Source organism: Ornithorhynchus anatinus, chromosome 14 (assembly GCF_004115215.2).
Source record: "Ornithorhynchus anatinus isolate Pmale09 chromosome 14, mOrnAna1.pri.v4, whole genome shotgun sequence".
NCBI classification, from domain to species: domain Eukaryota; kingdom Metazoa; phylum Chordata; class Mammalia; order Monotremata; family Ornithorhynchidae; genus Ornithorhynchus; species Ornithorhynchus anatinus.
Genome location: NC_041741.1, coordinates 44,323,391 through 44,440,908, shown reverse-complemented (window position 1 = coordinate 44,440,908; position 117,518 = coordinate 44,323,391). Strand labels below are relative to the sequence as shown.

Genomic DNA, 117,518 nt, shown 5'->3' with positions numbered 1-117,518 from the left:
ACCTTGTATCGTTTAGAACAGTGCTTGGCACATAGTAAGCACTTAACAAATACCATTATTATTTTGTGAATTGCATAAAATACGCGAATTGCATACCTTGTGTGAATCTTGTAGATTACACAAAATATGTAGCCTATGCAATTCACATATAATTGGAGAAGCAGCGTGGCTCAGTGGAAAGAGCACGGGCTTTGGAGTCAGGGCTCATGAGTTCGAATCCCAGCTCTGCCACTTGTCGGCTGTGTGACTGTGGGCAAGTCACTTAACTTCCCTGTGCCTCAGTTCCCTCATCTGTAAAATGGGGATTAAGACTGTGAGCCCCACGTGGGACAACCTGATTCCCCTATGTCTACCCCAGCGCTTAGAACAGTGCTCGGCACATAGTAAGCGCTTAACAAATACCAACAATAATAATAATAATATATCGTATAACAGGTATGACAGATGCAAATTTGCGCTATTTGCGTAAAATGCAGCACATAATGTACGACCTTCTCCCACTCGGGGCTCCCAATCTATTTTATCCCCATTTAATAGAGAAGGGATCATTTTGCAGAGGTTAAGTGACTCACCCAAGGTAACACAGTATGCTAGAACTAGAACCCAGATCTCCTGACTCCTACTCTCGGTTTTTCTCCTATTATAAAGCAAAATTTGGGGAGAGATCCGGAGCTTGAGGATGCTGATGAGGAGGACTCAACTTATCTAACAGGCAAGTTGCTTGCCTCACTGCCTCTCTGTCCTCACACTTTTAAGTTTGTCATTTGCACTTTCCTTTATTTTGCAATTTTAACTTTCCGGCGTGCGGAGTGGAATCCAGTCACGCATGGATTCCGGATTCCTGGCCTACACTTTGGTTCCTTCCTTTATCTGGATGGGGGGAAGCCAGAGGCAGGGTTTACGATCTTGGGCCATCCCTGGGTCAACAGGATGCTTTGGGCCAGTTACCTTAGCCTCCCCCCAAGCCCGGAAACCCCCATCACCACGGCCCCTTCCACCTGTGCCTTTTCTTGGTACCTTTTCTAGCATTGACCTAATGAGCTAATTAGCTCACCCTAATGATCGCGGGGCAGCGTCCCCAAAAGAGGTGGGCCGAGCGGGTGAAGCCTAGCCCTCAAATGAGCCTAGCCCCGAGATGCCCAGCAACGTCCTTGTTGACCTCCCTGCCTCATTTACTCATTCAATCTTATTTATTGAGCGCTTTACTACGTGCAGGCCACTGTACTAAGCTCTTGGGAAAGTACAATGCAACATTCCCTGCCCACAATAAGCTTACAGTCTAGAGTGGGGGAGACAGACATCAGTACAAATAAATAAAATTACAGATATGTACATAAGTGCTTTGGGCTGGGTGGGGAGAAGAGCAAAGGGATAAATACAATTACAGGTATGTAGATAAATGTGTCCTGTCTCTCCCCACTCGGTCCATAGTTCACTCTGCTGCCCTGATCATTTTTCTACAAAATGTTCAGTGCATGTTTTCCCACTCCTCAAGAACCTCCTGTGGTTGCCCATCCTCCTCCACATCTAACAGAAACTCCTCACCATCAGCTTTAAAGCATTCAATCACCTCTCGAACCTTACCGAAGGCACACCTCCTCCAAGAGGCCTTCCCTGACTAAGCCCTCCTTTCCCTTTCTTCCACTCCCTTCTGTGTTGCCTTGATTTGCTCCCTTTATTCATCCCCCCTCCCAGCCCCACAGCACTTGCGTACATATCTTTAAGAAGCAACGTGGTATAGTGGATAGAGCACGGGCCCGGGAGTCAGAAGTCACGGGTTCTGATCCCGGCTCAGCCACTTGCCTGCTGGGTGACCTTGGGCAAGTCACTTCACTTCTCTGGGCCTCAGTTCACTCCTATATAAAATGGGGATTAATTGTGGTATTTGTTCAGCGCTTACTATGTGCCGAGCACTGTTCTAAGCACTGGGGGGTTGGGGTTACAACGGGGGACAACCTGATCACTTTGTATCCCCCCCACCCAGCGCTTAGAATAGTGCTTTGCACATAGTGTTTGGCACATAGTAAGCGCTTAACAAATGCCATTATTATTATTATTATTATTATTATTATTTAGTAAGGTACGCAAATTTCGTAACGTACAACACCTCCCCACCACCCCGTGGAATGACCGTAATTGGTGTAAATTTCAGAACAATGGTAATCTACTCCGTCTGCGCATTTTGGGCCATTTAGCCTGAAAATTTGGAAAAAATCGACCTAGATTCCGTGGGCTGCGGAGGGCAGCCGGGTGACGGGAATCAGAGCGATGCCGCATGCTACGTAAATTACGTAAGATCCACCCTTTTCGCACGGAGGAGCAGCGTGGTTTAGTGGAAAGAGGCCGGGCTGGGGACTGTGCGGGGTCGTGGGTTCTAATCCCACCCCCGCCACTTGTCTGCTGTGTGACCCTGGGCAAGCCACTTCACGTCTCTGTGCTTTAGTCACCTCATCTGTAAAATGGGGATGAAGACTGTGAGCCCCCCGTGGGACAACCTGATTACCTTGCATCTACCCCAGCACTTAGAACAGTGTTTGGCACATAGTAAGCGCTTAACAAATACCATCATCATTATTATTATTATTAATTCTCTGGCTCCTCTATGTGTCTGCTGTGGACCTTAGGAAGCAGCGTGGCTTAGTGGCAAGAGCACGGGCTTGGGAGTCAGAGGTCGTGGGTTCTAGTCCGCTCCACCACTTTGTCAGCTGTGTGACTCTAGGCAAGTCACTTAACTTCTCTGTGCCTCAGTTATCCCATCTGTAAAATGGGGATTAAGATTGTGAGCCCCACGTGGGACAACCTGATAACATTGTATCTATCCCAGTGCTTAGAACAGTGCTTGGCACATAGTAATCGCTTAACAAATACCATCATCATCATTATTATTACTTTTCTGGGCCTCGGTTACCTCGTCTGTAAAATGGGGATAAGGGTGTGAGCCCCATGTGGGACAGGGACCCTGTCCAACCTAACATATCTACCCTGGTGCTTAGAACAGGGCTAAGCATATAGTAAGAGCTTAACAAGAATCATAATAATTAATAATTTTTTAAACCAACTTCTTCCATGGCTATAGTCAGGATGGGACTTTACAGGCTGCGTGGGGAAGGAGAGGATAATGAGAGGTAATAATAGTAATCGTATTTATTAGGGAGGATTTTCACCGTGCCACAACCCATTCTGGATGAGGGTTGAGTCTTTTCTCCTTCCTCCTCCCCCTCCCACCACTGGGACCTCCTCAGCCCCCGCCCCCCAACAATGTATCAGACTGCCATGCCTGTTTTTAGAAACAGCGGCAGATTTGATAGTCGAGCTGACTCTCCAAAGGGAGGTAGAGAACAAGCATCTTGCCATCTGCTCCATTGTCCTGGAATAGCAGCTGGGGGTGGGGGTTGGGACAGAGAGGGAGAGGGGGGAGGAGGGGATGTGTGAGAGAGACAGAGATGCAGGAGGAGGAGGTGGGGAAGGAGGAGGAGGTGGAGGAGGAGAAGGAGAGAGACCATGAGGAGAGAGCTTCCTGCCAAGAAGCAGGGAGAAAGTTCCTCTTTAATCCTTCAGGTGTTTGTGGACATTGGTGTCCCAAATCCCAGTTCTCGTCCCCGCACTGTGTAGGACAGACGGGGTGGGGGGACGTCCTTTAGTGACTGAGCACCATCGTAAGACAGAAGAAATAGGAAGGAAAACACCAAGAAAGGTGAAGTCTGGGCTGCTTCTCCCCCAACCTCTCCCGCCATCCTCAGCCCTCCTCCTTCCCTCCAACAACTTGCTGAATAACAATAACAATAATATTATAGGAGAAGTAGCGAGGCCTAATGGAAAGATTCTGGGAATCAGAGAACCTCGATTTTAATCCTAGCTCTGCCACTAGTCCGCTGTGGGACCAGGGGCATGTCATTAACCTCTCTGGGCCTCAGATTCCTTATCTGCAAAATGGGGATTTAGACTGTGAGCTCCGTATGGGACCTGATGATCTACTCCAGTCCTTAGTACAGTGCTTGGCACACAGTAAGCACTTAACCAAACCATGATTATCTGTTAGTCACTTCACTTCTCTGTGTCGTCTCGCTAACCTACGAATAGAATGGGCTATGGAGAAAGTTTGAGGACAGTTTTGCCTAGAGGCAAGGGGTTGGTCCAGATGACCGTTTTTTATGGTATTTGTTAAGCGCTTACTATGAGCCAGACACTGTACTAAACACTGAGGTGGATACAAGCAAAACGAGTTGGACACATACGAGCTCATAATCTCACTCCCCATTTTACAGATGAGGTAGGTGAGGCCCAAAGAGGTGAAGTGACTTGTCCAAGGTCACACAGCAGACAAATGGCGGAGTCGGGAGGCGAACCCACGACCTTCGGACTTCCGAGCACTCTTTCCAAGTGCTCTTTCCACTAAGCCCATGCTGCTTCCCGCAGTTCTCCTAATCATTCCGTCTCGTAGTACTTCCCTTGCCCTCTCATCTCCCAGGCCCCCTGCCCTCTGGGGAGGGAGCTTCTCTCCCCTGGCAGAGGCTGAGATCTAGGAAAGCGTGGAGATCCCGACCATCCCTCGGTGGTCCAGAAGAGTAAAGAGAAGCAACGTTCAGCACCACGGTCAGAGTTTCCGTCCCTTTCCTCCATCCAGCCGCGCTGACACCAGACCCGTTCCCTTTTTCTTTTTAAATGGTATTTGTTAAGCTCTGATGAGGTGCCAGGCACTGTACTAAGCGCCGTGGTAGATACAGGTTAATCAGGTTGACACAGTCCCTGTCCCACGTGGGGCTCGCCGTCTTAATCCCCATTTTCCAGATGAGGTAACTGAGGCACGGAGGAAGTGAAGTGACTTGGAAGGAAGGTCACACAGCAGACAAGTGGCGGGGCCGGGATTAGAACCCAGAGCCTTCTGACTCCCAGGCCCGTGCTCTATCCACCAGGCCTCGCTGCTTTTCCCCACGGCCCTCCCCTGCCCTCTCCTCCGTGCAGCCGCACTGTCGCCGGGCCTGCTCTAGGGAGGACAGAACAGAAGCGGTGTGGTGTAGTGGGTAGAGCACGGGCTCGGGAGAAAACTCATGGGTTCTAATCCCGGTTCTGACCTTGGACAAGTCACTTTACTTCTCTGTGCCTCACTTACCTCATTTGTAAAATGAGGAGTGAGCCCCCCGTGGTACCGGGACTGCGTCCAAGGCGATTTGCTCGTAACCACCCCAGCGCTTAGAACGGTGCCCGCACATAGTAAGCGCTAAATAAATACCACGATTATTATTATTGTTATTATCTGCCCTCAACCCCGGCCCTCTCCTCCCCGCAGTCGCCCGGCCGCCGGCCTGCCCCCGGGGAGGGGAAGGAGAGGGGAAATGGCCACTCTGCCGCTGCCGCTTCTTCAGCAGCCAGGATCCAGGTCGCCGGAGCTCTCTCGCTCTCTCGCTCTCTAGCTCTCTCTCTCGCTTCCTCCCTCGCTCCCTCCCTCCCTCCAAGGACCGGCCGGCCCCACCGATGCCTTGGAAACCGCAGCCTCTGTCCAGCTTAGGGCTGGGTTATTTTCTTTGCAGATAAATCCGCTTTGATCCGAAATGACGTCAGCCCTTTCCCCCTCCCATTCCCTCATCCCCCTTCCCTTCTCCCCCACTTCACCCTCCTTTACCTCCCTGCCTCCCCTCGACTGCTCTCCCACCTTTCCTCAGAGGCCTTTTCGGACCCTGCTAGACAGCTCCTATTTTTCCTCACTTTCTCCTGTCCTTCTCCTCTTCGTCTCTCCCACCCCTTATTTCCTTTCTTATCGAAACCTCTTCCTTACCCACTTCCATCTCTCTCTTTCTCTCTCTCTCTCTCTCTCCTTCTCCACCACCCCTTCTTTCTCTACCACCCTATCACTGCTCCCCTTAGGCCATCTCCAAGGAATTAGGAGTTTCTGGTCAAAGGGATGAGTTATCTGAACCCCAATATTGTGCTAAGGGAGAGGAGCTGGGATGGGAATGGGCGGAACTGTGAGCCCATTATTGGGCAGGGATCATCTCTATCTGTTGCCGAATTGTACATTCGAAGCATTTAGTACAGTGCTCTGCACATAGTAAGCGCTCAATAAATACTATTTAATGAATGAATGAATGAAGGGAGAAAGATAGTAGCCCTTGTCAAAGCCCTGGCTGATTTTTCAGCCTCCCTCCCAGTCCCTGTGAGATCCATTAAGGGAAGAGAGTCTGTGCCAGATCCCAAATTCTAGTCCTGGTTGTAATGGTAAGCTGTGTGACTCTGGGCTAGTCACGGACGGTCGTGGGTTCTAATTCCGGCTCCACCAGGCGTCTGCTGTGTGCCCTTGGGCAAGTCGCTTCATTTCTCTGGGCCTCAGTTACCTCACCCGTAAAATGGGAATTGAGACTGTGAGCCCCATGTGGGTCAGGGACTGTGACCAACCCGAGTTGTTTGAATCCACCCTAGAGCTTAGTACAGTGCCTGGACCATAGTAAGTGCTTAACAAATACCACAATTATTTTTGTTATTGTTAAGTCACTGCAATCCCTTGTCCCAACTTTTCTAGGTTTTGGGAAAGAAGGGTGAGGAAATATCAAGCCTGAACAATGGGAACCATGCATGGATGGGCTTAAATTGGCTCTTGGCAGGTTCCTCTGGCCTACCTCTCGACTATATGCTCTTCCTCTAGACTGAAAGCTTATTGTGGGCAGGGAATGTATTTGCTTATTGGTGTATTATACTCTCCTAAGAGCTTAGTATAGTGCTTTGCACACAAAAAGGGCTCAATAAATACTACTGACTGTTTCATCGATACCTCAGGTACAGAGTGACCAAGGCTGTGGGGACTTGCAAGGAAGAGAGAAGGTAGCCAGGGCGTTGGTTCCTGCACAGGCAGGTGTCACTGGTCCCCCGGCTAAGGCCCATTTGCACAGCTTTCTGTAGGAACTGAGGGTGACCTCTTTCCTGACCCATTCTCTGCTGGCTTCAATGTGATGCTCTCTCCTTGGCTAATCCCCCACCTTTCCATCAGCCCCTCAGCCTCCTCAGCATTTGGGAATTTACCGATTGTTGTTCTGGACTCATTTATTCTCTTGTGTATATTACTGCTGTCGATTCTCTCAAGTACTCTACATTCATCAGTTGCTGTCAGTTCGATTGGAAGGGTCTACTTTTTTTAATGGTATTTGTGAAAACACTTACTATGTGCCAGGCACTGTACTAAGCTCTGAGGTAGATACAAGCTAGCCAAATTGGACACGATCCATACCCCGCTAAGGGCTCCCAATCTTAGCCCCCATTTTACAGAAGGGGCTACCGAGGCAGAGAGAAGTGGAGTGACTTGCCCTAGGTCACTCAGCAGACGAGTTGTTGAGGCTGGGAATAGAACCCAGCTCATCTGACTCCCAGGCCCATGATCTTTTCACTAGACCATGCTGCTTCTACTTCTTCTTCAGGTCCTCCAAGCTCCCAGTAGAGTGTCTTGCACAGTGTATATCCTTGATCAATGCTATTGATCTTGAGACTTCTACCAATTAGGCTTTGAAATCCCTGGATATTCCCAAATCCCAGAAGGAGCGGAGGGACTTTCTCAACCATCCCAGGTCGCCCCTCTGGTCCAAGCTCTGCCCCAGATCTTGGGTGGATGGGTGGGAAGGGAGTAGACACGTTGGGACGAGGAGTGGGGTGAGGGGATCACCTTGACCACCACCTGCTTCCATGGGGGTGGAGTTTGTCAGGCTGTATTTGGGTAAGTTAGGGAGTGAGAAAGAAAGGGGTGATAAGGGGGGCAAGAGGCAGAGACAGAGAGACTTGGTTCCAGAGCACGGGAAGGGTCCAAGGGGACCGGTATGGGGAACTTCTGCCAGGGCAGAGGGACAGAGAGGAAAAAACCTGCGCAGGAAAATTTATCACCTCTTACAGCCCAGCTACTCTGAGGATCTCCTGCCGGCCTTTTCTCTCCTTGCCTCTCTCTCCCTCCAGGATCCTTTCCAGAGAGAACCTTGGAGAAAGACCGGGGGAGGGAAGGAGAAGGGAAGGAGGAGGGAAGCAAACGTCAGGGAAGGGAATTCTTGAAGGGTGTGGGGGCTTTGGAAGACAGGGAAGCAGCCAGGGACAGAGGGACAGGCAGTTGCGCGGGGATGCCAGCAGGGGGCACTCCTGCCACACACCTCCTGGCTTCCTCCCTCCTTTGAACCTTGGGGATTTCAGACCGTAGAGAAAGAAGTGCTAAGATACGCACTGGCAGGGATTTCTAGAAACCTCAAATTTCCATGCCTGGTGGCTATGTCTGTCTGTCTAATTAGATCTATTTCCTGTTTTGGTGGGCCCCCGTTAGGGGTGAGTGTGTGTGCGTGCATGTAAAATGCATCATTCCCCCAACTCATCCGTCTTCTTTTCCAAATACCTGGCCTTGTTCAAAATTCCAAACCCCCACCAGCTTCATGTAGCCTTTCAAGATCTCCTCCACCCGGTTCTGGAAATAACAAGGGCGAATAATAATGGCATTTATAAAGCACTTACTGCACGCCAAGCACTGTACTGAGCGCTGGGGCAGATATGAGATCATTAGGCCCCACATGTGGTTCACAATCAAAGTAGGAGGGAGAACAGGTATTGGATCCCCACTTTCCAGATGAGGGAACTGAGGCCCAGAGAAATGAAGTGACCTACCGAAGGTCATACGGCAGACAAGTCAGAGAGCCGGGATTAGACCCCCAGGTCCTCCGACTCCCCGGCCCTTTCTCTCTCCACTTGGCCAAGCTGCTTCCTATTCTTATGTTCCCTTAGTCGTTGTTGTGTTTGTGTGGCTGTTTAATTGTATGACTGTGATGTGCTTGTTGATCCCGACTCCCCCTTAAGATCTTTGAGAGCAGAGGCTAAGACTAATTCTTCCTCTGAAACTCCCCTTGGGACATCCGGAGAGCTTCCTTCTCCCCTCGGCCCGCTGCCGCCTGCTACGACAGCTGGTGGCTATGGGAGAACGTCCCTGGCAAGGGCTGAAGGGAGCTGACACGGTTCAGAGGGAGGCAGTGACATCTCCCTCTCCGAAGGTCCTTAGAAGCCAGAGAGATCTCATCTGGTGTGGGTTCTCTGAGATCAGAGGCAGGGGGATGGCTGAGATGTTCTCTGGAGATTCTTGCCGGCTCCAAGCATCTCTGTCTATGTGTGGAGGAGGAATGGAGGAGAAGAGGGAGGTGAGAAGCAGAGTGGCCTAGTGATAAAAACATGGGCCTGGGAATCTAATCCCGGGACCTGGATTCTAATCCCAGCTATGTACCTTGTCTGCTGAGTGATCTTGGGCGAGTCACTTCACTCCTTGTGCCTCAGTTTTCTCATCTGTAAAATAGGGACTAAGACTGTGAGCCCTTCGTGGGATGTGGCCCATGTCCAACCTGATTAGTTTGTGTCTACTCTAGTGCTTAGAACCCTGCCTGGCCCATAGTAAGTGCTTAACAAATCTCTCTCTCACACACACACAACCACACACACTCACTCACTCAGCACCAGTTGGGCCTAAGGCTTGGTGAATGAAGCCTCCAAGCTTCCCTTGAACTCAAACCCCACTGGGTCAAGCCAGTGGAGTAATGGTAGCTTATTCACAGCCTTGCCCAAGGTCACCCACCCACTCATGTCTAGAAAGTTGGCATTCATGCCAGATGAGTAGTAAGCTCACTGTGGACAGGGAATGTGTCTTTACTGTTGCATTGTACTCTCCCAAGAACTTAGTATTGAGCACGCTAAGTGCTCAATAAATATGATTGACTGACTGATTTTGATTAATAATCAAAGGGCAGACCGCAATGTTCTTCTTGTTTGTGAGACTGCAGATTCTAGGAACTGGAAGGGCTTCCAGCTTTTGCCCTCAAACCCAGGGCCTACCCAGGGCCTGCCAGGTTACAATCAGAAACTCCATGCCAGGATGGTGGCCACTTGACCCAGGCAGGAAGTTTCCAACCAACCGATCCCATTATTCATAAGCTTTTGTTCCCAGCTTCCAGCTCCTGACCATTTCTCTTTGGGTGGATTCTCTCTCAGAGGCTGAAAAAGTCAGAGTTGCTGTATGATCTTGGGCAAGTCACTTCACTTCTCTATGCTTCTATTACCTCATCTGTAAAATGGGGATTAAAGCAGTGAGCCCCATGTGGAATAGGGACTGTGTCCAACCTGAATAGCTTCTATCTAATACAGTGCCCGGCACATAGTAAGTGCTTAACAAATACCATTAAAAAAAACCACACCTTTGGGACAGAGTGGCTAGCAGATGGAGTTTCCATGGAGACCCAGAAAGATAATAATAACAATAACGGTATCTGTTAAGCTCTTATGTGCTAAGCACTGTTCTAATCACTGGGGTAGATACAAGTCACGGTCCCTGACCTACATAGGGTTCATACTCTTAATTCCCATTTTACAGGTGAGGCAACTGAGGCTCAGAGAACTGAAGTGATTTGTCCAAGGTCACGCAGCAGACATGTGGCAGAGCCGGGATTGGAATCAGGTCCTTTTGACTCCCAGGCCTGTAGTCTACTCACTAGGCCATGCTGTTTCCCTGACCCCCAAATGTGATCCTCTTCCTTTTCCCAGATATGGAACAGGTGACCCCCTAGGAGGGGGACACACCAGTTGCTTTCAGTCTTCAGCCCAGGCTGGGACTGGGTCACCTTCACGTAGAACCAGCCCGACTCTCAGGAGTGACAGGCATCACACAAGGTGTTGAAAATGATCCTTTTCCTTTGGAGTTTGGGCTAATTTATAATCTATAAAAGTCGCTGTATAATTGGGTCTTGATTAAACTGGTATAATTAGGCGCTCTGGATCCCTTTCCCCTTTCCCTAAGATTATTTCTGTCTAATTGCTTTAATCTGTGTTTTCACGCACCCACTAGAAAATCAAAGGCTTCTCCTGGGAGGACGAGCTGGTGAACTAGGCCAGTAATTCAGGAAACAGAGAGGGGGAACCGGCATCTCAATTCACCAATACATTGATAGGTAGAAACAGAGGGCAAGGGGATTTTTCTCCCAAAAGTGAGGTCCATTTTACTGGTAATTAAGGGCAGGGCAGAGAGCCAATGAAAACCCAGTGAGAGCCAGCCCTGTTGATTCAAGGATGGAAAAGAGCCCAGGTGGACCAGGGAAAGGGGCTCGGGGGCTCCTGATTAGGGGCAAACATGGAGGGTTTTTTTTTACGGTATTTGTTAAGCACACTATTTGCCAGGCACTGCTCTAAGCGCTGGGGTAGTTACAAAAATAATCAGGTTGAACACTGTCCATGTCCGTGTCTCCAGTGAGACTCACAGTCTTAACTGCCATTTTACGGAAGAGATAACTGAGACACAGAGAAGTTAAGTGACTTGCCCAAGTTCACCCAGCAGACAGTGGCGGAGCCGGGATTGGAACACATGTCCTTCTGACTCCCAGGCCTGTGCTCTACCCACTAGGCCAGGCTGCTTCCTTGGTGGGGTTGGGGAGGGGGGCAGGCAATGACGGGGAGAGGGAGGAAGGGAAAGATGAGCAGAGAGAAGGGGCTCAGGCAGAGAGGATCACAGGGGATGGTGTATGTGGCCACTCGTGAGTGACTTGAGGGGATTCTATAAACTCTCTGTAGGTGACTCATGGGGCCATGGGGGGAATAAGTTGGTGGGGGGTGGGGAGAACAGCTATCCAAGGGTCTGTGAGGTTCATGGGACTCATTAGTAGAGATTGAAGACCCCAGTTGCCTCAGTATGGTTCTGGGGTCTCCACCCCTAGTGCTGAGGGGACTGGATCTGGGCTTGGATGGGCATCAGCCCTGCCCCCGTCCCTGTCAAGGATGGGGGAGGCTGCCCCCTTCCTCCTTACCTCATTAAATTGGGGGCTCCCGGAAGACAGGGAATGTGAGCTTTGCTTCTGCTGCCCTCACCGAGTGCCTAGTACAGTGCTTGGCACTTGGAAGATGCTCACTAAATACCTTGAGTGACTGATGTACTGCTTGTCACCCTGAGAGAAGAATCCTTGTCTCGATCTCTGCCCCTGAGGGTGGGAGGGAAGAAGGGAGCCAGCATTGTTCTCCCCAAGTTACAGGGGGGAAACTAAGGCTCCCAGCAGTGTTACACTGGAGGTTAGGACACTCTACTTGTAAGCCTGTGGTCAGGGAGGGAGACTCTGAATCTTTTACTTTGCCTGGGGACTCGGTCTAAAGTTCTGGGACGCAGGCCACTCCTCATCTAGGGGAGCTGCCTTGGATTCTACTGCTCGATCAATCCATCTGTCGTATTTTTTGAGCGCTTACTCTGGGCAGAACACTGTACTAGACATTTGGGAGAGTTTGATGGAGTAAATAGACACGATCTCTGACCACAAGGAACTTACAGCCTAGTGGTGGTGGAGAGACAGACACCAAAAAAAAATTAGGGGAAGGGGAGGCAACTGAGGGTAAAGATCTGCATGCAGGTATGGGGTCAGGAGTTTAGGAGGTTTGGACCCCAGGGATGAGAAGATGTAACATCCTCTAGGGCTACTGGCTCTCTAACCTCTGTCTGCTGTGCTGGGAGGTGGAGGGACGGAGAAGGTGAGCAGGGCTTCTTTGGCTGGAAGAAATTGGGGATATTGCGCTCTTGGCCTGGACCACTGGACCCTGGCACCTGCTAAGGAGGGAGGGAGGGAACTGTCTGGAAGAGCTCAGCCAGACTCTTCCCCGAGGGGGCCCCTGCCCCCGCCTTGCCAGGATTCACCCTTCCCAGCTGCCCTGGAAAAACGCGGCAAATTACCGATAAATCCCTTCCACGATAATTAGCAATTTGAGGCGTTATTATTAAAAAGAACAAAAGGAAATGAAATTGGTGACGAGAACTCTCCTTATTAATTTCTTGCAGATACCGTGGTAATGGGTGGGGCTCTCCCAGGGGGCAGGGCTGTGGTCCAAGATTATTGGGGAGAGAAAGGCAAGAAGCATAAAAAGAGACGTAGAGAGAAACAGAGAGAGGACGGAGAGAGATGGAGAGAGAAGAGACAGGGAGGGAGGGAGAGAAGGAAAGGCAGAGAGACAGAAAAGGAGAGGAGCATGGCCTAGTAGATAGACCACGGGCCTGGGAGTCAGAAGGTCATGGGTTCTAAACCTGACTCCACCACGTCTGCCGCGTGACCTTGGGCAAGTCACTTAATTTCTCTGGTCCTCAGTTACCTCATCTTTGAAATGGAGATTGAGACTGTGAGCCTCATGTGGGACAGGGACTGTGTCCAACCCGATTTGCTTGTAACCACCCCAGTGCTTAATAAATACCAAAATTATTATTATTATTATTAGGAGAGAAACAGAGAGAGGGAGGAGAGAGAGACTGACACAGAAAGGGAGACAGAGAGAAAGAGGCAGGAGAACATATACACCTAGTTAGGTTTGCTCTCTCTCTCTCTCTCTCTCTCTCTCACACACACACACTCACACACACACACACACACACACACACACTCCGGCACATGCCTTCACACATAGAAATGTGTTCTCTTTCTCTCTCTCACATTGAGCTACAAAGATAGGGTAGATTCAAGATAACCAAAGCAGACACAGGCCCGTCCCACATGGTGCTCGAAACTGAGGCCCAGAAAAGTTAAATGACTTGCTCAAGGGCATATGGCAGGCAAATTAGGGAGCCGGGACAAGAACCCAGTAAACTCCACGTTCTTTCCACAGGGCCTGGAAGAAGTTGGATGGGTATGAAGGAGAAACCAGGTAGATTCTGCTTAATGTGTGTATGGGGGTGGGGGTCGGGGGGACGACAGATGGCTCAGTGCTAATGTCTTTCCCTCTGTCCGACACTTCCTCCACCCTAAAATCCACCAAATCACACCTCTCCCACCTTCATAGCCCTCGGAAAAGACCACCCCCTCCAGGATGCCTTCCTGGACTAATTCTCACCATCAGCCCCACCCTAGCCACCCTGAATTTATCTGTTAATTTATCTGTTTGCACAATAGTATTTGTCAGGAGTGTCATTCTCTCACTCTCTGAACAGCCAAACATGATTGGCTCCTGCTATAAACTGTAAATCAGGCAAGGACAGGGATCATCATGCCTTTTCCTTCTTCTGCTATGATTTGTTAAGAACCAGTCATGAGCCAAAAGGAGATAGTTACAATATAATCAAATCAAACACAGTCGCTGTCCCACATGGGGCTCACAATCTAAGGAGCAGGGAGAACAATCCATCAATCAGTGAATCAATCAATGGTATTTATTGAGTGCTTATTGTGGGCAGAGAGCTGAACTAAGCGCTTGGGGGAGTACAGTTCCCAGCTCTGCCACTTGTCAGCTGTGTGACTGTGGGCAAGTCACAACTTCTCTGTGCCTCAGTTACCTCATCTGTAAAATGGGGATTAAGACTGTGAGCCTCAAGTGGGACAACCTGATTACCCTGTATGTACCCCAGCGCTTAGAACAGTGCTCTGCACATAGTAAGCACTTAACAAATACCAACATTATTATTACAGTTCAACAGAGTTGGGAGTCACATTCCCTGCCCACAAAGGGGGAACAGGTATTTAATCCCCATTTTACAGAGGAAGAAACTGTGGCACAGAAAAAGTTAAGTGACTTTCCTAAAGTCACACAGCAGGCAAGTAGCGCAGCTGGGGTTAGAACTCAAGTCTTCTGATTCTTTGTCCCGTGCTCTTTCCACAAGGTCACACTGCTTCCCCCAATGTTGCCTTAAACCCTAGTTCAGTGCTGTGCACAGTGTATGCTCAATGCTGTTGAGGAGGAAGAAGATGATGCATTCTTTACAGATATCTCTAAACTTTCCTAATAGTAGTAATATTTTTGGTACTTGTTAAGCATTTATTATTTACAAGCACTACTCTAAGTATTGGGGTAGATGCAAGTTAATCAGTTTGGACACTGTCCTTGTCCACCATGGGCCTCACAGTCTAAGTCGGAGGAAGTAGACTATATGGTATTTGTTAAGCACTTACTACGTGCCAGGCACTGTATTAAGTGCTGGGGTAGACACAAGCTAATCAGGTTGGGTACAGTCCTTGTCCAACATGGGGCTCACAGTTTTAATCCCCATTTTACAGCTGAAGTCACTGAGGCCCAGAGAAGTGAAGTGATTTGCCCAAAGTCACACAGCAGACAAGTGGCAGAGCTGGGATTAGAACCCGGGACCTCTGACTCCCAGGCCTGTGCTCTTTCCACTAGGCCACATTGCTTCCCATGTAAATATTCCATACTACCCAGGGTGAGGGGGCAGAGGGCTTTCTGAGCTGGAATCAAGCAGGGATAATCTTGGAAGGGGGATGGATTTTCAGAGACTCCAAGAGAAAGGGGAGGTATGGTTTGGAGGTGGGGAGAAAGCTCATTGTGGGCAGGGAATGTGTCTATTTATTGCTATATTGTACTTTCCCAAGTGCTTAGTATAGTGCTTTGCACACAGTAAGCACTCAAATACAGCTGAATAAATGAGAAGGATGGTGGGCAGGGGGGAGGCTGGGAAAAGGGCCAGTTCCCTCTATGCAGGCTCAGAGGGCAGTGGGTTAAACAACCTAGCCAGGACAGGGCATTCATTCAACTGTGGAGGAGGACAATTGGGTAAAGGGGAGATGCCCACTTATTTGCCCCCACTTCTTGCCCCAAGCTCGTCCTGCATTCCTCTTCCCTCAAGCAGAAGAGCGCCCCAGAGCTCCTGAACAGGGGAAGATGGGCCGAGCGGGGAGAGCCAGGCCGGGGTTCAGCCACAGGCCCCAGTCTTCCTCCCTGCTACTGATGAAGGGAAAAGGTGGTATGGGCATCCCCCTCCTCAAAAATCTCAAGTGGTTGCCTAGCCACCTCCTTATCAAACAAAAACTCCTCACTCTTGGTTTTAAAGCTCTCCACCACCTTGCCCCCTCCTACCTCACCTCTCTCTTCTCTTCTTACAATCCAGCCCGCACACTTCATTCCTCTGCTGCTAAACTTCTCACTGTGCCTTGATCTTACCCGTCTCACTGCCGACCCCTGGCCCACGTCCTACCTCTGGCCTGGAATGCCCTCCCTCCTCAAATCTGCCCAGACTTTCCCCTTCAAAGCCTTACTGAAGACACATCTTATCCAAGAGGCCTTCCCAGACTAAACCCCACTTTTCCTCATCTCCCACTCCCTTGTGCATCACCCTGACTTGCTCCCTTTGCTCTTCTCCCCCCACTCCTCTCCTCACAGAACTTATGTATATATCTGTAATTTTATTTATTTACATTGGTGTCTGTTTACTTGTACTGATTTCTGTCTTTCCCCCCTCTAGTCTGTGAGCTCAACGTGAGCAGAAATTTTCTCTTTTATTGCTGTATGGTACTTTCCCAAGCGCTTAGTATAGAGCTCTGCACACAGGAAGTGCTCAATAAATACGATTGAATGAATGAATCACTGCATGAATCAGGAGGGGCTGGAGTGAGGGTCCCCCTGACTCCCTGCTCCTCTCCCCTCCCCGCAACAGCTGCAAGAGAGATGGCAAATTCCGTGTCCTCCCCTCTGCTCTAATCTTTTAATCTCTTTCGCTTTAATCTTTCGCCTCGGGGATGAAACCAAATCAAAATTTAAAAAAAAGGGGGGACGTATGATGGGGGGTGGGGCGTCTCCTGCCCCTTCCCTATCTTTCTCCCCTGGCTTGATGCTGGAGAGGAGGGCACTCATCAATTCGCAAGACAGAGGCATAGAGAAGCCATGTGGCCTAGTGGAAAGAGCACAGACCTGGGAGTCTGAGGACCTGGGTTCTAATCCTGGCTCTGCCACTTGTCTGCTGTGTGACCTTAGGGGAGAAGGACTGTGTCCACCTGATTAGCTTGTATCTACCCCAGTGCTTAATACAGTGCCTGGCACATAGTAAGTGCTTAACAAATACTATAATTATTATTATTGAATACTATAAAAATTACTTGTGTCCATATCCTTATACTCCACCATTCCCCATCTCTGTAATTTATTTTAATGTCTGTCTCTCCCTCTAGGCTGTAAACTCCTTGCAGGACTCTACCAAGTCACTGTTGTACTTTCCCAAGTGCTTAGTACAGTGCTTTGCACTGAGTAAACCCTCAATAAATACCATTAATTGATTGGTTGATGTTTTGGGCCCTATCACAGCACTGCCAGAAATGACCAAAGACCTTAGGTCCCTGGCCTCAGTGAGCTTAAAAATCAAATGAAGGTCTGTGCCATTCTCTAAACTGTAAGCTCGCTGTGGGCAGGGAATCTGTCTACCAACTATGTGTGTTATATTGCACTCTCCCAAACGTGTAGTGCAGTGCCCTGCACAGAGAAAGCACTCAAAAAATACGATTGATTGATTACCGTAAATTATGTAGTGGATATAAAAATCATGAATGTACTTGGGCTGTTTGCATTTCTATGTATCTTTCCTGCGGTTTATTTTTCTGCCAGTTGTGTTTTGTGTTCATCTGAATATTTATGGGTGTTTTCCCCTCTCTCCTCCATTAGACTCGAAGCCCTTGGAGATAATAATAATAATGTTATTTAAGTGCTGACTATGTGCCAGGCACTGTACTAAGCACAGGGGTAGATGCAAGTAAATCGGGTTGGACACAGTTCCTGTCCCACATGGGGTTCAAAATCTCAATCCCCATGCTTGGCACATAGTAAGCGCTTAACAAATACCATTATTATTATTATTATTATCATTATTATTTTTAACTGTAAACCTGTTGTTAGGCAGGGATTGTCTCTGTTGTCGAATTGTACTTTCCAAGCGGTTAGTAATAATAATAATGATAATGTTGGTATTTGTTAAACGCTTACTATGTGCCAAGCACTGTTCTAAGCGCACTGTTCTTAGCTGTTCTAAGGCAGAGAGAAGTTAAGTGACTTGCCCATGGTCACCCAGCTGACGAGCGGCTGAGCCGGGATTAGAACCCATGACCTCTGACTTCCAAGCCCGGGCTCTTTAATGCTCTGTCCACAGTCCGCGCTCAGTAAATACAATTGAATGAATGACTTCTACAGATGACGTAACTGAGGCCCAAAGAAGTGAAGTGGCTTGCCCAAGGTCACGCAGCAGACAAGTGGTAGAGGTGGATTAGAACCCAGCTCCCAGGCGTCTTGTGTCTGGTTCTACTCTGTGTTCCCGCCCCTCCCCATGCAACCGGGAAGAAAACGGTCGCAAACTGCGAGAAGAGGTCGGTCCTTCTAATCTCCTCCTTACTCTCTCCTCTTCCCCCTTTCCTCTTCCCTCTCCTTCTCCTTTTCCTCTCCCTCTTCCCACCTTCCCCCGACCCCCTCCTCTGGCCCCCTTCTGAGGGTCGCCCTCCTCCTCCCTCCCTCCCGGTCCATTTATCTGCGGGGGCTGGGGGTGCGGAGTGTGCCGGGGGGAGGCGAGGGAAGGTGCCCACCGCGGAGGGGACCAGTTCGTCGAAAGCCGCGGGGGAGATGCTCTCGTTGCCATAGGAGACGCCGCCCTGGGCAGGGACCACATCTTGTGCTTCCTCGCCAAGGCCTCGGCCCGACCCCTCCAAGTTCCCCGCACGTAGCACGCTGCGGGGGATGGGGGGTTGTGTGTGCATGTGTATGCACGGGTGGGTACGCGCGTTCCGGCACAGGCCTGTGCCCGCTTCTTGGGAGAGAGACCCCTCCATACCAGCCTGGGTTGAGAGACAACACGAGATACAGAGCAGAGCGACAGCGATTCAGTCTCTCGGTGGTATTTATTGAGCGTTTACTCTGTGCAGAGCACTGTACTGAGCACTTGGGAGAGTGCAGGCCAGTGAGGTTGGTAGACTCGTTCCCTGCCCACAACGAGTTTGCAGTCTACCCGGGGAGACAGACGTAGTAAAATCAATTACAGATTTCATTTATTAAATTAGCGGAGTGTAAGGGTATGTACCTCGGGTCCGTGGGGCAGGGGGTGGGGGTGTGGATCAAGGCGCTTAGGGGTAGGATCCAAGTGTATTGTCAGAGAGACCCGGAGAGATAGAGCAGAAGAGAAACGGAGGCGTACGGGAAGGCAGAGAGAGACACCCAGAGTCAGAGGTGGGGAGACATTGAGAGAGCCAGGGACAAGCAGTATGACCTAGTGCTTAGAGCACAGGCCGGGGAGTCAGAGGACATAGGTTCTAATCCCCTACTTTTCACTCGTCTGCTGCGTGACCTTGGGCAAGTCGATTCACTTCTCTGTGCCTCAGTTACCGTCATCTGTAAAATGGGAGATTATGACTGTGAGCCCCCATGTGGGACATGGATTGGGTCCAACTCGATGATTCTTTTATCTACCCCATTGCTTCTCACGGTGTCCTGGCCCCCTAGTAAGTGCTTAACAGGTACCATAATAATGATAATAATAATTGTTATTATTACTAAGTGCCAGACACTATTCTAAGCATCGGGGTGGATACAAACAAATAGGGTGGGACACAGTCCCTGTCCTAGATGGGGTTTACATTCTCAAACCCCCATTTTAGCAGATGAGAGAACTGAGGCCCGGAGGAAGCAAAGTGACTTGCCCAAGGTCACACAGCAGACAAGTGGCAGAGCTGGGATAAGACCCATGACCTTCTGACTCCCAGGCCAGGGCTCTAACCACTACGCCATGCTTCTTGTCTGCATAAATAAAGACACCCAGAAAGAGAGAGAGACGGTAGAGAGAACAAAGGGAGATGCACGGAGAGGCAGCAGAGACACCCAGAATGACGGCGATCCAGAGAGAAGGGCAGAGGCGGAAGAGAAACCTTCCTATTCATTTGTGTTCTCCGAGTCCGTTGGTTTTCAGCTGCCTGGAAGGGGGGAAAGGCAAAGCAATCGAAGAAAAGAAAGAACTGAAGGCCAAGACGGGAGAAAGCTGATTCATCCCCCCGCCCAGGGCCAGCGGGCTTCCGTGTGGAGCCGCTACAATCAATCTGGCTCTGCTGCCCGCAGCCAGTGGGAGCGGAGGGGAGAAATTCCAGGGCGGATTCTGCCAGGCCAGGCCTCTTCTGAGGCTCTCCGCCGGGGTTCAGTTCTGCTGGTCCGGCATCTCCCCCGTTCCTGCCCCTACCCCTGCCAAGCCTCAGCTCTAGTTTCCGTGCAGGGAGCCCCGAAGGGGAAGGAGGGAGAGAAGGGAAGGAGGGAGAGAAAGGGAAGGAGGGAGGGAGAGATGAGGAAGGGAGGAAGGAGGAAAGAAAGGATGGAGGAAGGGAGGGTAGGGAGGGAAGGAGGGAGAAGAGGAAAAGAAGGGAGAGAAGAAGAGAAGAAAGGGGAAGTTCGGGCCTGGAATGCCCTCCCTCCTCTAATCTGCCAATCACAATTTCCCCCCTTCAAGCCCCAACACAAGGCCTACCCCCCTCCAGGAAGCCTTCCCAGACTATTCCCCCCCTTTCCTCAGCTCCCCCTACCCTCCCCATCGCCCACTCGATCCCTTTGCTCTCTCTTTCCTCTCTGCCTCACAGCACTTGTGTATATATGTAATATCTTTAATTCTATTTGTTATATTTAATGCCTGGTTTACTTGTTTTGATGTGTATCTATAATTCTTATTTATTTATATCATTGCTATTGATGCTCTTTACTTGTTTGATGTCTGTCTCCCCCGTTCTAGACTGTGAGCCCATTGTAGCATGGATTGTCTCTGTTGCTGAACTGTACTTTCCAAGCACTTAGTACCAGTGGCTCTGCACACAGTAAGTGCTCAATAAGTATGATTAAATGAGCGAACGAAAGGGAGGAGGGGAGAGAAAAGGGATGAAAGAGGTGGAGGGAGGGAGGGAAGGAGAAAAGAGGGAAGAAAGAAGGGATGGAGGAAGAGAGGGAGGGAAAGAGGGAGGGAGAGAAAGGAAGGATGGAGGAGACAGAAGAAGGAAGGAGGAAAGAAGGAAGAGAGGGAGGATAGAAGGAAGGGAAGAGGGGAGGAAGAGGAAGGAAGGGATGGAGGGAGGAAGACAGAAAGAAAGGGTTGGAGAGTGGAAGGAAGTGAAGAAAGGAAGGAGGGAGGAAGAGAAGAAAGGAGGAGGGAGGGAGGAAGGAGGGTGGAAGAGAAAGGAAAGGGTAGAAGAAGGAAAGAAGGGAGGAGGAAGAGAGAGGAAAGAAGGGAAGAAAGAGATGGAAGGAAGAAGAGAGGGAGGAGAGAAGGGAGGAGAGAAAGGAGGGAGAGAAATGAAAGGATGAAAGAGAGGAAGGGATGATGGAAGGAGGAAGAGGAGGAAGAGAGAAAGGGTTGGAAGGTGGAAGAGAGGGAGGAAAGAAGGGAGGGAGAGAGAAACCAAATGGGGGTGGGTGTAAAGTCTGCAGAGAGGTGCGGGAAGAGAGAGCAAGGGGAACAAGAGTCTCCATTTTGTCTCTTCCCTGCTTCTCATCCCAACTCTCCATGCTCAATAGCACAGTTTTTGTGAAGTTGCTCAATGCTCGTCCTAACTAGGTTGGGCCAGCCCACGGGCTCTGGGAGATCTGGTAACTAACAGGGTTGTTGTTTTCCATATAGATGGGCCTAAAATTTGAAGTCTTAATTATCCAGTAGGGCCATCTATATGGAACAAATCAATGAATAATTGCCCAATCCACCCCAGGCCTTGACTTTGGGCCAACAGAACAGGGCCTGTGCCGCTGCCTTCTCCTTCCTGCCTGGGGGCCTTTACCATTTGTCGGGGGGCAAAGCCGAGCAGCATCTCCTGATGCTCTTGCCCTGGACCTGATGGGGAGAGGCCTGGAGTGAGAGTTGCCAGATGAGGGGATGGGGCCCTCAGCAGGGTGACATTTCTGGCCTGGAACGCTCTCCCTCTTCATATCTGACAATTACTCTTCCCACCTTCAAAGCCTTAACAAAGACACATCTCCTCCAAGAGGCCTTCCCCTGACTAGGCCCCTGACATTTCCTTTTCTCCCACTCCCTCTGCAACACCTTGATTTTCTCCCTTTATTCACCCCACCCCCTTTAGCCCCACAGCATTTAATGTACATGCCCGTGCCTTTATATCAATCTCATCTCTCCCTCTAGACTGTAAGCTTTTGTGGACAGGGGATGTGTCTGCCCAACTCTGAGATATTGTACCTCCCAACGCGCTTAGTACAGTGCTCTGCATTACAAATGATTGATTTATTGATTAAAATGTGTGTGAGATCGGGGTCGGGGAGGCAGTTCTGCCCGTATGCTTTTGGAGATAAGGAATCCCCAAATACACTTTGGCTCCATCCAGAGTTTAGAATCCCAAATCCATTTTCTTGAAATATTTGGATCACTGAAGCCAAAAAGTCTGTGCTGCGGCCTAATGATCTAGATTATTGCATGTGTAGGCACCACCTAAGGCTTGCTTGCACCATTTTGGGTAGTTTCCCCTTTTTCCTAAACCCAGGGAGGAGTGGATGCCAGTTTTGGGCATTTGGAGAATGTAATATCAGTGACCCATAGACTTAAAGCAAGTGGAGAGAGTGTGTGTGTGTGTGTGTGTGTTGTGTGTGTGTGTGTGTGTGTTCGTGCGCCGGAGTGTGGTATGTGGGTCATTTCCCTGAGGCCGATGAGGGGTATATCTGCCCGTGGTACACGTGACATATGTGCTTGGACGAGCATGAGTGTCGGTGTGGGAGTGGGTGTAGCCCTGTAGGTGTGTGACATGGGCCCGCCTTAACCCGGCTGCCCAGCTAAGGATCCCCTCCCACTGCACATGGCCACCCCGCGACTGGGCAGTTCCCCCCCAGGCACTTGCCCCGGTGCCAGGGCCATAAATAGTCGTTTATATATTTATTTATTATTTCCCCGTGTGCTGATTTATGCCGGATCCATGCCCAGCGCCTGGCCCTGGGGCCGATTTACATAATTAAAAACCATCAGTAATCGGGCCAAGCCCCAAACAACAGCAGCAGCGGCAGCAAAGACCGTGGCCGCCAAGGTCCTCCTCCCCGCCGGGCACAAACCGTGGCTCTCAGGCATCTCCTCCCACAGCCCGTCTCAGACTCCTCACCCTCCGGCCGAGGACCAAACCCAGCAGTTCCTTGGCTTCCCCTGGCTCCCCAGGTTTGGGCTCGCCCACTGGCCATCTCCTGCCTCCTGAAATCAATCTGTCAGTCAATCACTGGTATTTATTGAGCGCTTACTTTGTGCAGAGCACTGTACTAAACTCTTGGGAAAGTACAATGCAACAGAATTAACGATAATACTAAGAGTAGTATTCGTTAAAAGCTTACAACGTGCCAGGCGCTGTACTGAGCGCTGGGGTAGAAATGAGATAACCGAGTTGGACACAGTCCCTGTCCCGCATAGAGTTCGTAGCCTTAATTTCCATTTTATAGATGAGGTAACTGAGGCACAGAGAAGTGAAGTGACTTGCTCAAGGTTGCACAGCAGTCAAGTGGCAGAGTGGGGATTAGAACCAAGGTCCTTCTGACGCCCAGGCCGTGCTCTATCCACTAGGCCACATTGACATGTTTCCTGCCCATAAAGAGTTTAACAGCCTAGAGAGCTGCAGGGAATTTCTGGGCAAAGCCTAGACCCACCATCTTCTTCTACCCTCAGGTCCAGTTCCAGCTCCAGCTCTGGGAAGGTTTGGTCTTTTTTGTGTGTGGTGATTTGTTAAGCCGCTTACTCTATTGCCAAACACTGTTCACTGTTCACTGGGGTAGGTACAGGTTCTAAGCTCTGGGGTAGATACTGTGAGCGGAAGACTCAAAGTCTAAAGAGGAGGGACTCTTCCCTTGAATCCCCCTTTTACAGTTGAGGAAACTGAGGCACAGAGAGTGAAGCAGCATGGCCTAGTGGAAAGAGCATAGGCCTGGGAGTCAGAGGTTGTGGGTTCTAATCCCGGCTCTGCCACATGTGCTGTGTGACCTTGGGCAAGTCACTTCACTTCTCTGGGCCTCAGTTACCTCATCTGGAAAATGGGGATCGGAGATCCGTGAGCCCCATGAGGGACAAGGACTGTGACTAACCCGATTACCTTGTATCCACCTCAGGGCTTAGAACAGTGCTTGGCACATTCATTCATTCAATCGTATTTATTGAGCACTTACTGCGCGCAGAGCCCTGTACTAAGCACTTGGAAATAGTGCTTAACAAATACCACAATTATTATTATTCTTAAATGGAGGGACTTGCCCAAGGTCACACATAGAACCTAGGTCTTCTGACTCCCAGGCCTGTGCTTTATCCACTAGGTTACGCTGCTTCTCGTTTGACTCGGAAGCAACCCAGCTGCCCCTCGTCGTGGTTGCCAGGGAGAGACGGGCTCTGTCTGGAAACTGGATGAAGCTGGGCACGGTGGCCCAGATTATAAATGTGTCTTGCTGTCTCAGTGGACTCCACAACTGGGTATGCAATGCTCAGTGTTCTGGATCAGCCCGGAATGAGGTAGGAGGTGGATTCTTTCTGGGACAGAGGGTCAGCGGGGCTTCTGGAATGGGACGAGGCCGAGGGGCTTCCGTTTTAGCTTGCTCTCTTCCTGGGCCTCAGTTTCCCGACCTGGAAGAAAGGAGGGCACGGAGGTCTGCCAGGGAAGGTCACTGGGGCGGGTCGGCTGGGGCGATGTCGGGAGCGGTCAGTGTCCCTCCACCCATTCTACAAATGGGGAGACTGAGGCCCAAAAAAGGGCAGAGGTTCACCTGGACTCCCTGCATGGTGTGTCCCAGAATTCCAGTTCATTTGACTGCAAGCCCCATGTAGAACAGAGAAAGTGTCTGCTCTGATTGGATCGTACCTAACCCAGTGCTTAGCACAGTACTTGGCAGTTATTTATACTACCTGGCATCGGTCAGCCCTGTCCACACCCCACCACAAGATGGAGTTACAGCCAGTCCGTGGGGAATGTTGCTCTTTGGTACTTAATAATAACAATAATAATAATAATAATAACTGTGGTATTTGTTAAGTGCTTACTATATGCCGAGCAGTGTTTTAAGCACTGGGGTAGCTACAAGCTCATCAGTTTGGAAACGTCCATATCCTACATGGAGCTCCCAGTCTTAATCCCCATTTTACAGATGAAGTAACTGAGGCACAGAGAAGTTAAGTGATTTATCCAAGGTTACATAGACAAGAGGCGGATCCAGGAGTCCCAGGCCCATGCTCTCTCCACTTCCTCTGGGGCGATTTGATTTTTCCCTGGACTTCCTCGCCCTAGGCCAGATCCAGTTTAAACTGAGTCCCAGGCCTGGATAAAATCCGGGCCAGCTCCTCCCATGAGGTGTAGCCATAGTCTTCCCCCAGTAGCCTCTGGTTGCCCATGGCGGGGCCAGGCTAGGTGGGCACGGGGTGAACCACCAAGGACCCGGTTCCTGCCCGGGTGGAGCTCACATCTAATGGTGGGGGCAGAGTCATTTAAACCCAAGTGGCAGAAACACGAAATCGCCAGCAACTAGGCCTCTTTATATCCCTCCTCAAACTTCAGACGTCCAGCTCCAAACCTGGAGAGGAGACCGTGAGGGAGGAGGACTGTAGGATGTGGCCAAGGCAGGCTGGCCCTTCACGAACAAAAATATTCTCCCTCTGCTTCTCCCAGACTAGGGCTTTGCCCTCCAGCTGTGAAATCTTCCGGCAAGGGACCGGAAAGTGCAAGAGTGATTACAAGCACAAGATGCCCAAGCGTGCGGGAGATTCTCTCTCCGAGACCCTCACGGTCTCAGAGGCGATCTCACCGTGGACAGGGAACGTGTCTACCAGCACGGTTGTGTTAAACTCTCCCAAGTGTTTAGTACAGTGTTCTGCTCACAGAAAGCGCTCAGTAAATACCATTGATTGATGGATTGATCAATTTCAAAGCGCAGGGTTTCTTTAACTGCTTTTCACCGCCTCACGAAATCCCAGATGAGCTCTCAGGAGGGTAAGATGTGTTCGATGGTGCCTCTTCGACTCTAAGAATTTACGCGATTAAAAGCCACCTGTGAGAATGGTGGACGGAGGGCTGTTTTTTAGGTGCTTGTGCCAAAAGCTGTTAGATACAAGATAATCAGGTCAGGCACAGTGCCTGTCCCATAAAGGATCCTCAATCTAAGAGGAGGGAGAACCGAGATCTTATCGCCGCGATGCAGATGTGGAAACTGAGGCATAGAGAGGTCAAGTGACTTGTCCAAGGTCATCCAGGAGGCCCGTGGCAAAGTAGGGATTAGAACCTGGGTCTTCTGACTCCCAGACATCCTCTGATGCCTCAGTCGAAGACAGAACATTGGATTTTTGCAGTCCAGACCACTGTTCCAGGCTAGAAATAGCCTTGGTACAGTCCTACGTTCCTATAATTGGGGAAGAATGGCATACAGAAAGTAAAGAATCGACGAGTCAACATTTACTCTCAGATAACCCACCTGGGAAACTAGGACCCTGTATTCATTCATTCATTCATTCATTCAATCAATCGCATTTATTGAGTGCTTAGTGTGTGCAAAACACTATACTAAGCCCTTATCAGCAGGTGCAAACACTTTCCAGAAGTGTAAGGAGTTGACAGATTCAAAATAAGCAAACAAAAAAATTAGGAATGGCGGGAAGGGGGAAGAGTTTGGGGGAGGAGGAGGGCTAAGGCAATAAGTTCTGTTTTACAACCCAGCGCTTAGGACAGTGCTTGATGCGTAGTAAGCGCTTAACAAATACCATCAACATCATATAGTTCATTTTATAGCCCTTGAGGGCAGGGATCATGTTGATTACTCATTGCACTCTTCCAAATGCTTAGTATGTTACTCTGTGCATAGAAAATGTTTCAATAAATGGTACTAATCTATTGATGATGGGGGGAGGGGCAACCAGAAGAAGGTTTTCAGTTCACAGTGAGAGTATCAATCCTGCCTCCAGGTCTCCTTTTTTTAATGGTATTTGTTAGCAATACTAGGTGCCAAGCACCGTACTAAGCGCTGGGGAAGATGCTAGAAAATTAGGTTTCTTCAGACACCGTTGCTTCTGTGAGGGATACCTAAGGATTCCCAGCCCTGTATCTCGGGTGTGTGTATAAGTAAGTCCGTGATCGTGTGGTGTGGTTTGGTGGTGTGGGACAGCGTGTCGTGTGTGTGGATCTGTAGTGGTGTGGGGAAGTTATGTGTGCGCGGTGGTAAGCGGAGATGGCGAGACTGTGTTTACAGTGGGGGAGATGCAGTTTTGTCTGCGGTGGTGTGAGGATGGTGTGTGTGTGTTGGTGCGAGTGTTGTGTTAGTGGTGTTGTGGGGATATCGTGTGCAGGTGTAAGAGGAGGTGGGGGACTGTTCAGGGGCGGGGCAGACGGTGTGTGGTCTGTGGGGGACAGATCGCTGTACGAGTGGCGGTGACGGATGCTGGGTGCGTATCTGTGGGGTGGCGCGGGGACTGTTATGTGTGGTGTAGTGGAGGTGGCGGGCCTGTGTCTTATGGTTGGGGGAGGGTGCTTCGACGTGTTTGCGCCGGAGAGGATTGCTGTGTGACGCGTTGTGACGGAATGTCTGTGTGGGTGTATAAGTGGTGATGCGGGGACTGTGGTGTTTGCGGTGGAGTCGGCGCCGTGAAAGCGGTTGTGAAGGCTGCCGTGTGGGCGTATAATTGGCCCGAGAGGGGGTGTTGGGTGGTGCCGGTGTCGAGGATGCTGGGGGCGTGTGGCGTGAAGTGTGCTGGTAAATGGAGGTGGGTGACACGTGTGTGCGGGCGCCTGGGTGGGTGCGAGCTGGCTGGGGAGTTGAGCGTCCCTGCGTCCACCTGTTGTAACAGTGGCCAGGGCGTACTCCTTCCCTCTCCGGGTGCCCGTCCGAGGGCCTGGGAAGATGGGGGAGGCCGAGGGCGGGCCCGGACGAGGGGGAACCCCCTCCCCCGAATTTTTCCCTCTGCCCGCCGAGGGCTCGTCCGCGGGCCTGGGCTTCGAGAGGACGGAATCGTCCTCGTGGAGAGAAAGGTCCCACCTCCGGGACACCCTTTCTGTGGCATCTGGTGAGCATCTCTAGGTGCCCAAGCACTGTGCTGAGCCCCGGGGAAAGATGCGAGAGAATGAGGTTTTCTCAATCCGTGATGCTCCGGCGGGATGCCTAGGGATGCCTAGCCCCGGATCTTGGGTGTGGTATCTGTACGAGTGAGTCGGTGAATGGGTGGGCGTGTTGTGGCGGTGAGGGGACGGTGGGTCCGTGCGTGCGTTTTCGCGGGGTGGGGGAAGTTATGTGTGGGCGCGTGTAAGCGGAGGTGGGGGGACCGTGTTCACAGAACAGCGCTTGGCACCTAGTAAGAGCTTAACGAAGACCGTTATTACCACTTGGGTGTCAGAGGTCTTGGGTTCTAATCCCGCCCCCGCCACTTGTCGGCTGTGACTCGGGGCGAATCGCTTAACTTTTCTGCGCCTCAGTTACCTCATCTGTAAAATGGGGATTAAGACTGTGAGCCCCACGTGGGGCAACCTGTTAACCCCGTATGATAATAATGACGATGACGGTGTTTATTAAGCGCTTTCTGGGTGCCGGGCACCGTTCTAAGCTCTGGGGGAGATACAAGGCGAGGCACAACGCACCTTGTATCTCCCCCGGCGCTTAGAAGGGCGCTCGGCACCTAGTAAGCGCTCAAAAATACCACCGTGATTATTATGACAGCGGGGGAGGGGCAGCGGGTCTGCGGTGGCGCGGGGCCGGTGTGCGGGCGGATCCGTGGTGGTCCGTGGGGTTGGGGCGGGGGGGGGGCCGGGGAAGATGGGTTTCAAACTGTTGCGTGATGGAGTGGGATGGAGCGGGTGTGGGACGCGCGTGCGTGGGGAGGGGGATGGGGAATTTGCGGGGGCAGGGGAAGGGCGAGGAAGAAAGGGAGACGCCGCTTTGGCTGCGCGGGCGCGACTTTCCCAGCTGTTGCATGTTCTGGGGCGGAGAAGGCCCCCGGCCCCCATCTCTGCGCCCCCGCCCGCACCGGCCCCTCCTCATCGGAGGCATCCAGCCCCGGCCCGTTAAATGCCGACACAGCCACCGGCCCGCCGCCCTCCTCTCCGGCCGATGCGGCGGCTGGAGCGGGGGCGGGGCCGGAGGGGCTGTGACGACCCCCCGCTCCTGCCCTCAGCCGGGGGCGAGAATAAGACAGCCCGGGCGGAAGGGGAGGAGGAGCAGGAGGAGGAGGAGGAGAGGAGGAGGAGGATGGTCGGGGAGCCTTGGAGGAAAGGAAATTGCTGCCGGCAGAGCGCGGAGAGGGCGGGAGCGCAGACGGGAGGGAGACGCCCCCACCCCACCCAAGCTCCCCCCCCCCCAGCCCGGGGCTGAGCCCTGGCTGGGGCTGATGTGAGGAGGGAGAGCGGACGGGGGGGGGGTGGGGGAGACCTGTGTGCCCACACCCGGACCGTACATGCCACAGTTCAAGACGACAGACACACTCACGCACCCGCCCGGTGGCGCGCGCGCCCTGCCTCTCCATCTCGCCCACCGCCCGCTTTTACGCATCTCTCCCTCCCGCGGAGGCAGGACCGGACAGGACCCCCGCTCCCGACCCGGCCGGCAGGTGAGCTCGGGCTCGGGGGGGGGGGGAGGGCATCCCGAAGAGGGGGCGGCCCCGGTCCCCTTGGAGAGGGAGGAAGGGGGCTCTCGGGCCGGGGACGGCAGGAGCGGGCCGGTGGGAGAAGGCCCGCCGGTGACGGAGCGGTCCCCGGGGCGGGGGTCCGGGGGGGGGAGACTTCCCACGAGACCCCTCCCCCCCGAAGGTGTTGAGGTGATGTGCCGGGGGTCGCGGCTGTGCGGGCCCTCTCCATCTTCCGACCCCCGTCTCGTCGTCAACTTCGGGGGTGCGATGGGTGCCGGAGGAGGAGACGGGGCGGCGGATCCCCGTCCTCCTCCTCCTCCTCCTCCGGGGAGCCGGGACCCCCGAAGGGAAGGAGCCCGGGTCTGGGGGAGCTGGCGGGGCCGGGGGGCGGGGCCGGCTGGGACCCTGCAGGGTTTGGGGGAGGAGGGAGATTAGGAACCCGCGGAGGCGCCCCCCTCTCCCCGTTTCCCCGGGAAAGGGAGGCCGCGATCAGATTCGGTAGCAGAACGCCAGTGAGGCGGGGTGTCTGTGGGGTACGGCTGGCGGGAGGGAGGAGGCCCCAGCCGTCTCTCCGGCCTTGGGTGGACCCCCTCGCTCGCCACGGCCGCTGCGTTGCCGGAGTCGGGATCTGGCTCGAGAGCTGCATAAATCTGCTAATACCGCAGCGGCCAGCGAGGCTCGGAGCCGCCACCGCCGCGCCATGTGCGGCAGGTGTGCCCGGGGGGGGCTGCGCTTCTGGGGGGAGAGGGGGGCTCCGCATGCACTTGGTGGGCGCACACGGTGCGGGTGGGGGCTTCGGGATGTATGCGCGTCGTGGGTAAATGCGCGTGCGGGCGCACTGGGGTGGGGATCCGGGGCCGCGCTGGAGATGGCAGGGTGCACGGTTGGGTCGGGTGGGTGTGTGTGGAGGCCGAGTGTCTCCGCGGGGCGTGAACGTGCACGCACGCCGGTCTGTGTGTGGGGGCCATTTGAAGGCTGACGGGGTCTCGGCCGTTTTGGAGGCGAATCCGGAGTGTCCGGGTGTGGATGGGATGTTCTTGGGTGCTGGGGAGGTGTTCCTGGAGAGGATGGGGGCGGGGAGCCTGCGGATCCCTTCGAGCCCATCGGAGAAGTGGGGGGCCGATCCCGATCAGGGAGCGGGAAGAGAAAGGGAGCTCTCCCTCCTCTCCCACCCCCCCCCCCCACACTTCTCTGTCTCCCTCAGTTCCCTCTCCCCGAGCCCGGGAGAGCCTTGTCCCTGGCGTGTGAGGGAAACGGTCCTTCCCGATCCGCAGCTGTGGCCGCCCCCTCCCCGACGACCCGGGGTCCCTGAGCACGCTAGAGCCACCTGCCAGAAAGACACAGGTGCCAGGCCTGTGTGTGAGTGTGCGCGCTCACTTACGTGCCAGCACAATGAGAATAATAATGTCGGTATTTGTTAAATAATAATGTTGGTATTTGTTAAACAGTGCAAAGCGCTGTTCTAAGCGCTGGGGGATACAAGGTGATCGGGTTGTCCCTCATGGGGGCTCACAGTCTTCATCCCCATTTTACAGAAGAGGAACTGAGGCCCAGAGAAGTGAAGTGACTTGCCCCGAAGTCACACAGCTGACAAGTGCCGGGGGCCGGGATTAGAACCCATGACCTCCGACTCCCAAGCCCGTGCTCTTTCCACTGAGGCACGCCGCTTCTTCTAACCCGAAGGAGGGCGACTCAGGGACCTGGACGTACGCTCTGGCCTTCGGTAACCCTAATGATCATCACTGTGCTATGTGTTAAGCGGTCACTATGAGCCAGACGCTGTTTTAAGCGCTGGGATGGGGGTGGGACACAGTCCTTGTCCCTCATGGGACTACAGTCTTAATCCCCGTTTTGCAGCTGAGGGAACTGGGGCACAGAGAAGTGAAGTGACTTGCCCGAGGTCACACAGCAGACATTTGGCAGAGCCGGGATTAGAACCCACATCCTCTGAGTTCCCAGGCCCGTGCTCTTTCCACTAGGACATTGCGCTTCTCACATTTGAAGGTATCCACCTTCGTCTCGGACTGTAAACTCTTTGAGGCGGAGATGGTGTCTATCAATTCTATGGAATGTAATAATAATAATATACTACTACTAATAATGTACTCTCCCAAGTGCTTAAAACAGTGCTCTGTGTACCGTAAGTGCTCAGTAAATCCCACTGATAGATTAAATAGTGTCCGATTGCCGAGGAAGAGACGTGTGTGTGGGTTGGGGAGTTGTCCCTGTAAGCGGTCGTACATCCATGTGTTTATGAGAGTGCATGTGAGCGTGAGTGAGCAGGGCTGCTCGGTGGGCCCCTCACCCTGTTGGGCCTCCGAAGCAGACGTTATTTCAGGGGAGCGATTGATCAACAAGAGGGTCCCAGGGGATTCCAAAGAGTTGTCAGAGAGGCACACTTCTCCCTCCCCCTCAATCCCCAAACCCAGGCTCTGGTTCTGTTCTGGTACAGAGGAGAACCGAGCTGGGGCTGGGGTGGTCTAGTTTGGTTTCTATGACTTCCCCTTGTTACCCACCCGGTCTCACTTCCAGAGTGCCTGTCCTAGACCCATCTGACTCCAGGGGCGTCTGGAAGTGCTTGGGTCTCTCTCCCGGTCCTTCAGACGGTGATGGGCCGGGTCTTGACCTCCGGTCTCCAGGATGCGACCCTCCTCACCCCCCCACCGCCCATGCCTTCCCGGCTCTGAGCATGCTCTCTGAGGATCCCGGGACCACTGTCTGCTGGCCGGGTGGAGAGGTGGGGAAGAGAGGCAGTTCACTTTCCATAATTCTCCTTGTTTTCTGGAGCTGTGTCCTTCCTCGTGGTCGGGGCTGTCCGAAGCTAGAATGAGGGTGGTGACAATGAGGAGCTGGGCCTGGTGGCATGATTCTGGCATCACTATTGGCTAGATTGGCCTCCTTCATCCTACTCTGGACCTGGCTTGACTGCCCCATCCACCATCTCCTTGCCCTGTTCCTTCCCTGGCTGGATGGTGCTCAGGAGCCTCCACCTAATTCTTCCTTGTTCTGGTTCAGGCTGCAGAGAGTTGTGTGTGTGTGTGTGTGTGTGTGTGTGTGTGTGTGTACTTATGGTACAGGGCTTGAGGCAGGGGGTTTGGGTATGAGACTGTGTGTTGTGAGACACACTTGGGTATGGCCTGGTAAGAAGTCGGACTGGTTGACCCCTGTCCTTCACCTCTGTCCTTGAAAGCTGGGAGAAGACAAATCTCCTGCAGGGGAGTGAGAGGTTTTCCTCTTGCAGAAATGGACTTGGACCCTGTTTGGGTCTTTCTGTCTCTCCTCCCGTCCCTGTCCCTCTGACAATCTCTGAGCTCTCTCTCCTGGTGGCAGGGGAAGCAGGCCTGGGCATGCTGCCTAACCCGTGATGACCCACGGTTAGGCAGAGTTGAACCGTCAGAGCTGGAGTGTCAGGGAGTCTTGGACTGAAGGGTAGGAGGTGCTTACCCCCGGGGGTCGGGCAGGGCAGCGAGCTTCTGCATCTGGGGGCCTCGCTGGGTTCAAAGGATCCCCTCTTCTCTCTGAGAAGATGCAGCTCCTTGGTCCAGGGCCTCCCTGGCCCACAGGTTTGGAAGCGGGGCACGCGTTGGAGGGGACAGAGCATGAAGGACAGTGAGGGCCCAGGAAGGGAAGTGAAAGGGGATGGCTTGATCGGGGATGAGTTTGAACCTTACAGATGTCCAGAGGGCGCAGCCCATGGGGGCTGGAATACTGGACCAGGGAAGGGCCAGGCCGGGATTCTGATGTCTGCTTCTCCCAGCAGCTGCTTCCCCCTGGCTTGGGGCGAGGTGTGGGGGGTGCTAGACGGGGAGAGCTTTGTGGAGCAAAGAGTGTCTGGAGAACAGGCCCCTGGGAAGCTGGTTGGGCTGGAAGGAATTGGGGGTGGGGGAGTGGAGAAGGAGGGGGAGAATGGGGGGACCTGGCTCAGGGCTTGGTATTTCCTTACCAAAAGTCCGGAGCTGTGGACTAGGGCACTGTGAGAGCGAGAAACCTAATACCGGAAAGACCCACATGAACCCAAGTGCCCACCTTCAGGTCTACCCGCCCGGTAGGAGGCAGAATGGCATAGTGGATAGAGCACAGTCCTGGGAGTCAGAGGTCACGAGCACAGGCCTGGGAGTCAGAAGTCATGAGCTCTAATCCCAGCTCCACAACTTGTCTTGCCGTGCGACCTTTGGGGCAAGTCTTCTATACTTCTCGGGCCTCAGGTATCTCATTTGTAAAATGGGGGTTGGGACAGTGAACCTCATGTGGGAAAGGGACTGTGTCCAAACCGATTTGCTTGTGACTACTCAGTGCTTAGTAAAGTGCCTGGAACATAGTAAGCGCTTAACAAATGCCATAATTTGCCTACCTGCGTGCCTATCTGTGTCCACCGAGTATGGGATCCATGGAACCTTTTTCAATTTAATTTAATTTACTTATTTTGGACAGCCTCTGCCTCTCAGATGGGTCTGGGTATCCAAAGGGCGGGGCTACCACTGCCCGAGCCCGCTGGCTTGGACTCTGACCCTCCCCCCCATCCCCCACCAAGGCCCAGCAAATCCAGATTGATTGGCCCAGCCAGGCAAGATTTCTCAGGAGGCCTCAGCGATGGCCCTAACCCTTTCCCCCGGCAGAGAGACCGGGGCAGGGTGGGGGGAATGGAGGAGGGTGGAATTGGAGGGAGAGGTCTCACTCTCGGACCCCAGAGGGACCTCTGCCCTATCTCAGGGACCTCTCATGCTCCAGGCTGGGCACCCCTAGGCAGACGCCCCTTGCCCTCCTCCTGACTGGGGCTCCAGTGTGCACAGGGATGGGCGTGTGTGTGTGTGTGTGTGTGCGTGTGTGTGTGCATCATGCCTGTGATTCAGATCTCTGCCAAGAGTGTGGCTGGTTTGTCTGGCCCACTAAACTGGGTGTCTGTGACCCCTTTCTAGACTGTAGGGAATGTGTATATCAACCCTATAATATCGTACTGCCCCAAGCACTTATTACAATGCTCTGCACCCAGTAAGTGCTTAATAAATAGTATTAATGAACTGTGAGCATTTGGCTGAAGGGATGGCTAGGGTAGCTCCCTGCAAGGGGTGGCCGGAGGGGAGCTTTCAAACTCCAGAAAGGTCGCAGGGACTATTCAGAAGGCACGGGCTACAGGGCAGTGTCCTGCCCTGGCGCCAGAAGCATGTGGATCCTGGGGTGTGAAAGGTGGGCGAGCCCTTAACAGTGAGCTGTAGTTCCTGGCACCTCGGAGACCGCTTCCCTGTGGGAGAGCGCCAGGGGAGGGGAGAGGGAGTCGGTGCCTCTGGTGCCCGTGGAGGTGTGAGGTGACACACTGGCACTGCCAGAGACACTCCCACCCGCATTCCACTCTTAACCTCCACCCTTTCCCTTCCGGCTCCGAGCTCTTGCCTCCTGCTACTGCCTTACCCTCTCGGGGAGCCCTTACCTTCTCTTGCTGCAAGTGACGGAGAGGGGTTTGGGTTTCTGGGCAGCCCCTGATCAGGAGTTGTCTGCCAGGTTCTCAGAACAGAACCTGGGGAGACCGGAGAGCTGGGGTGTCCAGTGGGGAGAGGTCAGAGAGCTGGGGTGTCTGTCTGGGCCACTGTGGTTGCTCTTGGTTTTTCCCGGCTCAGCCTGTTGCTCTCCAACTTTGAATCTATGCATCCTACTTCACTTCCCTGGCTCCCTGGGAGCCCCGGGGCAGACAGGGCCCCTGAGGAGGAGACGCTGGGGGGAAGGGGGGAGGAGGGAGAAGGCCCGTGGAGCCGTGCCTGATTGCCGTTCAAGCTGGATTCTCATTAATAAGACGGGACCCCTTCAGGAGCTACATTAATAGTCCATAAGGTTAACTTAATCCAACCCATCTCAAGCCGTCTTTGCCGAAATTCCCGATTAAATGAATGTTCTCAAGGCTTAATTAGCACCTGAAGCGGAGGTGGAGTTATTAATGGGGAGATTTTCCTCTGTGGGAGAAGCCGTTCCACCTTCCTCCCTCTGCTCCCCAATATGCGTGTGTTGGGTGGGGGGGCACGGCTCCTGTCGAGGTCCGAGGCGAGCTCCAGGAGGCTGGGACAAAGGAGCTGGGCTGCAAAGGGATCGCTCGTACCGGAAAAGTCCGAGATGGGCCAAGTCGAACCCTGCCCAGAGGCAGGGGGATGGACAAGATGGCCTCTCGGCCTCAGGGATGCTAGGATTATGAGGTGGGTTGAAAGGGGTCCCAACACCCCCCACAGCATCCTCAGCCCTCCTTTTTCCCTACAGCATTCTTCAGGGTCCGGGGCCAAAGTCATAGGCAGAATGGATAGGGTTCTGCTTGGTGTGTTATGGGGGTGGGAGAATCCTGGAGGTGCTCAAAGAAGGGGGCCCACAGAGAGGGAGGTGGAGGGAGGGTGGAACTCAGCTCTCTGGGTCAGGAGGAAAGTTTGAAGTTTGGGGGAGTTGGGGTCTGGGGTTGGGACTGTACAGTTGAAGGACAAGCTTTTAAACCCTCATGCTGGGCAACTGCCTCCTCCCCATCCCCTGCCAGGAGATCCCTCACTACTGGCTCTGAGCCCCGGGGTCAGAGGTTAGAGGCTGGGGCTTTGAGGCAGGTTTGGGAGATTGGGGTTGGGCAGAAGAGCTGTGAGTTGAACCCCACTACTGTGACAGCTCTGCTTGGGCAGGCTGAGACGAGAGGGAGGCTGGTCCATGGATTCAGCATGCCTCGTGCACCTGTGTGTGCACACAAGTGCATGGGTCAGTGTATGTGTGTGTTGTGGTTCCTAAGCCTGGGGCTAGATTTGTTCAAATGTGTGAGCAATGATTTATTCCAAGTCCTTGCTCTCTGAACTGAAAGCATTTTAAAATGCCCCGGCCGGAGGCTAAAGACTGGAAATTGCGGAACTGAGTGGAAGAGAAGGAGGAGTGAAAGAGAGAGAGAGAGAAAGAAACACGGACGCTATGTGTGTGTGTGTGTGTGTGTGTGTGTGTGTCTGGAAGCTGAGAGGTAGGCTTGCCCCCACTTCTAGGAAATCAGAAGTCCTGAGTCAGAGCCCTGCTTGGTGGGTTTTGGGGGAGTTGCCCCAAGAGTCCCTCCGAAGTCGACCGGGCTCGAAACATGTTTCCAGCCCCCAGGCTTTATCCGAGGACCCAGGGAGCAGCGTGAGTCGTGCTGAGATTGCTTTCCACTCATCTGGTCATCATCATCACTCACCGTGGGCGAGGGACAGGGGCGTGGGGGGAAGATGTTCAGGGGGAGGCTTCTGCTGTCTCTAGAATAGGGCTCCCCAAACTCCCCAACGCTGGGCTCTCCAGCAAGGCAGGCCTGGAAATTTGAGGAGCCCCAGGGACTTTTCCTCCCTCCCTCTTTTCCTCCACGTTTCCACTCGTTTCCTCCCTGTTTCCACCCTCGTTTCCTCCCTCATTGTCACCCTCGTTTCCACCCTCCTTTCCCTCGATTCCATTTATTACCCAATATTTATCTCCACTCTGTCCTCAAAGTACCCCTCTGCAGTAGGGAAAATGCCCTTGCTTTACAAATAGAGAAACTGAATCAATCGTATTTACTGAGTGCTTACTGTGTGCAGAGCACTGTACTAAGCACTTAGGAGAGTACAAAAAACGGACCCATTCCCTGGCAACAACTAGCTCACAGTCCAGAGGTTAAATGACTTTCCAAGGTCACACAGAAGGCAAGTAGCAGAGACAGAACTAGAACCCAGGTGCGTTGGTTCCCACTGGAAAGGAGAGACAAACTCTATGGGGATCCCTGACAGTCATCCCTGTTATGCTGCTTCCCCTTTCCTGTGGGTTTGTTGTGCTCGGACAGAGGTGGACGGGGGGCAAACTATGCTGTTAGAGGGCCTGGGAATGGGGGTAGTGTGCCGTGCTTGGGGACTGGGGTTGCACCGATTTGGTTCTTGTGCAAACCTGGGACTGTCTCCAGTGTGAGGGTGGCCGAGAGCCCGAGGGGGATTGAATAGGGCCCCGGCAGCTTTAAGGGGCTTCCTTTCTCTCCTTTCCCCTCGTACCTGGTTTTCTATTTTCCTGCTGCCCCGTCCTTCCCAAGGGCCTGGGGTGCCCCCTCCCACCTCCCAGCCACTGGTCTTGCACCAGTGAGAATTTCTTGACCTTTCGGGCGGTTGCTAAAGTCTGAGTGTGGGAGAGGTTGGGAATGGGAGCAGAAAGTCTGGCGGTGATGGAGGAATGGCTCGGCTATTTGGCTTGGATACCTGTCAGATTGAGCGCTTATTGTGCGCTGAGCACTGAACGAGGTGGTTGGGAGAGTACAATGTGACAGGTTTGGTAGACACGTTCCCTGATCACAACGAGCGACAGTCTAGTGGGGAGGCAGCCATCAATATAAATAAATGATGGATATGGACATAAATGCTGTGGGACTGAGGGAGGGCTGAATAAAGGGTGCAAATACAGCAAGGGGGATGCAGAAGGGAGTTGGAGGAAAGAGGATATGAGGACATCAGAGCTGGTGGGGAGATGCATGCATATGGCGCACACACCTGTGGCCGCCCATGAATGGAGGGCACGGCACGCATCAGCACGCTTACATATTGGAGGCCCACTGGTGATCATATTAATGTCATATGAATGGCTGCACATACGTAAGACGTGTATATGGGAAAGCACTTGCAATGGTTGAGGCATATGGGTATGAGTAAGAATGATGAGTCCATAGAGATGCTTAAGCAAGGGAAGCGTGTGTGTGCTCTTGGGGGATGGTACATGGACAGGGTGTGTGTGTGTGTGTGTGTGTGTGTGTGTGTGTACGTGGACCTGGGCACAATGGCCCGTCGGTCCAGAAGCTGCCCAGAAGAGGGGCCTGGCCGGGTGCGGTGGTGGCCGGGGCCGAGGCCGGGGCTGGGGTCGGGCCTGGGAGGCCGAGAGCTCACAGAGCTGACCGACCTCTTACTTGTCAACTTCTGACTGCTGAGCCGTCAGCTGGGAGAGCCGCCACAGACTCACTTACTCCTCCCAGTCCTCAATCCGTGACAATCCGTCTCAACTGGACCAAACCCTCGAACCCTCCCCCCAGCCCAGTTCCTCTCTCCTGAGTCACAGTCTCTCCCACCCCCGCCTCCCCTGCCCACCGGCCAGGGACCACACACTTCTGTCCTTTCTGCACCATCATTCCCTCGTCCCCATTCCATGGGCCCCGAGATCTGGGATCCGGTCTGTTCCCGGGGGCTGGGGTCACTGGGAACCCTGCGAATGGCCCCCTCCTCCATCTGTCCCTCTGACCCAGAAGCAGCGTGGTGTAGTGGATAGAGCACGGGCCTGGGAGTCAGAAGGTCATGGGTTCTAATCCAGGCTCTGCCACTTGTCTGCTGTGACCTTGGGCAAGTCATTTCACTTCTCTAGGCCTCAGTTACCTCACCCGGAAAATGGGGATGAAGACTGTGAGCCCCACTTGGGACAGGGACAGTTTACAACCCGATTCGCTTGTGTCCACCCCGGCGCTTGGTACAGTGCCCGGCACATAGTAAGTGCTTAATAAATACCATTATCATTATTATTCCTCCACCTGGAGGGTCCTGCCAGGCCTCTCCTTTCTTGGGTCCCTCCCCTTCCTCCGGCTTGCTGTTCCCCCTGGGTTTGGGGTTACCTTCCTTCCCTGTGTTTAGGAGCTGAATTCGCATCCCCCAGCGCTCCTCTCTGCCAATTTCACAGCGCTCTGGACTGGTGGGCCCCGAGCTTCTTTCTGCATGCAAATGATCCATGGCTCATGGCAGCCCGGTGGGGTGGGGGTGGGGGGGTGGAAGCAGGAGGAAAAAGAAGGAAGCTGGAGGAAAGGAGGGGAGGTGTGTGTGAGTGTGTGTGGGGGTGTGTGTTGGCGGGTAGATTCAGGTGCTCTCCGGTGCGCGCGCGCACAGGGCTGCTTCTGAGCACACTCGGATTCTGAGCTGCAGAGAGTGTGTGTGTGTGTTTGTGTGTCGATCCACAGTGCCCATAGCCAGCCAGACTACGAAGAATGAAGAAGGGGCAACCAGCATGGAAGCAAACAGTGGGAAGCCTGGGAGGCAGACAGAGGGAAAGACAGCTTGATGCAGTTTGTTGCTGGGGGTGTGTGTGGGGGGTATTTGGGGGTGGGTGGGTGTGGTTGTGCGTAAATGGAGGGAGCCATAGAAGCGACTCTCCCCTCACTGAGCTCCTGTTCCTCTGTTCTGGCAAGAGGGGAGTGGGCGTTTGTGTGCATGCTGGGTTGAGTTGAGGGAGTGGGATGCACATGTGTTGGATTCTGTGTATGCATGTGTGTGTGTGTCGGTAAGTCTGTCTTCACTTGCCTCACTGCTGGCCGGTGGGATTCCGGATGGGTCGTCTCCCAGACTTTCTGGGGCTTCGGGGGTGTGTGTGTGTGTGTATTCCAAGGGTTCAGGGTCAAGAGCAGTCTAGCGGCTGTGCGTGTGTTGGAGAAAGATGGATTTCTAGGGGTGAAGGCTTGTGTCGAATCTCCAGAGTGAGCCCCAGGCAGGGGAGGCTTATGAAGGGAAGGGAGAAGAGGACGGTGTCTGGTTGTGACTGTCTCGAGGTGTGTGTCGGGGGGAGGGGAAGAGGGGGACGGGCGGGCTCTGTGAAGATGTATGAGCAGGGTGCTTGTGTCCCCATGGAGCGTGGGGGATAGGAGAGTTGTCTGTGTCAGAGTAATGCGTTGTAGGGCGTGCTTATAGTGGTGTGAGGCGGGTGTGTATGTATTGCTTGTGGAGTTGGGGTTATGCGTGGCGGCTGTGGGGTATGAAGTAGGGTGGCGTACGTTTTGTGTGTGTGTGTGTGTGTGTGTGTGTGTTTGTGTGTTTGGTGTGAATGTGTGCAGAGCCTGTGGGATATGGATGCAGGGCCCCCCCCAGGCCTGTCCTCGAGCTCGCTTCTGCCCGCTCTGGCTCGGTCATGGCCCGGTCGTGGCCCGGTCGTGGCCGGTGTTGGACCCTTCCCATCCCGCTGAGGTTTCTGGGACGGAAGCAGCCGTGGCCAGCCTGCGGTGGGGTGGCCTGGGGGTCCTGGGCTGCCCTTATGCTCCTCTTCCTGTGACCACAGCCATGGCCCACTGCCTGGCATTAGGCACTGGGCCTCCCAGCCGCATCCACCTTCCCCCAGCTCCTGGTCCTCCCTCGATTGTCCAGTTGTCCACTCTCTCTCCTCTTTCTCCTCTCTCACTCTCCTTCCTTTTCCTCCTCTCTCTCCCTTCTCTCTCTCTTTCCTCTCTCTCCCTTCTCTGTCTTTTCCTCCTCTCTCTCCTTCCTCTGTCTCCTTCCTTTCTCTCCTTCCTCTCTCTCTTTCCTTTCTCTCCCTTCTCTCTCACTCTCCCTCCTCTTCTTTCTCCCTCCCTCCTCTCTCTCTCCTCTCCCTCCTCTTTCTCTCCTCACCCTCCTCTCTCTCCCTCCCTCCTCTCTCTCTTCTCTTTCCCTCCTCTCTCTCTCTCCTTCCTCTCTCTCACACACGCACACATGCACGCACGCGCTGGCCCTGGATATTCATTTGTGGTATATTCCGTTGCCATGGGAAACCTAAGAAAAAAGTGAGCGTACCCTTCAAGACACGAGCGTTTTTTCCTCCCTCTCCTTGCAGAAGGCGAACACTTCGGTGAGACAGTCTTCTCAGGGGAAGCTGGGCCTGGAGCTCCGAGCCGGAGACGCCACCGCCTAGGCCCGGGACGTGGTCGCCGCCCCCTCCTCAGAAGCCCCCACCTCAGCAGCAGCATCCGGGGGTCGAGGCCCAGAGAGGGGCCTGGAAGGGCAGGGAGGCTGGAGCTTTTCCTGGGACGGAGGCATCGTGTTCCTGGACCCCTGAGGCTGGGGGTAAGGGGCTGAACTTGGCACTGGGGCATCCTGCTCTGGGGGTCATGTGTGCGTGTGCACACGTGTATGATTGTGTTCATGGTTTTGTGTCTATCTGTGTGTGTGTGTGTGCAGGAAAGAGTAGTGACTGGCGTGAGGGGAGGGCCGAGGCCCTCTCCACTAGGTAAGATAGATGGTCCAGGGCTAAAGAGAAGGATGCCCCACATCCATTCTCCCAGGGAGTTAACCACTCGTCCATCCCTCCAGAACAGCTGGAGAGCTGGGCCCCTCTTCCTGTCCCCTAGGGAGCTGCCAACTCCCCCACCCCCGGCCACCCCCATCCTCTCTCTCCCTTTTTTCTCTCTCCCTTCCCTCTCTCACACATCCATCATTCCGGAGAGCTGGGTCCCCGTCCGTCTCCCCCGGTGAGCTGGGAGTGAAGGAATGAGACTTCTGAGCTCCTCTGCCCATGCCAGCCGTTCTGAGGGGTCTCTCCTCATTTCTGGAAGAAGGGGGAGGGCTTCCAGCCTGGGAAACGGAGACAGGCAGTGTGGGGCTTGGGATTCTCCCTCCAGAGATTTCTCTTTCCTGGGCTCCTTTGGACAAGGCTGTGGTTAGAAGAGAGGAGTTTTAGGGAGCACGGGGAGCTTAGGACCGAGGCTCCCGGGGGCAGAGGGAGGCCTCTCCCCCAGGCAGGTCAGGATCAGAGCGGGAGAGAGAAGCAGAGAGAAGCAGCATGGCCTAATGGATAGAGCACTGCCTGGGAGTCAGAAAAGGTCACGGGTTCTAATCCCGGCTCTGCCACTTGCCTGTGAGTCCTTGGGCAAATCACTTAACTTCTATGGGCCTCAATTCCCTCATTTGCAAAATGGGAATTGAAACTGTGAGCCCCGTGTGGGACAGGGACTGTGTCCAACCCAATTTGCTTGTATCCACCCTGGCGCTTAGTACAGTGTCTGGCACATAGTAAGCGCTTAACAAATACTGTAATTATTATTGTTATTATTATTATTAGAAGGGGCTCTGATGCTGGGGCAGGAGGGGAAGAGGTGGGTCCTGGAGGCTGTGGTGTGGGGAGGACTCCACAGGGGTGGCTTGGGGGTGGCTGGCATCGTCAGCCTCTCGGGAGACCCTGTGGCGAGGATGGTTGTGCTGGCTCTGGGGTGGAGCCAGTGGCGGGGCGGAGGGCCTGACCTCTACCTAGGATTAGCCGGGGATGCCGATCCTGCTGCCAATCAGCCCGGCACAGGGCCGTGGCAAGTGGATCTGGAGTCACCCCCATAGCAGCCCGGGTGGAAGGAGATTCAGTGAATCGTATTTACTGAGTGTGTAGTGTTTGCAGAGCACTGTACTAAGCAGTTGGGAGAGCACCGTACAAAACTAAACAGACACATTCCTTGCCCACAACGAGCTTACAGTCTAGAGGGGGTGGTGGGGTTGAGTTGGGGGTGAACTCGGGAGTTGATGTGCAAATGTCAGTTTTGGTGGCTACCAGATGAAGCGATTTGGTGTCCCTGTCACAGTGTTGGTAGCCACCACTTGCCGGGGGAGGGAGTCGGTGTCCTTGTGTTGGTGGCTGCCATAAAGAAGAGGGCCGAAGCCTGGCTCACCCCCTCTCTGGAGGGAGAAGCTGGGTCGGGAAGGGTCGTGGGTCCTGGGAAGACCAGGCCTGCACCTCAAGTTCTGGGACGTGTGGTCCCTCTCCCTGGCAGGTACTCCCTGCCGATCTACTCTGGACGACACTGTCATCGGCTTAGGGTTGGGTCTTCTATTCGTTAATTCATTCAATTGTATTTATTGAGTACTTACTGTGTGCAGAGCCCTGCACTAATCGCTTGGGAGAGTACTATGTGGAGGGAGGTAGGGGGTCCCTGTACCCATTTGGAGGGAGATATTGTTTCTTTCCCTTCATAGGTGGAAAGATATGTTCTAGTCACAGTGTTGGTGGTTCCATGGTTTTTTTTTATGGTATTTGTTAAGTGCTTACCATATGTCTGGCACTCTTTTAAGCCCTGGGGTAGATACAGGGAAATCAAGTTGGACACAGTCCCTGTCCCACTTGGGATTTACAGACGTAATCCCCATTTTACCGATGAGGTAACTGAGACCCAGAAAAGTGAAGTGACTTCCCCAAGGTCACACAGCAGACGTGGAGGGGCTGGGTCTAGAACCCAGGTCCTGCTGACTCCCCGGTTCGTGTTCTATCCACTAGGCCACTCTGCTTTGATGTGAAGGGATTTGGGGTCACTGTCATGGTGGTGGTAGCCACTACTTGAAGTGCTTGGTGTTCCTGTCACAGAGTGGATAGCCACCATTTGGTTGGGGTTGATTTTCCTGTGTCAGTTTTGGTGTCTACCAGATGAAGGGATTTGGTGTCCCTGTCACAGTGTTGGTAGCCACCGCTTGTGGGGGTCAGGGGTCGGTGTCCTCATATTGGTGGCCACCATAAAGGAGGAGGTGGGTCTCTGTCAGGAGCTGCCGAACCCTCTGTCCTTCCCGCCCCTCCCTCTTTAGAAATTTGGCCAAGCGGCTCTGCCTCAGCGCCCCCTCCCCTTGCCCAGTGGGGCCCCGCTGGGTCCTGCTCAACTCAGTTTTCCTCCCTCTCCTGGCTCAGGCCTCGAGCCCCCAAAGGGAAAACCTGGCCCCCAGACTCTCCCTCCGTCTCTGCTTTTATCAGTGCTACCTCCCCGCAGGCACCTTTCCACGGCAGTAGTTAGCGACCATCACTCTCTCCCCCTTGCTTTCCTGGCAGGGGTTCTGCCCTCTCAGCCCCTGCTGGAGCCCGTGGGCTCTAGGAGGGTCAGAGCTGGGGGTGGAAGCCAGTTCTCAGAGGCTGGACACAAGGCAGGACCCCAACAGAGCAGAAAGGGAACTGAGTCCAACAGGGCCGGTTCTCTGGGGAGACCTCTGGCTTTCTTCCCTTCCTCCTCCTGCCTAACCCCATCCCGCAGAGCACCCCAAACCCTCCATCTCCTCCCTTCTACATCCCGCTGCTTTTGAGATCATCACGTCGTGGGCAGGGAACACGTCTACCAATTCTGTTATACTGTACTCTCCCAAGGGCTTAGTACAGTGCTCGGCGCACAGTAAGCATTCAATAAATATGATCGATTGATCGATCATGGGAGAGGTACCCCAGGTTGGTCACGGACTTGCCCCTGAAGGGCTGGATCTCTACAAGCATGGCCTAGTGGGTAGAGTATGGGCTTGGGAGTCGGGGGGACCTGGGTTCAAATCCTGTTCCACCGCTCGTCTGCTGTGTCACCTTGGGCAAGTCACTTCACTTCTCTGTGCCTCAGTTACCTCATCTGTAAAATGAGGATTAAGACTGTGAGCGCCATGTGGGGCAGGGACTGTGTCCAACCTGATGACCTTGTATCTAGCCCAGGGCTTATAAGGTGCCTGGCACATAGTAAGCGCTTAACAAATACCATTAAAGGAAGAAGAAAGTAGGGACGATATAGGTGGGATTGAAAGAGGGGGAGAGGTGGGCAGCAGGAGGATGGTCCGGGACTTGGAGGGACCTAGAATTGGGTGACAAGCTCTCTCATAGTTTCATAGGGCAGGGACTTGGAAGTCAGAAGGCCCTGGCTTCTAATCCTGGCTCCGCCACTAGTCTGCCGTGTGACCTAGGGCAAGTCACTCAATTTCTCTGTGCCTCAGTTACCTCATTTGTAAATTGGGGATTAAGAGTGTGAGCCTTATGCGGGACATGGACTGTTTCCAATCCGATCAGCTTGTATCTACCCCAGCGCTCAGGGCAGTGCCTGGCGCATACTAAGCCCTTAACAAATATCTTAAATAAAAAAGCTTCACTCTGGACTGCTCAGAGGGTAGAGATGATGGTGATTGCATCATAGACACAAGGGATGGTGTTAATAATAATGACGGTATTTGTAAAGTGCTTACTATGTGCCAAACACTGTTCTAAGCGCTGGGATAGTGGTGCCGGTAGTGGTTTTGGCCTTGGTGTTGATGGTGGTGTTAATCGTGGTGGTGGTGGTGATTTCTTGCCTGGTGATAAGGTTGAACTTGGGAGAGGGGCCCGTGGAGGGGAGACTGAACTCGAAGTCCATTTCCAGTCAGAACCCCCTCTCCTCCCCCGGCCCCCCAACCCCCCCACCTTTCTCTGGACTGACTGCCAACCTGTGCCAGCCCTCGAGGGGCCGGAGGGAAGGGCCTTGCAGCGGCCCTGGCCAGTAACGAGAGGGTAGAGAGGAGGCGCGGGGAATAGAACCCCCGTTGTGTGCTGGGACCGTGGCAGTGTCTCTTTCTCTCTGAAGACTCCGTTTGTTTGCCAGGGAGAAAAGGAGGTCTGTGGCCTTCTCCTCCAGCAACAGAGAGGGGATTCATGGGGAACGGGGGGCGGGGAGGGGGACGCTGGGGTGGGCGGGGCAGCCGCACGGCCCGTGTGCCAGGGATGCCGAGGGAAGCCTGATACAGGGCAGGGTTGGAGGTTGGCCAGGGGCCTGCCTTGGGTACCCACTGTGCCCGCACAAGTAAGGGAGCGGGTCTGAGAGGAAGAGAGAGGGTGGGATGGAGAGATATGTGGTGAAAGAGAGAGAGAGAGAGGGAGAGAACCCACCCACATCAGAAACAGTACCGAATGAAAGAAAGGCAGAGCAAGGGAGAGTGAGGAGGGAAAGAAATAGAAGCAGCGTGGCCTACGTGGAAAGAGGACGGGCCTGGGAGTCAAAGGACCTGAGTTTTGATTCCGGTTCCGCCACTTGTCTCCTGTGGGTCCTTGAGGAGTCACTTCACTTCTCTGTGCCTGTTTCCTCATCTGTAAAATGAGGATTAAGACTGAGTCCCATGTGGGACATGGATTGTGTCCAACCTGATTAGCTTGTATTTACCCCAGTGCCTAGTACAGTGCCTGGGAGGTAGTAAGTGCTTAACAAATGCCATTTAACCCTGCCTCCCTTCTACCAACCCCCGACTCCAAACCCAAAACCCAGGCTGTTCTGTACTAAGCGGGATCTGAGGAGGGAAAGGGATGGGGGGCTGACAAGGGGCTAGAGCAGATTGGAAGTCCCAAAGAAAGGAATATGGAGAATTTTTTTTTTTTTTTTGCGAGGGGGGAGTTGCATTGGATTCATGGAACGGATTTCAGGCTGTTTGGGATCTGCCGGATGCGAAGGGGAGGGGAAAGGTCTGGCCTGGGAACAGCAGGAATTCTGTAGGGTCAGGTTGTGGGAACAGCAGGAATTCTGTAGGGTCAATGTGTGGGGAATTGCAGGAGTTGGTCAGCTCTGGGTATGAGGCAGGGTGGGCTGTCTCACTAGAACGGCTATTCCCAGGTGCATTTGTTCCTTCAGAAACTGGGTAATTGGCCGTTTCCTTGTGGGGTACAGACTACACACAGCTTCCTTCTCAAGCTCCCTGTCTGGGCTGGTCCTCAGCCTCTGCTGCTGATTGGCTCTTTCTGCCCTCCCTCCCCACCCCCATACACAGACACCTGTTCTCAGACTTTCACACACACAGATTCACACCCCCCCCCCCCCCCCCCCGACACCTGTCCTCAGTCTGACGCGCACACACACAGATACACATAGCCTGACATCTGTTCTCAGACTCAGATGTACAGACATGCACACCAGTATCCAGTCACTCCGACACCCAACCTCAGACACATCCGTAAGGACTCACGCAGCCAGGTGGGCTTGATCTAGAACCAGTTCGGGCCTGGTAGTCAGAGGCTCTGGGTTCTAATCTTGGCTTTGCCAAATGGTTGCTCTGTGACCTTGGCAAATCACTTAACCTCTCTGCACCTCAGTTCTCCTGTTCTCCCTTCTACTTGGACCGTGAACCCTACGCCTGCCAGGGACGGTGTCCATCCTAATTCACTTGCTTCTATCTCGGCACTTAGAACAGTGCAGACACAGAGTAAGTGCTTAACAAATACCAGTTTAAAAAATTCACTTGTTTCTATCTCAGCACTTAGGACAGAGCAAACACACACTAAGCGCTTAACAAATACCCTTTAAAAAAATCCACTGTTTCTATCTCAGCGCTTAGAACAGTGCAAACACATAGTAAGCGCTTAACAGATACCATTTTAAAAAGTTCACTCCTTTCTATCTCACTGCTTAGAACAGTGCAAACAAATAGTAAGAGCTAAACAAATACAATTAAAACAAACAAACAGAAGTAATAGGAAGAGAGGGGCAGCATCGGCTGATCTCAGACAGCTCAGCCTCTGGCCTACTGGGACTAGCCGGAGCTGGGGAAGCAACCCTGTCTCAGGACTGGCAGAGGTGGGAACCCCAGTTGCTGCTTTATTGCACCTCTTCCCGTGACCAAGGCTGGGCACCGGGGCCTGGACTTCTCACAGCCACAGCCGACTTGAGAACTTCTGGTGCTACGTGCCAGCCAGGGGCGAAATGCACAGTTGTCCCCCGATCCGAACAGAGGCGCATGCAGGTCTGAATAGCAGACCAACCTAGCTGCTACGCTCCTGACCTTAGAGAAGCAGTGTGGCCTAGTGGATAGAGCACTGGGCTGGGAGTCAGAAGGATCTGGTTTCTAATACCGGCTCCACCGTGTGTTTTCTGTGTGGCCTTGAGCAAGTCACTTTAATTAATGTTGGTATTTGTTAAGCGCTTACTATGTGCAGAGCACTGTTCTAAGCGCTGGGGTAAACACAGGGGAATCAGGTTGTCCCACGTGGGGCTCACAGTCTTAATCCCCATTTTACAGATGAGGGAACTGAGGCACAGAGAAGTTAAGTGATTCGCCCACAGTCACACAGCTGACAAGTGGCAGAGCTGGGATTCGAACTCATGACTGACTCCGAAGCCCGTGCTCTTTCCACTGCGCCACGCTGCTTCTGTGCCTCAGTTCCTCATCTGTAATATGGGGACTAAGATTGCGTGCCCCATCTGGGACAGGGACTGTCCAATCGGATTTGCTTGTAGCGCTTAGAACAGTATTTATCACGTAATAAGTGCTTAACAAATACCACAATTAATATTTAATTATTGCTGCAGTCTCTCATCCGGAGCCCGGCACCTGGATGCCCGATCCTGGGGGATGGCACTGCGTGGATACTGCTGTTGTTCCTTCCTCAGGAGGCATCTCCATTGCAGTCTGAGGGAGAAGCTGGGCAATCAGCAATGCCCAGAATAACAATAATAATAACTATGATACTTGTTAAGAGCTTATTGTGTGCCAAGAACTGGTCTAAGCACTGGGGTAAATGCAAGTTAATCAGATTGGACGCAATCTCCGCCTCACAAGGGGCTCAGTCAATCCCCATTTTACAGATGAGGTAATTGAGGCACACCCTCACCCCTAGCCCTCCACGGCAGACAGGGATATAGCCATGAGGCTTCTGGCAGTCTCTTTGCTCCCACCCTTCTCCGAGCACTGGACACTCTGAAAGTGATAGGACAGCTGGCCACCACCAGCAGACAAAGCCCTCGTGCCCACTTGGCTGGCCTAGACCAGGGTGTAGGCCAGTGAAGCAGCAGGAATGCTGTCTGCCTGCCCACCTACCCGGTCCTTTTTTTTTTTAATGGTACTTGTTAAGCGCTTACTATATGACAAGCACCGTAATAAGCATTGGGGTAGATACAAGGAATTCAGGTTGGGCACACTGCATTTCCAAGAAGGGGCTCAGAGTCTTAATCCCCATTTTACAGATGAGGTTACTGAGGTACAGAGAAGTTAAGTGGCTTGCCCAAGGTCACACAGCAGACAAGTGGCTGAGCTGGAATTAGAACCCAGGTCCTTCTGACTCCCAGGCCCATGCTCTATCCACTAGGCCACTCTGCTTCTCTTACCACTTATCTGCTGTGTGACCTTGGGCAAGCCACGTAACTTCTCTGTGCCTCAGTTACCTCATCTGTAAAATGGGGATTAAGACTCTGAGCCCCATGTGGGACAACCTGCTGACCTTGTATCTACCCCAGCGCTTAGAACAGTGCTTGGCACATAGTAAATGTTTAACAATTATTATTATCTGCTAGGCCACGCTGCTTCTCTTTGACATCGTTGCAGGATTTAGGTGCCCGCGTCTGTTCACCCCAGGTCTTGATGGGTCAGACTCAACCTGGAGAATGCACAAATTAATTTTTTGACTGCCCCTGAGAAGGAGAGAATGCCCTGTCCCTTGTAGATTGCAGGGAAAATCCTAAAAGCTTTTGGTAATAGAGGTTTTAGGGAGCCTAATGCCGATGGAATTAAAAGTCCGTAGGCAGGGGCTGGGAATGGATTTACATCACGGAGATTAGAAAAGGAAAAACGGGCAGCAGCAACAGCCGGTTCTGACTGTAAGCTCCCCACCCACAGACCCTCTGGGTTCTCCCCGTGCTCGAGGCACCCGCCGCCGGGCCTCCGCCTGCCCCTCTGCTCCACACAGTGGGTGAGCATGAACGCTGCGTGAACCCTGTCACAGTGTTCGCTCCTGGTGCCCGTCCTGTCTTCGCCTCTCTGACCTCAGGCTCTCACCTCCCTGTTCCCATCCTGCCTAGCGCTAGGACCCCTATCTCCCTCTGAAGGACTAGGGGGTCCACACTCTCTACAGGTGCACAGGGGCCCCCAGGGGTCCCTGGTCTCTCACAGTGGGGGCTGGGGACCACCCTCTTAGCCAGGCTGCGGCGGGAAGTGATTCATGGCATCTTTTGGAATTCTTCATTGCTTGCCTGGGGAGGCAGGAGAGGAGGGGAAACTGAGACTACCTGGCAAGGTCTCCACTGGACTTTAATAATAATAATAACATTGATGGCATTTGTTAAGCCCTTACTATGTGTCAAGCACTGTTCTGAGCGCTGGGGTAGATCAGATTGGACACAGTCTCTGTGCCCCATGGGGTTCACATTTTAACCCCCATTTTACAGATGAGGGAACTGAGGCACAGAGAAGTGAAGTGACTTACTCAAGGTCACTGAGCAGACAAGTGATGGAGCCGGGATCAGAATCCAGGTCCTTCAGACTCCCAGACCTGTGTTCTATCCACTAGGCCATGCTGCTTCTCTAATGACTTGAGGCAGTATTTCCCTGTTTGAGCCCCCTTTGACAATTATTATATTCTCCGCCAACATCCAACAAATTGGAAAATGACCCTCCAAAAACAGCACTGGAAACCGTTGGGTTTTCTGGTCCAGTCTAAAATACAGCTACTTAAGTGGCACTGTCCCTTCTCTTGGTGATGAGGTTAGAATCAAGAATGGTGGGAGACCCGAAACAGTGCATACAGGCATTTCTTTTTATTAAAAAAAAACCCAGGGCTTTTGGAGATTAGGAAAAGAACAAACCAGCAATTTGCATTTAGCAAGCATGGACTTTACTGTTCTAAACAACATCAGCAAAAGGCATAAAATGAAAACCATTTTAAAAGCACATTCTTTTCTTTCCTTAGACTTAATTTGGAACTGTAATTTCAGGTCTTCAGACTCCAGAAGCCTGCTCAGTCCTCCCTGTTCCGAGGAAGCCTTCTGCCTGCCTCAACTTTCAGCACACGGTGTGCTGTGCAGCAACAAGGCTTTCTGAGTTCTGCCTGGGTTCTCGACTCCTCGGCTGTCTAGAGATCAGAGAGGAGAGATTTCTACTAGCCTTCTCTAGGATCCTTATCTCCAGACCTGAGCCCAGATCCTATTCCTGACCTGGTAAGCATTCGTTCTCTTCTAATATAATAATAATGTTGGTATTTGTTAAGTGCTTACCATGTGCAGAGCACTGTTCTAAGCGCTGGGGTAGACGCAGGGGAATCAGGTTCTCCCACGTGGGGCTTACAGTCTTAATCCCCATTTTACAGATGAGGGAACTGAGGCACAGAGAAGTTAAGTGACTTGCCCCCAGTCATGTCATCTTAGGGAAGAAGTCCCCAAAGGGTATCATCAGCATCAGTCAGTCGATCTATCAGTTGTATTTATTGAGCATTTACTGTGTGCAGAGCACTGGAGAAAGTGCTTGGGAAAAGTAATGATTATGCTATTTAATAACAATAATTATATTATTTTTTCAGTGCTTAGGATGAGCCAAGCGTTGTTCAAAGTGCTGGGGTAGGTACAGGCTAATCGGGTTGGACGTAGTCCAAGCCCCCACAGGGATTTCACAGTCTAGATAGGAGGAAGGACGGGTATTAAATCCCCATTTGTAGATGAGGGAGTTGAGATCCAGAGAAGTTAAGTGACTTGCCCAAGGTCACACAGCGGTAAGTGGCAGAGCTGGGATTAATAATAATAATGTTGGTATTTGTTAAGCGCTTACTATGTGCCGAGCACTGTTCTAAGCGCTGCGGTAGACACAGGGGAATCAGGTTGTCCCACGTGGGGCTCACAGTCTTAATCCCCATTTTACAGATGAGGTAACTGAGGCACTGAGAAGTTAAGTGACTTGCCCAAAGTCACACAGCTGACAAGTGGTAGAGCCGGGGTTCGAACCCATGACCTCTGACTCCAAAGCCTGTGCTCTTTCCAGTGAGCCACGCTGCTTCCCAGATTAGTACCCAGGTCCTCTGTCTCCCAGGCTTATGCTCTTTCCACTAGGGTACACTGCTCTTCAATATAATAGAATTGGTAGACATGATCCCTATCCACAAAGGGCTTACAGGGGAAGAGTCATTAAAATCAATTACAGATAAGGGGAAACAGCAGAGTATGAGGCTATTTACATAATGATATTTATTAATTTATTCAATCAAATATATTGAGTGCTTACTGCTTACGGTGTGCAGAGCATTGTACTAACCACTTGGAAAGTACAATTCTGTAATAAAGAGAGACAGTCCCTGCTCACAACGGGCTTACAGTCTAGAAGGGGGGAGACAGACATCAAAACAAGTAAACAGGCATCAATAGCATCAATATTAATAAATAGAATTATAGATATATACATATCAAAACAAACAGGCATTAATATAAATAAATAGAATTATAGATATGTAATGCTGTGGGGAGGGTTTGGGGGTAGAGCAAAGGGAGCGAGTTGGGGCATTGGGGTGGGGAGGGGGAGCTGAGGAAAAGGGGGGTTTACTCGGGGAAGGCCTCTTGGAGGAGGTGAGCCCCTAGTAGGGCTTTGAAGGGAGGAAGTGTGATTGGTGGATTTGAGGTGGGAGGGCATTCCAGGTCAGAGTAATGTTGGTATTTGTTAAGCGCTTACTATGTGCGGAGCACTGTTCTAAGATGTGGGTCAGGGGTCAATGGCGGGACAGGCGAGAACGAGGCACAGTGAGAAGGTTAGCACTGGAGGAGTGGGGTGTGCGGGCTGGGATGTAGAAAGAGAGAAGGGAGGTGAGGTAGGAGGGGGCAAGGTGATGGAGAGCTTTGAAGCCAATAGTGAGGATTTTACAGGAGCAGCCGTGTTCCCATCCCTGTCCCCACTTCCACCATATTTACTGAGAATCCTACATGTGTAGAGGCTATGCTGGGGGAACATACCGTAAGAATCAAAGACTCATCCCTGCGCTTGAGGAGCTTACAGTCGGTTGGTGGAAATAGGCAGCATAAATTGCCAAGCTATTACAGGATGGTCAGTGATAAAAATGATAGAAAGTAGGCAAATTAATCTACAAACAGAAATTCACCTGCATGCTAAATGGGCTGACAGGATGGGTGGGAATTTGTCTGGGAAGGCTTCCTGGAAGAGGAGGGTTGGGAGGACTTTAAAAGGGGAGAAGGATGGGTTTTGGTACATTTGAGCTGGGGCACGGCTCTCGACGGGGGAAAGCTGTGAACAGTGCAGTGGAAATGGGAGAGTTGAGAACGAGGTACAAAGAGTACAAGCTGGGTTGCAGTGGGGGAACAGCACTTAGCATAGTGCTGTGCACACAGTAGGTGCCCAGTCAGTACTATTGTTTGAAGATACCAGAAAGGAAACAGCTGCGGGAGAGCTTTGAATGCAATAGTTAGGAGTTTAGTTTAATGCTAGCTCTTTTGGAAAATTGACAGTGGCTGGTGCCTGGGAAATTGCAAATGACTTCCCCTTGCAGGTCCCAAACATTGATCTTGTATCGTGTACTTTGGGATTAACTCCAGTCAATCAGTTATTTAGTGAGCACTTACTGGGTTCAGAGCACTGTACCCAATGCCTGGGCAAGTACAATAGACCAGTTGATAGATATGTTCCCTGTTTTCAATAATAATTATGGTATTTGTTAAGCACTTACTCTGTGCCAAGCACTGTTCTAAGCACTGGGGTAGATGCGAGTAATCAGGTTGTCCCAAGTGGGGCTCACGGTCTTAATCCCATTTTACAGATGAGGTAACGGAGGCACAGAGAAGTTAAGTGGCTTGCCCAAGGTCACACAGCAAAGTGGTGGAGCTGAGGTTAGAACCCACATCCTCTTATCCCCAAGCCCTTGCTCTTTCCACTGAGCCTATTAAAATTATGGATATATACGTAAGTGCCGTGGGGCTGGGGGTTGGGGTGAATAAAGGGTACAGTCCAGAGAAAGCCTTCTAAAATCACTTAAGAAAAACAGCCTAATTCCTCCAGTACACTGGAGAAGACATTTATACAAAACGCGAGTTCTGCGGATAACGCTTAGCTATAACCTCTAATCTTATCTTTCTCCATCCCTATATTGATTCTTTGGGACTCAATAACCACGTGGATGTTTCCGATGACCTTCCCGCTGCCCGGTTCCTCTCACTCTTCAACTCCACTGACCTCCTGCTCCACTCCACCTCACCCTCTCACCAATTTGGACACCCGTTCTGTCTCATCACCTCTAGTCACTGAGCCACCTCCAACCTCACCAACTCTGAAATTCCACTCTCCGACTGCAACCTCCTGACCTGCCTTCTCTCCCACTCACCCCCACCCCGCAGATCTGTCCTGTTCCTCCACAGAGACCTCTGATCCTTTGACCCCCTCCCATTATCCAAACTCATCGTGCCCCATTTGGTCTCCACAGATGCCTCGTAACATAAAAATCCCCACCCTCATCATCCGCCTCTCCACTGAACTCAACTCCTTCCCTCGCCTGTCCCTCTGTGATGTTGTACTACCAACCCACAGCCCTCGATCACCTCCACAAATACACTTCGTCTGCTCTCGTGCAGGAGCCAGGGAGCGCTCCTGGCAGAAATCCAGACACCAGGCTGACCTTGTCCATCTCAAACTTACCCTTGCCTACTTTAACTGTGCCCTCTCCTCCGCCCGGCAACAATACCACTCTCTCCTTTTTAACACCCTTGCCCTTGGCATTATCCATGACTCATCTCTCTCATTCAGTCTGTCACTAAATCCTGTCGATTCTGCCTCAGCATCTCTAGAATCTGTTCATTCTCTTCATCCGACTGTTACCACACTGATCCAAGCACTTATCATATCCCACCTTGACTACTGCATCAGCCTCCTTGCTGACCTTCCTGCCTTCTGTCTCTCCGCACTCCAGTTCATACTTCATTCTTCTGCCTGGACCGTTTTTCTAAAAAAATGTTCTGTCCATGTCTCCCCACTCCTCAAGAGCCTCCAGTGGTTCTGCCTTAAGCAGAAACTCCTTACCCTTGTCTTTAAGGCACTCATTCAGCTTGTCCCCTCCTACCTTACCTTGTTGATTTCCTAGTACAACTGCCCACACATTTTGCTCCTCGAATGGCAACCTACTCACCATACTTCTCATCTATGTCACTGCTTACCCTTTATCCACATTCTCCTTCTGGCCCGGAACTCCATATCTAACAGACTATCACTTTCATCACATTAAAAGTCTTATTAAAATCACATCTCCTTCAAGAGGCCTTTCCCTCCTAAGCCTTCATTTCCCTCTTCTTGCCCCTCTTGCTATGTCACCTGTGCACTCGATTCTTTATTCCCATTACCCTTTGATTTTCATCCCATCCTCAACTCCACAATATTTATGAACATATCTGTAATTTATTGTAATGTCTGTCTTCCCCTCTGGTTTGTAAGTTCCTTTTGGGCAGGGAATGCATTTACTAACTCTATCGTGCAACTCACTGTGCTAAGTCCTTGGGACAGTTCAACACTCACTAATATCTTCCCCATGGGGAAACTAGACCCACTGGCCTCTCAAACTAGTTTTTTGCCCCAGTGTCTCGAATTCAGTCATCCACTCAAAACTTGACTTTTTCGATCTGGGGCCAACACTCTAGGCCAGATTTGGGGGTGTCAGTGGTGGTTGAGATGGGAAAATTTCCTTAGTTCAATGGTGGGGATCTAGTTGTGTTTTTCAGAAGAGATGTTGGTTTGCACTCTCTCTCTCTCTCTCTGTCTGTCTGTCTGTCTGTCTCTCTCTCTGAAAGGTATTGGGAGTCATTGGATGGAGCTAGGGATTGGGACTCAGGATGCCTGGATTCTATTCCTGGGACTTCTTCTGACTCCCTGTGGGGCTTTTTGTCCATCACCATCTTTTGTCCTCAGTTTCTTCCCTGGAGCTGCAGATCCCAGCCTCAGAGAAATTTTTTAGCATCGGCAGAAAGCTGAGATTTGGGCAAACCCAGACTTTTCTTCTCCCTTTGAGGTGGGGAAAGAGGCTGCTGGCCTATTTCTCTCTCCTCATGGAAGACTGAGCAGGAGGAAGAGGGCAGTCTGGGAAGACCCAAGGAAGAACGTCTGGACTGTCAGGGGGATGAAATTTTGGAGCAGGTCCCTGGGAAGAACCACCAAGTGTCTGTCCTAGGAGATACTTAGGAAAAGAAAAGACGAGCCCCCTGTCATTCTTGGATGTGGTAAGCATTCACTGCCAGGCGGTAGGGAGTTGGACAGGATACCTCAGAAGGCCCCTCCGAGTTCTGGGACTGTGGGATTGTAGGAGGGCCGCCATGGGTCACCTGGAATCCAGCTGGAGACTGGAACAAAGCTGACCCAGTTCTGTTGATTGGAAAGTTGTATCTAGATGGAACTATGGCCAGCTTTGGTTGTCCTCAGGAGCCATAGGCAGAGCCACTGATACCTGAGACATGCCTGTGATGGGACAGAGATGCAGCAGCCTTGGGAGCCCCAGGTGACTGGAGAGGAGAAGCCTTAAGTTCCTTTTCAGTGATCTTAATCTCTGCTCTTGGCCTAGCTGGGCGAGAGAGCTAGGAAGGTGGGTCTCAACTTCCCTATGGATCCCTCGGGGGAGTGGAGAGTGCTCTCCCCTTCTCCCTTCGGGATCTGGGGAATGGAGTGGGGGTGGAGCCGGGGGAAGAAGGAGGCCGGGTCCCCGAGCTGCCTGCCCGTAGAAAGAAGGGGGTGAGAGGGCTGGGCCCTTGGTGGTGCCCAAGGGGGAAGGGTGTGTAGGCATCTTACCCCCCGACACTGACTGGGACAAATGAAAGATACCAACCTCAGTGGGCAGGGGGGAACAGATGAGAGGGTAGCTGGTCAGCCAGAGAGTGAGAATCAGGCCCGCAGAAAGGGGAAGAATCCTTGGCCAGGATCGTGGGAGGAAACGGGGCTGAGGGAGCTAATGAGGCCTGAGTGAAGGCGAGGGAGGAGAATGGGAGGACGGTTGGCCCAGTGGGGAATAGGTCAGACTCGCTCAACTCAGTCTTGGAGAACTGACACCCTCAGTTTTGGAAAACAGGCTCGGCTGAGGCTCTTGGGATTTTAGAAGCCAGGTTTAGGGTCAGAAGGGAAAGGAAGCTATGGGAGTTTCCCTTAGCTCCCTTTCTTTTTCTTCCTTCTCTTCGGTGGCCTCCATCTCTCCTCTCTCTCCTCTTCTACCTCTTCTTGTAGAGCAAGGTTCACGGATTTCAGTCTTCGCCTTCCAGACTCTCGAAGCCCCTTTTATTTTGCTGATTTGCCCTCCACGTGGCCTAGTAGAAAGTTAGGCATTAGGAGACTTGGATTCAATCCAAGTTTCACCTTCTGACTGCTATGTGACTTTGGACAGGTCACTTAACTTCTCTGGACCTCAGATTGCTCAAATGCAAAATTGGGATTAAATACCTGTTCTACCTCCCCTTTAGACTAGGAGCCCCTTGTGGGACAGGGACTGAGTCCAATTTGATTGTATTGTATCTACCACAATGCTTGGCATATAGAACGCATTTAACAAATACCACAATTTTTATTGTTACTGAGTTGCTTTGAGGTAGAGAAGCAGCATGGCCTAGTGTATAGAGTCAGAAGGATCTGACCTGTGGCCTGGGAGTCAGAAGGATCTGAGTTCTAATCCTGGCTCCCCCACTTGTCTGCTGTGTGACATTGGGCAAGTCACTTAACTCTCTGGGTCTCGGTTACCTCATTTGTAAAATGAAGACTAAGATCGTGAGCCCCGTGTGGGACATGGACTGTGTCCAACCTGATTAACTTGTATCTACTCCAGTGCATAGAATAATGCCTGGCTCATAGGAAGCACTTAGCATACCACAAAAAGTTCCCCTTTCCCTGCAGCAGTTGATTATACTTTTGGGGGAAATTTTCTTTTGCCCCTTGTGATTTTCCATCTCTCTTGCCAGCTCTTGAAATTTCCCTAACTTCACCTCTGGGAGTCTCCCTCTCCTCCTCTCCCTCCCTCGCTAGTAGTAATAATAGTAATAAATGTAGTATTTGTTAGGCACTTACTATGTGCCAGGCACTGTACTAAGTGCTGGGGTGAATACAAGCAAAGCGGATTGGACAAAGCCCCTGTCCCCCATGGGGCTCACAGTCTTAAACCCCATTTTACAGATGAGGTAACTGCGGCCCAGAGAAGTGATGTGACTTGCCCAAGGTCACAGAGCAGACAAGTGATGGGGGTGAGATTTGAGCCAGGTCCTTTTGACGCCCAGGTCCGTGCTCTATCTACTGGGCCACGCGGCTTGTGTGGGGTTACCCCAGCCCAGCCCCTACCCTGACAGTAGCTGCTACTGGAGACGGGAGAGCCGCGAGGAGCTGAGCGACTCCCAACCCCAGCAGCCCGCTGAGCCCCCCGCTCCCACCGTGAAGCCTCAGACGTGATGGTTTCACATGATTTGGTGGTGCCAGAAAGCTGGACAGTGACCAGCATATGCTGCCCCACCCCCTGCTCCCTACTACTGCTGTCTGGCTGAGTGCCCCCTCCCTCTTTCAGCAAGGCCCTGATGGTCCCGGGTTCCTCCTGACAAGTCTTTTCCTGGAATGGAGATGTTAAGGACTGGATTAGGAGAGGAGCTGGAAGGGATGGTCCCAGGCCAGTTTCAAACCCCCTGAGAGGAGGGGGTGACATTTACTTGAGACTCCCCTCCCCAACGCCCTCCAAACACACTCAACTGTCCTCCCACTTCCAAAATTGTGCAGACAGGGTGCTGGGAGGCGGTGGGAAGGGCTGGCATCCCAGTCCCCCTCGCTGCCCCCCTCACCTCCCCGGGAAGTGGGCCCCTGAGCCAGGAGAATGTGAGTTAGGGAGAGGAGGATTGATTAGATTAGAAATTAAGTATTTGTTTTTCCTCTCCCCGTTTCCCTAATTGAGCAGATGGAGGGTTGGGAAGGGAAGCATCAGCGAAGTCTAATTGGAAGCCGAAAGCCTTTTTGGGCTGGCCAGAGCTGGAGGGAGGGAGAGAGGGAGGGGACAAGACTCTTTTTCTAACCCAGGCCTAGGCCAAATAGTACCTCCCAGGTAAAGTGAGTCACCACCAGCCCTGTCCAGGGCAGTGCCCCCTCCGGGCCAGGTCCTGGGAGCTCGTGACTTGAGGGGCCTCAGTCCAGGTCTTGGGGACAGTTTCGGTAGCCAGGGGCTGACCAGCCTCCTGGAGGATTCCTATCTCTAGCCTCCACTTCCCTTTTCTAGAAAGCAACTCCATCTGGGACGGACCCCACTCCCAAGCTTGATACCAAAGGGGTGGGGGCCCGAAGAGCCTTATATTGTACTCTCCTAAGTGTTTAGTACAGTGCTCTTGCACACAGTAAGTGCTCAATAAATACGATTGATTGCTAATTGGGCTTTTTCCCGTGAGATAGCAGGGTTCCAGGAGGTGGGGTGGGTGGGGAGACCCCCCTCCCTCAAAAGATCTGAGGAGGCCAGGCTGCGGTACACAGGACTGGAGCTAGGAAGTTGTAGAGATGGGCAGACAGGAGAGGGGGAGGAGCTCAGCTAAGGAACGAAGGAGATCCCATTCTCCCTCAGCTGGGATGGTAGAGTGAGAGGGCTGGGCACAGGCTGAAGGGAGACAGGGAGCTGGCCAGTGCCCGGCCCGGAATGCCAGAAACAGAGCAGGGTGCACCGTCAGTAACTGCTCCCACAAACCGTGCGGGAGGGATGCCTGGAGGTGCGTGTGACAGCCACAGCATGGGGCAGTGGATAGAGCACAGGCCTGGGAGTTAGAAGATCATAGGTTCTAATTCCACCTCCGCCACTTGTCCGCTGTGTGACGTTGAGGCGAGTCGCTTCACTTCTCTGTGCCTCACTTACCTCATCTCTAAAATGGGGATTGAGAATGTGAGCCCCACGTGGGACAGGGACTGTGTCCAGCCCAATTTGCTTGTATTCACCCCAGTGTTTAGAACAGTGCCTGGCACATAGTAAACGCTTAACAAGTACCATAATTAAAATCCATGCCCCTCAAGGCTCACCTTGTGCCCGATCGTCAAGGGGTGTGAGGGGAGGGCTGGGGGAGGAGGGCTGTTCGAGTCTGTGTTGGGGTGTTTCCCAACATCGCTGCCATTGGTGCCCTGATTTGAGTTCCCGTACCGGGTTAGGATTATACGGGATTGTGTGTGTCAACTATGGGGGTGTTGAGAGGGGTTGGTTGTCTGGGTGTCTGCGGGAGATGGTGTAGGTGCCTGCATCTCTGTGTGTGTTTGTGTGTATGTTTGTGTATGTGCCTGCTTGTCTGGGTGTCTGGAAGCGAGGGTGCCACGTGCCACTCCTACCCACCAGTTCCCTCCCCTCCTTTGCTCATCTCCGCACTACTCTTATCCTCCAAGCAAACAAACAAACAAACAGACAAGTGGGAGAACCCAAACCACCTATTACAGCACATCGCAGATGGATCCTTAGTGCGGAGTCATTATTCGCGTTGCCAGAGCAACCGAAAACCAGAGTGTAAAGGAACCATCCTCCCCTGCCCGCCTCGCCTCTCCCAAGGGCTCAGCACCCCAAGACAGGACCGACAAGTGGGAAACTGGCCTTTCCCAGGCCCCCGTGAGAGGCCGCTGGGCCTTGTTGGAGCTGCCTGGGAGAGGGCGTGGAGAGGCTGTGACACTTGCTTAGGCCTGAGCCTCCTGGGTCAAGCTGGGGTGTTCACAGAATTGGGTGGCTGAAAGCCTCTCCTCACCCCATTTTCTCAACCCCCTGGGTCCATGTGGGGAGGGAAGCGCCCCAGTGACCATTCTGCGCCCCTTCCCGTGGCCCCACTGGGACATCTAGGGGCGGAGGAAGAATCGATCGATTAATAATATTTAATGAACACTTGCTGTGTGCAGAGCACTGTACTAAGTTTTCGAGAGAGTATAATACAGCAATAAACAGACACATTCCCTGCCCACGATGAGCTTACAGTCCAGAGCGGGTGGCAGATATTAATATAAATAAATAAATTACAGATATGGACATAAGTGCTGCCGCCTGAGGGAGGGGTGGTGAATAAAGGGAGCGAATCAGGGTGACGCAGAAGGGAGGGGAAGAAAGGGAAATGAGGACTTAGTCAGGGAAGGATGGTGGGGAGGAAGACCCTAGGTGGATTAAGGAGCTCCTTCGAGTGGGATGGGGTCGGGCGGTGAGGTTGAACTTGGAACCAAGGGGAAGACACCCTCTTCTCGGGCCTTTGGGGGAGTCGGGGATGGGATGCTCCAGCCCTTTATGAGGTGTCTGCCAGGCCTGCCAGCTCCAGAAGGAGCAGAATATGAAATCTGGAGCAGACTCTGGCCTGCTCTTAACACTTTCTTTTCCAGAATGTAGCCTAGACAGGAGTGCCCCACAATCTCTTAGGTTTGGTTGGGATTGAGAGGGAGCCCCACCAATCTCTCCTGTTTCTGGGGCATCCTAGGACCAAAGGATACCACCCTCCCTCCACCCTCTCACCAGGGGAGAAAGAGAAGGGAGTCTCTTCTGGGACAAGAGTTGGGGTCCGAAGGGGGACGTTAAGGAAAGGACTGGGAGTTTGGGCACAAAATAATCAAGTGAATAAATAAATAATGATATCAATGGTGCTAAACAAAACTAGTGGGGGGAGGGGGGAATGGCGTTTTTAAAAAAGGTTTCACAATGACTATGAACTCACAGCGAGGAGAGAAATCTTTAATACATGCAAATTAATGGCATAAATTTAGGATTACTTAACTTCACAAATGTTAACAAGCTCATAAAAAAAATCAGTTATTCTTCCCTGGCTGATCAGCTATCACTTGTTTGTTTAATTTCTCTCTATTTTTTCCCCCTTTGGCTTGTCTAGTTTGGAACTGGGGGGAGGGGAAAAGGAGAAAGGTATTTCAGTGTTTCACGGAGAAATTCATTTCCTTTCATGCTGTCTCTGAGCCCCCCTTCCCTACTTCCTCCTTCATGCCCTCACCTCCCCCAGCCCCTTACCTCCCTCTCAGTAACTGCAGGTGGGCTTCCAGCCTCTTAATGTTAGCCCTTGTCCTGCCAATTTCCAAACAGGCATTTTTCCTGACCACAGGTAGGCAAGGAGAATAAGTACTCAGTTAACTGGATGCCTGTAGTCAAGCAGCCTAGAGTTTCCACCGCCCTGTGAGTCAGTCAGTTGTATTTACTGAACGCTTACTGTGTGCAAAGCACTGTACTAAGCGGTTGGGAGAGTACATTATAACAGGCATATTCCCCACCCACAATGAGCTTACGGTCTGGAGGGGGAGTGAATTCCTCGGGCAGGTAGAAATGGGTCCATAAGCAGGTGCCTATTTTTTTTTTTAATAGTACTTGTTAAGCGCTAACTATGTGCCAGGCACTAAGCTAGGCACTGCTGAGGTTGATACAAACTAATCAGGTTGGACAGAGTCCATGTTCCACATGGGGCTCACAGTCTTAATCCCCATTTTACAGATGAGGGAACTGAGGCACAGAGAATCTAAGTGACTTGCCCAAGGTCACACAGCAGACAAATGGCAGAGCCGGAATTAGAACACAGGTCCTTCTGGTTCCCCGCCCCGTCCTCTATCCAATAGGCCATGAAGCTTCTCTGTCTGGGTCCTGAACCCTAGGGAGCATTAGCTTAGTAAAGTAGTCATGTATTCTTTCTGAGCCTCATGACAAGTCTTGGAGGGAGGGATATATCATTGCCCGCTTTTTTCCACTTGGGAAACTGAGGCACCAGAGGGTGGTGGGGAATAGGCCACAGTTCAACCAACTGTTAACTACCCTCTTCTCCTGTACCTCTGTTCAAGTTCCGGATTCCAATCAACCAGCCAATCAAAAACCAGCTGTTTCTGGAACATCGACTGTGTGCAGAACACTGTAGTAAGCTCTCCGGAAAGTACAGTTTAATATAGTTGATGGGCATGATCGTTCCCCTCAAGGAGCTTACAGTTTAGAAGGGGAGACAGACATTAAAAAAAATTACAAATAGGAGGAAGAAGGACGAGGATGTATAGATGAGTTAGTGCTTACGTATTTGGGAAGCAGTATGATCTGGGGGAAAGAGCATGGATCTGGGAGTCAGAGGACCTGGGTTCTAATTCCACCTCTGCTGCTTGTCTGTGTTGTGGCCATGGACAAGTCACGTAACTTCTCTATACCTCAATTACCTCATCTGTAAAATGGAATTAAGACTGTGAGCCCTATGTGGGACATGGGCTATATCCAATCTGATTCACTTGTCTCTGACCCAGCGCTTAGTACAGTGCTAGGCACATAGTAAGTCCTTAACAAATATCATTTAAAAAAATCCTTCTTGACTTGGTTCCTACAGTGACTCCACTCCCTCCCAGAATTTATAAATCACTCTACCTCAGTTTCCTCACCTGAAACCTGGGGATGATAATACTTGCCTTCCTTCCTACCTCACAGGTTGTTATGAGGGCAAAAATTAGATAGTATATAAAAGCCAAGGTATTAATAATAATAATGATAATAATAGTATTTGTTAAGCACTTACTATGTGCCAAGCACTGCTCTTCTATCATTGTAAATAATACATTATATTAGACTATATTACCATAATTGTTATTTAATGATGTAGCATACAATTAGTTTATATAAATTATCATTTATATGCAAATAGTGACATAATTTAATTATATATTATTTATTGTCGCAATTATTAGTATCATAAATAATAATAATGACCATCTAAATTACGGGCATGTTTGTCCATGTACATATCTGCGTCTCTGGCGCTTTAGGTCTGTTTGCATATTTGTGGATTTGTTCTGTGTGTTCTCTCTACCCCAGTAGACTTTGAGCGCCTCAAAGGCAAAGGTTGCGCCCATGCCTTGCTTTTCCTCTGTAAAACTTCTTGCAAGCTAGTAATTTCATAGTGGCATTTGTCAAGTGCTTACTAGTGCCAAACACGGTGCTAAGCACTGGGGTAGATACATGATAATCAGGTTGAACACAGTTGCTGTCACACCCAGTGTTCACAGTCGAAGGAGGAGGGAGAACAAATTGAGTCCCCAGATGAGGAATCTGAGGCTCAGAGAAGTAAAGGGACTTGCTCAAGGTCACCCAGCGGCGGACCTGGGATCAGATGGCTATAGTCACCTGGGAATTAAAGATCACAGGTTACTCTCTACTTGGCTCTTTCCACTGCCTCTGTCCCTCTCTTTCCTCCTTTGTCCTGCCTTGGGTTGTCATTGCAACCAGGGAGCACCCCACCTCCCCATGAGAGTAGCATGGCTACTGGAAAGAGCACTGGCCTGGGAGGCAGAAGGACCTGGGTTCCGATACCATCTCTGATGTGTGACCTTGGGCAAATTATTTCACTTCTCTGGGCCTCAGTTACCTCATCTGTAAAATGGAGATTAAGACTGTGAACCTCATGTGGGACACGGACTGTGTTTAACCTGATTTGCTTGTATACTTACCTCAGTGCTTAGTACATACCTGGTACATAGTAATAGAAAGAAACACGATATTAAAAAAAAAAAGAAAGCAAGCAAGCAGCCAGCTTTCCCATTGATTCCTAATATCCCGAGTTTTGAATCTATCTGTTTTATTCATTCAATCTTATTTATTGAGCACTTTATACTCCATACTGCCAATTCAGCACTTCTACATCACCTAAGCACCTACACACTCACCCCCCACCCTCTGCCAACCGGATCCCAGTTTAACACTTTGGTACAGATCTTTATGCTCGACTACTTCCTCCTATCTGGAATTTACTTTTGGGTCTCTCTCCCTTGCTATATTGTAAGCTCCTTGAGGATAGGGATCATGTCTACTAATTCTGTGTTACTCTTCCAAACACTTAGTATGGTGCTCTGCATGTAGTACTAACAATAATAATAATAGTAGTATTTAAGGGCTTACTGTGTGCCACACTGTGTACCTGGGCGGATACAAGATAATCAGATTGGACACAGTCCCTGACTCATGGGGGTTCTCTCAGTCTAATGGGGAGGGAGAATAAGTTAATTCTCATTTTATGGATGAGGAAACTGAAGTCACACAGCAGTCTGGATTAGAATCCAAGTCTCCCTACTCCCAATTCTATGCACTTTCCACTAACTGAGCCTCTCTGGGCCTCTCCTGCCTTGTGTAAAATGGAAAAGTAAAATCCGACCTTGAGAGAAGACGGGGGAAAGACTCAGTCTCAATACAGCTTCCTCTGTGTGCAGAACCCTGGATCAGGCACTGAGGGGAGAATCCAAGAAAGGTCCAATGTACAGGGCCTGCCCTCAAGGGGCTTCATCAGCCCGTGAAAATGTACAGGATGTGCGTTTCAGCTCTCTCCAAAGCTCCTTGTGGGCCTGAGAATTCATCTCTTCATTGTGTTATGGTTTCCTACAATGCACTGCATCCAGTGCATGCTCAATAATTCCTGCTTTGCTGTTCCTGGAAAGGGGGATCCTATGTCAGTCTGGACATCAGATGTAAGAACACTGCATTCATCGCTTCTTGGAGGGAACCTTTAGCCTCAGCACCACGTGCAGGAAGCCCATCTTCTCTTAAAGAGAAGGTAGCAGGCCCAGAAAGGGCAAGCAACTTGCTCAAGGTCACCCAGGGAGATGGTCCTGAGGCTAAAAATGGAACCCAGGTCTCCCGTCCTCCAGTTCAACACACCGAGGGCCAACCCCTTCTCCAAAGGTGCGATATGATCATTTATCAGCGAAATTTAATAATGAATGAAGTTGAAGTGCATCATTTAATGCAGGCAGCAGGCTTGTGGTAATAAGGTGGCATGTATTAATACAGAAGGCAATGAATATGCAGGTGTGTCTAAATGATTAATGGGACTTCTGAAGGCCTCTGAAAGGGTGCGTGAGTCACTGATTATGGAAATATGAATATTGCATGCCTATGGGAAGTTGGATCAACCATTGAGCAGGTGGGTATTAATGAACTGGGAGAATCGCATAAGCAAACAAGGGCAATATGGAGCTGGAGAGAGCAGGAGAGTTGAAGGAGGCTAATCGGGGATGGAGGAGGGAGATTTGAGGGATGAAATCTGCAAGAATTTAGAGGGTGGTCATAAAAATAAACTGGTATTTATTAATTGCTTTTTTATGATGATTGTGGTATTCGTTAAGCTTTTACTATGTGCCAGGCATTGTACTCAGCGCTGAGGTGAGCGCAAGCAAATTGGGTTGGACAGAGTCTGTGTCCCACATGAGATTCACAGTCTTAATCCCCATTTTACAGATGAGGTAACTGAGGCACAGAGAATAATAGTGATAATAATGGTATTTGTTAGGCACTTACTATGTACCAAGCATTGTACTAAGAACTGGGTAGATACGAGCAAATCAGGTTGGCTACAGTCCCTGTCCCACATGGGGCACACAGTCTTAATCCCCATTTTACAGATGAGGGAACTGTGGCCCAGTGAAGTGACTTGCCTAGAGGTCACACAGCACACATGTGGCAGAGGTAGGATTAGAACTCACGACCTTCTGACTCCCTGGACCGGGCTCTACTCACTATGCCATGCTGCCTCTCAAATTTAAGTGACTTATCCAGGATCACACAATAGAAGAGTGGCAGACCAGGTCTTTCTGACTCCCAGGCCCGTGCTCTATCCACTATACGATGATGCTAAGCATGTGTTTAAGCGTGCTGCTAAAGCATGTCCCCTCTAGACTGTAAATTCGTTATGGGCCAGGAACCTGTCTACCAACTCGGTTAATTGTACTCTCCCAAGCACTTAATAAAGCGGTCTGCACACAGTAAGCTCTCAATAAATGTCACTGAGTGATTGATTCTAAGTACTGGGGTAGATACGAAACACAGTACCTGTCCCACATGGAGCTTGCAGTCTAAGCAGAGAACAGATTCTGAAACCCCGCTTTAAGGTGAATAAACTGAGGTGCATAGAAATTAGTTAACTTGCCCAAGGCCACACGGCCGAAAAGTGGCGGAGTCGGGTTTAGAACCCAGGTTCCGTGACTCCTCAGCTCTGTGCTTTATCCACTAGGACATGCTGCTTCTCCAACTATGCTGCTTCTCCCCTGCTCACTGTGGGCAGGGAATGTGTCTTTTTATTGTTGTTTTGCACTCCCCCAAGCGCTCAGTACAGTGTTCTGCACACAATAAGTGCTCAATAAATACAATTAATAATAATAATAATACTGTTGGTATTTGTTAAGTGCTTACTACGTGCAGAGCACTGTTCTAAGCGCTGGGTAGATACAGGGGAATGAGGTTGTCCACGTGAGGCTCACAGTCTTCACCCCCCTTTACAGATGAAGGAACTGAGGCACAGAGAAGTGAAGTGACTTGCCCACAGTCACAGAGCTGACGAGGGGCAGAGTCGGGATTCAAACCCATGACCTCTGACTCCCAAGCCCGGGCTCTTTCCACTGAGCCACGAGCTTACTGTCTAGAGGAGGAGACAGACATGAATATGAGTAAATAAGAAGAAGCTAGGGAGTGAGCCCCTCGGAGTCCCCACTGAAGAATCTGACTGCTTTGGACACTATCTCTGCTCCTCTCCCTTTCTGTTCTCACTCTCCACTCTGGGCTCCTTGTCTCCTGTGCTGACTCCTGCCTGTCTCTGGGCCCACCTCTGCTTCAGTTGGAAAGAGAATGAGGCTCCAGGCATACCGCCGGGTCGGGGAGAAGGGCAGCGTAGTCTAGTGGATAGAGCTTGGGCCTGGAGTAAAAAAGATCTGGGTTCTAATCCTGGCTCTACCACTAGTCTGCGGTGTGATCTTGGGCAAATCACTTCACTTCTCAGGGCCTCAGTTACCTCATCTGCAAAATGGAGATTAAGACTGTGAGCCCTATGTGGGACATGGACTGTATCCAACCTGATTAGCTTTTATCTACCCCAGCGCTTAGAAGAGTAACTGGCGCATAGTAAGCACTTAAAAAATACCAATAAAAAATAAAGGGGGCTGGCAACAGTGGAAGGAAAGATTTGAAAAGGCCCAGTTTCCCTCTGCCTGAGGTGGAATGCACAGGTATTAGGAGGGACCTGGGAGGGGGACGCAATGGACCTGGAGCAAGGCAGGTTATGGAGGGGTCCCCTCGAGACATGCTCAGGGTTTGGGGTTCAGACAGATTTTCACAATAAACATGGTAGTATTTGTTAAGTGCTTACTATATGTTAGGAGCTGGTGTAGATAAGTTTGTTGTGGACAGGGCATGAGTCTGTTTATTATCATAGTGTACTTTCCCAAGTACTTAATACAGGGCTTTGCACACAGTAAGCGCCCAATAAATGCAATTGAATGAATAATCAGTTTGGACACAGTCCAAGTCCCACATGGGGCTCACAGCCTAAGGGGGAAGGAGAACAGGTATTGAATCCCCATTTTACAGATGAAGCCCAGAGAAGTCAAAGGACTTGCCCAAGGTCACACAGGAGGCAAGTGGTGGAGTTGGGATTAGAAGCCAAGCTCCCTTGACTCCCAGGCCCCTGCTCCTCCCATGATGCCAAACTGCTTCCAGACTGCTTTTGGGTGATGTCATTACACCCCACAGCTCCTAACTTTATTCTGCCTCTGCCCCTCCCCACAGGGCTTCGTGAACCGTGGGGGCTCAGCGCCGATCCCTGATGGCCTGGTTGATGCACCCGAGGCCAAGGGCCGGGGGCAGACCAGAGAAGCCAACACATCCCGAGTTCCAGGTTCTGAGTGAAGTCTCCTCCTTGGCCTCCTCCTAGGGCCAGAGCGAAGCCCTTCCCATCGCCCCTTCCTCCCCCCCACCCCCACCGCCTCCCAGTGCCACGGCAGGGTACGAATGGGGAGGCGAGAAGTAAAGAAAGCGGAGCAGCCCACAACCTGGCCTCACCCCTAGAAGTAGCATTCCGGAGGAAAAGGCGTGCACCGAGAGGGGAAGAGAGAGAAACCCCAGTGCATAACAAGGCGGGGAGAGAGAGAAATATTCCAGAGATGAAAAGAAAAGAAATTACCATACGCCAGGATCTTGTTATTCAACCTAATTTTCAAAGGACCACAAAGCTGTCGCACTGAGATAATCTGTTAATTATAACAGTCATTGTGTTTTGGCAGTGGAAGAGAAACCCAGGCAGGCACTAGAGCAAGCAGGAAGGGTGGGGCAGGGGAGAGAAGGTAGGGAAGAGGCGGAAGGGCGGGGCGGGGGTCTCCCAGGTACCCAGGTGAAGGGGATCATCAGTCTCTCTGGGCTTCAGATATCAGCAACCCCAGGTTGGGAAGATCACGACACCCCTGCTCCGTCTGATGTCATTATGTCACACTTTGTGCACTTACAACATGACATGACGTCATGCCAACATTTTGCGGAACAGCATTTCTCCTATACCTTGTCACTGCAGTCCTGCCCCAACAGCTCCCGTGGCTGACCCTTGACCAAGCTCAGGGCAGCTCAGCCCCGATTTGCTAACAGATAGATCACTTGGCTCTACCTGAGAAGGGTGAAGTGCTGCCATCTTTATTTGGGAGGTCCCTTGTGGGTGCCATTCATTCATTCATTCAATAGTATTTATTGAGAACTTACTATGTGCAGAGCACTGGTACAAAGGAATGTACAATTGGCAACAGATAGAAACAATCCCTGCCCAGTGACGGCCATCTTTTGGAAGTCCTGCATAATTGCCATCTTTGGAAGGTCTGTGTGGCTGCCATCTTTTGGAGGCCCTGTGAGATCATCCTTTTCCCTCAGCACTCTAAGGCAATGGTTTACGTCACTTATCAATGGTTTACCTCACATCATTTTTCTGCTCGTTGCCCGGTGTTTTGCCTACTTCCCCAGGCCCCCTGAAGAACCCAGCTCGGTTTGGACTGCCTTGGAGATCAGAGGGGTGGCCCAAGAGACCCTAGGGAAAAGGTCTGCCCTGGGTGGCCCATTTCAGGCCCAGGCTGGTCCTGGTCCAGTGAGGCTTCGAGGAGGTTGATCGGACTGGGGTGATCCCAGGGTTTAGGTCCAGGCTCATCAGAGGGAGGCCTGGAAGCCGTGGACTGAGCTGAACCCTCGTGATCACTCTCCGGATACCTAGGGATAACTGAGGTGATGCATCTCAGGAGAAATAATGGAAGTGCTTCCACAAGGCGTTCAGCTCCCAGCTACAGCTGCAGCTCGAGTGCACAGCTCCCAGCTACAGCGCAGCTCAGCAGAGGGGTCGCACAAACCCTGGAACTGCTCACTCTCAAGGGGTTGGTTTCACCTGCAGTGGGGGGTAGCAAAACACCAGGCAACGAGCAGCAAAATGCAGGGCAATGTCAGGGCAAAGCGTGCTTCCCAACCCAGGCTAAGGGGCTCCCATCAAAGCTCAAATATTGTTGATTCCAGACAACCACATGGAAACATTTTTACAGCCAGGGAACAGGAAGAAGTTCATTCATTCATTCAATAGTATTTATTGAGTGCTTACTATGTGCAGAGCACTGTACTAAGCGCTTGGAATGTACAAATCGGTAACAGATAGAGACAGTCCCTGCCCTTTGACGGGCTTACAGTCTAATCGGGGGAGGTGGACAGACAAGAACAATAGCAATAAATAGAATCTAGGGGATGAAAATAGAATCTAGGGGATGAAAATAGAATCTAGGGGATGAAGTTGGAGTTCATTACTACAATGGGTTTGGTCAGGAAGAAGGTATCAGTAGGTCCAAGAAGAATTTGAATTAATTTGAGAAGCCGCTTGGCCTAGTGGTTAGAGCACAGGACACGGAGTTGGGACACCTGGGTTCTAATCCTAGCTTCATCCCTGGCCTGCTGCGTGATCCTAGACAAGTCACTGAGCTTCTTTTCGGTGAGCTATTTCTTTGTCTGTAATTTACTTTAATTCCCCTCTAGTCTACCCTTCTAGTCTTCAAGCTCCTTTAGGGCAGTGAGCGTGTCTACCAACCTCTACTGCTTTGTACTTTCTCACTGTTTAGTCCAGTGTTCTGCCAACAGTAAGCACTCAATAAATACCATTAATTAATTCTCTGACCCCCATATTTCCTTTCCTGTAAAATGGGGTGAAGTAGTGATAGGATACGGACTGAATCCCACCTCATTATTATTGTAGTTACCAGTGCTTAACACCAATGGCTTGGCATATAGAAAGCACTCAACAAATATCACGCTTTTTAATTTAACAGATAACACATCCTGAGTGGGCTATTAGCAGGCAAAGTCTGGGAGGTTAGAAGGCTCAGGAAGAATCAATCGATCAGTCAGTGGTATTTATTGAGTGCTTACTATGTGGAGAGCACTGTATTAAACACTTGGAGGAGTACAGTACAACAGAGTTGGTAGACACATTCCCTGCCCACTAGGACCTTACAGTCTAGTGTGGGAGACAGACATTAAATAAATTATAGGTCCATGATCGGTTATCTGGGGCAGAGGGGTATTTACGAGTGCTGTACCCAAGAGGTTGAATGTTAGGAGAGTTCAACCATCATTAAGTTCCTCTAAGCATCCTGTTTCCACCTCCAGAGACCAAATTCTGGTCTGGAGGATAACCCACACTGTGGCTGATCCACATTGTGGATAATCCACGTGGTGGATAATCAGGAGTAGACCACACACAGCTATTCCAGTGAACACAAAAAGACCCACAGACATCCACCTCCAAACCTCTAATTGAGATGATACAAGCTAAGAAGTTCCTGGCGTTATGGCAGTGGCAGGAATCAGAAGGATCTGATCTGAGAAGGCCTCAAGGAGGAGGTAGGGTGAAGGGATTTTAGTATAAAGGGAGGATTGGCTTGGGGAAGAGCCTCTGACATGGGTTGAATGAATTGAGCTCTGGAAGGGGCTTTGTGAGCTCTCTTGGCCCAGCTTCCCAAAAGGGGAATGGCTGCCCCAACCAGGGCAGGAGGTGGGAAGGGCACCCCAGTAGGAGGAATGACATAGAAGCAGGGGGTACACGAGGGGGTGGAGGAATGACGCTGTGGGTTCCTGGAGGGCATGGTCTTCCTCCAGGAGGAGGAACCTTGACTTTCTAGTAGCATGGGGTGTTCTTCACTTGCTGGGACCTGCTGGGATGAGCTGGGATTTTCTGGGACACGGGATGTTCGAGAACGTGCCGGGATGTGCTAGGATGTGCTGTGATGTATTGGAAGTGTCAGGACCTGCTGGGAGATGCTGGGACATCCTAGGATATGTTAGGATGTTCTGGGATTTATTGGAAAGTTCTGGGACCTGCTGGGTTGTGCTGGGTTATTCTGGGATGTATTGGACGTGCTGGGATGCGTTGGAGCATGCTGGGACATCCTAGGATGTGTTAAGGTGTGCTGGGATGTAGTGCAAAGTGCTAGGTTATACTGGAACACGCCTTGCTTTGGTGGTTAGAGACCATGATATAATGCAACAGTGGGTTGATTAAGGTCGGGGGGTTCTGAATCCTGGACCATTCCCCCCCCCCCATCTCCACCCCCAGCAGGCTTTTGGAATGAGACTCCCTCTGGAGGCTCAGGCCTCCCCTTTGCCCCCGGCGACACCAGCCTCCTCCTCTCTTCGGGCAGGGGTAGCCGAGGGGCTCGATACAAACCCTCCGGAATTCCCCACCACGACCCGAATACAGAAGGTCACAATTTCACCTGAGAGGACACCCCGCCTCCCTCCCCACCCTGCCAGGGGAGCCGACAGGGCGAGACGGAAGAACCCAGTGCCAAAGCTTATCGCGGCAAATAAGATTTCCACGGCTCAGCCTCTTGCCTGCGTTGCAAGCTTTTTGGTCCCCGGCTGTGACTCTCCCTCCCCAGCTCCCAATCCCACCTCTCGGCTTTCCTCCAGGGGAAAAGACCTGTAAAAGGGCCCGATCTCGCTGTAAGTTTTGTCAGGGTTCCTTTCCTTTCCTTTCCTTTCCTTTCCTTTCCTTTCCTTTCCTTTCCTTTCCTTTCCTTTCCTTTCCTTTCCTTTCCTTTCCTTTCCTTCCTTCCTTTCCTTTCCTTTCCTTTCCTTTCCTTTCCTTTCCTTTCCTTTCCCTTTCCTTTCCCTTTCCTTTCCCTTTCCTTTCCCTTCCTTTCCCTTCCTTTCCTTTCCTTTCCTTTCCTTTCCTTTCCTTTCCTTTCCTTTCCTTTCCTTTCCTTTCCTTTCCTTTCCTTTCCTTTCCTTTCCTTCCTTTCCTTTCCTTTCCTTTCCTTTCCTTTCCTTTCCTTTCCTTTCCTTTCCTTTCCTTTCCTTTCCTTTCCTTCCCCAAAACAATTTATCTCAAGAAAAAATAGTCACTGAGCTGGCATTGGGCAGATCCAGAATGAAGCAGGCATGGCCCCAACCAGTTCAGGGCCAGGAGCATGAGGAAGAGAGAGGTGAAAAAGGAGGCAGTGGGCAGTGGGCAGTGAGCAGCTGCATAGGGAGGCAGGGACAGGGGGTGGGGAAGGAGAGAGAGCGAGGGCCCTTGTTGAATCTCGGAACCATTCTCTAGAGAGGCCTGGGGCTTGCCGTGGGCGTAAAGATTCCTGTCTGTAATGGGGCAGCTCCTAGCAGAGTTTAAGCAACAGTAGAATAACCCTGGTTTCCCAACATCCACTGGGTTGTGGACACTGACTGCATTTTAATTTCAGGGCCAGACACCACAATTTCTGTTTAACAGTGCAGTTTCTCCCCCCTCTCCCTTTTCTCTCCTCTCTATCTCTCCTCTCTTCCTTTTTCCTTCTCTCTCCTTCTCTCCCCTCACCCCACCCGTCTCTGCCTTTGGTCCTTTGACACTCATGCCTGTGTGCCCAGCAAGTTTTCCCACCTTCTCAATCACACTCCCAAACTCTGACCAATCAGCTCTCTTTCCCGAGCCCTGGGAAAGTCAGGGAGGGTCACCAAGGAGGTGGTAGACACCGGCCAAATCTCTCTCTTTCCGAGCCAACCCTCTTTCACCCCCATAATGACCGGTTCTTGCGGGACCACCATTGCCCTGTCTGTCCCAGACCTCCAACCCATCCTCACTCTTCTGCTCTGCTGGTACCTTCTTTTCTTGCCCAGCTGTGCGGTACAGCGCTGGTCCTCCCCTTCCTGGTTTCCGAGGTGATCCGTCTCCCCTGGCCACTCTCAGCCTCTGGTTCCGGTCACCTTGCTGTGCCTCTTGATGAGCTGAGCCCCGGGCTTGGGGCCAAGTGCTGGTGTCAGCCCCATTCTGGCCAAGAAAGGACAGATTGGTCTCTCCCACCCTCAATGCCAGCCCATGCCCATCTCCATGGCTACGTCAGCTCGGGGCCGGTCGACTGAGGGATTTGGGGGTGGAGGGGAGATGGGAGAGTCAGTCAGTCAGTCAGTCGATCATATTTATTGAGTGATTACTGTGGGCACAACACTGTACTAAGCTCTTGGGAGGATACTATATAAGAATAAATAGACACATTCCCTGCCCACAATGAACTTACAGTCTAGAGGGCGAGATAGTAATAGAAACAAATAAATTACAGATATGGACATAAGTACTGTGGGGCTGGAAGAAGAGATGAATAGAGGGGAGTAGGTCAGGACAACGTTGAAGGGAGAGGGAGAAGAGGAAAGGAGGGCTTAGTCAGGGAAGGCCTCTTGGAGGAGATGCTCCTTCAGGAAGGCTTTGAAGGCAGGGAGAGTAATCTTCTGACAGATATGAGGAAGGAGGGCATTCCAGGCCAGAGGCAGGATGTGGGCGAGAGGTTGATGGCAAGATAGAGGAGAATTAGGTACAGTGAGAAGGTTGGCATTAGAGGAGTGAAGTGAATGGGCTGGGTTATAGTAGGAGAGTAGCCAGGTTAGGTAAGAGGGGACAAGGTGATTGAGGGCTGGTGAGCAAGGAGCGGGAGCCTTTTAGAACCCCTCTGGGGGCCTGGATGGAGACTCAGCATTCATGGAGGTTCGGGGGTACCAAGCAGGGGAATGGATGGGCTGCAGGGGTGACTAGAGGGAAGAAATAGGCAAGGTGATCTGTAATCTCCTCCCTCCCTGGGGAGGGGAGCCGGAACCCCTTTTTCCTGGCAGAATTCATGGGCCCTGTCTTGTCCCAGATGGTCCACTCAGCAATGGGGCTCAGAATGGAGGGTTAGAGCTGTCAATCAAGTTTTCCACTCCCTGGAGCTGATTGGTGAGGGAAGGAAAGAAATGGCTGGTGTACATCATGGAGAAGCACCGTGACCTAGTGGAAAGAGCATGGGCCCGGGTCTGCCACTTGTGTGCTCTGTTACTTGGGCAAGTCACTTAACTTCTCTGTGCCTCGTTCCCTCATGTGTAAAATGGAGGATTAAATACCTAATCTCCCTCTCTCTTAGTCTGTGAGTGGGATAAGGGTTCGGTCGACCTGATTACTTTATACCTATCCCAGCATTCACTACAGTGCTTGGAACATAGTGCTTACGAAAGTCACAATTATTATTAAAATATTATTATTATTATGGTATTTATTGAGGGCTTACTGTGTGCAGAACACTGTACTAAGCATACCCCCCCCCCCAACACACACACACACTCTTACATACCCAGAGAAACACCCTTCAACACTGATGGCCCCAAATTTCCTCTTCACTGCCTTCCCTCAGACCCACCCACCCATCCAATCCATCCTCCCCATCCCTCACACAGATCACACCCTCTGGGCCAGGCAAATTCCCATTCAGGAACAGCAGGGCTCCTGGATGCCCAGCATGGGAAAAACAGGAGATGGGGGAAAACAAGATGGGAACCTGGACAGGGTCAGAGAATTTCCAGGAACTTGGAATGGAGTTTCCCGGTTTCCCATCTGTTGATCCCTCCTGGAGGGTTCAGGCTCTCTGAGCCGGGCCAAGATCTCTTCAGCTCCTTCTTGTCTGGCTCCAAGAGGAGCCTCTGGATTGGCTGCTTTTGTTAACTCTTCCCAAAGCCTCCCTCCCTCCCATAAATGCAGTGAGCTGGGCAGACCCATACCTGCCTGATGGTGGAGGGAAAGAGGACCCCAGACCCCCTCTCTATCGCAATAATAATAATAATAATCATAGTAATAGTGGTGTCTGTTAAGTGCTTATTATGATGTGCTGGACATTGTACTAAGCACTGGGGTAGAAACAAAATAATCAGGTCGGTCTGTGTCCCACTAAGAGAGGGAGAACAGATATTGATTCTCCATTTTACAAATGAGGAAACTGAGGCATAGAAAAGTTAAGTGACTTGCCCAGTGTTTGTTAAGTGCTTAATATGTGTCAAGCACTGTGCTTTGAAGAGCAGCACAGCTCAGCGGAAAGAGCACAGGCATGGAAGTCAGAGGACCTGGATTCTCACCCAGTTCCACCACTTAATCTGCTTTGTGACCTTGGGGAAGTCACTTAACTTCTGTGTGTCTCCATTTTTTCATCTGTGAAATGAGGATTCAATATCTCTGTGCCCTCCTTCTTAGTTTGTAAGTCCCATGTAGGAGAAGGACTGTGTATGACTTCATTAATTTGCATCTATTCCAGCACTTAGAGCAATCCTTGACACATACTAAGTGCTTAGCAAATACCATAATAATAATTATTATGACTAAATGCTACAAAATAATCAGTTTGGACACAATCCTTGTTCCCTCATGGGCCTCACAGTCTGAACAGGAGATATCTCTGACTTTTCCCTTTCCTGGGGAACAGCCTATGCTCATCTCTCCTCAACCCCTCCTCCTTCTCCCAAGGACCACCCTCTTGTTCATTACCCCTCCATTCTTACTCCCTCTCCCGGGGACCATCTTCTTCTTTATCATCATCAATTGAATTTATTGAGCACTTACTGTGTGCGGAGCACTGTTCGGTACAACAGAATTAGTAGACACGTTCCCTACCCACAACAAGCTTACACTCTAGAGGGGGAGACTGGTCATCTCCCCTCACCCCCTCCTCCCTCTCCCAGACACCACCCTCTGCTCATCTCCACTCACCCCCTCTGCCCATCTCCCGCCTCCCCCCAGCTCATCTCCCCTCACTCTCACCTCCTTTTCCTTTCTGATTTATGGAATATTCACGTATCATTTTCTCCCAGTCTCTGAGCCTGGAATCCAGACCCAGATCAGTCAGCTATCTTGCTAGATGGAAGCCCTATTCCTCAAGGTTTGATGATTAGGATTTTCCCTGTTTTCTTTTCTCTTCCTTCTGTTCCTGCCCTATGAGACTCAGTGCTGCAAATTGGTTTTGCTTTAACAGCAAAGTGTTTATTTTAACAATCGCTTTTGTGGAGTTTCCCCCAGGAATGGGGAAGGGAGAGTGTTCCGATGAGAGGGAGTGTGGAGTCATAGACTTAACCAAGCCCTCATTTTTCTCCATCGAATTTTCCCTTTCTCCCCTTCTATCGTCTTTGTGTCTCCTTCCTCTCCTCTTCGTGCCTGCCGCCTCCTATTCCCTCCTCAGCTTGCCTCCCATCTCTTACTTCTCTCCTTCTCTGCTCTCCCCTTCTTTCCTCTCTCCTCCCTCCCTTCTGTCTTCCCTTCTCTCCTTCCTCTTTCTCCCTTCTCCCTGGACCCATCCCCCAGAATAGAGGTCAGGAGGGGGAAGACGCCTCTCTCCAAGGCAAGGAGTGTTCTTTCTGTGAACCGAGCTGGGATGGGGTGAGGGAGTGTAGTAGGGGCCCCGGAGCCGGGGTGGTGGGACGGAGTGGGCCTTCCCATCTAAAGAGTGTGGGTTCAGATTCTCCCTCCCATCCCCCCAAAGGGAAGACACCTCTTATGTGTTCCATCCTGCAGGCCCCAACCCCATCATGTGATGGTGCCCTGAGCCGGAACAATCCTCCTCGAAGTGGGTTCAGACCGCCCTGCAGCCCCAGCCCCCTGCTGACCTTTCCCCGGCCTCGGCTCCGGATCGGACATGCGGGAGTTGTTTTCTGCACTAGAGTGGGCACGCGACAAGTGAATTATTTCCCTTTTTCACTCTGAGAAGGAAAGGCATTGAACCTGGCTTCTCAGCCATTGATCTTGGGGAGAAAGGTGGGCGGGCGTGCAAACACATATATATGCCTGGATGGTAGTCTACATGTACAATTGGCTTAGAGGACCCTACCAAGTGCTTAGTTCAGTGCTCTGCACACAATAAGCACTCAATCAATACAGATTGATTGATTCGTGTGTGTGTGTGTGTGTGTGTGTTTATGTACACACACCTGTTTTCTTGTCATCACTTGAATTCCTGTAGGCCCACCTGCACCATGTGTGTTTGCGTGTGCCCCTGAACCATATTCTTTTCCTGTGGGGGTCTAGATGGTAAAAGATCCTGAGTGCCCCCCTTTTCCCCCCTGAACCCCACCTCCCATTGAGCTCAGTCTCCCTTCTCCCTACACCCCTTCTTCCCAAGCTTTTCCCTGCCACCCACCCCCAACATCCACCACCACCACCTCCTCCTCCTCTCGCTTCCACCCAGCTGCCAGTTCCTTCCTTATGTAACGAGGCCCAGGATCCCTCGCTGAAACAGGAGAAGATTTCGGGGGGCCTCGCTGGGAGCTGAGCTAGCAGCGGCCGAGGCTCCCCCCAGCCTCCAGTCCCCCCCGCCTCCAGTTCCCCCCAGAACAGACGGGAAAAAAGGCAGCGTGGTATAATGGATAGAGCATGGGCCTGGATGTTAGAAGGTCATGAGTTCTAATCCCGGCTCTGCCACTTGTCTGCTGTGTGACTTTAGGCAAGTCACTTCACTTCTCTGTGCCTCAGTTACCTCATCTATAAAATGGGGAATAAGACTGTGAGCCCTATGCGGGACAGGGACTGTAACCGACCCAATTTGCTTGTATCCACCCCAGCGCTCAGAACAGTGCTTGGCACGTAGGAAGCGCTTAACGAACACCGTTATCATTATTATTATTGTTATCCCCCCCGACTCCCCTGGCCGCCGGGAACCCCTCAGTGACAGCCGGCCCTCTCTGGGCTTTTCCTTTCCAGGGTCCTCTGACCGATGGACCGGCCAGCCCGTCCCCGTCGCTGCCGCCTCACTAGCCACGTGTGCCAGCCGAGCGTCTAATACGCCTCCGCCGGCGGGGCCGGGCCGAGAGGAGGACGGGCGGGCAAGAGGCACGTGGCCCGGGACAACGAGGACCAAGACGACGACGAGGAGGAAGAGGAGGCGGAGGAGGAGGAGGGCGGGGGGGAGGGGGAGGCGTGCCCCCGACCTGGCCCGAGACCAGACCGACATCCCGCTCCCCCCGGGCAGGGGTGGGGGGAAGAGGGCAGAGCCGGGGGGCGCGGCGGGAGGAGGCCCCGGGGAGAAGCCGTGCCCGGGAGCCCGCGGGAGAGACGCCCCCCGGCCTGGGCGCCGGGACGCCAGGGGTCCCCAGTAGCCAGCCCCCAGTCTGCTCGCCCCCAAGCTCGCCCCCAAGCTCGTCCCCAGGGCGAGGAGGGTCCCGTCCCGTTTCCCCCGGCCCGGCCCCTGAGATGGTGGTCACCCCGGGGCGGCCGGCGACGGCCGGATCCCCCCGTCGCTAGCCCGCCCTACCGGGCCCTCTCCCCTCGCCCAGCGCCTCTCACCCCCTCCCCTCAAGGGCCTCCCACCCTCTCCCCGCCGCCCGCCCACCATGCTGCGCCTGGGGCTGTGGGCGACCGCCCTGCTCTGCGCCTGCCAGCCCGGCCCGGCGAGGGGCGACTGCTGGCTGATCGAAGGGGACAAGGGCTACGTGTGGCTGGCCATCTGTAGCCAGAACCAGCCGCCCTACGAGACCATCCCCCAGCACATCAACAGCACGGTGCACGACCTGCGCCTCAACGAGAACAAGCTCAAGGCCGTGCTCTACTCCTCCCTGAGCCGCTTCGGCAACCTGACGGACCTCAACCTGACCAAGAACGAGATCTCCTACATCGAGGACGGGGCCTTCCTGGGCCAGGTGAACCTGCAGGTGCTACAGCTGGGCTACAACAAGCTGAGCAACCTGACGGAGGGCATGTTGCGTGGCATGGCCCGCCTACAGTTCCTCTTCGTGCAGCACAACCTGATCGAGGCCGTCACCCCCGCGGCCTTCTCCGAGTGCCCGGGCCTCATCAGCATCGACCTGTCCTCCAACCGGCTCAGCCGCCTGGACGGCACCACCTTCGCCGGGCTGGGCGGCCTGATGGTGTGCGAGCTGGCGGGCAACCCCTTCCGCTGTGACTGCGGCCTGTACGGCTTCCTGGCCTGGCTGGTGGCGTTCAACAACGTGACCAAGAACTACGACCGGCTGCAGTGCGAGGCGCCCCGGGAGTTCGCCGGCTACCCGCTGCTCGTGCCCAGGCCGCACCACAGCCGCAACGCCATCACCATCTTCCAGGCCATGTGCCGGGACGGGGCCGCCCCCTCCCGCCCCTCCGGCCGTCCCACGCCCTTCGCCCCGGACCCCCAGAGGGACCCGGACGAGAACTCCGGGTTCAATCCGGGGGACTTCTTGTCGGTGGAGCCCCCGGCTTCTTCCTCCTCGTCCTCCTCGTCGTCCTCCTCGTCCTCCTCGTCGTCCTCCTCCTCGTCCTCGTCCTCCACCACCGACTCCTCCTTCAGCCCCACCATCAAGCTCCACCACGTGACCTTCACCTCGGCCACCTTGGTGGTGACCATCCCGTCGCCCTTCAGCAAGATGTACGTCCTGGTGCAGTACAACGACAGCTTCGTGTCGGACGTCATGACCCTGAAGAACAAGAAGGAGATCGTCACGCTCAGCAAGCTCAAGGCGCACACGGACTACACCTTCTGCGTGGCCTCCATCCGCAACTCCAAGCGCTACAACCACACCTGCCTGTCCTTCGCCACGCGGGACCCGGTCCCGGGGGACCCGGCGCCCAGCACCTCCACCACGACCCACTACATCATGACCATCCTGGGCTGCCTCTTCGGCATGGTCCTCGTCCTCGGGGCCGTCTACTACTGCCTGCGGAAGCGGCGGATGCAGGAGGAGAAGCAGAAGTCGCTCAACGTCAAGAAGACCATCCTGGAGATGCGCTACGGGTCGGAGGCGGACGCCGCCGCCGCCGCCGTCCACGTGGCCCCGAAGCTGGGGGAGCCTCCGGTCCTGCCCGTCTCGCGGATGTCCTCCATCCCCTCCATGATCGGCGAGAAACCGCCCCCGCCCAAGGGGCTGGACGCCGGGCCCGACACCCCCAGGACTGCCACCAAGGGCAACTACATGGAGGTGCGCGGGGGAGGGGGCGACGGGCTGGCCCGGCCCGAGGACGACCTCCGGGACCTGGACAACGGCCGGGGCTCGGCCGCCGAGATCTCCACCATCGCCAAGGAGGTGGACAAGGTCAACCAGATCATCAACAACTGCATCGACGCCCTCAAGCTGGACACGGCCTCCTTCCTGGGAGGGGGCGGGGGCGGCGGGGGCGGCGGGGGAGCCGGAGGGGACCCCGACTTGGCCTTCGAGTGCCAGTCCATCCCCGCCGGCTCGGCCACCGGGCTGGACCGGCCCGGCTTCCTCTCGCCCCCCTACAAGGAGAGCTCCCACCACCCCCTGCAGCGGCAGCTGAGCGCCGACGCCGCCGTGGCCCGCAAGACCTGCAGCGTCTCGTCCAGCGGCTCCATCAAGAGCGCCAAGGTCTTCAGCCTGGACGTGCCCGACCACCCGCCGCCGCCCCCGGGGCTGGGCCAGGGCCTGGACGCCAAGTACCTGGACCAGGGCGGGCCCCTCGACCGTCTTCCCCTGGTGTCGGCGGGAGCCATCCAACACCTGGAGGTCCAGCCTCCCTACCACTGCAGCGAGCACCGCCACTCCTTCCCGGCCCTCTACTACGAAGAGAGCGCCGATACCCTGAGCCCTCGAATGCCCTTCCTCAAGCCCCTGGCCCGCTCCAAGCGGGACTCTGCCTACTCCCAGCTCTCCCCCAGACACTACTTCTCGGGCTATTCCTCCAGCCCCGAGTACTCCTCCGAAAGCACCCACAAGATCTGGGAGCGCTTCCGCCCCTACAAGAAGCACCCCCGGGAGGAGGTGTGCATGGCCGCCGGACACGCCCTGCGCAAGAAAGTCCAGTTCGCCAAGGACGAGGACCTCCACGACATCCTGGATTACTGGAAGGGGGTCTCGGCCCAGCAGAAGCTCTGACTTTGCCCTCCTGCGGTGAGGCCGGGGAGGGGAGGGGAGGGGGAGGGGTGCCCCCGGGTGCCGGGGAAGGGGCAGGGGGGTGGGAGGGGGCGGGGAGGAGAGGGGAGCCGGCGGGGGTGGGGGTGGGGAGGGAGGAGGAAGAGGAGGGAGGGAAAGGAGGAGGAGGAGCAGATACATGCACACACCCGCACGCACTCTCACACACACACACACACACACACACCTATACACGCGCACGCGCGCACACACACACCTGACCACCACCTGACTGTGAAAAACCCTATGAAAACGGACAGGAAAAAAAAAATCTTAAAGTTTACAAACCGAAACTAATTGTCTCTACTGTGTGCCGAGGGGACTGTTCCTACAAGAGGTTTGGGAGGACTTGGAGGGTGGGTGTGTTCGGTGGGAGCGCTCCAGGGGTGGAGCGGGGAGAGGTGTGAAAGGTCGAGGGTTAAAGAGGGGGAGGAGACGGAGTCCTAACCCTACCACGCGACTTGGCTGCTGTTCTGTCCCCGACTTTGTTGAAGGAGGGAGAGGGTCGCCGCCCCATCCCGGGGTGGTCCCGGGCCCCTCCCGTCTCGGAGGAAGCAGAGGCGTCTGGGAACATGTAGCCAGACCGCTGGGAGTTACTCTTTCACTCCCACAGGGTTCCCCGCATCCCGCCTGCTTTCCCAAGGCCTCGTGGCTTTCGTCCCAAGCCGGCCCAGCCAGTCCAGCCCCAACCTTAGAGAAAGGCCTCAGAAACCCTCCAACTCCCTCCCCCCGCCCAGAGCAGGGGCGAGGGAGGGGGCGTTAGAGAGGAGAGCCCCCCCTCATTTACGCCCTTCCCGGTCCCTCTCCATGAATCCGAAGGAGAAGGTGCTTGCTCCTTAGGGGAACGGGGTCGCCCTGTCAGAATTTTTTTAAGTGTCTTCCAGATAGTGATTAGGGATGTGACCCAGGCTTACGTGGGTGTCCCTGGCTTGGGGGAGGGGCTGAGGGGAGTGGCAGTAAGCCCCCCCCCCAACCCCGAGTATCCAAAGGGCATCGGGGGCTTTTCTCCTCTGTAATTTTTTGGGGGAAAGAGGAGGTGCTTCCTCCGCTCCCCCTCCCACAACGCCAGCCCCCCTGCGATGGCCCTGGGGCTCCCCCAGCCCAGAGGCTCGACCCCTTGGGGGTGTTCTGAATATGTGGGTGTGTGTGTGTGAGAGAGAGAGAATGAGTGATTGTGGGAGAGGGCCACAGGGAACTTTCTCCCCTCCCTCCTTGTTTATTGCCCCCCGCACCCCGACCACCACCATCACCACCCCCACCCCTGGTAAAACCCTGTTTTATGCCTCTCCTATCCCACTTGGACCAAAGTAGGGGTTGTGGGAAGAGAATTTGAGGAGCTGCAGCCTGGTGGGATGCGGAAGGATGGGTTTCTCCTGGAGGCTTCTGATCCCCGCCTCTGACTTTGGGGAGAAGCTCCAGGGCTCCCCCCCCCACAACCCCATCACCTGGCAGCTCCACGGAAAGACGCCCCCTTCCCTTTCCTTGACTCCTGGGCCCCATCCAACCTGGAACCTCAGCGGGTGACACCCCATCCGAGGCCGGAGGTGGGGGAGGGTTTCTGTGGGAGCAGGGGCGGGGGGAGTGGCTGCACCCGAAAAAGCACAATCTGTGGCAGCCACTTGAGCGTGCAGGGGTTGGGGAGGTGGGGTTTGTGGGAAAAATGGGGGGAGGATGGGGGGAAGGGACCAATCCGAATTTTGCGATTGATTGCTCCCCTTTTTACTCCACAAACCCGGGCCGGTCTCCCCCACTCCCAGCCCGTCAGGGACCACCAAGGCGAACCCCATCCAGGCCCAGGCAGGATGGATGCGTCCTTGGGAGTTCGCGAGGAGAGGCGGGAGGGAGGAGGTGAGGCAATAAGAGGGGGGCAGGTTAGGAGGGATTGGGGGCGGGGAGAGGAATGCTGGGGGGAGACCCTTAAGACATCTTCCTTCTGGCCGTCCTCAGTCTGGGCTTCCCGCCGAGACCCAGGCCCAGTGGAAAGATATCTCAGGGGGCCCGACTCTGGCATCCATCCCCACTCCATCTCTCTTCCCCTGACCCTCGCTCGGGACCCGTTCTCCTCCTCAGCAATCTCCCTCAGTTTGGGTCCCCGGGGACCGAGGAGGTTGGATGGGGAGCAACTAGGGGGCGGGGGCTGCAGAGTCCCCATCGGCAAAATCCGGGTGGGGGGGACGACGAGGAGAAAGCTGCGGGCGGGATCGCGGGGTGGGGAGAGAGAGGTGGATGAGGAGTTGCAGCTGCTATGTTTGATCTGAAATCTCTTGAGGTCCCCTTGTGTATTTTCCAGGATCTTCCTGTTGGGGGTGAAGGGGGCAGGCGTGCCAGCCTCCCCCTCACCCCGGTTCCGGAGAACAGGCAAGAGCCCAGAGCCCAGTTTGCACAGGAGGACTGTTTCGGGGAGCGGGGGGAGGAGAAAGGGGAAGGGGAAAGGGGAGGGAGAAACCGACCGGTTCCTCTGTTCCCCCTGCCCACATCCTCCTTCTCTTCCCCCCTACACCTGGTCTGAGAAACAGAAAACAATGTACACGGAGAAGCCGCTGATGTGAGAAATTATATTTGCATGATGATTTTACTGTATTTTTCTGAGCAAACATCTGTTGTGTATGTGCCAGTTTGTCGAGATTTCCCCCGCTTCCCTCCGCCTTTCCCTCCCCTCTTCCCGGCGCTGTGCCCCCGCCCCCCCCCCCGCCCCCCCGGATTCCCCACTGTTGTGATTTGATGAGCAACTGAAAAATCTGACGGGCGGGGCCTCTTTAACCCTAACCAGGGGGACCATTGAGGGTCCCCTTCCCGCCCCCCACAGCTGCCTTCCCAGCTCCTTCCTGGCCGGGAGCCCTTCTCCTCACTAGTGCTGCCTCCCCTAGCCCCACCCCTAATTCTTCCATCTCCCCCGCCCCCCCCGTATTCTTTTCCATCCCACCCTTCCTCCCTCCCCCTCTGCCTCCACCCCTCCTTTCCCTGCACCCGGGGCTGGATGGGAGACCCCAGGGCAGAAAGGAAGGCCTTGGACCAGACTGGAATTCGGGTTTGGGGGCGGGGGCCGCGCTGGGGCAGCCCGGTGGGTCCCGAAGCCCCAGGAATTGGAGTGGCCTGGTGGGCTGCACCTGTCGATGAATCCATCCATCAGATGGGATTTACTGAGCTCTTACTGTGTGCAGAGCGCTGGACTAAGCACTGGACAGAGCACAAGACAATAGAGTCGGTAGTCACGATGCCTGCCCATGGGAGGTAGACTCTAAAATACATTACAGCTAGGGGTGACTCCCCAGCTGTTTAGGGGGTGAGGACTGAAGTGCATAAGGATGAGGCAGCAGGGAGGGAAATGCGGTGGGGAGATGAGAGATTTATTCAAGGAAGGCTTCCTGGAGGAGCCGATGTCTCTCTGCGTGTGTTGGGGTGAAGTCATGCAGCGCTGCAGGGGGAGGCCGGGGGTCGTCCCACCCAGAGAGGCTGCAGTGCGGGTCCCTCCTCCTGCCCGCCGCCTTGCGTCCCGCATCGGAGAATTCCTCCCGAGGCGGCCGTGAAATATTCATGAACGACAAATGAAAATTTATGTCAAGAAATCTTGGCTGAGGCGGTGTCCCTGTGTTTGCAATGCTAATCAGCCCCCGCACCCGCCCCAGACACCGACCCGGCCCCGATCCCGGCCCGGATCCCGGCCCGGATCCCGGCTGGCCGGCTCCAGGAGGAAGCTGAGATCCCGGGTAGGGGGGGACGCGGAGGCCTCGGGAGGGCAAGAGCAGGAGGGGGCTGCGATGGGTAAGGGAGGGTGGGCGTCCTGGAGGCGGGGGCTGGGGAGAGGGGAGCTCACTGCAGAGGCCCGGGGAAGAGAAGCTGCCCTTTGCTGAAGGGATCCCCCAATCCCACACCCCGAGTTGGGTGTCACCGTCCCCGATGTCCCAGTGACCCGTGCCCATCTCCGGAGAGCTGAGCCAGAGAGATCAGCTTGCCCCAGAGCACGGGGCAGGGCCGGGTGTGGTTGGAGCTGGTAATAGTAATAATAATAATCATTATTATTATGGTATTTGTTAAGCGCTTACTAGGTGCCAAGCACTGTTCTAAGCGCTGGGGGGCAGTTACAAGGTAATCGGGTCGTCCCACGTGAGGCTCACAGTCTTAAGGCCCGTTTTACAGATGAGGGAACTGAGACCCAGAGAAGTTAAGTGACTTGCCCAAGGTCACACAGCAGACAAGCGGCGGAGCCGGGATGAGAACCCACGTCCTCTGATTCCCAAACCCGTGCTCTTGCAACCAAGCCACGCTACTTCTCCTGATAGCTGGTAGCGACCCTGTGGGGACCCCTCCCCACCCCTCCCCGCCCCCGGCCCGCCACGGTCCGTCCTGGTCTTCCCGGCCAAGGAGCTGGCCAGGGCCCTCTCGGAGGCCTGTCTCAGCGCCGGACTCCGGACCCGGGCCCGGGAGAGTCTCCTCGAGCTGCTCCTCAATTGGCAGCCCTCTCCCCTCTGGGCTCCCTACCCTTCCCTTCAAAACCTGCCCCCACTTTCCCTTCCCAACCTGCCCTCCCTCAGCCGGATGCCCCTCCGCTTCCCCGGCTAGAGGAGGCCAGCCCCCAACTCCCAGGAGCACCCCCGTGGTGATCTCCCCTCCCCCCGCCTTCCCCCCCATGAAATGCTTCCAACCCCCATTTCTGGAGGGGGGGACGACACCCATTCTATCCCCAGCGGGGTCCCAAGCCCTCCCACCCCCGACCCCAAGCCTCTAAAGCCTTACTTACTTCTTCTCGGGCTGCTCTGGGCCCCCGTCCCCCAGGGGAGCGGGGTAAGGGGGGGCGGGGGCGGTGATCAGAAGGCACAGTTCTGCCCCCGCAGCCCCCACAGCAAGCACAGCCTGGGGTCACCCCACGGCGGGGCAGGGGGCTCCGGCCACTCGGTCCCCTGGCCCTCCCCGTCCCTCGCAGCCCCCCGCAGAGTCCCCAGCTCCTGCCGCCCGTCCCGGTCCGGTCCATCCCGGGAGTGCAGGACGTTGTCCTTGTCCCCTCCGGGTCCGGCCTTCCCCCTCTCCCCTCCCTGCTCTCCCTCCCCCCACTTCCCTGCCCCTCTCCCTCCTCCTCTTCTGCGTTTGTTCATTTGATTTAATTTTCTTTTGGTTTCCCCCCCCCCCCCCCGTTTTAAACTGAATGGCACGAAATCGTTTTCCTCAAATCGGAGATTCCTGTATGGAGAAATCAATTTCTATATTTGCAATAAATTTCTTATTTAAAACCAGTTTGGGCAGGTCTGGGTCTGTGTGAGCGGCCGGCCTCTCTCCACTTCCCTCAGGTAGCCATCGCCTGGGCACCTCCTTCTTTCCTTCCCGTCCTCCTTTCTTTCCTCCCTTTCTCCTCCCTCTTCTCTCTCCCTTTTGTTCTCGTTCTCTCCTCTCAGCGAGGCCTGGTAGCAAGAGCACAGCCCTGGGAGTCAGGAGACTTGGGTTCTAATTCCAGGCCGGCCACTGGTCTCCTCTGTGATCTTGGGCAAGTCACTTCACTTCTCTGGGCCTCAGCTCTTCCTCCGTAAAAATGTGAATAAGACACCCGTTCTCCTTCCTCATTAGACTCGGTGCCCCATGTGGGCCAGGGACTGTGTCTGGTCTGCTTATATTGTTTATTATTGATTGTAATAATAATAATAATCTTATTTGTTAAGCGCTCACTATGTGCCAAGCACTGTTTTAAGCGCTGGGGTAGATACAAGGTAATCAGGTTGTCCCACTGGGGCTCACAGTCTTAATCCCCATTTTACAGATGAGGTAACTGAGGCACAGAGAAATGAAGTCACTTGCCTAACGTCACACAGCTGACAAGTGGCGGAGCCGGGATGAGAACCCACGACCTCTGACTCCCAAGCCCGGGCTCTTTCCACTAAGCCACACTCCTCATACTCCAGCTCTTATCACATTGCTTGGCAGAGAGTAAGCACTTAAATACCACCATTTATATATCTCCACTTTTCCTCCATTTTTCCCCCACCCACTCTTTTCCCTCGACCAATGCTTTCTGGCGCCATCACATCAAACCTCTGAGGTTGACCCTGCCTGGTCTCCCCGTGGGTGGGCTCCCTGCTCCACTCGGCCCCTTGTTTCTCACCCTTTGCCCTCTGTCCTAGGGTCAGAGAGTGGCTGCTGGGTGCTTGGGAGGGGAGGAGATGGGAGCGAGGAAGAGTATCAGGAGAGAGGGTGAGAGCTGGAGGGAGAGCTTCGAGTGGGCTGGGCCGGGGAGGTGAAGGGCACGGGGGTCTGGGAGCCGGGAGGGCTGGAGGAGGGAGGGGCTGGTGAAAGTTGCTCTCCTGGGCTTCCACTCCCACCTGGATGCTGGTGATGGGGTGACTAGGGGCTCGGGGGTGGGGGGATGAGGATTATTATTAATAATAATAATGACTGTATTTGTTAAGTGCTTACTATGTGTCAGGCACTGTTCTAAGCAATGGGGTAGATACAAGATAATCGGGGTGGACGCAGTCCCTGTCTCACTTAGGGCTCACAGTCTTAATCCCCATTTTACAGATGAGGGAACTGGGGCCCAGAGAAGTGAAGTGACTTGCCCAAGATCACAGCAGACAAGCGGCGGAGCCGGGATTAGGACCCATGGCCTGCTGACTCCCAGGCCCGTGTTTTATCCGCTAGGCCATGCTGCTTCTCCAGTTCTGATTAGCTGGAAGTGCCTCCCTTGTTGGGGTGGCTGCAGAGAGGTCTCTCTGAGTCAGGTGTTACCTTCAGGCTCAGCCTTCCTCCTCCCTTTCTGCATCCACACTCCCTATCCGAACCAAACCTGTCTGCACTCGCTGGCCCCTCCCTGCACCCACTCCCCTCTCTGCATCCACACCTCCCTCCCTCCATCCTCACCCTCCTCTCTGCACTCCCACCCCTCTCCAACCCATCCCTGCACCCACATGCTCTCTCTGCACCTACTGGTGCATGCCCCCACACTCTACAGGCAGCTCCTCTTGTTTCCCTGCTGCCTCCCCCCTCGCCCCTTCCGGCTACATTTTCCAGGCCCTTGCCCCTCTCACCAGCTCCCAGGACTCCATCCCCCCTCTGTCTCTCCCGAGGGTCCTTTCTTTGTCCTTACCCCCAGGGGTCACTCAGTCCTCTTCCAGCAAAGTCCTCCCTTTGAGTGGAAATCAGTGGCGCCCCCTTGTCCAGCCCTGGTAGTGCCCCGAGGTTCCTCCCTTAGGGTGACCATCCAGGTCAGACGCAGATCTCCTGTACTGAGCTGGAGTCGCCCAAGCCCGCAGCTGCTGTTCTGAGTTGCTTGGACCGACTGATGCGGCTCTCCAAGTTGCGGTGAGTGGCTCTCAAAATTGCGGTGAGTTCAGGGGCCTGGGACTGGGTCTGGTGCCCCGGTGAGTTCAGGGGCCCAGGGCTGGGGCTGGTAGTCTGGTGAGTTCAAAGGGGCCCGGTAACCTGGTCAATTCAGTGGCCTAGGGCTGGGCCTCGTTGCCCCGTGACTCCATTTTGGGGGCGGGGAGCGGCTCCGAGGGTGGAAAAGGGCGATTTCGCTGAGTCCTGGGCTAAATCGACCCGAGCAGAGCCGAGGGGCGAGGCAGGGGGGTGAGCTAGAGGATGCAGGCAACTCTCAGTGCTACAGAATGCAGACAGCAGGTAGGCGATGGTTAGGCTAATTCCTGGCTCCCCATGGCCTTTGCTCAGTGGACCTTACATCAGCCGATTGGACCTAGGGCAGGGGGCCTGGGCGCTGGCCACCATCCCAGGCAGGAAAGAGGTGAAGAAGAAGGCCTTGCCAGACCCAAAATAAATGCAGGAAAGAGGACATTAGGAATTCATGGCAGCTCCCGCCACCCAATTTTCCAGCTGAGTGCTCTGTCTTGCTTTCCTCACTCTGCTCTGGCCTGAGCCGAGCCTAATTGACGACAGAGAAATGAGGAGGAGGAAGAGGAGGAAAAGGAGGAAGAGAAGCAGGAGGAGGGGGAAAAGGGAAGCGCTGACCCAGACTGGAGAGGGGGTGGGGGAGGCTGGTGGCGTCTCAGTGGGTGGAAGAAGGAGCATTCAGTCTTTCTTGGCAGCAAGTGGGAACTTCAGAAGAAGGACTGCTTCTCCTTGAAGTAGCTCCAGAGAGACTGGCGTCCAGGCATGGATAGGAGTGTGGGTGGGGAGGGGGCAGGCCAGAAGAATAGTTGGAGCTGGGGCAGGAGAGAGTCCCCACCCTCCTCCCAGCCCAGGGCAGAACTACCTCCAGGTCAGAGCTTTTCTGCTGGCTTGGAGAGGCCCACGCAAGTATCCATCGCTTCCCCTTGGGGGACCCCTGACCCTTTCATCCTGTGTGAGAAAAGAAGCGCAAATGAAAACATTTCTTCATGCAGCTGGGGGAATCCATCCTCACAGGAAGCCTGCCCGGCCAAAAATAACAGCAGGTTCAAGAGAGGCTTGGATAAATCCATGGATGAGCCATCCATAATGGTTCCTAGAAGGACAGTTGGGTTGTAGTGGAAAAATAGTAGGGTTGTTGGATGGTCCAGCCCTAGGCATTAGGAGGAAAGATGACCAGGAGGGCAACCAGCCCAAGCATCCGGAGATAGAGCCCCAGGCCAGTTGGGCCAGAGGTCTGTGACCCAGCAATAGCACTGGGCTTGGCCCCCAGCCCCTCTGGCTTTTGGGTCACCAGGGGTGTGTGCACATGACCTCCAAGGACACGGTTGTGGCACGGGTGATATGACCCTACCGATTTGTGTTTTTTGTCTTTATGGGATTGTAATGTTCTGTTCATCTCTCATGTGTCTGTCGCCAGTCCCCCTCCCTTCTCAGTATTTAAATTGTGAACCCCCTGAAGGCCAGGGACTGGGACAAATTCTCCCCCATGCATTTTCCCCACGCTTAGTACAGTGCTCTGCACACGGTAAGTGCTTAAAATACTACTACCAGGAGCCTAATGGAGAGAGCACAGGCCCGGGAGTCAGAGGACCTGGGTTCTAATTGCGGCTCTGATACTGGTCTGCTATGTGACCGTAGGTAAGTCATTTAACTTCTCTGTACTCCAGTTTCTTCCTCTGTAAAATGGGAATTCAATGCCTGTTCTCCTTCCTTCTTAGACTGCGAGCCCCACGTGGGAAAGGGGCGGTGTCCCCCCTGATTATATTGTAACTACCCAGCGTTTAGAGCAGTGCTCGAGACATAGTAAGAGCTTAACAAATACCATATTACCACTATTACAATGATGACCATAACGAGATTACAACTGCGACAGCTCCTCATCCTCCTCCTGCCACTGCTCCTTCGACGACTGCTACTATTATAGAGCTTCGTCTGCGGCAGCCATGCGGACAACGGCGATCAGCACCTAGGACGAGTCTCCCTGCCCCCATCACACCTCTTGGGACAATTTTGATTTTTCGGGGAGTTGATTCTGTCTTGGACCAGGGCTCCCCCTCCCGGAGCGGTTCAAGAAAGAGAAGGATCTGTCGACAAGAGGCCTTGGGAAGAATGGACAAAGCACTTCTGTCCCTATTGGAGGCTGGGCAGGCGTTTGTTGGCATCGTTGGAGGTTGAGGCATCCACCCAGCACCGGTCTTAGGCCCTAGCTTCCGGCCCCAAAGTGGGGTGTTAACACCCACGATTCTCTCCTGAAAAGGTTCCAGTGGGTGCTTGGAACGTGTGTTGGGGGCTGGCCCGGAGAGTGGCCTGAGGCGGTGTTTGGGAGTGGGCCCCGGGGACCGACGTGGACGACCGACATGGACTGAACTCCGAGTCCCTGACCTGCCCTCTTTAATTCGATGAAGTTCCCAAGCCCTTCAATCAATCAATCAATCGTATTTATTGAGCGCTTCTGTACTAAGCGCATCCCCGCCCCTTCTGACGTCTCTTCCAATCCCTCCTGTTTACCTCGGTTCGGGGACATGGTAGGGGGCGAGAGGAGAGAGATTTAAGAGTGGGGGTTGGTCTGGAGCCTGGCTGAGTCTCCCCTCCGGTTTGGCGTGAGGGAAGAGGAGGAGGAGGAGGAGGTAGGGGAGAAGAGCTGCCCTCCCTGGCTCTATGCCTTTCCCTGATGTCCACGTGGCCACCCTGCAGCACCCCACCCTTTCTCTCGTGCTCACTGGAGAGGCAGCCGGGGAGATAATTGGTATTTTTGACACCGTTTGTTGAGTGCTCTGTGGCGAGAGCCGCTACAACCAAGCGATGATTGAAGTAATTAGGGCTAATTACAGGATTATGGGGCTCTCATTTGCCTCACAGGCTCAGGAATGTTAATGCCCTCTTTCAGGTCCGTCTTTGGGGGAAGTGGAATGAGAGAAGGGGCAGCTCATGGCCCAGAGAGAAGGAATGGGCTCCACAGCCTGTCTTCGAGCTTCCCTGCTCTCTCGTGCCTGGGGTAAGGAGACTGAGGAGGGCACCCATCGCAGTCATCAGGATTGCGCCTGGCGTGAGATCCTGGGTATCAACCTCCTTCCCTAGGGATTCTTGGAGTACCTAAGAAGGCGACGAAGCGGGAAGGGTGAAGGCAAGATAGTGAGGTTGAGGCCTGGCCAATACCTTATGCTCAGGAAGGGATGGTCCCCCACACTTCCCATGATACCTCGTGGCACCTTTTAGTGAGGACCTCCTAACTCTTCCAGATCTTGCCTCTTCAGCTGTGAGGGCCTGTGTTCCCAGAGGTGAAATTCGTTCACCCGTTGGCATGGAAATTCTTCATTCTCATCCCGCTTGTCATTTCTCTGTGGCTTGGTGGATCGATCATTCTAGGTAGCCCTTCCTTGGCTGCCCCAATACCAATATCCAACTCTCCTCTGGCCACCTTTGGGCCTGACGTGGAAGCTGGGCCAGGGGGTTGGCATCCAGTGAAAAATCCTGGCAGGCACTGAAGGGTTGGGTGGAGGGAGCAGTAAGGGAGAGGAGATGTTCAGAATAAGATTTGTCTGGAATTTACTGGCTTTCTAATAACTGTCATTTACATCAGCTTAAGGAATTTAGCTTGGGTCATTGGTCATGACTTGTAAGAAATCAGGCCAAACCTAATAGGAACCAGGAGGTTAGCAAGTAAGAATGATAGCAAAAATAGAAAATAAACCACCCAGCGTGGATTTGGTATTTCTTCAGAGTTCATAGCTATCGGCTGCCTCTCTGTTATGACACTACTAAGTATGGGAAGGGCTGGGGAGATGGAGGCTGTGTTGATGGTTCTGTCAGGCTGATTTATATGGTGCCTTTCTCCAGAGGAGCTCCAAGCACTTTACATTCTTTCCGTGCACCGGTCCTGGATCGCTGGGAGTTTTGGTCTTGGTCCGTATTCATCTCCTTGTTAATCTCCCTGTTGTACAGCTAGAGCACAGAGAGGGAACATGAACTGCGATACTCAACAGGACCAAATCCTCAGGGCGGAAGAGACAGGGCCCTTGATCCCCGCCCATTTGCCCAAGTCGAACCTGTAGGGCTCTGGGGTTGATTTGGTGTTTGAAGGAGGGGGTTAGACTCTGGGGATGGTTTGGTGTTGAGGGGAGGGGATCCGACTGAGTGCCCAGAAGCTGCTGCTTGGGATTGGAGGTGAAGGGGGGATCCGACTGAGTGCCCAGAAGCTGCTGCTTGGGATTGGAGGTGAAGGGGGGATCCTGTGAGAGTGGGGGAAGGAATAGGGACAGGGCATCCCTGGGAGGGGGAGAGGGAAATAACAGAGGCCGGAGATCCATGTGGGGAAAGGAAAGGAGTGAACAAATGTGTAGTTACATGGGACCACTCATCTTCGCTGTATCTGACATAGTGGATAGAGCATGGGACTGGGAGTCAGAAGGTCATGGGTTCTAATAAGGGCTCCATCATTTGTCCGCTGTGTGGCTTTGGGCAAGTCACGTCACTTCTCTGGGTCTCAGTTACCTCATCTGTAAAATGGGGATTGAGATTGTGAGCCCCACATGGGAGAGAGACTGTGTCCAACCCAATTTACTTTACCTGCCCCTGCACTTATTACAGTGTCTGGCACATAATAAGTGCTTAACAAATATCACAATTACTATAATTATTACCATTGCAACATACACTGTTGGTCTGTCCGGTAGCACCTTGGTGCCCACACCAGGTGCACAATTCATTGCCCCCAGTTGCTTGGCACCAGAGTTGCCAAGTTGCCTTTTTTAGGGTACTTATTAAGTGCTTACTATGTGCCAGGCACTGTACTAAGTGCTGGCGTAGAGATAACCTTGGACACAGTCCTTGTCCCACGTGAGACTCAGAGTCTTAATTCCCATTTTACAGATGAGGTATAGAGAAGCTAAACGACTTGCCCAAGGTCATGTGGCAGACAAGTGGAAGAGCCGGAATTAGAATTCAAATCCTTTTCACACCCAGGCCCGGGCTCTATTCACTAGGCTACGCTGCTTCTCTGCCCTGACCAAGGGTCCCCAAGTCCCTTAGACTTTTAGGGATCAGGGCCCATGGGCACACTCTCTGCTCATGGCTGTCCACTTGTTATGTTTTGTTGTCTGTCTCGCTCCTTCTAGACTATGAGCCTGTTGGGTAGGGATCTCTTTGTGGCCAAGTTGTACTTTCCAAGGGCTTAGTACAGTGCTCTGCACACAGTAAGCACTCAATAAATACAATTGAATGAAGGAATGAATGAATGTCCAAGGAGCAGCATATGCCAAATGGAGCCTGACAGCAGCAGGCTGAGGTACCCTGAGGCTGCCTGGGGCGGGTGGAGTGGGGAAGTCGCCTTTGAAAAATCTAATAAATCTAGTAATTGTTGTATTTGCTAAACACTTACCCTTTGCCAAGTGCTGGAGAGGATAAAATACGATCAGAGCCGCCACAGTCCCTGACACACGTGGGCCTCACAGTCTAAGTGACGGGAGGAGTGCGGGTACTTAATCCCCATTTTAGAGATTAGTTTAGAGATCCGTTTAGAGAGAGGTCCAGAGAAGTAAAGTGACTTGCCAAAGGTCTCACAGCAGGCAAGTGGTGGACTCCCAGGTCCTCTGACTTCCAGTCCTAATCTCTTTCCATTAGACCACACTGCTTCTCACATCGTTGGCCTGGGCTTCCAGATTGGGGCAGCCATGGGAGTGGCTTCGGAGGTAAGAAGAAGACACACCTGCTGCCGCTGCCCTAGAGGAGGAGGAGGAGGAGGAAGAGGAGGAGGAGGACAAGGAGAAGTAGGAGAGGGGTGGGGAAGAGAGGGGAAGAGCAACAGTTTTAGCTTGGGATGTTCATTTCCCGGGTGGCAGCAGCAGCAGCAGCAGCAGCAGGAGGATCTGTAGCAGCAGTAATAATAATAATAATGATAGTAATAATAATTATGGCATTTGTTAAGCACTTACTATGTGCCAAATACTTTTCTAAGCACTGGGGTAGATACAAGGTAATCAGGTGGGACAGAGTCCCTGTCCCACATGAGGCTCCCAGTCTTCATCCCCATTTTACAGATGAGGTAACTGAGGCACAGAGCAGTGAAAGTGACTTTGCTCCAAGGTCCCACAGCAGACAAGTGGCAGAGCCAGGAATAGAAGCCAGGTCCTCTGATTCGCGAGCCCGTGCTCTTGCCACTAGGCCATGCTTTAACAGCAGCAGCAGCAACAACAACAATCAGGCCAGCCTCAGCTGCCTCTGGTTGCCTCTGGCTTGGCAGGAGGTCGACCTGGTATGAACTGAAATCTCCTTCCTCCCTGGAGGCGGCAGGGGATGAGGCAGGCTGGCAAAATCCAGTCCAGGGCCCAAGGGACCTGGGCCCGCAAGCTTTCATTCTGGCATCCCCTTAAATTGGGATGGGGCCCAGCAATCTGGTGCCAAACTGTGCCCCGAGAGAAAGCCCCTCCCAGACCTAACACCTCGCCAACCTGCTACGCCCCCTACCCAGGCCTGCTCTCTTTCCAGTAGGCCACACCTAAGAGGCAACAGTCGGGAACCTTGCTGACCTGGGGACTGAGGGGGTAGGCAACCAAAAGACCAGACCTGAAGCCACAAAGAGGGTGTCCGGCTCAGGAGGTACATCTCTGCTGCCCCTTGTATCTTGGAAGAGGCTAGAAATATCACTAGCTTGAGAGGATACAGCTCGGGCCTGGGAGTCAGAGGACCTGGGTTCTAATCTCGGCTCTGCCACTTGGTTGCTTTGTGACCTTGGGCAAGTGACTTCACTTCCCTGGGCTTCAGGTTCCTCATCTGTAAAATAGGGATAAAATACCTGTTCTCCCCTCCACCTTAGGCTGTGAGCCCCATGTCAGGCAGGGACTGTGTTCGACCTAATTAGGTTGTTCCTATCCCAGTGCTGGGAACACAGGAACAAGTATTACCTCTCTTGGAGAAAGCTGGACTCCTGGATCCACTGAAGATGTGGGCAGGGGTGAGTGGCACGAAGGCAGTGCCCTCTGTGGAGAACACAGAGAGCTGTCAATGCCAGCTCCCCAGCCTGGACCTGGTCCCCATCCCTGGCTCCCACCCCAGCCTCCAGCCTCACCCCTGACCTAGCCCCCACCTTCAGCCCCCATCCCCCCCCCAGCCATCTATGTGATGTGTGGACACAAGGCCTGAGCCCGCTCTTCAGTGGGTGCAGAGATAAGAGGGTTGACAGGCGGAGGGCATGGGCACTGACCCATCCCATGGGCCTCTGCTGGGGCTGACAGCTGGCGGAGTCCAGAGGGGCGGGAGACGGGGGGCTCGGGACTGGCACACAGGGGCTCATTTATCTTGGTCAGTCTCTGAGACAGAGCCAGGTCAGATGAGGAAAATCAGACAGAATGGTCTCGGGGGGCTGTGTTTTGTGTATGTGTGTGCGCGTGCGTGCGCGTGTGTGTGTGTGTGTGTGTGTGTGGTGGGGAGGGCAGATCCAGCTCCAAAGAGAAGCAGCATTAGGCTTGAGCGGGAGCTGGCAACCGGGCCCCGGTGTGATCCTTGACCATGGCCTTGGGTGGTAGCCTGAGGCTCCAGCCTTTCCTCTAGACCGTAAGCTCATGGCGGGCAGGGAATAGGAAGTGTGATATTTGTTAAGCACTTATTATGCGCCAGGCACTAAGCATTGGGGTGGAATGTGTCTGTTTATTGTTGTATTGTACTCTTCCAAGCGCTTAGTAGAGTGCTCTGCACACAGTAAGTGCTCAATCAATATTACTGATTTACTGAATGACTAACTGACTGTAAGCTCTGACCGCTGACACTCTGGTCCCCACCCCCCAACCCCCGCCCAAGACGGTTGAGGCAAGCGCTTGTGCAGGTTATTTCTGGGAGGCAGCTATGACTCCCTGCCCTACTCCCTCTTCTCTGTGCCTTTCTTGCCTGCTCCCCAGCGCCCACCCCATTGCCCACCCCTATTGCCCCACCCTACACTCCAGCCCCATCAACCCTTCCCCATCTCTGGGGAGCTAGAGAAGCAGTATGCCCAAAAGAGTACAGGCCTGGGAGTCAGAAGGACATAGGTTCTAAGCCCGGCTCTGTTGCTTGTCTGTTGTGTGACCTCGGGCAAATCACTTAACTTCTCTGTACCTCAGTTATCTCATCTATAAAATGGGCATAAAGACTGTGAGTCCCATGTGGGACATGGACTGTGTCCAACCTGATTAGCTTGTATCTACCCCATTGCTTAGTATAGTGCCTGGCACATAGTAAGTGCTTAAAGAATAGCATAAAAAAAAGACTGTCTGGGTGGGCACCCTCTATCTCCAGATGCAACCTACTGGTCTCTTCCCTCCCCCATTTCCCCTCTCTCCCAGCTGGGGGTGTGGGGGGGGGCGGTGGGGGAGTCCTCATTCCTTCTCTAACAGACTCCCGTCCCATGGACGGGCCATCCTACCTGCTGCGAGGGACCCAGCCACCGCTGCACTTCACCCTTCTCCCCCAGCTTGGTGGGAGCCTGTGGCTGGTCCTCTCTCCAATCTGCTTGCTCTTCCTTCCCATCCCATCTCCCCCATCATTTCTTCCTCCTCCACTTGATTTCTCTCCCTATCCCATCACCCCATCCCATCTCCTCCCCATCCCTTCTTCTCCCCAACTAATCTTCTCCATCAGTTCTTCTCCTCCACCCGATTTCTCTCCCCATCCCACCTCCTCCCACATCCCATCTCGCCCCAGTCAGCTCTCCCTCCTCCACCCGATTTCTCTCCCCATCCCATCTCCCTCCCCATCGACTCTCCCTCCGCCCCTCGGTTTCTCTTCCTTAATAATAATAACGATGGTATTTGTTAAGCGCTTGTTATGCATCAAGCACTGTTCTAAGCTCTGGGGTAAATACCAGCTACAATTTCCCTCCCCATCCCATCTCCCCCATCTTTCCAGAACCAACGGCTGGCTGGCCCCCTCCCTTTCCAACCTGGTTTCTTTCCTGCTCTCCCTCGCCTCCCCCAGGGCAGCCTCTGTCTCTCGGCTGCCTGCTCCCGCCTTAGCCGAGTAGGGCTCTAATTAAAGGAGGAGGGGAAATGGAGGCTGCTTTTCTCGCCTACGCTGATTTCTCCCTCCTCTCCCCCCGCTGCAGCCGAGACCTTTCTCTTCCACCTCCTCCCCACGCCCCTGGACCTTACTCGAGGAAAGAGGGGAAAGCAGGGCGGGGGCTTGTGGATGGGGGGGAGGGGGCGGGGGGCGGGGAGCGGGGATGGTGAAAGGGGTACTTTTAACTGTCCCCCCTCAAGTCTCTGCAGCCCAGGGAGCCCAACCCGATGCCAGGAAGGAAACTAGAAGTTTCCTCTCGCCCTCCCAGCCTCCCTTTCCCCTCCCTCTCTCCTCTCTCCCTCCCCCTCCTATCTCTCTTTCCCTCTCTCCTCTCTCCCTCCTCCTCTCCCTCTTTCCCTCTTTCCTCTCTCCCTCCCTCCTTCCTCCCTCCCTTTCTCCTCTCTCCTTCCCCCTCCCTCCCTTTCTCTCCTTCCTCCCTTCCTTCTCCCTTCCCTGTAACCCTGCTCCCCTCCCTTCCTTCCTCCTTTTCTCCTTCCTCCCCCCTCCTTCCTTCCCTCCCTTTTCCCCTCCCCATTTTCTCTTTCCCTTCTCCACTCTTTCCCTCTCTCTCTTCTACTTTTCTTGCCCTCCTCCCTCTCTCCTTCTTCCATTCAATTTCCTTCTTCCCTTCTTATCTCTCTCCCTCCTTTGCTCACTCGCTCCCTTGCTCTCTTGCTCCCTCCCTCCCTCCTTCCCTCCCTTCCTGTCTTCTGCCCCCCCGACCCCACCCTAGTGGCTCCTGCTCTCTTGACAACCTGGGGCAGCTCTGGCCGCAGAGCTGGGATTCTGGTGGACTCCTGGGTCCCAGTCCCTACCTGCTGCTGCTGCCTCAATACTGGCCCTCTGAGCCTGCTTTACAGAGCCCTCATAGAGCCCCCATGGAGCCCCTACGGAGCCAGCGACCTGGGGTGGGGGGGGGGAAAGGCACAAAGACACAGTCACACACTCAGACACTCTCACGCATGTTCACACACAGAACATCCTTGCACAAGCACCATTAAATCCCCTCTCCTTACCCTCAAAACCCATTGTTCTTCCTGCTTGGGCCTTGCTTGACATCCTGGGTGGGTTTGGATGGATGGGGTTGGGGAAGCTGGGGTTGTTCCGGAGTAGATGTGTGTGTGTGTGAGCTTGTGTATGTGGAGGGCATTCTTGGGAAAGAGTCCCTTTGTGTGCACATTGGGTCTCAGACAGAGGGCATAAAAATTCTTGATTTAAGTGGTGCTGTCCAATGATTAAATGATATAGTCACCAAACTTTTCCTTAACAATCATTTCTTCAAAATGAAAAACAAAATCGCAGCTCATAGTGGCTTGAGAATCGATTTCTTTTGAAATGAACTTTCTGTGTAGTTACTCCAAAGAGAAATAAAAACACGTAAGAGTGTGGGAGGAAATGGGCTGGGGCAGGGAGGGGGAGGAAGTGGTGGGGAAGGAAGAGAAAGAGGAGGAGGAAAGGAAGGTGAAGGATGGTGTTGGGGAGGAGGAGGGCATGAAGGAAGACGAGGAGGAGGTGGAGGAAAAGGAGGAAGAGGAGGAGGTAAAGAAGGAGGGGGAAGAGGAAGAGGTGGAAGAGGAGAAGGAGGAAGAGAGGAGAAGGAGGCGGAGGGAAAGAAGGAGGATGAAGAGAGGAGGAGGAAAAGGAAGAAAAGAAGGAGGAGGAAGAAGGTATAGAGGAAGAAGTGGAGGAGGAGGAGGAAGAAGAGGAGGAGGAAGGATGCAGTCTGAGACCTTTAAGTCATCCCCAGTTGGGATGATCCAGAGGCCTGTCCTGTGGACAGGCACCAGAGGTCTATTCTGTGGATTGGCAATGGTAAGAACCTTGGCCCAGCCCCTATGCCCTGCCACACCCCTCCCCAGGAGCTCTAGATGCCTGAATTGTGGGAGGTGGACTCCTTAAAGGGGTGGGGCTCAGGTCCGGGCCTGAGTGGCCTTTTAAGTTTAAGGTTGAGTGGCCTTTGGAGAACTGAATCCAGCCAGTGATCTTCTGGGGGACTCAGATACCTCTAGGCCCGGCCTTAGGCCCCTGCAGCCCAGGACTGTGAAGGGGGAGAGTCTTCAGAAGGAAGATGCTTTACAGTAAAAGACTTCTGCTTCTGTTCCCAAGCTCCTAACTCAGATCTCTGACCACCAGAGGTGCTTGGCCATTGCTGTTGATGGTGACAGTGCAGTTTTGCAACAGGGGAGTTGGGAAGGGCCTCTCCTCTTTCCTCCACCTCCCTTCTTTCTCTCTTCCCCCTTTGTTCCTCCCCTTCCCTTTCCCTTCCTTTCTCTCTTTTTCTTTCCTCTTGCCTCCAGGACATCTCGACATGGATATCCACTCATTGTAGCCAAACCCGAACTCCACGTCTTCCTTTCGAAGCCTCTCCTCCTCCTAATTTTCCCAACATTAATTGATCAATCGAGCAATGGTTTTTATTGAGCGCTTACTGAGTGCAAAGCACATGAGTGACGGCCTCATCGCTAGCCCTGCCGCAGCTCACCCACCTTGAAGAGCCTTGACTTTCAACTCTTCAGTCCATTCTATTCTCAGCTGGACAGCATGCTAAAACACCATTCTTACTGCACCTCCTCCCTCCTCAAAATCCCTCAGTGGCTTTCTTACTCTTTCCGTAACAGAAACTCCTGATGGTTGGCTTCAAGCTCTCCTTAATTTTTCATTATTTTTAGTTACTATGGCATTTATTAAGCAATTCCTATGTGCCAAACACTGTACTAAATACTGGGGTGGGTGTAAGAGGATCAGATAGGACCCTGTTCCATCCCACACAGAGTCCATGGTTTTAGAGAGAAGAGTAAATATCTTTTGCCTATTTTAATAATAATAATAATAATAATAATATTGATATTTGTTAAGCGCTTACTATGTGCAGAGCACTGTTCTAAGCGCTGGGGTAGATACAGGGTAATCAGGTTGTCCCACATGAAGCTCACAGTCTTAATCTCCATTTTACAGATGAGGTAACTGAGGCACAGAGAAGTGAAGTGACTTGCCCACAGTCACACAGCTGACAAGTGGCAGAGTCGGGAGTCGAACTCATGACCTCTGACTCCGAAGCCCAGGCCCTTTCCACTGAGCCACGCTGTTTCCCAGATAAGTACACTGAGGCACAGAGAAATCAAATGACTTTCCCACATGGCAGGTCACTGCCCAACCTGGGGTTAGAAGCAGGGAGGCAATGTGGCCCAGGGGAAAGAGCACTGGCCTTGGAGTTAGGGGACTTGAGATCTAATCCCAGCTCTTCAACTTGCTTGCTGCGTGACTCAGGGCAAGAGACTTTACTTCTCTATGCCTCAGTTTTCTCATCTTTAAAATGGGGATAAAATACCTGTTCTCCCTCTGAGACCGTGAGCCCAACATGTACTAAGCAGTGGGGTAGATACCAGTTAATAGGGTTGGGTGCAATCCATGTCACACACGGGTTCACAGTCTTAATCCTCATTTTAAAGATGAAGTAACTGAGGCATAAAGAAGTTGAGTGACTCGTCCAAGGTCACGCAGCAGGCAAGACAGCTCTTGCCTTTGGGCATCACTTCTATCTCTATTACTGTCTGGTTCCCTTAATCAGAAAGGAGCAACCCTCATTGGAGGAAGAAACAGCCCCTCCACCCCACAAGCAGGGGACTTGGGGAGACCACCCCCAAGGGATAAAGTGAATACAGATACTGTGAAGGGATGGCCTGAGGGTGTGAAGGTGTGGGAGGAAAAGTGGAAGGGGTTAGACATGTGAGTGAGAATACAGGAGGAGTGGGTGGCCTTGTGTGTGTGTGTGTGTGTCTGGTGTGCCCATGCTCTGTGTCCATGCCATTGTGGTTGTATCTGTGCCAAACTGAAATGATCTCAGGCCATTTCCACTGGGCTCTGGTTTGGCTAGGCCTGGAGTGGCAGAGTCCCTGGCAATGGAGAGATGAAGACAAATGGGAGGAGCAGAGAAAAGAACAACAGTGTGATTAGGGGGCTGGAGGGATGGATTGATTTATGAGCAAAGATGAAAGGAGCTGGCAAAGAGCAGCTCGGCTGAGGAACAAGGAAAGCAGGTTTCGATCGTCGGCTGAGGAACAAGGAAAGCAGGTTTCGATCGTCGTCTCTGAGCCCTGGTGGCAGTCAGTGGTTGGAGGGTGGCGTCTTGGGAACTGGGTAGGGGGTGGGGGCGCCCAGCAGGGAGGAAGAGGAATTGTTTAGGAGCAACAAAGAGGTAAATTGAAATGATGGTTTGAAATAAGGAAGAAAAAACTCGAGCTGGAGGTTGGGAAACCCAGCCTGTGCAGAGGGTGGAGGAGGCCGGTAGAGGCTGGCGGAGGTTGGTGAAGTCTGGCAGTGGCTGGAGGTGGCTGGCAGAGACTGACAGAGGATGCCAGAGGGTAATGGAGGGTTGCAGAGAGTAGCGGAGAATGATGGAGGCTGGGGGAGGCCGGCAGTGACTGACAGAGGCTGATGGTATCTGGAGGAGGCTGCTCGGGTATAGAAAATCTCTTCGGGAAGAGTTCCATCAGCAGGAGCAGAGGCTGAGGAGGGAATCCACTGGGCCGCTTCCTCCCCTGCCATCCCTCTACCATGAGCTCCAGGTCCCAGGTCCAGTTTCCCAAACATGGGTTGTTCTCCCTCCTGCTTTGTCTCCCACTCTTCTCTTTGGAGCCCTTTCCCCTCTGCCTCTTCTCCGAATTCCTTCCTCCCTTCCGCCACCGCCCCCACCCCCACCTCCCATTTCCTCTCCTCCCTCCCTCCCACGGCTTCCCCTGCAGGGGCCAGTCAGAGTCTCTGATTAAAGGTTCATTTTCCTTTCGTTGTGCAGGTGACAAATTCCGACTCCGATAATCACTTGTGAAAAATCAACACAGAAGCCAGCAGCTTCCAACCCCGAAGAAACATGCTTGGATTTCCTGAGGAGAGGCCGAAGAGGCGGGGATGGGGGTGGGGGTGGGAGGAGGCAGAGCCCAAGTAAGGGAGCAGGTGCTTTGGGCAGCCAATGTGACATGTGACCTGGAATGTGTGTGTGTGGGGGGGCGGGTTGGGGAAGGATATAGAGACCCCTTATTCCCCCTCGACCTCCTGATGTGAGCAGCCTCCTCCTCACCACTGTCCACCCTGGGGCCTGAGGCCAGGCAGGAACTGGGAGATGGAGAACGCCCACGACACCCCACCCTACTGGAGGGTGGCAGGTCAGGGGATCGCACCGCCAATCGCTGTCACCCATACAAGAGTGTGGGGTGGGGAACCAGCTCCTGCAGACTGATAACCAACCTTAATGGCCATATTACCGGTTTCAGTAAGTGGCTTCATGAGGTAAAGAAATCTTTGGACCAGAGGGAGACAAAGTGAGGTGTCTCCTCCCTCCACATTCCTCCTCTCCCCCTGCTTTCTTATCTGGTCCCAGGAGGGCAAAGTGAAGCAGTATCTCTGTCCCCCTGGTACTGTCATGCCCACCCCCCCCATGATGGTGATTATGATTTTATTAGCATCATTATATTAATATTAACATTTTTATTAATATCAATACTAATAAAGCTGGTTTTTATTAATTACTATGTGCCAAGACACAGGGTAATCCAGGCCAGACATAGTCTCCGTCCCACACAGGGCTCACACTTTAAGAGGGGGAAAGAGGTCTTGGCCATGCCCATCCTCCTTCTCCATTCCAGAGTGTGTGAGGTTAGCAGGTAGGCACACCCTAATCTCCATGAGGAAGCCAGGGTGACCCCATCCTGGTCCCTTACCCCACCCCTGCAGACCCTGGCTGTGGGGAGGGCACATTCATTTATTCTTTTATTCAATCATCTTTATTAAGTGCTTACTGTGTGCAGAGCACCATACCAAGTGCTTGGAAAAGTACAATACAACAATAAAAAGCGACATTCCCTGTCCACAACTAGTTCGTAGTCTAGAGGAGGGGAGACAGACATTGATACAGATACACAAATACATAAAATTACAGATATATAGATATCTATATATCTATATTATATATATGTGTGTGTGTGTGTGTGTGTGTGTGTGTATGTGTGCTGTGGGGCTGGGAAGGGAGGAAGAGCCAAGGGAGCAAGTCAGGGTGATGCAGAAGGGAGTAGGAGATGAGAAAAAGTGGGGTTTTATCTGGGAAGGCATCTTGGAGGAGATGTGCCTTCAGTAAGGCTTTGAAGGAGGGGAATGTAATTGTCTGTTAGATTTGAGGAGGGAGGGCATTCCAGGCCAGAGGCAGGACATGGACCAGGTGGTGACCTCAGCCATTCTCCTACTCCCACCTCTGATGACTCTGGGTTTCTAGGAACTGGGGACTTCCTACCCGATGTCTTTCTGCAGGGCCAGGGACCTGCCAATGAGAGCTTGCCCTCCCGGTCTTGGTCCTAGCAGCCAATGGAGCTTGTGGGGAGGGAGTAATTAAATTATTAAGGGATAAAGATGGGCATTAGCGGTTTGGCCTCCAGGGGCTATTAAGAAGGCCGATGGCTCTCTCAGGGCCTGTAAAGAAAGGGCCAGCACAGCAGATGAGGAGGAAGCCAGCTGGAGCGGAAGGGGGAGGTCGCCATGGTGACAGCGCCCGCTGGCCTGTGGGTGACCAGGAGAGGAGGCAGCCCAGTGTCACAGAAGAGTGAGAGCCCGGCTAGGGAGACAGGGAGGAGGTTGGTCCCAGAGCCTCAGAAAAGAGACCCGGGACCTGCCCCTCAGAGCCAAGCCCACCCCCTCACTGCCATCTCCCAGATCCCCAGTTAAATGTTGGTGCCACAGACTCAATCAGATGGGCCGCATGAAAGGCGGCAAGCTATGGGCAGAGACTGGGGATGGGGTTAAACTGGCAACCAGGACTGCCTTGTTTGGGTTTTGCTTTTCACCTCCTTGTTTCATCTGCTGATGTGGCATCGATCCACCTCGATCCACCTCGGAGAGAATTTCCATTTATATTGCCTCCTAACAGCCTCTGGTAATGACCCCCCGCCCTGCATTCAACTCCTCCTGCCTCCCACCTTCCTTCTATTTTTTTAATGATATTTGTTAACCACTTATTATGTGTCAGGCATTGTACCAACCGTTGGTTATCAGGTTGGATACAGTCCCTGTCCTACATGGAGCTCACAGATGAGGGAACCAAGGCAAAGAGAAGTGAAGTGACTTGCCCAAGTTCCCACAGGAGACAGGTAGCCAAGCCAGCATTTGAACCCATGTCCTTCTGACTCCCAGACTGGGGCTCTATCCACTAGCCCTGGCTGCTTTTCTCTCACTCTCTCTCCCTTCCAAACCCTTGGACTCTTCTCCCCTCTTTACCTCCCATTTTTCCATTTGCTTCCAACCGTCTCAGTCAGTCATACTTATTGAGTGCTTACTTTGTTAGGAGTGCCATACTAAGAGCTTGGGAGACAGACACATTCCCTACCCATAATGAGCATACAGTCTAGAGCGGGAGACAGACATTAATACATATAAATGAAATTACAAGTCATGTACATAAGTGCTGTGGGGCTGGGAGGGGGGATGAATGAAAGGAGCAAGTCAGGGTGATGCAGAAGGGAGTGGGAGAAGAGGAAAGGAGAGCTTAGTCAAGGGAAGGCCTCTATTTCTCTGCAGCCTTTCTCCAGGGACTTTTACAGTGGTGCAGTCTCCCGTTCTCCTCACCACCTACCTCTTCCCTAGCTCTGCCTCTCCAACTCCTCCCCATCCCCACCTCCTTTAATTCCTGCTCCTCTGCCTGACCCTACCCATCCCTTGCTCCTGGTCCCAGGACTTGCCCTCAAGCCACAGGTCTGGGCCAAGGATGTGGGGTTCCCTGCTACAGATCCAGGGTCCTGGAGGCTGTGCTTAGAGGCTTCTGATTTCCCAGGGAGCTGAACCCCCGGACAGGGGATTATCTGGGTTCTCTTTCTCCTCCTTCCTCTCTGGCAAGACCTCTGCTGTTTCCCCAGGACAAGCCACAGGCCAGGAGAGGCTGAAATGGAGCAAAATGTCTCCTGTTCCCCGATGGAGAAGCGGTAAAAGGTGCAGGAATGGGAGGCGACTTGAGGGGTGACTAGACAGAGGGCCCAGAGTTTTCATGTTGGTTTTTTTTTCTGGTTGGTATTTGTTAAGCATTTACTATGTGCTAGATACTTTTCTAAGCACTGGAGTAGATACAACGTAATTAGGTTAGACGCAATCCTTGTCCCACATGGGACTCAGTCTTAATCCCTATATTGCAGATAAAGTAACTAAGGCACAGAGAAGTTAAGTGACTTCCCCAAGGTCACACAGTAGAGAAGTGGCAGAGCCGGGACTAGAATCTAGGTCCTTCTGACTCCCAGGCACATGCTCTATTCACTAGGCCACACTGCTTCTCTCAGAGTTGGTGGCCCGGGGTTTCCAGGGCTGGCTCCCTGGGGAGGCATGAGGCCTGGAGGCCTCCCAGGAAGAGGAGCCCTCCCTGGTGTGTTACAGAGTTCACCAGTAACAGCCCCGGGCTGCCCCCACCACATCACGCTGAATAGTTGATCTCTAGCCCTCTCACCCAATCCCAAAGAGGGAGTTTTCTTGCTATTCTTACCCCTCAACTGGCACCTTTGAGGCCTTCAGTGTTTGGCCTAGCTGACACTGTGGGGCCCAAGTTCTGGGGACTGGGATCACCCCTGTTCTGGGCTGCAACTAGGTCTGGCAATCAATCAATCAATCAATCAATCAATCACTCCATCAATGAGGCTTCCTTTCTGGGAGATTCTGCTGGGTGTGGGTGGGTAGGTGCCTCATAGAATGCTGGGAGTTACAGTCTCCCCAGCCCAGCCCAGATTTCAAATGGTTAAAATCACCCACATTACAGGGCCTCAAAAACTGAACCACCTAGCCCAGGGGCAAGGGATGTCTGAATCTGAGGTAGAACAGGGTGGATGAAGGGGTGGGGAGACCCAGACCCTTTGCAGGGGGTGTCTGAATCCAAGGGAGGCAGGGAAAACCCAGACCCCTGTAGGGGGTGTCTGAATCTACCTAGGACTGAACCCGACTTTTTTTCAGGCTTTTTTTTAGACTCTTCTGTCTGGGAGTTGGATGGGAACTTTAATGTCTTGAAGAAGCAGGTGACACCTTCTTTCAGGGCTGCGGAAATGAAGGAGCCGAGCAGGGAGGGAAAAGGAGGGGGAGGGAGGGGAGCCAGGGCCAGATCCCAGATGCTCTAACCTTGGAAGCACCGAGGAAAACTAGATGCTTGTTATTTCTTTCTCCCTGCGCTGTCAGAATTAGAAGCCGGAGTGGAACAGGTAGCCAGAGTCTGGAGTTAAAGATTCCAGACTCCGTCCATGCTGCCGGTGCCCAAGCCCATTACCCACGGCTGAAAGGGCACGGAAAACACTGATTTGAATCAACTGCTCTTTTCACATGCTTCTAGGCAGCGGGAACTGACATCAGACTGGCTCCTCCCCCATGCCACCAGCCTGCTGGGATCCCTGTGGGTCTTCACAGGGTCCCATTCCAGTGAGGTACACTTCATCGTAGCAGACATCCTCCTGTCTATCCTGAGTCCCTCCAGCTGCTATTCAAGCTCATTTCCTCTCCTCCGGGACTCAGTGGAGGTGGACAGCAGCCAAACCTCACATCATTGACTCCTTGCCCTCTTAGCCTTCTCCCCACCTTCAAAGCCTTATTGAAGGCACATCTTCTCTCACCTTCCCTGACTAAACCCCCCTCTTCTCCCACTCCCTTCTGCATTGGCCTGACTTGCTTCCTTTGTTCTTCCCCCCTCCCACCTCCACAACACATGTATATATCTGTAATTTATTTACTTATTTTAACGTCTGTCTCCTCCTCTCTTAGGATGTCAGCTGCTTGTGGGCAGGGAATGTGTTAAATGTTCCACTCTCCCAAGTGCTTGATACAGTGCCCTGCACACAGTAAGTGCTCAATAAATATGATTGAATGAATGAATTAATAAATAACAAGTATCTTCAGCCCTCAGTCAGTCCCTCTCTCACAGGATTAATCCCACTCTTTTCCAGTGGGGGATGTGGGGGGATCAGGCAGTCCAGAGATTCCTTATGGACTGACAATGGTGGCAGCTGAGGGTCAGAGCTATTGTTGTCCAATTTCTGATTTATTAGAGTCCTGGCAACGGTTTGATTGGCTGTTGGCAAGATGACGAGAGGTTGTTAGGACCAAGCTAATCCCAGGGAGAAGAAAGGTATGATTCAGTGGGCATACAGCCCCTCTTTTCACATACAGCTCCACAACTCCTCTCTGATAGAGAGAGGGGGCGGAGAGGCTCTTAGAAGAGAGTGGAGATGGCTATCTTTTGCGGGTGGTAAAAAAATAATAATAATAGTCTGTGTTATTCACTTACTAAGTGATTAACACTATACTAGGTGCAGGAGTAGGTACAGTGCCAACAGATCAAAGGCAGTCCTTGTCCCATATGTCACAATCTAAGGGGGAGGGGGGAGAAAGGTATTTAATCGCCATTTTACAGATGAGGAGACTGAGACCCAGACAAGTCAAGTGACTCTTCCAAGGTCACACAGCAGTCAAAATGCAAAACCAGAACCTTTAGAACCCAGGTCTCCTGAATCCTTTGTTCTTTCCACTAGGCTCTGGTTCAGAGGCAGTGGATGAACTTGTCAGGAATAAAACTCAACACCCCTTAGTTCCGAAGTAGATTCGGCCCCCACCTTAGAATATCTGTCCCCCAGACCCATTTTCTGCTCTGTTCTGGCTCTCTCTCTCTCCCTTCCCACTGCAGTTCCAAGGCCAGAGCAATTCGCATGACTGGGCACTTAGGCGTTTTGGTCATTAGTGCATCAGTGGCGAGAGGAGTCCGCCATGTGGGAACTTGCTCGGAAGCTGCAGAGTGGAAGCCCCAAATCCCAGCGAACCTGGCACGGTTTTCCTCTCTTCCTTGTTGGCCCCTCTCCCCCTCAATCCTGCATAAGTGCATTAGGTGGCAAGAACAGCCTGCCATATAGGAATTTGCTTGGAGGCTGCAGAGCGGTAGCTCCAAATCCCAGCAAATTTAGCACAGTTTCCTTCTCTTCCTTGTTGGGCCCTCTCCCCCTCAACCGTCTGCCACCTCTCAGGAGAAGCAGCATGGAAGCCATGTGGCTTAGTGGAGAGAGCGGGGACTTTGCCCCTTGTCTGAGACCTTGGGCAAGTCATTTCACATCTCTGCCTCAGTTTACTCATTTTCAATACCTCTTCTCCCTCCCCCTTATGATGATACATGGTATTTGTTAAGCGCTTCCTTTGTGCCAGGCACTGTACTAAGCACTGGGGTAGATACAAGCTTATCAGGTTGGACACAGTCCCTGTCCCACATGGGGCTCACAGTCATTCATTCATTCATTCATTCAATCGTATTTATTGAGCGCTTACTGTGTGCAGAGCACTGTACTAAGTGCTTGGAAAGTACATTTCAGCAACAAAGAAAGACAATCCCTACCCACAACGCGTTCACAGCCTTAATCTCCATTTTACAGATGAGATAACTGAGGCACAGGGAAGTGAAGTTGACTTGCTCAAGGTCACACGGCAGACAAGTGGCAGAACTGGGATTATAACTCAGGTTCTTCTGACACCCAGGCCTATGCTCTATCCACTAGGCCTCACTGTGAACTATGAGAGTCAGGGACTGTGCCTGATCTGCTTCCAGTGCAGTGCTTGGCACATAGTATGTGCTTAACAAATATTATTATTATTATTGTTAGAGCAGGGATGGCAGGGGTGTGGGTCCAATTGGCTGGGTTCCAAGAGGGCACGCACTGCAGAGCAGTTGTTATGCTGCTTGCACTGGCACTTTCCCAGGAGGAACCAGCAGGCTGCCAGTGATGAGGCAGGAAGAGGGCCCTTTAGGCAATTTTGCCTCAGGCCTTCTCTTGTCAGTCTGCCCACTTGCTGGCCTGCTGTGCCAGGGAAGCCTTGCATGGCCCCAGGAAAGAAGAGCCCCGATCTCTCTCCTCTGACCTCCGGATGACCGGCTGCATGAAGGCTCAGAGCTGCCTGGCACTCTGAGGTTGCAGGGCCTCCTTCCTATCTCCCTCCATTCTCTCTCCTCAGCCCTCCATCCTGGCCAAAATGGCACCCAGAGCCCATTAATGTCTGCAGGGTCTGGTCCATCGCAGTCTCTCCCCCCTCAGTCCTCCACAGTTTTACCAGTTTTATCGAGGGCTCTGTACTAAGAGCTTGGAAAAGTACAAAAGAAGCATTAGACCTGTTTCCTTCCCACAAGAAACTGCCACTGTGTGCCCTTTGGAGATGAACCTTGAGTCAGCAGCCAGCTCAGTCCCCACTTTCCCAGCCTGCTGGAGTTTCCTTCCTGCAGCTTGGATAGTTTCCACTCCTCTTCCCTCTGGACTATGGGGTCCATTCGTCTAGCAGAGGGGGATGTGAAATTTAGTGCCATTTGCTTTTCACAAAGCTGTGCAGGGACTTTCCAGTGACTCCTGCTCTTCCAGAGCATTTCAAATCGACTGTTTGATGATTTGTTCCAGGATAGTCCCTGTTAAACTGGCTGGATGGTAATCTTTCCTGCCTTAAAGATGGACTCGGCCTTGGCTCTTTCCCAATTTCCAGGGACTCCCGGGCTATCCAAGAATTCCTAAAGGTTAATGGTTCCACAGTGGCCTTTGCCAAGAGCCTACAGGCCTGTTCACTGTCAGTCCCGGCTCCTTGAAGCCCATTGGGTTTTACAATCCCCATCCCACCATTTTTCAATCTTTTATCCTGGGTGAGGGCTGTTGTTCATTTTGAATCTTTTTGTAGAGAAAGAATGAAAATCGAATCCCCAACCCCTGAAGAATCTCTGCTTTTTCAGTCTCTTCCTGTTAGGGGTCCTTTCCTGAGTCATAATACCTGAAATCCGTTTCTCTAAAATAGCAGCCTGAATGGTAAATTGGGGAAGTTGCTTGTGGGGGTGAAAGGCAATATGATTTGGGGTGCTGGAAATTAAATGGGGAAGGAGATGCAGGCACTCCATCAGAGCTTCATTCATTCATTCGATCAATCATATTCATTGAGCGCTTACTGTGTGCCGAGCACTGTCCTAAAGCCCTTGGGAAAGTACAGTGTAACAATATAACAGAGCTGGTAGATATGTTCCCTGCACACAAAGTGTGATCGAGAACCCTAGAAACAGTGGGACCTGGGGTTGGGGGAAGGGCGTGCATACAATCTGGGCAGAACTGGTGACACCAAAACACCTGGGCCCAGCTGTGCACTGAGGTAGCAGGGTCTCCTTTCTGCTGGTTCCTGTCCTCTCCCTCCACTCGTCACCACCCTTTAGTCAATCTAGCCTGATATTGTGCCACTGTTTTAGGGGATCACAGGTCTTGGCAGGCCCAGGATTTGGAGGAGATGGGAAGAAAAACCTTCCCAGTCCATCCAGACAAGCTGTCTGCATATTTGAGGCTGGTAATAGGGCCCTGAGGATGCAAAATTGCCCGGCTGGGCCATCCTTCTCTACCCCAGCTCCCTCCTGTTGTTTCCCAGACCTTCACCAAGCTGGGAAACAAGGAGTTGGGGCAGATGTGAGCACTCCAGGGGATGAAGGAAAGACAGGTGGGGTTAGAGAGAGAAAGAATGCAAAAGAGAGAGAGGAGAGAGATAGAGGCAGAAGAAAGGATGAGTGAAAGGGTGAAAGAAGATGGTGAGAATGAAGATGGGGCGAGGGGAGAGAAGGGAAGAATGGTAGAGAGAGGAGTGAATAGTAACAATCATCCATCAATCATATTTATTGAGTGCTTACTGTGTGCAGAGCACTGTACTAAGCACTTAGGGGAGTACGATATAGAGTTGTTAGGCACGTTCCCCGCCCACAACAGCATTGCAGTCTAGAAGGGGAGACAGAATGAATAAATAGATAAGTATGAATACATAAATTACGGATATGCACACAAGCGCGGTGGAAACAGAATGAAAGGGAGAAAGAGGAGGCTTTGTGAGAGGCAGGGAGGTGACTGCTGAGGGGAGAGGGAGAGAGAAAGACAGACAAAGAGTAAGCAAGAGCGTGAATCCGTATCGGTTGTGTTGTGACTAGGGAGTGTTTGGATCTGCTGTGCTTTGACTTCTCTGAAGCTCTTCCACTTAATTTGCTCTGCACTTGGTCTCTCAGTTCCGACTGCTGCCTCAGCGGGAGACGGCCCTGTTAGCCTGATGCCAGCTAACCAGTCTGGGGTGAAAGTGAGAAGCACAGGAGCCCCAGACCATCTCTGGTGGAAGCTCTGTCACAATCAATTGGTTTCCAGCTGCCAGCTGCCCCCAGCTGCTGCGGCTGCACGAGTGTACGTGTGCCTGCTGCTGCATGAGAGGGTGCGTGCCTGTTGCTGCTGGAAGAGCGGGTATGTGCCTTCTCCTGCTGGTGCCGCTGCATGAGTGGGGGTGGACCTGCTGCTGTGGTTGCAGGACTATGTGTGTGCTTGCACGCAGCTCGCCTACATCAGCCACAGCAGCTGCAGATGCACATCTCTCTTCTCTCCTACTAGTTCTCTCCTACTATCTAATAATAATAATAATGTTGGTATTTGTTAAGCGCTTACTATGTGCAGAGCACTGTTCTAAGCGCTGGGGGAGATACAGGGTGATCAGGCTGTCCCACACGGGGCTCACAGTCTTCATCCCCATTTTACAGATGAGGTCACTGAGGCCTAGCGAAGTGAAGTGACTTGCCCACAGTTGCACAGCTGATACGTGGCAGAGCTGGGATTCGAACCCATGACCTCTGGCTCCCAAGCCCAGGCTCTTTCCACTAATCCACGCTGCTTCTATCTACTAGTTTTTGGGGCAGTAGCAGGGCTGGGGTTCACTCTGCTCAGCCTGGGTGGGTACCCAGACAAGCCAGTGAGGGTAACTAGTACTCAGCAATATACCAACATCTCCACCCCTGGCTCTGCCCTACCTCTGGATCCACCCCCACCCCAGCCTTGCCCCCACCGGAAGAGGAATGCAGGTGTGGGCCTGGGAGCCAGAGGACCTGAGTTCTATTCCTAGATCCTCCCCTTGATGGCTCTGTGAGACTTTGGGCAAGTCACTTAATGACCCTGTGCCTCAGTTTCCTCAACTGTAAAATATTGTTGGTATTTGTTAAGCGCTTACTATGTGCAGAGCACTGTTGTAAGCACTGGGGTGGATACAGGGTAATCAGGTTGTCCCTCGTGAGGTTCACAGTCTTAATCCCCATTTTACAGATGAGGTCACTGAGGCACAGAGAAGTTAAGTGACACGCCCACAGTCACACAGCTAAGTGGCAGAGCGGGAATTTGAACCCACGACCTCTGACTCCCAAGCCTGGGCTCTTTCCACTGAGTCACGAAATGGGAATTCAATTCCTGTTCTCCCTCCTACTTAGATTGTAAGCCCCATGTGGGACAGGGATTATAACAGGTCTGATTAACTGGTATCTACCCCAGTGCTTTCTTAATTTTATGATATACGTTAAGCACTTACTATGTACCAGGCACTGTTCTAAATGCTGGAGCACATACAAAGTAATCAGATTGGACACAGTCCTTATCTCACATGGGGCTCAAAGTGTTAATCCCCATTTTACAGATAAGGTAACTGGAGCCCAGAAAAGTAGTGACTTGCCCAAGGTCACACAGCAGACAAGTGGCAGATCCAGGATTAGAACCCAGGTCCTTCTGACTCCAGGCCCGGGCTCTATCCATTAGGTCGTTCTGCTTCTCTTGCTTGATACATAATAAGCGCGTAACAAATACTGTAACAACAACAACAAAGACAAAAAGCTGGGAAGATGGGAAGAAGAGCTCTCAGAGCAGAGCAGCAGCCTCCTGACTCCCCCACACCTCACCCCTCCCCGGTCACCCCGCCCCTGCCCTCCCCCCACTGCTGCCCATCTGTGCCCGCTGATGCCATTACAGCCCGCGGTGCCGCAGCGGCGGTGGGCCCGTCTCCCAGCATTAATTAAAGCTCACGCCATTCGGCTAATGAGCTCACTGTCTCCTGGAAATGGTAGCTGCTCCCCTGGCTTCCTGGGGCGGCCCCGGTCCCCACTCAAGGAAAGGAAGAGGGGAGGGGTTGCCGAGTGACAGGCAGACTCAGCCCTCCTAGCCTGCGAGTAGTTGGGCAGAGGACTCACGGACAGTCAGGACACTGGGCATGGATCAGTCTGTCAGTCAGTCAATCGTATTTATTGAGCGCTTACTATGTGCAGAACACTGTACTAAGTGCTTGGGAGGGTAAAATACAACAATATAAGAGACACGTTCCCTGTCCACGATGAGTTTACAGTCTAGAGGGGGAGAGAGACTAATACAAATAAATAAATGACAGGTGCAGCTGAGGTTAAAAATGCCTGGTGGGGTTTGTGACTTGGGCCCCGGCCTAAGAGCGAGACCCCCGGGGGTTGGTTAGTGATCGCCTTCTGGGACCCCTGCGGGCCAGGGTCACCAGTTGACCCTAGAGGGTGTGGTCTTGGGAGCCCTGTCACGGAGCAGGAGGGTTGTATCTCTGACACCTTGCTCAAACCTCATCCCATCCACTCCACACAACACTTATGTAAATACATAGCACTTGGCCCATATCTGTAATTTATTTATATTAATATCTGTCTTCCCCTCTAGACTGTAAGTTCATTGTGGGCAGGGCATATGTCTGTTTATTGTTATATTGTACTCTCCCAAATGCTTAGTATAGTGCTTTGCACACAGTCAGCGCTCAATAAATACAATTGAATGAATGAGTCCTGAAACCCAACAGTTCCTTGACAGGCCCTGCCTGAAACAAACCCCCCTAACGGCCCTGGAGGGCTCCACCTTGCTAGAAAAAGGGTGTCCTGCTTGGCCTTGGAAGCATATTGCAGGGCTGAAGTGAGGTCTCCCTGCCTCTGCCCAGGGGCTGCCCACCCTGACGCAGCTGGGGTTGGCCAGGGGAAGAGATGGAGAGATGGTTCTTCTGAGGCCCAAGACAGCCTGAGAGGGCAGATTGGGCCCTGATGAGGCCAGCAGCGGGTACTAATACCAGGCCTCTGCCAGTCTCCCCATTATCCACCTCTTTGAGCCCAACTCTGCTCCATCGTGAATGGTGAGGTTCCTTTGGAGCAGCAGCGTGGCCTAGTGTGGAGAACACAAGTCTGGTAGTCAGAAGGACCTGGATTCTAATCCCACTCTGCCACTTGTCTATTGTGTGACCTTGAGCAAGTCACTTCACTTATCCATACTTCAGTGATCCCATCTGTAAAGTGGTGATTAAGATTTTAAACCCCATGTGGGACATAGACTGTGTCCAATTTAATTAGCTTGTACCAACCCCATTGCTTAGAGCAGTGCCTGGCACACTGTAAGCATTTAACAAACAACATAAACATAAACAAATAACATAAAAAACAAACAACAACCCTTCCTCCCTCTAGCCAGGACTCCTGAAATTGGTATCAGAAATGGACTGGTCAGCCTGTGGTAGTTCTAGCGGGGTGTATGGAGGCCCTTGCTGTGGCCTGGCTATCTGGTTTAGTTCAAAGTCCCTCAGTCAGTCAATCAGGTCTACTGAGCACTTTCTGTGTGCAGAGCACTGTACTAAGTGCTTGGGAGGGTACAGCGTGGCTCAGTGGAAAGAGCCCGAGCTTGGGAGTCAGAGATCATGGGTTCGAATCCCAGCTCCGCCACTTGTCAGCTGTGTGACTGTGGGCAAGTCACTTAACTTCTCTGGGCCTCAGTTCCCTCACCTGTAAAATGGGGATTAACAGTGAGCCTCACGTGGGACAACTTGATTACCCTGTATCTACCTCAGTGCTTAGAACAGTGCTCTGCACATAGTAAGCGCTTACAAATACCAGCATTATTATTATTACAGTATAACAATACAGCAGACACATTCCCTGAACACAATGAGCTCAGGCCACCTTATCCTTCCTGGGCATCAGGGGTCCTTGGAGGCAGAATGATCCAGGCCACTCCAGACCCACTGGGGTCCCTTACCAACAGGCAGAAACTCCCCAAGATGATCCTAGCCTTCCCCTTCCCACCCCCACCTCCACCCCTCGAAGAGAGAGGCATTTGGTCAAATGACAACCCATTTTCTGCTCTGGGTTTGGCCCTCACTGGGAACCTGTCCTGCCAATTGGAAGATCAACCATAATAATAATAATAATAACTGTGGTATTTGTTAAGCGCTTACTGTATTCGAGGCACTGTACTCAGTGCTGGGGTAGATTGAAGCAAATCAGGTAGGACACAGGTCAGGTCTCAAATGGGGCTCACAGTCTTAATCTCTGCTTTACAGATGTGGTAACTGAGCTGCCCAAGGTCACACAGCAGACAAGTAATGGAGCCAGTGTTAGAACTCAGGTCCCTCTGACTCCCAGGCCCATGCTCTAACCACTAGACAACCCTGCTTCTCTCATCATGGGGATGACTCTGGAGTGGACTCTGAAGGACCTAATAATAATAATAATTATTATTATGATATTGTTAAGTGCTTACTATGTGCCAAGCACTGTTTTAAGGGGGCGGGTAGATACAATTTAATCAGGTTGGACACAGTCCCTGTCCCACATGGTGCGCACACTCTCTACAGATGAGGTAACTGAGGTCCAGAGAAGGGAAATGACTTGTCCAAGGTCACAGAGCAGACGAGTGATGGAACGGGTATTAGAACCCAAGTTCTTATGACTCCCGGCCCATGCTCTATATGCCTCTAGGGCCCTGCTGGCCGAGATACCCTGGGGAGTGAAAGATGACTGTCCTTTGACCAGACCTCTTGAAGGCCCAGGTTCTTGAGGATGCCCCGGGCCAAGAAGGTTTTGGGGCGGGAGTCTTGGTTGGACCTGGCTTTCCCTTGGGATTGGGTAGAGGGAGCCTCCCGAGTGGACGAACGCTGGCTGAGAGGTAGGTGAGTGCCCCAGTGGGAAAACATACACTTTTGAGGCTTGAGAGGGGAAACATGATGGGAAACTCTGGATGGGAGCCTCCACTTTTGCCCCAACCTTCAACCGGTCAGTGGGCATTGCGAAGCAGTATGGCATAATGGATAGAGGACAAGCCTGGAAGGCAGAAGGTCATGGGTTCTCAGCCTGGCTCTGCCACTTGTCTGCTGTGTGACCTTGGGAAAGTCACTTCACCTCCCTGTGCCTCAGTTACCTCATCTGGGAAATGGGCATTGAGACTGTGAGCCCCAGATGGGACAGGGGCTGAGTCCAACCTATTTGCTTGTAGCCACCCCAGTGCTTACTACAGTGCCTGACATGTAGTAAGCACTTAACAAATACCACAATTATTATTATTAAGGCATTCATGATCTCCAGAAGCCTTGCTTCCCAGAAGCTCCACCTTCTGTCCTTCTCCTAGCTGTCTGGGCAGAGGATGTCCCACTTTGGGAGGCAACTCAGCTCAAGGTCATCGAAGGCTTAGTTTTTGAGCTCCCACTGCTGGCTCCCACCCTCACCCCATAGAGACTCCCTGCTTACCTCTAACCCCTTTAGTGGCACAAGTCTTCCTCTCTTCACATTTGTTCTCTCTGTGGCCTCCTGGGGCAATCCATCCATCCCACTCCCCCTCCATCCCACAGAGTCGTGGGATGCGGCCATGACAGATGCTAATTACCTGTCCAGCCGGCAGCTGTCTGAGTCTCTTCCAGCTCCCCAAATACTGGCGTGACCCCCTGCCCCCTCCCCTTTCCCTCCGCTGACTCTGTTGTCATCTGCGGTTCTCTTTCCCAGAGTTCCTCTTTAAAAAATTCCATTTCAGGTCCCAGAGAGCTGCCTCTTCTTGTTTCTTGATAGGGAGGGGCTGGAAAAGAGTGGGATGGGGACGGGGGTGGGAGCAGGCGTGATGAATGGGAGTAGCAGGCAATTCCAAATACCGGGACTGTTTATCTGTTACATTTAGTTCTTAATTGGCTGCGTTCTGGCACCTCAGCTGTTTTC

At 52.8% G+C, this 117,518-nt stretch overlaps 1 protein-coding gene and 1 non-coding gene across 3 annotated transcripts; both read left to right on the top strand.

Moving 5' to 3' along the window:
* The first annotated feature begins 29,134 nt into the window (after positions 1-29,134).
* Positions 29,135-78,388, top strand: LOC107546932. Of its 2 annotated transcripts, XR_003764496.2 has the most exons (4): positions 29,135-29,266; positions 40,823-41,052; positions 50,418-50,639; positions 78,198-78,388. It is a non-coding gene; the product is annotated as an uncharacterized LOC107546932 (transcript). The 2 variants fall into 2 exon arrangements; XR_003764497.2 differs by lacking the exon at positions 40,823-41,052.
* A 12-nt stretch (positions 78,389-78,400) lies between these two features.
* ELFN2 (extracellular leucine rich repeat and fibronectin type III domain containing 2) lies at positions 78,401-102,583 on the top strand. Its single transcript, XM_029079464.1, has 2 exons — positions 78,401-81,334; positions 102,501-102,583. Exon 1 carries the CDS (start codon positions 78,827-78,829, stop codon positions 81,317-81,319), a length of 2,493 nt encoding a protein of 830 aa, XP_028935297.1. The 5' UTR covers positions 78,401-78,826; the 3' UTR covers positions 81,320-81,334; positions 102,501-102,583.
* Positions 102,584-117,518: the final 14,935 nt, after the last annotated feature.

What these genes read in the sequence shown, in the direction of transcription:
- ELFN2 (XM_029079464.1), top strand. Translation starts at nt 78,827, where the DNA reads ATGCTGCGCCTGGGGCTGTGGGCGACCGCCCTGCTCTGCGCCTGCCAG.